Source organism: Haliotis rufescens, unplaced genomic scaffold (assembly GCF_023055435.1).
Source record: "Haliotis rufescens isolate VD_foot unplaced genomic scaffold, xgHalRufe1.0.p SCAF_13, whole genome shotgun sequence".
Classification (NCBI taxonomy): domain Eukaryota; kingdom Metazoa; phylum Mollusca; class Gastropoda; order Lepetellida; family Haliotidae; genus Haliotis; species Haliotis rufescens.
Genome location: NW_025963813.1, coordinates 13,617,253 through 13,761,431, shown reverse-complemented (window position 1 = coordinate 13,761,431; position 144,179 = coordinate 13,617,253). Strand labels below are relative to the sequence as shown.

The window sequence follows — 144,179 nt, the reverse complement described above, 5'->3', positions numbered from 1 at the left end:
TCAGACGTTTAATACCTCGGTGACACCAACGACCACGGGTATGGTGCTGACAAACCTAGAAACATAATCGCGGCTAACCGGGATTCGAACCCACAATCATAGGTCATTGGCGTGCCCAAGGGACGCAACTCTGCACAGCGAATCGTGACGCCTCAGACGACTCGGCCACTCGTTGCTCGTGATAAGTAATAGTATGATCTTATAAAGTGCTGTCGATTGAAGAAGATGAATTAATTGATTGTGTTTATAACGCTCAGCTGTTAGCATTAACGATAACTATCACAAATAATAGTGAAAATAGTGAAAAACAGTTCTGTGTTCTCTACCAGATAACCAGATACTCTGATTCCGTGTTAGGTCCTGGATCAACTTTGATTGTTTTATATTTGGTACCGTCTATATCTAGCCTCTCCTAATAACATAATCCAAATTATCCACAACTCTCTCTGTCAGGACAATGGGGGCGCGGGTGGCCCAGTCGTCTAAGGCGCCGCGAATCGCTGTGCAGAGTTGCGCCCCTTGGGCACGCCAGAAACCTATGATTGTGGGTTCGAATACCGGTTCGCCCCGATTATGTTTCTAGGTTTGTCAGCACCATACCCGTGCCCGTGGGTTTCACCGAGGTGGTAAACGTCTGAGACCTGCATCACTTCGGGCTTTCCTCCCACATTAAGCTGCCACGCCGTGATATAACTGGAATACTGTTAAAAGCGGCGTTAAATCCAACTCACTCACTCACTCTCTGTCAGGACAAGCCTACTCGTGTTGTATTGTATTGGTATGTACGTTTATTTTCTTTCTATGTGTATCAGCTGGACTTTTGATGACAATTGGAACAAGCCCCCCTCAGTGTAAAACTCTTAATGATACAATCTTAACGTAAATATCACTCTTAATGTAAAACATTTTACAGAAAAGGTTACGTGTTAACTGTTAATTTAAAATGTTTTACATAAGAGTAGCGCACGCAACCCTAATGTAAAAGAATATTGTTTTACATTAAGTGTTAATATCGCACATATCGCCCCTTGGCTTAAAATAATCTTATAAACGAAGTTTGATCGGACATATAGGGTACTTTTTGTTATTTTTACATTTTTCGGTTTCTTGTAATTTTTCGTAGTAGAACTTATTCTTCCTTCAACTTTGTGCATTTTCTCAGAAACTACAACTAGTAGAGCCATGGCCATGGAACAGTTGTATTTGCAGTGCGCCTTTCATATTCCAACTCCCTCCCAACAACGACCACCTGGTTGTTGTTTACAGGTTTTCCTTTCGTCGTCATTACTAACATGTTATTTAGTCGATTTTTTCTCAACCTTGGTACATAGCGTATCTAAGGACAATATATAATATGACTTTATTTACGTTACTACCTTGCTTACAATCGGCCTGTGAAGAGTTGATTGTCGATATTTAGAGATTTCGTTCAAAGCTGGTATTTAGACATTGAGAAATCGGTAAAAAAGATCAGAAGTTTTATCAGGACCTCTTATATGAAACCTGCACATAACAACCAGGTGTTCGTTGTGGAGAGGGAATCGAAACTGACCAGTAATTTGCACTTCTGGACCAAGTAACGACCAATTAAACCTGTGAAGTTTCATGACTGTTTGATAATTATTATTTCATAGTAATGATCGGAACACGTGGCGGGTGGCGGGTTTACCCGCCATTGGCGATTTGTGTCACGTATGTCATCTTTGGGCTGAAAATGACATATCTCATCATCAACCATGATGTGGAATTGCGTTTCCCGACTCTGCACCTCCACACTTATTGTGGCTGCTATTTTTGCACAAATGCAATGCCTCTGGGTTTTTGTTTGAATCATGATTAAAATCTCAAAAACAGGATAAACTATTTCTGTTTTCTTATTGTCAGAGGTGACTTCTTGCAAACCACATTCGTCTTTCCTAGGTTATATCATCAGGATTTCAATGCAAACCCACGCACCCCCTATACAGGGGGTGTTTGACGTTTTTCTTTGCGTATATATTACACAGCATTTCATTATGACAGAGCCAAGGACACACATATACATTTCTTCTTATTCCTTTTCGTTTTTCAAGTCAGTTACATGATATCCTTTCAATCCGTTAATGAAATAGATCTTTTCAGTTACGAATTCTGTCCTTACCCCACATCCTTAGCAAGGTTTCGTTCTGTAGGAAAACGTTGAGGGGATGATGGTATAAATTTCTAATGTTTTGTCTTTTTGCTCTTGAAATTAGACGCCAGGCGGATTCCTAGTTGGAATTGGTCCAAAGCAAATTATTCTGTTGGTAATGCTGGCGACTTAATGGGCCGAGTGGTCAGATTTGGTGATTTGTAATCGTTGCGCATAATATCAATCACTGGTTTGTATGCTTGAGCGTTGCTCATTATTAATTCCTTCGCAACTAGTGTATATCTTGGCATATATAAATGGTCTAACAAAGGCGACTTTTGTTTTATTTTACATTCAAGAGTAACCAATATTTTAGATTGTATCTGTGTCCTATATTCCTGAAAACAATGTTTTGATCAAAAATCATATACTTGACAGAATCTTGAGTATGAAAACAAAATAAAAAAATCGTTAAAAACATCGACCAAGTGGAGAAATTGTTCATATTCATTACACACTCCATGTTGGTCACCTTATATTTCGTGTTGATGGTATCTGTTTACCGATTATTTGTTTCACAGCACGTCAATGGCATTATTGCCCCAACAATACCGGTAACGTCTTTGGCGGCGTATCTAGTGATCCTCTCCCAGTGTTTCTTTAACATGATCTATTGCGACATATTTATGTGATTTCTTGCCCTTGATGACGTCAAGCTCTATGTCGTCATGATCGTTCCATGGCTGTGTCTCACCACTGGCAAGAAAGGTGAAGATCAGTGCACCAGCCACCAGAAACCCCGCACATATGTACAACACCAGACGCCATTCCTCTGCAGTTTTCTGAGAAAAGAGGGTCTAAACAAGATATGATGCTGGATATTTCATAATAAAGATGGTTGTGATGATAGTTTAGATGTGACTCGCAGTATGTTGGGCTATGTTGTTGCTTTACCCAGCAGACAGTGTGCTCATAGCGTTAACCAACAAACAAAAAACAAAGAAAGAAAGTCTGTCTATGCATGCCAGTCATTTTAGCGTAGTTAATCTGTCATTTAGATTGTTTGTTTGTTTGTTTGTTGTTTAACGCCGCACTCAGAAGTATTCCAGCTATATGACGGCGGTCTGTCCATTAATTGACATCATGATCATTAGCATCGATCTACGCAGTTGGGATACGATGACATGCAGCGACCACCCGATCCCGTTAGTCGCCTCTCACACCAAGCATGGGTTGCTGAAAACCAATTCTAACCCGGAATCGTTATGATAATTATCGCTAGCAACTTAGTGAGTGAGTATGGTTTTACGCCGCTTTTATCAATATTCCAGCAATATCATGGCGGGGGACACCAGAAATGGGCTTCACACATTGTACCCATGTCGGGAATCGAACCCGGGTCTTCGGCGTGACGAGCGAACGCTTTAACCACTAGGCTACCCGACCGCCCCGCTAGCAACCCTGCTGGGGTATCAGGCAGGTAGCAGAGGTAGTGTAGGTGTTTCTCGTTTTCATAGCACATATGTGGTGAGTGAGTGAGTATGGTTATATGCCGCTTTTAGCAATATTCCAGCAATATCACGGCGGGGACACCAGAAATGGACTTCACACATTGTACCCATGTCGGGAATCGAACCCGGGTCTTCAGCTTGACGAGCGAACGCTTTAACCACTAGGCTACCCGACCGCCCTATAGCACATATGTCATGAGACTATATGCTATGTTTGCTTCCTTGGGGATGCCTGGTTAGAAAAAGTCCCAACTGTAGCCTATGTCTGTCGTAAAAGGCGATTAAGAGAAATACCGATGTCATCGTTCTCGGAAGGGGTGGGGGATGCTCATAAAACCAATCACTGATCACTGGTTCGTCTGGTCCGTCATGCAGCTGGAATATTGTGCGAGTTAAACAACAAACAAATACTTACGTTAGGCGTGAGAGCCCCAGCTACTAGAGGGGCTATCATCCCCGGTACAGTGGCTACTGTGTTGGTAATTCCAAATAGTACTCCAGAGTACCTGCAAACATTGTGAAAACTAGCCTTACCAACAGTGAGTGAGTGAGTGAGTATGGTTTTACGCCGCTTTTAGCAATATTCCAGCAATATCACGGCGGGGGACACCAGAAATGGGTTTCACACATTGTACCCATGTCGGGAATCGAACCCGGGTCTTCGGCGTGACGAGCGAACGCTTTAACCACTAGGCTACCCGACCGCCCCCTTACTAACAGACATGATCAATGACGAAAGATTGTATTTCTACATACGTTTGCGTACACTGACATGCCTACCTCTACATATATTATGCAATGGTTTATATATTCGCTTTCTGAGAAAATATATTTTTATTCATTTCGTTTATGATTATGATCATTTCATATTATTTTCATCGCCCTATGGAATGTGGTATTCGAGATTGATTATTTCCTGCCTTTGACTTTTTGAATTCACTTGAAAAAGTAATTTGAGATGATGTCAGTTTTAATAGATCAGCCCGACCTCAATTCAAAGGATATATATGAAATATATGTTTCCGGCAAAGGATTTGGTTTGGTTTGGTTTGTTGTTTAATGCCGCACTCAGCAATATTCAAGATATATGACGGCGGTCTTTAATAATCGAGTCTGGACCAGACAATCCAGTGATTGATATCATGAGCATCGATCCTCGCAATTGGGATACGATGACATGCATCATCCACGTCAGCGAGCCTGACCACCGATCCCGTTAGTCGACTCTTTCGACAAGCATAGTCGCCTTTTACGGCAAGCATGGGTTGCTGAAGACCTAATCAGTCCCGGGTCTTCACGGGCTTTCCGGCAAAGGAAGGCGTATACAACTTCCCATAAGCATGAGAACGAGCTAAGTTTTCTATTTGGGTGGTTACGTACTTGGGGGCAATGTCGACGTGGTTCACCATGTATGCCCCCTTGCTGATTCCCATACACCCCACGGCGGCACACAGGAAGACGACGGCGACCATCCTGTTCTCGCAATTTATAAAGCCTGTTGCCACAAGGAAAACAGCAACTGACAGAAAGGCTGAAACATAAGTGAGTGGATTGTGTTTAACGCCGCTTAGAAAAGACTATCACTTATTTCACGTCATGTCAGAATTCAGTGGGTTGGTTGGTTTGTTGTTAAACGCAGCACTCAGCAATATTCCAGCTTTATGACGGCGGTCTGTAAATTATCGAGTCTGGACCAGACAATCCTGTGATTGATATCATGAGCATCGATCTATGCAATTGAGATACGATGACGTGCATCAACCAAGTCAGTGAGCCTGACCACCCGATCCCGTTTGTCGCCTCTTACGACAAGCATAGTCGCCCATTACTGCAAGCATGGGTTGCTGAAGACCTATTCTTGCCCGGATCGAATTAAGGGGGGGGGGGGGGGGGGGGGGGGGGGGGATTGAGTCCAGGATGAAGACATTTGCCACTTTGGTTGAACCCAAGGCGCATGAGTACAGTGCTGACAAACCTAGAATCATAACCAGGGCGAATCTGGCACTCGATCATCAGATCCGTCAGAGTGAGTGAGTGAGTTTACCCCGCTTTTAGCAATATTCCAGCAATATCCCGGCGGGGGACACCAGAAATGGGCTTCACACATTGTAAGATCCGTATACCTTCGTCTGGGTATAATTTCGTCAGGGTACAGCTGCCTCTTTGTAAAATAGTACACCATCAGTGTTCAACGTCGTTAAGGTACTACCGCGATGCTTTGAAAAATCTGGGTATAACGCCCTCAGGGAACAACACCGCAAAGGTGCAACGTCGTTAGGAAACAACGAGTTTAAGTTACAACGATACAACGTCGTCAGGAAACAACGAGTTCTAGTTACAACGCTACAGCGTCGTCAGGAAACAACGAGTTCTAGTTACAACGCTACAACGTCGTCAGGAAACAACGAGTTTAAGTTACAACGCTACAACGTCGTCAGGAAACAACGAGTTCTAGTTACAACGCTACAACGTCGTCAGGAAACAACGAGTTCTAGTTACAACGCTACAACGTCGTCAGGAAACAACGAGTTCTAGTTACAACGCTACAACGTCGTCAGGAAACAACGAGTTTAAGTTAGAACGCTACAACGTCGTCAGGAAACAAAGAGTTCTAGTTACAACGCTACAACGTCGTCAGGAAACAACGAGTTTAAGCTACAACGCTACAACGTCGTCAGGAAACAACGAGTTTAAGTTACAACGCTACAACGTCGTCAGGAAACACGGGTTCTAGTTACAACGCTACAACGTCGTCAGGAAACATCGAGTTCTAGTTACAACGCTACAACGCCGTCAGTGTACAACGCAGTAAGGCTACAGTGACGAAGTGAAAGCCAGTCATTTCATCGCGTATTGTATTATTTTCTCGACTCATTCACAAGTTAATTACTTCAACAAATAACGTACAAGCGAAGACGGTTTCATGGCGCCAAAAAAAGCTGGAAAAAAACCTGGGCCAATATACTCTTTCCAAGCTTGAAACATACATTGTATGAACTTCCATTCCTTCCTTAGTGGCCACCAATTCCAATAGTCCAAATTATATTTCCAGATTGCAATGCGGTGCTTTTATTTACAATGGATCGTACAGAGAATGATCTGTGTGATCTGTGCACTGATTAAAACAATCTTATTTTGGTTTTGGAAACAAAACTAAAAAAACCCATTTTAGTATACATCCAGGTTTGAATGAATGCTCAGGACTGTAAGAATTTAGCCAAGTCTAAGGTGTCCTACATGCAACGTGATGTGTGAAGCGCTGATACAGCATTTTGGAGTGAGTGAGTGAGGTTTTACGCCGCTTTTAGCAATATTCCAGCAAAGAGCATGGCGGGGGACACCAGAAATGGGCTTCACACATTGTACCTATGTCGGGAATCGAATCCGGGTCTTCGGCGTGACGAGCGAAGGTTTTAACCACTTGGCTACCCGACCGCCCCCTTTGGAAAAGGAAGTGTGCATTTGGGGATTTTGGAATTTTGTAATTCGCGTTAAAAAGAATCAGCTTTTTCACACGTTTCTTTAAGAATACCCGATCACCTGTATGGTATCCCCCGCGTGTGGTGTAGCACTTCGTTCCACCCCTCCGTATTTTGTTTTTACGATATTGTGTACTTTACACACGTTATGGTGAAATAATCCTAATTTGTATTTAAAATGTACGAAAGCCTATTGGGGTCAAAATTGAAATATGGAAAAGACACGAAAAGAAATTCGTTATAACGGAATAAAAGATTCGTTATTACGGAAATAATTTCGTTACAACGGAAAAAAATCGCTATTACGAAAATAAATTCGTTATACAGGCAAAAGATTCGTTATTACGGACATAATTTCGTTATAACGAATCTTTTTTTTCGTAATATTGAATCTTTTCCCGTATTCCGTAATAACGAAAAATATTTCCGTAATTACGAATCTTTTGTCCGTAATAACAATTTTTTGTTCGTAATAACGAATTTATCTTTGTTATAACGAATCTATTTTCGTAATAACGAATTTTTTTTTCCGTTATAACGAATTGTCTTTTCCATATTTCAAGTTTGATCCCAATAGGCTTTCGTAAAAACGGCATCATGCTACCATGGTCTGTTTCTGCAATTGCCTGGATGTGTGAAGACACAGCAGATGATGAAGTAATCTGTTCTGCAGTCAATTTAGCATCAATTTACCCTTGAGTGTATTCTGAATGCTATAGGTATCATACCAATCAGTTTAGCATATACCTGCATTTTGCCAGACCTTCCTGACCCTCGTGGTACCGAGTCTGGTTCTGGCTCTCACGATGTCAGCGAGTTGACCAGCCAGAACTGCCAACACCGAGTGACAGACATAGGGTAGGGAGGATATAACGCCGTTCTGTAAAAAAAACATCATGCGTATGTATTCCTTTGGATGTGAAAAGTAGTGCTGTGCAAGGTTAACTCGACATATTAATGAAATCAGTGTGACATATTACGCATGTCATCATGGGACGTTGATTACGCTACCGATGGTTTGCCTGGCCCAGACCCAACCCCAGAATAATGGTGGCCATGGCGAAAACCGTACCCAAATAAAGTAAATAACGCCGAACTTCACGATGGTGGTCTCTAAATGTCTGATGCAATTCCCTACTTTGACTTTTACCATAGGTTCGCTTGTTTTCGCACACAGACAAACAGACCGCCTCCGTGGTCTTGTGGTAGAGCGTCCGCCCGGAGAGCGGAAGGTCCAGGGTTCGATCCCGGGCCGCGTCATACAAAAAGACGTTAAAAGATGGTACTTGTTGTTACCCTGTCGTGCGCTTGGCATTAAGGGGCTAAAACAAGGACTGGTCGGCTCGGAGTCAGTATACTGTGTCTGAGTGGGGTATTCATGTTAAACTGCGGCATGGTATCTCAGTGAGCTAGCACTATAAATCGGCATCAGTCCGGACTAGTACAAGCAGCCACACACACACATACACGTGCATGCACGTCGCTATATAAGTGCAATAATCTTGGACGCGACGTTAAACCCAATTTCACCTCACCTCACAGACACACAGATACGCGCGTGCGCGCACGTTGCTTTGAAAATGCAATAATCTAGAGTTGATGTGAAATGAGGTTAAACGTCGTTGAAGATTATCGCAGTTATATTGCAACGGGCATCCCCCTTTATGCCGAGCGCTAGGCAGAGTAACAACAAGTACCATCTGCTAATGTGTTTTAGTATGACAAGGACGAACATCGAACCCCTGACCTTCCGCTCCAATAACTAAACAACCTTGAACCGATGTTAACCCCATTTCACATCACCTGTCATACCATACCATACCATACCATACCATACCGTACCGTACCGTACCGTACCATACCATACCATACCATACCATACCATACTATACAAGCAGTATAAATGCAGTGAAAAAATGTTTTGTTCTCAGCACGCCCAGACATTTACCCATATAAAATAAATACTTAATCGTCAAAGAGCGCTTATTGGGTAGAATACGATAATCATACCCCATGATTATTCCGGGTTAGAATTGATCCCCAGCAACCTATATGCTAGTCGGAAGAGGCGACGAAATGGATCGGGCTCGGTAAATTAGTTGATTGTGTGTCGAATGCGTGATGTAGCTCATAACACTCGATTATTTATAGGAATTGCCTTGAAGCAGAATATTGCGTTAATCAACAAACAAACCTGGCGGATGTCGAACTTGAGAACTTCCTTCATGAAAGTAGGGAGGACAGTGATAAGTGTATAATTGGTCCAGTTGTTGCACATATGAGCCAGAATGATGGCCCAGAGAGGTCCAGACTTGGCCATAGCCAACCAGGGGGTAGATCGAGTCTGAAGTAGAGTGAGGACATACTTGTTACATGCAGTACATGTGAAGGCCAACGCCAGAGACGATAGGGGAGTCACCCGAGTCATGATACAAAACAATATTGTCTAAACTGACCTCCTGTGGCGTACAGTGTGCTGCATTTTAGGAGTGTTGCCCCATGGTAAAATAAATATTGCCATTTTACTGCAAAGCTGGATTTGTACCTCTGTTGCTGGAGAAAAGCTTTACCTGCAGCAATACAGAATTCCATTCTTTTATCGACATATCAAGACAAACACAATTGGTCAAAGCATTGGATATAATCGCGTATCATCTAGACAATCTACGTGTCATATTTAGTTTCTTCTGAATGTCTTCAATAACATTTCTGGATTGACTTTAAGTCCTTTGATGGCAACCGTGTGTTGGAAACCAGAACATAAAATGGTCGGTCCCGAAATCCTTAAAAGCTAGAGATGAAACTCCCTTCTCAGTGGCCTTGTTCATCTTATGTAATTTATGCAGTGCATTTAAGGTAATGCCATTCATTCTACCTTAATGTTAGTCTTGTAGCCAATCTTCCTTTCGATGTATGCAATCTCCTTCTCAGAAATGAATTTATGTTTGCGGGGATTGTCAGCTGACAACATCAACCACAGACCGACCCACACCAAGTTTCCAGCACCTGTTGGGCAACGTGTAACTTATATCATCAGATGAACAGATACTGTGATTCTCCTGTTGTGAGTGAGTGAGTGAGTGAGTGAGTGAGTGAGTGAGTTTGGTTTAACGGCGCTTTTAACAGTAGTCCAGTTATATAGCGACGTGTCAGCTTTATGTGGGAGGAAAGTCTCAGATGTTAACACTTTGGTGAATACCATGAACAAGGATAGCGTGCTGACAAACCTTGAACGTAATCGGGGCGAACCAGGATTCGATCCCACAACAATACGTTTCTGGCTTCATGATCTGTTGACTCCCATCGAATTTTAAGTAACGCCACGGTCAGCAATATTTCAGCTATCCATCCTGAAAGTCCTGTGGAATCACACCAGAATGACATTTTTTTATATTGTGTGATTTTCAATGTCAAAGTATAACTGCAAGTAAATATATATGCGATAAAAGAAAGTAAATCGTATTACGTTACCCTTTTCTCTTTTTACCATTATTCTGACGACGACGATGACGTCGATGACGTCGATGGCGATGATGCAGGTGGTGAAGATAATGATAATGATGGTGTTGATGATGATGATGACAATTTTGCCTAAGCAGCTCTCAAATGTTCATTGTCAAATATACTGAATAATCAATACTTTTCCACGCAACCGTATAAACAACCATTCTTGTTGTAGGTTTCGTAAATGTATTTGTGTGTGTATATTTTATTCAAAAAGCATTAAGCATACAAACCGAACACGTAGAATATGGAGCCCCAGCCGTTGTCAAATCCGTTGGCACAGAGGTACCCGGACAGTGCAAATGCGACGATAGTGCCGACGTGAGGCCCTGCAGAGAAGGTGATACTAACGTCAGTACACAACATGTATTGGTTTCTAGTTATATACACATGTGTCTGTATTCCCGCAGTGGTTTGGTGTCTGCATATGACCCATCTTATTTTGTTCGTCATTTGTGTCAGACATGATGACAATGCATTCATTTTATCTGTAAATTACCTTTTGAACATAGCATTTATAAGATTAATTTTGGGGAATAATGATTACACTAACTTAGGTATATGCTCAAAAACAATAAACAATATATATATATATATAGTTATATTTTAAATCAAGTTTATCAAGGACAGGTTACATGTGTTATGTCATGTTACCTGCATAGCAAACCGACATGAGTTTGCTTCTCTCGAGGGGTGGTGCCCATCTCCCCCATAGTGAATGTGTAGCGGGAAAAGACACCCCCTGTGACATCCAAATAAAATGTAGATAATAATATCATTTTCTCACATTTAGCACGTAAAATTTAAATATAATGGAATAGTGATTTAATTCCGGGTTCCGCGAGGTCCCCAGGACCCGAAATGGATCGGGTGGTTGAATGATTGGTGATGACGAAAGAGATGACTTCAACTTTCTAATTGTCGACTTTATGTCGAACACTATTCCAGCAGCTCCAGCCTTTGGGGTCTACATTTCACAACGTTTGAAATTCAATCGAGTATTCTCATTCTGAGAATATTTTAAAGAGTTTCATACGACTCTTGTATACGTTGTTTGATCAGATTTGATTCAATACCTTTTTAAGGCTTTCAAAAAGTGTCTGCTTTTAGCAATAATAATTCTGAATAATAATTCATATTATTTTCATTAGGATTTTGAAAATGATGTCCCGTTTATTTGATCGGATTTCTGAGGCTTACATCATTTAACATAAACGTGTTTGATATACATTGTATGTCAGATAAAGGACGCACAAACTCACCGCTGCAAATCCTATGATGAATCTCACTGCATACAAAACATACACATTCAGACGTGCACTGACAGGGGTGAGAATGGTCCCAAGTCCGTTCACAAACATCCCAAGTCCCCACACCCGGCGAGCCCCGTATCGTCCTGCTAACCATCCTCCGGGTATTTGAGTGAAAATGTAGCCATAAAAGTACAAGGCGAGAATACGAGACCTGGTGGGCTTGTCCCAGTCGAACTCTGCTCTCTGGAACACAATCACTGGCAGTATGAATACATGTGTATAGGAATCCTACCCTCAGTTAGTGCAAACTATAGGGGCGGTCGGGTAGCCTAGTGGTTAAAGCATTCGCTCGTCACGCCGAAGACCCGGGTTCGATTCTCGACATGGGTACGATATGTGAAGCCCATTTCTGGTGTCCCCCGCCATGATATTGCTGGAATATTGCTAAAAGCGGCGTTAAACCTCACTCACTCCCCTAGTACAAACTGTATTTTTGGTTTTAAAAAACAGTCTATGATGAAGTCATATACGTTCAACTCTAATACCACAAGCACATATGTCGTCTAAGGCGCCGCGATTCGCTGTGCAGAGTTGCGTCCCTTTGGCACGCCAGAAACCTATGATTGTGGGTTCGAATCCCGGTTCGCTCCGATAATGTTTCTAGGTTTGTCAGCACCATACCCATGCTCGTGGGTTTCACCGAAGTGGTAAACGTCTGAGACCTGCATCACTTCGGGCTTTCCTCCCACATTAAGCTGACACGCCGCGATATAACTGGAATACTGTTTAAAGCGGCGTTAACCCCAACTCACTCACTCACTCACTCACTCACTCACTCACAAGAACATATAAGTGCTAATTACATACTTCAGAGACGTCTATTTGATATTTTGGGGCCCAGAAATAACAGCTTTCCCCTGCCATGGGGCACATTAGAATTTTGTTTGTTCATATTGTAGTGAATATAAACTATAAAAAGATTCATATAAAGTCTTAAGAAGAGACAGGAACTAGCGTCATCAGAATTTTTTTTATTAAATGTGAAATTAATACACACAAAAGGCCCCATCTCTGGAAAACATAATTTATGGCACCAGTTCTCGAACTCAGTCTTGATACGTATCTTTTAGAAAAGCCAACTTCAGTAGTTTAAGAGAAAACTTGTCCCCGTTGCACTTTGAAAATAACATGGATCAAGGGCCGTAACTGTGTATGGTCAAAAACTGAAACAAGATGTGGCAAGGGAAATAACTCTGTTTGAAATTAATTTACGGCTCCAATTTTCGAACGGTCTTGACAAGTATCTGCATGAGTAGTTTCATTAATATTACGCCCGTAGTTTCTGAGAAAATACGTCCCCATTTCACACCGTTTGCACAAAGTTGAAAGCAAGGAGCAAGGGACATAATAAAATGAATTTAAAACACCAAGTTTCATACTCATTTGAGATCACGACCAGTAATATCAGTGTAAAAGAGTATTTCTTTAACATGGGAGAAAATTAGTCCTCTTTGAGAAGCGGACGGACGGACCAACGGGAGATAATAAGATGATCAAGAAAATCCTGGAAAAATACAATTCAGAAAAAAGTATTTACAAATAATATTTGAGTTGCAGATCCATCCAGAATTGTTTCTCTCCTTTTCTCCTATGTCTCAAAGCAGTGACAGAAAATATAAATTCTGTCTCATAGAAAAGTCCCAGGCCACCTCAGAGATAGTGTAGTCACCGAATAACACAGCAAATTGTAAGGAGTCCTATTCACTTTAAGGAAAGGGGCACGGGTGGCCCAGTCGTCTAAGGCGCCGCGATTCGCTGTGCAGAGTTGCGTCCCTTGGGCACGCCAGAAACCTATGATTGTGGGTTCGAATCCCGGTTCGCCCCGATTATGTTTCTAGGTTTGTCTGCACCATACCCGTGCTCGTGGGTTTTACAGAAGTAGTAAACGTCTGAGACCTGCATCAATTCGGGCTTTCCAGCCACATTAAGCTGACACGCCGCGATATAACTGGAATATTGTTAAAAGCGGCGTTAAACCCAACTAACTCACCCACTCACTCACTCACTTTAAGGAAAGTTATTACTATATAAAGAAGCATATGTAAATTCATCTATTGAAATAAAACATTGCCAACAAGATTCTCGATAATCTGCAGAATATCACATATTTACCTGCATTGCATGTATCATATAAAACGTATTAAAAACATAATTTGGTCAAAAAGGGAATGTTTATGCCATAGATGTATGTACGTTCACTTAAATACATTTATCAAACAAACAAACGAGAAGATTATAATACAATCAAACAATTACGACACTGGCTTGGAGATTAAGAAATAGTCTACCTGTAGAGTGGAGCTAGCCTGTTCCAGTATGCCACAAGCTTCATCTACTACATTAACCGACTTCGACGTGACGTTGAGTCCGGTGCTGTTGTCAAGTGATGTGACGTTGGACGTCGACGACCGCACCATGCAGATGATGGCCACGCTGATGTTGACGCGGGTGGCGTACAGAAACACAAAACCAAAGAAGGACACGTAGGCCAGTATCCATCGTCTGGCGAATGGGCTAACTGCATGGAAACATGAATCAATTTGAACATTATGGGAGGCGTGTTAAGCAGGAATACAGATTGTCATAATTGTAACCCAATGTCACCTTCACTTCTGAGTATAGATCCGTGAAGACCTGGGTTAGGAGACTATGCTTCTCGTAAGAGGCGACTAACGGGATCGGGTGGTTAGGCTCGCTGACTTGGTTTGATGCATGTCATCATATCCCAATTACGTGGATCGATGTTCATGATGTCAAACACGGGACTATCTGTCTGGTCCAGACTCGATTATTTGAAGACCACCGTCATGTAGCTGGTATATTGCTGAGTGCGGCGTTAAACGGGGGGATTGAACACGTTTTTACAAAAAAAATAATACAATACTTGTACACCCTACGATCATCCATCACCAGTGAATCAATTCGGCCACTATGGGGTGTAGTGCTATTTTAAACGACAGTATCAAACGACGGCCTGTTTTCAACGAGAGGGATGCCAGCGAGTGCTCTGACCAATGACCGCCCAGATTAGATCGCAGAAACAGCAGTAGTTTTGTCGCTGTTGTTTCTTATCCCCAATTCAATTCCAAGCCAAGAAATATTTTTAACTGTCTTTTTCACATTTGGTTTTCATTCCAACACTCTGACCAAATACAGTAAACTCACGTTACAAGTGTCATTTCATAAAGAAACCACCGGTAGTCAAAACACATTTACATTCTTGACCAATTCACATTTTGTGAAAAAAATACAAAATTCGTCCAACTTTGTCGTATTAACATACACGTGTGACTGGACGCAAGAACACTTTGTTCGTTGTGATGTCATACATATTTGGTAAATGTTTCATTCGATCTAAAATTTGCATATCGATGTATTTATCCCTTGACTTCCCATCATGACACGAGTACCATCAAATTAAACATTTTCAACAGTCCAGATGTTCGCTTCTTGAATTGAAACTAAAGTCTGACGGAGCCAAACACAACAAAGCCATAGGCCGACTGCAAACAGGAAAATCATCTTTGGACGTACCCAGGTTTTTCCACGTAGCACCAAATACCATTACAAGGCTGTGGAACCGTTATCAGACACACGTGACAACACGGGGCATTCCCAGATCCGGTCGACCACGTATCACTACTCCACCACAGGACAGATTCATACGACTACGTCACTTTCGTGAAAGAACCATCTCGGCCACTTCTACGCAGTACAGCAATACAGGATTGCCTAGGATACCAGCCCAGACACTTACGAACCTTTTACGCGCTGAGTGAGTGCGCGAGTTTGGTTTTACGCCGCTTTTGGCAACATTCCAGCAATATCACGGCGGGGGACACCAGAAATGGGCTCCACACATTGTACCCAATCGAACCCGAGTCTTCGGCGTGACGAGCGAACGCTTTAACCACTAGGCTACCCGACCGCTCCCTTTTACGCGCTGAAGGTATTCGCGCAAGACGACCAGTTCGAGGAGTCATTGTGACGGACTTGCATCGTCGCCTGCGACGTCAATGGTGTCAATGTCAGAGAGTATGGTCACGACTGCGATGGAGAGAAGTTTGGTGAAGTGACGAGTCACTTTATGCTTCGCCGTGCGGATGGTAGACGTTGTGTTTACAGGCGTCGAGGGGAAAGTTATGCACGAAACTGCCTACAGGAAGTGGACAGATTTGGCGGTGATAGTGCGATGATGTGGGCAGCAATCTTCAAATTATGCAACAAGCGAACGTCGTTTTCCAACAAGATAACGCCCGAACTCACACAGCAAGACTGACAACAGCTTTCTTCTGGAATCACAACATCCAGGTCCTGCCATGGCCCCAAGGTCTCCAGACTTAAACCAAATCGAACATTTATACGATGCACGGGCTCAACGACCGCGAGCACGTCAACGACAACCACAGAACCTCCGACAGTTGGCACCACAAACACTGCAGGCAGAGTGGGCGAACATTCCCCAGGCCACAATTCGGGATCTGATTGCTTCCATGTGACGTCACTTTTGGACTCTGATGGTGGCCATACAAGATATTGGTAACAGATGACCTTCACCTTGAAAATCTACTGCCATATGGATCCTGAGACAATGACATTGATGGACAAACGATTACCAATTTTGAACAATCGATTAGCATCTGTTGATTATTTATATGATATATAAAATATACATCTAAAATCTTTTTTGCGGTTTTTCTTGCAGAGTATATTTACTGGACAATCTGGTGACAATCGTTAACTCAGACGAACCCTCTTCCTTTTTATACAAAAAGAAGCGAGACAATGACATCACCTTTTTCATCCTCCTCCTTTCCCGGGTCGCTTTCAATAAAAGATTGCATTGGGTATCCGCTGGCGATTCGACAAGTCTGTTGTAATCAAATAATCACAGGAGAAATTACCCTGTACACGTGATAGAAACATGAATCTTTGCTGTTGTCAAACAGATGCTTAGGCACACACGTCTTAGACACGGACGCAGTGCAGCATTAACACGTTTCGTGATATCCATAATCGCCTTGCCAGTTGTGTGGCTGCCTGTTACTCAATTACACAAACGATCCCACATTAATGCCTTACAAGTTGTTAGATAGTGCCCATATGTATTTAGATACTTTAATGGATAATATGTTGGTGGGTTAACATAGTTGCACTGACAATATCCAGCTTCCAACGCCAACCATAAGAGATAATTCATATACTTTATTTGACGATGACGCAACAGTCGTGTAATTCACATCAGAGATTCCATCTTCCCGAGGCAAGGGAATTAACTGACTAAAGTTTCCACCATTGCTGAAAGAGGCTGGAATTATGGAGTTACATTTTGGCTTGACTAACGAGTTTATACATATAAGTCCAATCCAAATCGCGAAACGAAAACGACATCCAGTTCATAAACAACATGGCAACATGTTCTTAATCAAGGTGATTAGTGTAGATCAAGTGATTTGATGCACTTTGTAGGGTAAGACCCGTTGTTGTTATTATAAAGATCTTGATTAGCGATTGGATCGTCTTGACTGGGCACCGCCATTTTGTTCAAAGCAAAAGCAAGTGATATGAGAGGTGGAATATGACTGGTCAATAAGGACATAGAAGGGACATAACTCACAACAGCCACTGGTGGCGCTACGTTCTAGCCTCGTAATTCCGGCCTAGTTCGACAAGGATGGAAACTGGACTCTTACAGTCAGTTAAATCCCCAGCCTCGGGAAGATGCAGAGGTTCATTCTTCTGTTGTACATCAGTTCTAACTTTGAGAATGTCAGGCTCTTAAATAGTGTGTGCAGTCGACATGATACATACACTAGATTTGTTTGTTGGTGACGGTGTCACTAAATTTTTTTTCCAGTTTGATGACCCTACAGTTCCTCACTACCATAGTGTTGCCAGCTCTGGCCAATTTGGTACTTAACGTTTGATACGATCAGCTGCACTTGGAGCCCCTCACATAAAACTAGAGGAAGGCAAGCGTGGATACAGTTTGTTTTGTAAAGAGAGGCGCACATTGTGATCACAAGTAATCTGTATTGTGATCAAATCTAGCAAATATCGTTGAATACAAATATAAATAACTAACTTTCCATGGCAGTCGTTTTATGACATTATCCAATCGAGGACTGGGGGTAGCCTAGTGGTTAAAGCGTTCGGTTGTCACGCCGAAGGCCCGAGTTCGATTCACCTCATGGGCACAATGTATGAAGCCAATTTCTGGTCCCCCCCCTCCCCGTGATATTACTGGAATATTGTTAAACGCGGTAGAAAACGATACTAACTCACTAAACCGACGACTCGTGTCTCTGTCGACATTGCTTAGTTTATCTAAGAAACTGCTTGGACACAATTGCAATTTTCAGAAACTAACATTTAAGGTCGAGATAGGGGGAAAGGCTGAGCGACTTGAGTATTCAACTTTGTGAATTGCTTGTCAATCAATCAATCAATCAATCAATGAATGGTTTATTGTATGAAAGGCCATTGGCCCATATACATGTGAGTTACATAGACATACAGTTATATTAACAAATATTGTAGTATACGGAGTATCAAGACAACAACAACTGACGTAACACAAAAGCCTGATGAATGTATAAAGATACTTGTAGTTGAACGTTATACCCTTTGCTTGACAGCAGACATTCAAAGTTATTAGTAGATATACATGAAAATGACCAGACGGGTAGATATTTCATTCTTATTTTGTTATATACAGGGCAAATAAACATAAAATGAAATTCGTCTTCAGCACCAAGGTTACAGACGGGGCAAATTCTTAGTGACTTTTCAATATTTAAATATCTTCCTCTATTAATTTTAAGTCATTCAGACCAAGCCTAAAGCCTATAAATGTATTGCGGAGGTGTTTGAATCTTAAATTTGAAAGATACGACTCTGGTTTGAGGAGAGACGTAATGTTACGATATGTGTCGTATCTCGAATTGCCTGTCATGTACCAGTCCCCAACTACGCCAACTTGTTGACATCATCTGATATTTTGAATCTCTCATAAGCATACAGACGTAAGTATACATGTACGTCTACCAAATGAAAGAAACATTAAGCACTTACTCTGTTCACGTTTCTCTAAGAAATGAAAACTTCAGGTGTCATCTCGTGACGTTGTTATCCAGAAATAGCCGCCTGAAACCGCCTCATGAACTCTGCAGATCCATGCCTGAACAGGATACTGTTTGGTGGGTATCTTCCGATAGCTTTGCACGGTCACTGAGGGACATTATTTTGAATCTAGGATACTCAAACAGGATCAGAATGATATAGATTGTGCATCTGACAAGTTTGTGGATAGTGTTTCATGTGAAATGTCCAACTCGCTTCCCATAAGAAGAGTGCCTTGTAGATCACAGTTGGAAATATGAAGCGTCGTAATTGTAAACAATCGAGTTATCTACTCTGGAACAATATTTGCCCAGCAGGCAAGCTCTGGTTTTGATGTCTTTGGTCGAGGAAACCTGTCTACGTCGGTAACGTACGAACTTGCACAGACAAGTCCAGAAGGCGAAGCGAACTTATCAACTAAAACCCCAATAGTATCTAGAGAATCTATGTGGAGGGAGCAATAGTGAGTTTTTGGAGAAATATAGGAAAGGTCGGATATGGCTTTAACAGCAATATTTTTCCCATGCAAGCCAAACTGAGTAAGGGAGATAATTCTATGGATATACAACTTCTAAATTTGACTCTGTTATTATGTCTTAAAGTCGAGCACCTGGCACCACTGATCGATTGAAGCACTAATAAAATATAAATAAATGTATTTACAAATCTGAATGTTATCTGATGTAAATCTGACCTGTTAATATTTGATGATTGTATCAAAGGAAAAACCTATAACATGTGTACATATTTCATGATTGGATCCAAGAGAAAGGCTTTATAATGTGTTTCTATTCCAGGATTGGATCCAAGAGAAAGGCTTTATAATGTGTTTCTATTCCAGGATTGGATCCATGAGAAAGGCTTTATAATGTGTTTCTATTCCAGGATTGAATCCAAGAGAAAACCTATATAATGTGTTTTCTAATCCAGGATTGGATCCAAGAGAATATCTATATAATGTGTACATATTTCATGATTGGATCCAAGAGAAAGGCTTTATAATGTGTTTCTATTCCAGGATTGGATCCAAGAGAAAACCTATATAATGTGTACATATTTCACAATTGGATCCAAGAGAAAACCTATATAATGTGTTTCTATTCCAGGATTGGATCCAAGAGAAAACCTATATAATGTGTTTCTATTCCAGGATTGGATCCAAGAGAAAACCTAAATAATGTGTACATATTTCACAATTGGATCCAAGAGAAAGGCTTTAAAATGTGTTTCTATTCCAGGATTGGATCCAAGAGAAAACCTATATAATGTGTACATATTTCACAATTGGATCCAAGAGAAAGGCTTTATAATGTGTTTCTATTCCAGGATTGGACCTAAGAGAAACAAGTAACATTTGAAAACAGCGAGATAAGAGACACATATATAATGTGTACATATTTCATGATTGGATTCTTGAGAAATATCTATATGATTTGTCTATATTTCAGTATTAGAGCCAAGAGAAACATGTATTGCATGAACATATTGAGGGAAGTGGGTGACGAAAAACGAAAGAAACTTCAGGAAATTTGACGCATCAGTGACAAAATTATGGAATACTGTAAGGGGCATTCTCGCGATCTCGCGATCTCGCGTTCTCGCATTCTCGTGTTTTGGGCATATTTAGCTCGTTTCCAAAGGTCGAGATCGTGAGAATGCGAGATCTTGAGAATGTCCCTTACAGTATTCCATACAAAATGATGTCTGATGCAATTCACTATTTTGACTTGTACCATATGTTCCATTGTTTATTTTTTTAGGGTGAACAATTGACTTGATTTTGCATGTGTTTGTGACGGGTGTCACCGGTTGGGCAGGATACGCTTACATTTCCGCGAACACCTGATATCATTACTATTTGATAGTGATTCTTAAACGTGATATAGTCGGAATCGTACAATCGACTCTTTGATTTCTTTAGGATATGGAAAGGGTTTTGTCGCTTTATTTTTGTTTACAGATTAAAATAAAAAATACAGCAAAGAGGGTTTGGGTGATCCTGGCACAGTCAGGCTGGTTAGGCTCATCATCAGATCAGGGCCCTTGCCCCCTCTACACGCAGCCCAGACAGCGAATGGGACTTCTCCCAGGAAGCGCCTTGTCAAACCCTCCAAGAACATTTCGGGGAATGTGAAGACTCCAAACACTGTAGCCTTCTGCATTACCCATAATGTCAGAAGGGCTGTATTCCTGGTAGCAAACCCGGGTACTCTCCCAATGTCAGTAAACAGATTGAAAGGTACCAAACCTAAGGTACCGAGAACAATGGGGAGTCGGACAACTTGGTACTTGGGATGCAAGCGTGACATTTCGAAAGCGAGGTCCGCATATTTGCCATGTTTTACCTTAATCTTGTCAATCACATACATATGGCTGACAAACATATATATTTCCCAAAGATGTAAGTATTTGTCGATTTTACTGACAAATAGAGATTGGACGTGTGACATATCCATGTTTGGAACAATATCATACATATACATGTTGTACCTTGTTTTCGAGGATTACTACATATGATTGCTAAGGACCTGTCAATGATTATTTCACGTGTGCAACTTATTGACCATCATGCCTAGCGAACAATTATTCATTTCAGAAACAGCTCCCCCATCTTCCTCCGATTATCAAATGCTTTGTAAATATGTATGAAACACAGCCACAGTCAATTGATATTCGACAATATACTTGGGCGTGCCTGGGCATAGCTTCACAGTATATTACAGTATACAACATTTGCGTCAGCTTGGTTCAAAAGTCCTTGCGTTGGGTGAACTTCTCACGATATTATTTAAGATGGACAGAAAGGAGGCACATAGACGTAAAGAGGGTAAGTGTTGTCTTATAAGTTCAAATTCAGGTATTGACATCAGGAATTGGCGTCAGAGACCTTTTGTTAATCAACTCGTCCCATTTTGTTGCTGGTGTATTTAATTAGACATTACACCCAAGAACTTGCTCACAGGTAAGTTGGTGTTTTCAAACATTATATAAACAAAGACAGTTTAAGTGATTTGAACATACCGTATGACATGTACAAGAACACATGATTAAACGGTTTGTTTAACGCCCCATCAGCAATATTCCAGCTGTATGACGGCGGTCTGTAAATAATCGAGTCTGGGCCAGACAGTCCAGTGATTAATATCCTGGGCATCGATCCACGCAATTAGGATATATGACATGCATCAACCAAGTCAGCGACCATGACCCTCCGATTCTGTTACCCGCCTTTTAAATTTAACCCTCGATCATGGTACAGAACTTACAGTATATTATATCATATTTGGGATTCGAACGTACGGCCAACTGGGCCACCCGAACCCGAATTGGTATGTTAAGGGCCCATTTTGGCCAACCGAAAATATTTTTATAACTGATAAGACATGACAAATAGGTTGACAGCTGGCCTACATCGTCCATATATTTTCTTCCACGTTTCTGCTTGTCATGTTCAAGGACACAAGCAAAGCTGAAATGAAGATTTTTCAAACTTAAAGCGAACATTTTTAATTAATCTATGTATATAATCGAGTCTGGACCAGACAATCCAGTGAATGTCATCATGAGCATCGAACTACGCATTCGGGATACGATGAAATGCATCAACCAAGTCAGCGAGCCTAACCACGTGCACCCGATCCCGTTAGTCGCCTCTTAAGACAAGCATAGTCGCCTTTTACGGCAAGAATGGTTTGCTGAAGACCTATTCTACCCCGGATCTCCACAGGTCCATATGCGGCGTTAAACAACAAACAAAACAAAACATGACAACTGTTCTAACAACTGATCTAAACGTTTTGCTAATTTGTTAAATAATGCAGATTCTGGGCTCGAGACTTGCCCTTTGCATGTCTTGTCATTGGCTATTGTATAATGACTATTTCAGTGCCGTGTCTCTGCTCAAGAAGATGGATCCTGGCCTACATGTGTTTCCTTGGCATGTTCTTCCTGTACGCGACTCGGGTCAACATGAGTGTTGCCATCATCTGTATGGTCAGATCAGATAATGTGAGCGAGTCGTTCAACCACACACGCCGTACGGGAGACAACGTGTCATGGCCGAGTCAAGCACATCCGGACCACCAGATTGAACGCGACACATGCGCAAGACAGGACACATCAACATCTGCAACAGCCACGGTAACATGACTCAAGACGAGAATTCAAATGTTGGCGTTAAACAACAATCAATCTTTTTGTACTTGGTTTATAAAATATGTTACAACTCTAGATTTCAAGATAGTATCGCATAACAACCCCCCCCCCCCCCCCCCACCAATAAAAATAAATAAATAAATAAATAAAAAAAAATAAAATAAAAAAAATAAATAATAATAATAATTCTTTTTTTAATAATATGAAGAAAAGAAAAGAATGAAAGACAAAATACTACAAACACATTAAAAATAATAATACTGGTAATCCCCTTCCCTCCCTCTTTAAAAAGCGCTAATGCCAGAGAACAATCAGTGTCGATCATAGCCAAACTATTCCATTGGACGTAAAATAGCGGTAACAATTGTATGAATGGATTATTGAAAATCAGTAAATACTGGACACATTCATGTTTTTACTTTTTGTGTGTTTGCAGACAGCAGAATTTGACTGGGACAAACCCACCCGATCACGGATCCTGGCTATGTATTTCTACGGCTACATCATCATGCAAGTCCCCGGGGGGTGGCTGGCTGGGCGCTTCGGGGGCAGGAGGGTGTGGGGGATCTCATTCTTTCTGAATGGGTTGTTTACAATCTTAACCCCTGTGGCAGCGAGGACCAGCCTGGCCCTTGTGTATGTTCTGCGGTTCCTCGTTGGGTTTGCGTCGGTATGTTTCGAGTCCAAAATCATTTATATGTGCGTGTATGTGAACGTATTGGGAACGTAAGCATCTGCGTCCTTTAGTTTTGTCAGAGGGCGGTCGGGTAGCCTTGTGGTTCGATTCCCGACATGGGTACAATGTGTGAAGCCCATTTCTGGTGTCCCCCGCCGTGATATTGCTGGAATATTGCTAAAAGCGGCGTAAAACAATACTCACTCACTCACTAGTTTTGTCAGATGTGTGTTCACTGCGTATTTCCATAATATCAGCACTGAAAAATATTTATTTGAAGCAAGGCGGTTTGAATACCATCAGTGTGAAACATGCCATTATATCTGAAATGGCATATTCAAAAGTGTGTCGCTCCCTTTGTTGAAATAGGATTCTGCATGTTCGTTATAAAAAGAATAGTGGTAATTCGCTCGAATTGTTTCAATAGGGAGTGACGTTCCCCAATGTGCAGTCAATGTGGGGACGCTGGGCACCCCCTCTGGAGAGAAGCAAGTTGATAACGTTCAGCATGGCAGGTATGTGGACCTTTAACCTTTAGGCTACCCAAACGCCTCTTTTTGTTCAGGAGTGAGTGAGTGAGTGAATATTGTTTTACGCCGCTTTTAGCAATATTCCAGCAATATCACGGCGGGGGCCACCAGAAATGGGCTTCACACATTGTACCCATGTCGGGAATCGAACCCGGGTCTTCGGCGTGACGAGCAAACGCTTTAACCACTAGGCTTCCCGACCGCCCCTTTTTGTTCAGGATTATATAAATATAATTCTGTATAACATGAATAATATATTAAATAAGTAATACTAAAATGCAAACTTACATGCAGACTGTTACAACTCTGAGGTGAAATGGGGGATTAACCTCGGATCACATTTTTTTTAAACTAGTATATGAAGTGCATGTAACGTGTGTGTACATGTGACGTGTGTGTGTCTGTTTGTGCTGGTCCGGATCTGTGGTGGTTATTATACTGTTAGCCTACTGAGATAGCATGCCGCAATTTAACACGGATACAGACTCCGAGACGACCAAGGCCTAGCTCTACAAAGCAATCTTAGCGCTACGATATGGGAAGTACGATCATCTTAGCGCTGAGATCTGTTTGTGGAACGGGGCCCAGTCCTTTCTTTACTCCTCAATGCTGAGCGCCAGGAAGGATAACAAGAGTGAGTGCGTGAATATTGTTTTACGCCGCTTTTAGCAATATTCCAGCAATATCACGGCGGGGGACACCAGAAATGGGCTTCACACATTGTACCCATGTCGGGAATCGAACCCGGGTCTTCGGTGTGACGAGCGAACGCTTTAACCACTAGGCTACCCGACCGCCCCAGGATAACAAGACCTATCTATTGGCATCTTGTGATATAACGCGGCCGGGCAAAAACCGACCTTCCGCTCTCAGGGGAGATGTTCTATTCATTACACCACGGATTTGTTTGTTTGTTTGTTGTTTAACGCCGCACTCAGCAATATTCAAGCTGCATGACGGCGGTCTGTAAATAATCGCGAAACGGCTTGTGTATCTTGCCCCAACGGTGGCACCCGTCACAAACACCTGGAAAGTCAACTTGAAGTCAACTCTTTGAAATCTTAATCGAAAGAGCACAGTACCGCAAAAGCTGTTAATCGTAGATTCCAAAAGATGGAGCTGCTAGAATATTGCTCGACATGTTTGAAAACTTTAAGTTATGCCTCTTTTCATAGTCTTGTGGGGAACTTTTTTCACTCTGAATCTAAATATGAAAGAGACCAGGCGGTTCCACTGGTCTTCTTTACATGTAGTTGTAGTTCAGATGTCAAACAAGACCTTAATTAAGTAAAGCTTCTGTGTTGTGTACAAATATGTGCATTCCATAACGATCTGGTCATAACTATATCGCAAATATAATATTTTACTGATATAACATTTTAATATATCAAAAAAATAATTGTCTGCACACCTAGCTAGGCTTTTTCGGTACTATTTACTGTGATTTACAGATAATGTGTATACAGAAATACACTGTGAGCTAAAGTACTGTCGGAAATGCTAGAAAAATGCTTTTTGCCCGTTAAAAATGGATAGAATTTTTCACAGACTGTTGCTATTGAAATATCGAATAACTACCGATTGACCTACTTGTGGTTTGAAGATGTCACAAGGAGTCCTGTCGACAATTTTTCAGGTGAAAAATTCGAACGTGAACATTAAGTTTGGATTTATTCTCAGTCTAAACGGACTATTAGAAATATGCGCACATGACTCCGTTATATTGACTATAATGTAGTCCTCATGAAACATCTAATCAACACAGGGGGCACGGGTGGCCCAGTCGTCTAAGGCACCGCGATTCGCTGTGCAGAGTTGCGTCCCTTGGGCACGCCAGAAACCTATGATTGTGGGTTCGAATCCCTGTTCGCCCCGATTATGTTTCTAGGTATGTCAGCACCATACCCGTGCTTGTGGGTTTCACCGAAGTGGTAAACGTCTGAGACCTGCATCACTTCGGGCTTTCCTCCCACATTAAGCTGACACGCCGCGATGTAACTGGAATACTGTTAAAAGCGGCGTTAAACCCAACTCACTCACTCTAATTAACACAAAAAGGCTTGGTAGTCCGTATTGGGAAATGCATACAAGATCTTTACACTTTTAGAGAGATGGGGGGAACCAATTATTAGTTTAGATAGGGTGAATTACCGATCTACCTAAGTTATGGGGTTTTCAATTCATTCCATCAAGTCATCCATCATTCCATCCACGGTATGATAAATAAAACTAAAATGGTAAAGGGGGGAGGGGGTAGGTCTCAAAAGCAAAACCGGGGATATGACATTGTCGACTTGAATAAGTAACCAGTAAAGTACAAAAAATATATACTGGCGGCACAACACGGTCACGTTGTCTTGCGTACGCCAGTCAGACATTGTGAGCTCAACCCTGTTGCGCCTATCGTGGCTAACTGTACAAGGTTCTTGGCAAGACATAGCACAATATACAAATTCACACATGTCAAAGGGAGGATCAACGCAGTCTTTGCTAGCGATCAGCCTTGTTGAACCAGTTATCAGTTATAGTACAGATTCAGAAACGTCATCAGCGGAGATAAATGCTACCTCAAGAAACCATCTGTAGAACAACAAATACTCCACGATTCCAAAACCGCAACCTTCTAATACTCATCCTGTTTCATAGCTCTTAACTAGTCCATCATGTTTCCAAGCACATATAATGCAGTACATATCCCAAGCCGCTACCCCATCAACGCATGTCAAGTAAGTAGTACTACAATAACAGCAATATTTTGAGACCACCCCAAACGCGATGACATTTGCACCTGGGAGAACCTGGGTCAACCCCTCGGGACAGGTGTTAGGTAATTACCTCAGGTTATAGGCCGTTTCATACATGCATGACAACACACGGATATTTTCTAAGTTCATCATCATTTTACTTGTAAAAGTACATTTTAAGGGCAAACACAATGCCAGTTAGGACAGGCTAGATTAGGTCAATTAGCGTTATTTTGACATAGCTCTTTTTATAGTCCTATGACTCGTATATATGAAATGAAACCAGAATTGCTTTTTTCTAGCATTTCCGACAGTACATGAATTGTATTGACCCAAGCTTCATATCGACCTCAGAGCTTGTACAACAATAGGGAATCATATAATATTGACATGCAGATTTTCCAGCAAAACTTATATATTTTTGTGAAAACAAGAGGCAAACATCCCTCCCCCACCAGTATTCAAAATACTTTTGTCTGTGGTAGGTACCTCATTATACAAACCTTTTCCACAGGGCCTGCAATGGGAACGATTGCGGGATTTGCTTTATCAGGACACCTGTGTGCATATGGCTTCGATAATGGGTGGGGCTCAATATTCTACGTGTTTGGTGAGTAAAACAAGACTGTTTGTTTTGTATGTTTGTTTGTTTGTTGTTTAACGCCGCATTCAGCAATATTCCAGCTATATGGCGGCGGTCTGTAAATAATCGAGTCTGGACCAGAAAATCGCGTGATTGACATCATGAGCATCGATCTACGCAATTGGGATCGATGACATGTATAAACCAAGTCAGCGAGCCTGACCACCCGATCTCGTTTGTCGCCTTTTACGGCAAGTATGGGTTGCTGAAGACCTGTTCTACCCCGGAATCTTCACGGAGCATGATCATGTGAGGTACAGTTCGTGTATAGTTATAGTAATACTAATGGTACCCCATCTTCTATTTGTTTTATTATTAAGATGAGCGAAAATGAGAAATGATGCAAAGATTAGGCCCCATAAATACTGGTATGAAACGTCATCACCAGGGAATAACCAGTCCGTATTATCCGCCATTGGGCGTAAAAGAGGCAAATTTATCACTGGAAATGAATGACGGAAACCAGGTCTTCTCTATAAGATAAGCACACACACAATTTGCGAAAAAAGGCAACTGTGTGTTTGCCTGTTACCACACAGCAGTTCTACTGCAATGCAAGAACGGCCGATCAAGTGATGGTAACTTGATGGACCTCAAAATCCATTGCGACGATAGCGCATTTTTAAAACTAAAAACTAACTAAAACTATTTTAATAATTGCGTCTGTTGTGTACAAGTACAGAAACTAGTTTTGAAAGAATTCTTCTTTCTCATCACTGATAAACCCAAAAGTTAGAAAAACGCTTTTACGGCTAAATTCAGCCGCATTTGCTCGTTTTTGTCGAGTTATTGTACCATTCTTAAGTTCATGTGATATGTTTTCAGAATAGTATGACACGACGACGCAAATTGTTTCACTGATTAATTGCATTCAAAGACCACTTGCATGTTACATTTGACAAAATGCATCTTTCCTTTCCCCAAAGCTATATCGGCTCTGGGGCTTTTATTCTCCAGTTGTTACATTCAAGTATAATTTAGTGTGGTATATGCATGCATGGTTATCATGAATGACCCTCAGTCTACAATGATGATGAGATGTACAAACATTGCTATTTTTAGACAAGACAAGACAAGACAATTTATTCAGTATAGAGGCCAGTGGCCCAAAATACAGACATATAAAGGTTTCATTTCTGAGCGCTATTTGACATCCATACACACACACATATACATGATATACATATATATATATGTACACATACACACATACCGTATGTAGCATTCTTGGAAAATAGGTATATTAAGTAGTATTGAACATATTTCTTATTTTTTGCACATTGAATAGGTATAAACAGAGATCAATTATTGTTTGTGTATTTTGAGTCTTCATAATATTTATGAATATGTTTACTGCACTTTCTGATGTATTTACTAATATACTTTTTTCTAATAGAGGTATATGCATCACATACAAGTAAAACATGAATCTCGTCTTCTAAGTACTATGTAACATTGCTATGTTGCTATTCTTAAGTACTTTGTAACAACTTGTTCACACCATCGCGCACAAAATACTTCCAGGTGTTGGAACTCTGGCGTGGGTCGTCTTCTGGTTCTTGCTGACTGCAGACTCTCCGAGAGATAGTTCTAGGATATCAAATGCTGAGCTGGAATACATTGAAACAGAGATTGGTTACAAGACAAACGTGCAGGTGAGGACATGTTTCTTTGTTGTTCTACATCACAATCAGCAGTATCACAGATATATTACGTCGGCTTGTGAATCACCGAATGTAAAAAACATACTGCGTTACATGCAAGACTCGTGTACGCAATGTCGCTATAATACCAAGGCTTGTAGATGCATATCATACACTGAAGAGGGCTTGGATCACTGTTATCTCTAGATCTGCAAAAAAACCAACCGACACCGGGATGAATGTCTGCTTCATCTAACTGGTCTCTCGTTGTTATCAAGCTTGAACGAACGAGTGGGTTAGTGAGTGAGTGAGTTGGGTTTAACGCCGCTTTTAACAGTATTCCAGTTATATCACGGCGTGTCAGCTTCATGTGGGAGGAAAGCCCGAAGTGATGCAAGTCTCAGACGTTTACCACTTCGGTGAAACCCACGAGCACGGGTATGGTGCTGACAAACATAGAAACATAATCGGGGCCAACCGGGATTCGAACCCACAATCATAGATTTCTGGCGTGCCCAAGGGACGCAACTCTGCACAGCGAATCGCGGCGCCTTAGACGACTGGGCCACCCGTGCCCCCTGTGAATCACCGCATTTGGACCAGACAAACCAGTCACTGATCTGAGCAACGTCAACTCCGTCGGATACCAGGGCAAGCAGTCTACCAAGTCACAGTGCAGTCTCTATGGTATGCAGCAGACGCCAGGGCACTTGATCACAGGCTGATCTCCTGAAATGTTTAAAATCTTAGTTAATTAAGTAAATGATGGTTTTGTTGTATCTTGCACACCGATTCGTTACAGTAACATTATTTGATCTTTCAGACTGTTCGGGGTTTAACTTCATCCTATCCCAGCATCAAATCCTTGAAACAAATTTTCTTCGAGAAACATTGTATACAACACTAAAGAAGGATATTAAGAGGTGCATATGATTTTTTATTGCCAACAAGCATACTTTGTTATGAGGCCAGGGTTTAATATTTGTACGAGAGTGTCAAGATGTGAAGTTACGTATGGATGAAACCTTAAGAACACAGGAATGTATGTCCCTGCCTGCAAGATGTATTCGTATAGTTGTGTGTGGCTATTCTGACATCCACGTTTCCGTTTACAGAACAAATTCACACCCTGGCGAGCCATATTTACTTCGGTTCCAGTTTGGGCAATTGTTGTGACGCACGTGTGCCACAACTGGTCCAACTACACACTCCTAACGGGGCTACCCACATTTATGAAGGAAGTACTTAATTTTGACATTAAACAGGTATGTTCATTTCTCTTTATGAAGGCGGCATGAAGGCCATATTGGTACATGTCGTCGCTATTTGTTAATATGTGCAGAATTGCATCCCTCAGACAATGATGATCTGAAGGTCTTTGGTTAGATTGTTCTTGTTGTTGTTGGTTTGTTGTTTAACGCCGCACTCAGCAATATTCCAGCTATATGACGGCGGTCTGTAAATAATCAAGTCTGGACCAGACAATCCAGTGATTGATATCATGAGCATCGATCCACGCAATTGGTTGGTTGGTTTGTTGTTTAACGCCGCACTCAGCAATATTCCAGCTATATGACGGCGGTCTGTAAATAATCGAGTCTGGACCAGACAATCCAGTGATTAATATCATGAGCATCCATCCATGCAATTGGGATCGATGACATGCATCAACCAAGTCAGCGAGCCTGACCAACCGATCCCGTTAGTCGCCTTTTACGACAAGCATAGTCACCTTTTACAGCAAGCATTGGTTGCTGAAGACCTATTCTACCCCGGAATCTTCACGGGTTCATAACAATAAGAAATATCTGCTGAAGGCAGAGTCAAACAAGAAGGGGCACAGTTGGTGCCCATGCAATCTCGTTAAAAATCAGATCTTAGTTCTTGCTTCTGCTTAACAAAGATCTGAGCCTATGTTTACATTTCCAGTTGACAAAAAGGGCCATTATCATACCTTTGAGTTAGACACAATTAACAGAAGTTTATACAAAGGATTAAACAAAAACAAGTTTGTGCAAGGGGTGTAGTCAGGTGCTGATCCAGCAAAAGGAGTGAGTGAGTATGGTTTTACGCCGCTTTCAGCAATATTCCAGCAATATCACGGCGGGGGACACCAGAAATGGGCTTCACACATTGTACCCATGTCGGGAATCGAACCCGGGTCTTCGGCGTGGCGCGCGAACGCTTTAACCACTAGGCTACCCGACCGCGCCTCAGCAAAAGGACCATGCTGAAAACGTGGATATTTTTTCCTTCAGAACGGAAGCCTGTCAGCTGTACCCTATCTGTGCGCCGCCATCGTCAGCATCGTCGCAGGCCAAGTGGCAGATTGTCTGCGGTCAAGAGTAGGACTGGCCACAGCGACAGTGAGGAAGATCATGGTTATCGCAGGTGATTGACCCTATTTCATTTGTGATTATACCATATGGTAATGGCACAAAACATCTTTTGCACAAATTTTGATATCGAAAACACAATTATATGTTCCCTAAAAAAAAACTACTCAAAGAGATCTAGAGATAGGGGTCCAAAATACATTGTTTGGTTTATCCTTTGAACGTCAGACGTTGCAGTGACAGAAAACATTCTGAATCTAATTGCCAAGATAGTGTTGTCATTTTTCACATTATTTTATTTTCTTATACATCGTAGTATCGTGGAATCAATACTCCTTTGGGAACACGTGAGTGGGGTACAGTTGCATGTGGCTATTTCTTCAAAAGAAAAAAACCATTTCCATCCACTTAATCATGAATGTTTTGTTTGTTTGTTGTTTAACGCCGCACTCAGCAATATTCCAGCCATATGACGGCGGTCTGTAAATAATCGAGTCTGGACCTCGATCCACGCAATTGGCAAATGATCATATAATTGGAGTACTTGCCCCACTATATTCGGAATTCTTCAATCTTGTACTCTCATGCGGTGTAATCCCCGAAACGTGGCTCTCGGGAATTATAAAACCTATCTTCAAAAATAAAGGCGACCCATCTGATCCAAACTCGTATAGACCCATTACGATATTAAGCTGTTTCGGAAAACTTCACCAGTATCCTAAACGAACGACTGACAAAATTTCTAGATGCCAATAATATCCTAACTCCGGCACAGTCGGGATTTAGGAAACAATTTCAAACTGCTGATAATATATTCGTTATCCATTCGTTGATGCATATTTTGAAACTGTCAAAAAAAACCTTTATTGTGCGTGCATAGATTTTACAAAAGCATTTGATACTCTCTAGAGAGTAGGATTGTGGTCTAAAATGCAAAACAGTGGAATTGAGGGCCGATTCCTAACTTTAGTTAAAAATATGTACAGTAATATTAAATCAATGGTACAATCAAATAATGCAGAATCAGAGTACTTCCCTTGTCAATCAGGTAGAAAATCTATCACCACAACTGTTTTCAATATTTTTAAATGATCTTGAATCGTATCTTACAAAACAAGGATGCCAAGGGATCTCATTTGATTGTATATCGGGAAATGACATCACAGTTTGGTAACATATTTTAGTATTACTCTACGCAGACGATACAGTCATATATAGCGATACCCAATCTGGATTGCAAAAATCGATAGATTCCTTTAACCAATATTGCTTACAATGGAAGCTAAACGTAAATATTTCAAAAAGAAAAATAATAATCTTTGGAGGGGGTCCAGCCAAATCAACCAAATCAATATTTTATTTTTGGGGAAAGATACTGGAGATTGTTGATAATTATACATATTTAGGTATAAATCTTCACAGAAATAGACAACTTGTGTTTTGTATGAAATCACTAAGAGCAAACGCGACAAAAGCAATGTACTGCCTAATAAAAAGAGCACGAAATGTTAACCTACCATTAGATTGTTTATTGAAGGCGTTTGACGTGATGGTAGTGCCAATCCTTTTGTACTGCTCCGAAATATGGGGTTTTGAAAATTTAGAAATGATAGAGAAAATGCAATTGAAATTTTTAAAAATAGTAACTGGTCTGAGGAATTCAACACCTAATTTTATGGTTTATGGGGAACTTGGCAGGGAACCCCTCAAAATTAAAGTATTTAAACGGATGATTTCCTTCTGGCATAAACTAACGAATTATAACGGACCCACAAAGTTATCTAATATTTTATATAACTATTTGATAAAAGATTATGATGCAAACGCAAAATCGTTTAAGTGCACGTGGATAGCTACAGTAAAAAAAATACTAAATGATGTCGGACTGTCAGAAATTTTCATAAACCCGTCTATTTGCTCTACTTCATGGCTGGTTTCAAAGGTCGAGAGAACTCTTAAAGACCAATTTATTCAACAGTGGCGAGAATCTATTTTATCAAGTTCAAAAGGTTAATACTACCAACATTTAAAAGAATTACCAAAATTCGAAAAATTTCTATTACTTCCCAAAACTATATACCTGCCAATTTTACAATTTCGCACATCTAATCATCATTTGCCCATTGAAACCGGCCGATGGAGAGGGTTACTGAGAGAAGACCGTGCCTGTACACTATGCAATTCATCTGCTGTTGGAGACGAATTTCACTACCCTTTTAGGTGTGAAGCACTTCTCCAGCAACGACTTCTCTACATCCCACAGAATTGTTATATCTGGCCAAACATGTGTAAATTGCGTAAAACGTTATCACCTAAATAATCCAATTTGAAACATCTGTCCAGATTCATCATAAATTTGAACTCATTATTGCGTTAAGGTGTCTAATTTTATTTCTTTTGATGATGATGATGATGATGATGATTATTTTTATTACTTTATTTGCTTAATTTTTATTTATTTTAGGCTTGTTACCATCTTGATCTGCATTGTATATTATATGTTGTATATATATATAGATACTCTTGTACCACCGTATATTATATGTTGTATATATATATAGATACTCTTGTACCACCGTTGGTGGTTTTTCAGAGAAAAATAAACTGAACTGAACTGAGAACTGCCATGTATCAACCAAGTCAGCGAGCCTGACCACCCGATCCCGTTAGTCGCCTTTTACGGCAAGTATGGGTTGCTGAAGACCTATTCTACCCCGGAATCGTCACGGGTCTAATCTTGAATGTAAAACATCGAAAACCACCAATGCATCGACAATGTATATACATTACAGGTAACTTAAAACATCATGGTCATAGCGTGTTTCAAGAAAAATATACATGTAATTAAATATTTCAGCATTTTCGACTGTCGCATGCTTCCTTGTTGGTGCCAGCTTCGTGACGTGTGAGTTTCGTCATGTCGCCGTCGTGCTGTTGTGCTTTGCTGTCAGTGGCACTGGAATCACCAGGGCCGGGTTTCCGGTTAACCATGTTGACATAGCTCCCAGGTAGGTCCTGCTTAAGAACTGCTTCTACTCTGCAGGTAAATCATACCGTGATTGAACGATTACAGGTTAGAAGTGTCATTATTAACCTTTATTTTGTGAAAGGAGACTGAATGTGTGGTCAGACCCGGTTAATTTCGTGTCATCGTATACCAACGGCGTCGGACGTTCACACTGGAGAAACAACAATCATTAACCACTGGATTAACTCGATTAACCGTCATTCAGCTGGAGTGAGTGAGTTGTATTTAACGCCGCTTTTAACAGTACTCCAGTCAAATCACAGCGTGTCAGCTTAATGTGGGAGGAAAGCCCGAAGTGATGCTGGTCTCAGACGTTTACCACTTCGGTGAAACCCACGAGCACGGGTATGGTGCTGACAAACCTAGAAACACAATCGGGGCGAATCGGGATTCGAACCCACAATCATAGTTTTCTGGCATGCCCAAGGGAAGCAACTCTGCACAGCGAATCGCAGCTCCTTGGACGACTGGGCCACCAGTGCCCCCTCGTTCAGCTGGAATAGTGGTGACGACACGCTTGCAACCAAATGACCAAGTCTGACCACGCTTTCAATTAACTCGCCTCTTTCGACAAGAATCTGATCCGGGGTAGAATAGGTCTTCAGCAACCCATACTTGCCATAAAAGGCGACTATGCTTGTCGTAAAAGGCGACTAACGGGATCGGGTGGTCAGGCTCGCTGACTTGGTTGATGCAGGTCATCAATCCCAATTGCGTGGATCGATGCTCATGATATCAATCACTGGATTGTCTGGTCACTAGTGGTCAGGACTCGATTATTTTACAGACCGCCGTCATATACCTGGAATATTGCTGAGTGCGGCGTTAAACAACAAACCAAACCAAAAAAGGCAAGAATCTGATCATAAGAATCTTGCCTAACCTGGAATCGCAACCGGGCGATTAGCAAAACATTAAATCAGACACGCTGGTACATGTATACGATTCTTTTTCAGACACGCTGGAACATGTATACGATACTGTTTCAGACACGCTGGTACATGTATACGATACTGTTTCAGACACGCTGGTGTATTGTTTGGCATAACGAACACTGTCGCTACAGTCCCTGGAATGGTGGCTCCGCTGGTGGCAGGGGCGTTAACTCCAACTGTAAGTCAGCCATGTCCTCCACTTTAATACAATGGAATGAGTACAGTTCATGCTTGCAATTGTGTTATTGTATATAAATTTCGATACAATTCATTGTGATTATATTGTGTTGCGTCTGATAAGATTAAAACTTGAAGGTGATAATGTGTCTTCGCGCATTGTCTTCTTACGTGTAGGCCGCCCTTTATTTACCCAGAGTGCATTTATATTATCCATGTTGTGTGCATTCAAAAATACATGAGTGAGTGAGTGAGTGAGTGAGTGAGTGAGTTGGGTTTAACGCCGCTTTTAACAGTATTCCAGTTATATCGCGGCGTGTCAGCTTAATGTGGGAGGAAAGCCCGAAGTGATGCAGGTCTCAGACGTTTACCACTTCGGTGAAACCCACGAGTACGGGTATGGTGCTGACAAACCTAGAAACATAACCTGGGCGAACCGGGATTCGAACCCACAATCATAGGTTTCTGGCGTGCCCAAGGGACGCAACTCTGCACAGCGAATCGCGGCGCCTCAGACGACTGGGCCACCCGTGCCCCCCAAACATACATGAAATCATGAAGATACGTTTAAGAGATACTTTAGATATATAAATTATGAACTTTTACCTTTTATTTGTTCAGAAAACGGCAGAAGAATGGCAAAACGTCTTCTACGTCTGTGCAGCATTTTCTGTCCTCGGCTCCATCGTGTTCACAGTGTTCGCAAAGGGGGAAGTTCAGCCTTGGGCGAGAGAGGCCGGAGATAAGACGGCGGGAGACCACTCCAGCACCTACCGGGTCATCTACTCACCTAGAATACAACCATGAAATATAGGAATTATCATACAGTATGCAGAATAATGTACCACATTGCTGGGTATAGTAAAATAGCCACATTATTCCTTACTTCCCCTATGTTATCCACTTTGCATAACAATCATGGATCATTTTTAGTTCTCAACTGCAACTGTGTACGTGAATGAACATTCATACTTGGATACGTTTGTTTTGTTTGTTTGTTGTTTAACACCGCACTCCGCAATATGACGGCGGTCTGTAAATAATCGAGTATGAACCAGACAGTCCATGCCAGACAGTCCAGAACATCGATCGATGCAATTGGGATCGATGACATGCATCAACCAAGTTAGCGAACCTGACTACCCGATCCCGTTACTCGCCTCGAACGACAAGCATAGTCGCCTTTTACGGCAAGTATAGGTTGCTGAGGACCTATTGTTCCCCGGATCTTCACGGGTCCACTCATGTAGCAATCATTGTTATTTGTAATAGGTGAAGAGCATACTGCGTCAGCGAGTGAGTATAGTTTTATGCCACTTTTACAAATATTCCATTGATATCTTAGCCGGGGACACAAGGGAGCTCTTTAAGCTGAAACTGGCTCCACCGACTACCTCACAAGGCCTAACGCCAAATTAGCATCCATTTTAAGAATTAATGTCTACGTGTATGGCAGTCCTGGTAGTTGAACAATACCTACACAGGAAGGTTGAAATAAACCAGAAGTATCAAACGGTTCATATAGTATGTGAACATGTACTCTTCAATGATTGTTTCGTTTTGTTGGTTTGATTTATTGTTTAACGCCGCACTCAGCAATATTCCAGCTGCATGACGGTGGTCTGTAAATAATCGAGTCTGGACCAGGCAATCCATTGATTGACATCATGAGCATCGATCCACACAATTAGGATTGTTCTGCAGGGATATGACGTCATACGTCAAACGGTTGCATGGACTGAGAATGGGTGTTGTCTGCAACGTACTACCAGAAATGGGGTTTAACGTCACTAGGGTTCCCTACCGCCCGCCTTGGTATGAGTCAGCTGGACATGTCTTAGACGATAGATTGCAAGCAACTGTACTACCTGTCACATGAAACAGTAACGGGTTCATGGCAAACGATATCGGGCAAATGACATCAGAATTCCCTGCACCATATAAGTGTTCAAAGGCACGTGCAAAATATCCATGTTTTGTTGCAGAACTATCATCCCTTACATTCGTCAGTGATTGTAACAGGGCGACAACAACAGGGTTCTGTTGTGTCAACCATTCCTTGGCATCATTCCTGCTGAGGTTATCCGGTTCCCTACATTGGCGATTACACAATATGGCTGTCATGGAACAATTGTTACTGTTGAGTCTTACCAAGGGCGACAGCAATTATCCGCAAATCGTCACTGGTGTAGACACTGGATTCCATGTAATGTGCAACATCGACAGCTGTGGGTAGGGTGTTATCCGATGGATTTGCCAGATGGTTCACTTCAACATAATTTGCACATTCGGTGCACAAATGATCGTTTGTGTTTGAAAGCCACCCTTTCCTCAGGAAATTGATCACAGGTTGCTTGATTTACCGCAATTCCGGTTTGTAAACTTTACAGATTTGGTCGCAAACGAAATTCTCATGTTTGGTACACCCATATTCAATTGTACCTTCAATATGGCTTATACATATGTCACAATGTATATCAGAAATATCACACTCAGCGTTTCCCAGATTCTCTGTCACAGATGTGGAGTGGACAGTTTGGTGGTTGGTTCTGTCACAGATAATATCAAGAGTTCAGGTTATCACAGTTCCAAATACAATGCAGTAAACTACGGTTATAACGAACTCGAAGGGACCACGAACTTTCGTTTGTTATAACCGTAATTCGTTATAAGCATATATACAGCATAACTATAGCAAATAGTCGGGACAAAAAATCAGTTCGTTATATCCGTCAGTTCGTTATAAGCGTGTTCGTTATAAACGTACTTTACTGTATATCACAATGTGCAATGTCAATAATTACCAAGATCGCTCCTCTGGTAATGATGCCCCATACCCTTTTCTGGGCAGGAATTTGATGTCAGACACAATTACTATCATGCCATGGCTTTAAATACACCTGACCGCCTCCGTGGTCTTGTGGTAGAGCGTCCGCCCGGAGAGCGGAAGGTCCGGGGTTCGATCCCCGACCGCGTCATACCAAAAGACGTTAAAAGATGGTACCTGTTGTTACCCTGTCTGGCGCTCGGCATTAAGGGGCTAAATAAGGACTGGTCGGCTCGGAGTCAGTATACTGTGTCTGAGTGGGGTATTCATGTTAAACTGCGGTATGGTATCTCAGTGAGCTAGCACTGTAAATCGGCATCAGTCCGGACTAGTACAAGCAGCCACACAAACAAACACGTACATGCACGTCGCTATATAAGTGCAATAATCTTGGACGCGACGTTAAACCCCATTTCACCTCACCTCACCTTTAAATACACCTTTACGAACGATTATTAACCACTCAGATGATATGGCTCGTTCCAATGTACCAATGGTAGACAACACGTGTTATTCGTGTATTCATGTCGGCTTGAACAGGTGAACAAAGGGCGATACTACCCTTCCTCACTGCATATAGAACAGTTGTCTTCTGTAGATAAGATACCGAGCCCCCATCCCCGGCGGGAATCGAACAGCGCAGCCACCCTTTTAATCCGAAGCTTAAGGCACTAACCACTGCGCTATCCCACCCCCTTTGATAATGGAGTTTACCAAAGTGTTTACAGTTCATAACAGGTTTTGTTTGTTTGTTTGTTGTTTAACGCCGCATTCGGCAATATTTCAGCTATATGACGGCGGTCTGTAAATAATCGAGTCTGGACCAGACAATATAGTGATTGATTTCATGAGCATCGATCCACGCGATTGGGATCGATGACATGTATCAACCAAGTCAGCGAGCCTGACCACCCGATCCCGTTCCTCGCCTCTTACGACAAGCAGAGTCACCTTTTACGGCAAGCATGGGTTGCTGAAGACCTATTCTACCCCGGATCTTCCCCAGTGTTCACAGGTCTCTTCATAACAGGAGGAAGGACTGGATTACACTTGTAACCGGTACTTTTTTAAGATTTGACAAAGACAACCTACCAAACGGAAGTGTACACGTGACACCGGCTGGGGTCAGTCTTGTTCTCGAACGCCTTCACAACATTTGGCACACATTTTCGCTGTTGTATTCCACCCTAATTAGTCTTCGAAGTGTCTTTGATTTTCGTTTGGTAACGGCATCAACAAAAGGTCCTGTGATTTGCGGTCTGTTATAACATTTCTTCCGTAGCGTCAGTTGAAACAAATCATTGTCAGACTCCATTTTTCGACATGTGTCTCCGCCAACAACCTTTGTGAAACGAGGTGAAAGCATGAAAAGCGTGCAGTATTTCAATGAACGTCACGTGCATTGGTCACGTGGTGTATCGTTCTGCTCGAAGGGAGACGTTTAGTTTAATTTCGTTAACAGTAAAATTGTTTTCAAAACACAAGAAGAACGAGATATCAAACGGCCCGGGTGATGTGATGCACGAGAAACACGGGATGACCTTTGACCTCTGTTCACGGGTAACGCAAAGTTCTTCCCCTCACAGACTAATACAAAGGCCTTCTTTTTTGCTGATTTCATAACTTGAGACACAATTTTGTCAATTAAAAAATCCTTTGAATGTCATCATGCATAGTATGTAGAAAATGTACAAAATGTCATTTCAACGTGCAGGCTTTTATCATGTCATCACAAGCAGTTTTAATTGTACTAATTGGGCAATGCGGGGAAATATTATAGAGTATTTGCATTGCATAACAAGCTTCTAAGGAGTTTCACTTTTTAGTGATCCATTCATATATTTTCTACCGCTGGTTTGACTTTTTTGCCCAATCGAGTCCTTTTCATCTGAAAATCGTGACCCATTATTCTCTCGCATCGACGTTTTATATCATATTGCCTTTTTACACATACATTTTGCTAGGATAAACAACACTGATGTAGTCATAACTCAGAAACGCACACTTACATGTAAATATGTTCATCTTTGTTGTTGGTTTGTTGTTTAACGCCGTACTCAGCAATATATTCCAGCTATATGACGGCGGTCTGTAAATAATCGAGTCTGGGCCAGATAATATAGTGATTGATATCATGAGCATCGATCCACGCAATTGGGATCGAAGACATGCTTCAACGAAGTCAGCGAGCCTGATCACTCGATCCCGTAAGTCGCCTCATACGTCAATATGGATGTATCGATCTTCGTCATAGGCGAGTGGTAACTTGCACCATTCTCGCCTATTCGAGTGTGTGGAAATATGGACATTTGACAGTGACAAGGGACACAGATTAGCGCTTTGGTGAAATGTATGAGAATGACGTGTTGGAGACCAAGAGCTGTATCATGTTTATTTTTTATTTCTACCACACCAAACAATACAACATTGTATGTTTCAAACAAACACTGGGGCCATCCCTTTCTATGACTACATGTACTCAGGCTAACCATAAGGTTATCTTTAACAATCGTGACATTTGAGAAATCATAAAAGGAAAAAGAAAATGTAACTAGAAAGTGTTTTTACTCGTAAAAACATATGTCTCCCCCCACTCCCTTAATCCCAATTCATTCGTTTACTTCACGTTAAACCCCATCTCTTCATTCCCACCCTCCATTACTAAATAACAGAGACAAAAATAGAACTCCTAGAAATTTCAAACAACTAATTGGCACCACTTCAGTGCTGGGTTAATGTGTATACAAAGTTTCGCGAAAAAAAATTAAACGGTTTCCGAGTTATGGTCCGGAAACCAAGCTTACCCCCATTCAGAGTCTATGTTCAAGTTATCTCCATGGAAACGAGAAAAAATAAAAATGTCAAAAATCTCTAAATAGCAAAAGGCACCACTTCAGTGCTGGGTTAATGTGTATACAAAGTTTCGCGAAAAAATATTAAACGGTTTCTGAGTTATGGTCCGGAAACCAAGCTTACCCCCATTCAGAGTCTATGTTCAAGTTATCTCCATGGAAACGAGACAAAATAAAAATGTCAAAAATCTCTAAATAGCAAAAGGCACCACTTCAGTGCTGGGTTAATGTGTATACAAAGTTTCGCGAAAAAAAATTAAATGGTTTCTGAGTTATGGTCCGGAAACCAAGCTTACCCCCATTCAGAGTCTATGTTCAAGTTATCTCCATGGAAACGAGAAAAAATAAAAATGTCAAAAATCTCTAAATAGCAAAAGGCACCACTTCAGTGCTGGGTTAATGTGTGTACAAAGTTTCGCGAAAAAAAATTAAACGGTTTCTGAGTTATGGTCCGGAAACCAAGCTTACCCCCATTCAGAGTCTATGTTCAAGTTATCTCCATGGAAACGAGAAAAAATAAAAATGTCAAAAATCTCTTAATAGCAAAAGGCACCACTTCAGTGCTGGGTTAATGTGTATACAAAGTTTCGCGAAAAAATATTAAACGGTTTCTGAGTTATGGTCCGGAAACCAAGCTTACCCCCATTCAGAGTCTATGTTCAAGTTATCTCCATGGAAACGAGAAAAAATAAAAATGTCAAAAATCTCTAAATAGCAAAAGGCACCACTTCAGTGCTGGGTTAATGTGTATACAAAGTTTCGCGAAAAAATATTAAACGGTTTCTGAGTTATGGTCAGGAAACAAAGCTTACCCCCATTCAGAGCCAATGTTCAACTTATCTCCATGGAAACGAGAAAAAATAAAAATGTCAAAAATCTCTAAATAGCAAAAGGCACCACTTCAGTGCTGGGTTAATGTGTATACAAAGTTTCGCGAAAAAATATTAAACGGTTTCTGAGTTATGGTCCGGAAAGGGTGGGAACGCCGACGCCGACGCCGACGCCGACGGGAACCGTGCCAAAAACAATATGTCTCCCTCCATTCTGGGGGAGACATAATTCTTACGAAAGCTTGAGTATTTGCAGTATAGATAACACGATTCTGAACAAGATTGCATGAACGGTAAAATGTGTTGCATGTCTTTGTCTTATTCATATTTAGCAATGGCAGACGTAGTTGAGACAGTCATTCTATAACGAAAGTCGACCAAAGAACTTGCTTATCTAACAGGCAACTAGTATTTGTTGCGAAAATCCCTACTGAGTAAAAGTGATTCCTTAACAGGCAAATCAGTATTTTCACTACAACCAATATTACAACAAGTCATTCCTCAAGTAACACATGATCAATATTCTCACAACAACCAATATGCCCACTCACCAACAGTCATTTCTGATGAGGCAAGTTAGTATATGAAAAAAACAAATTAACGCAGTTAAATAAGTCTGTCCTCAAAAGGCAAATTGTAAAATTCACTACAATCAAAATCCCACTTCAGCTCTGTCGTTCAGTCATCTCTCATTTCAGTTTGCTTGTTGCTCAACGCCGCACTCAGTAATATTCCAGCAATATGACGGCGGTTTCTTAATAATCGAACCTTGACAAGACAATTCAGGGATTGGTATCATGAGCATCGATTAACGCAATTGGGATTCGTTTACGTGCATCAACCAAGGCACCAAGCCTGACCACCCGATCCGTTTGTCGCCCCTTACTACAAGCACAATCGCCTTTTACGGCAAGAATGGGTTGCTGAAGACCTCTTTGACAGTCAAAAGAAAATACAATCGGGTGCTCTTTAATTCCCTTTGCTTGGAATACATTTCAATTGGAGGTTCTAGGACAAATGGAACACACTTCAGCCCTCACGCTCGTTGGTTTGGGTATACAAAAAAAATCAAAGCAGAAATAAAACATTCTTTGATTACAAATTACAAATATTAACTAAATCGGAGAACGTATATCTTGTAAAAAATAACTCATGCTTCTTCGTTCTCGAGGCAAAATATGTTGTTATATGTTGGACGAAATATCTGAGACTCATATATATGAAAGTCTGTTACATACGTTTGAATGAATATACGTCGTATATTTTGGACACACGTGGTATTGTATGGGAAAGGCAGGACGCCACTATCAAACATATTTACAGTTATTACGTGTCTTGCTAGTCTGGAGAGACAAATGTTCATATCAGCTAACATCTGTATAATAATTACGGTCACTGATAAACATCACCGGTTGGGTAGGCTTGTCTCTAAACTGCCGGGCAAACGAAGGTCACACCCATATTTGATAGAGGCTAAACATTTAATAATCAGGAAATTTGTATTTGATGGTGATGTGTTTTATACGGGTGTCATAGTTGTGTTTTGTACCTAAGTTTGCAGTGTTTAGGCGACTGTTTTCTGCCTCGTAATTATAATGTTTTGACAACGTTTGTATTTTTTTGGTCAAATCCAATTTCAAAGTCTATAGTTTCGTTTGTGCGGCAGTTTATTATTTGACCAGAACACACTATGTATGTTCTGAGGTACTGTGAAGGAACGTCAAGTGAACAGTTCCTTAAGCCTGTTGAGTGACTTTCTATCTTCCAACATTGGGTGAACAGTTCTTTAAGCCTTTGAAGTGACTTTCTATCTTCCAACAATGGGTGAACAGTTCTTTAAGCCTTTGAAGTGACTTTCTATCTTCCAACAATGGGTGAACAGTTCTTTAAGCCTGCGGAGTGACTTTCTATCTTCCAACAATGGGTGAACAGTTCTTTAAGCCTGCGGAGTGACTTTCTATCTTCCAACAATGGGTGAACAGTTCTTTAAGCCTGTGGTGTGACTTTCTATCGTCCAACATTGGGTGAACAGTTCTTTAAGCCTGTGAAGTGACTTTCTACCTCCCATCAATGGGTGAACAGTTCTTTAAGCCAGTGAAGTAACTTTCTATCTTCCAACAATGGGTGAACAGTTCTTTAAGCCTGCGGAGTGACTTTCTATCTTCCAACATTGGGTGATCTCTAATCTACTGAACCTTGCACTGCACCTCGGGGGAATCGTCATCACCTGTCAAAAGAAGCCAAACAAGGATTGTACTTTATATGAGTTGGTTTTGACGTTGCAGGAACAGTGTCAGCATCATGTGGTTGAGAAGCTCCAAATGATGCACGTCCCACAATTTTCCTCCCGTGCGGATTTCTGGGTAGAAAAGGTCCCCAGTTGCCTAGCTTGTGATTAGAGGGGTCTTATTGAAACCAGGGGTGAGGTTCGATGCAATCTCATTAAAATCAGATCCTAGTTCTCGCTATCGCTAAACAAAGATCTGTGGACATCCCATTACGGGTCACGTCAGAACGACCTTACATCCGACCAATCAGGGCGTCGCTTACCGGATCATGAAAGTGACGGTCGGAATGTGTTTCCTAATCATGCAACCTCGAAAACGTCAACACGGGGTATTCCGAACGACAGTTACGACACGTACGACTCATTCGTCAAAATTATCGTATATCTCTCGCTTCAGTGGGATAAACATTTGAACGGAGGAGGCGTTGAACAGTATGTGGGAAGCATTGCTATACAATCTCAACCATATATTAAACATTCCGGAATGTTCGTTGGTTTAGTTTTCAAAATTTTAATCGAGAACTGTGTCAACTTATTTTTCCAACGTAATCTGAAATGGAAGTCGCCCGGTTGAAACGACTGCCGTAAAGCTCGAGAAAGCCGTGGTCTAATTGGCTGATGTCGACTTCTTGTTTGTCATTTCAGTCGTCGGTCAAAGTTCATGAAAGGTCGTTCTGACGTGACCCGTAATGGGATGTCCTCAGATCTTTGTTTAGCGGCAGCGAGAACTCAGGTCTGATTTTAATGAGATTGGGTTCGATGACATTGTGATATAGTTGGAATACTGCTGCTGTGACGTTAAGCAACAAACGTCAAATATGTCCTTGTTGTTTCTAACTTTGGCGAAACCCAAGAACACGGGTACTTTGCTGACAAACCGAGGGATCGTTATCAGGGCTACTCTCTCGAAGTTGAAGGAAAACGCTGGGGAATGATAGTTACACTTCTGCATGCGATCTGCACCAATCATGACGAGCTTATTTTGAGTTTGGGTAGAATTACGTTGAAATCCAAGCCGTTCAGTTTTGTCAACATGACACTGAAACATTGTGTTGTGCAATATTACATACAGGATTTTACATAAATGTCACTGCCGTATGAACAGACATGGTATATCTTCAACTCAGACCCACCGTTGAGTCAGCAAGTAAAAGGGACACAACTCGTTATAGCATACACGTACTGGATCTGAGAAATGTATGACAACGTTTCCCACCCGAGCTTAAGTACATTCTTCCCGTGAACCTGCAACACGTCATGATTTACAGCTTAAGCCGATTATCAAATGTGACTTTTGTTTAAAACTATCATGGTACGTTAATTATACACCAGCTTGAGCCTTAGGACTTTGTGACTTTACACCTTCATTTAATTTACAATTGATGTCTTATGATATGTTTTCAAAGATGTCAGTGGTTGCTGGCATTCTGGCTTCGCAGAAACGACTGCCTATTAACGTGACCCTGAACGTATTCATATCAACCTGCTTGGCCACTATGGTAAACACTATATACTGTTATATGATATGATACCCATTGCTGTGATGTGATACCGCAATACTGTTATATTCTACCGCAATACCGTGATGTGATACCACAATACTGTAATGTGATACTGTAATACCGTGATATGATACCACAATAATGTGATGTGATACCACAATAGTGATGTGATACCGGATTTACCGTGATGTGATACCACAATACTGTGATGTGATACCACAATACAGTGATGTGATACCACAATACTGTGACGTGATACCACAATACAGTGATGTGATACCGCAATACTGTTATATTATACCGCAATACCGTGATGTGATACCACAATACTGTGATGTGATACCGCAATACCGTGATGTGATACCACAATACTGTGATGTGATACCACAATACAGTGATGTGATACCGGATTTAACGTGATGTGATACCACAATACTGTGATGTGATACCACAATACAGTGATCTGATACCGGATTTACCGTGATGTGATACCACAATACAGTGATGTGATACCACAATACTGTGATGTGATACCACATTACTGTAATATGGTACCGCAATACCGTGATGTGATACCACAATACTTTTAAATAATACCACAATACTGTAATGTGATACCGGAATACTGTGATGTGATACTGCAATACATTGATGTGATACCACAATACTTTTATATGATACCACAATACTGTAATATGATACCGCAATACCGTGATGTGATACCACAATACTATTATGTGATACCACAATACTATTATGTGATACCACAATACTGTGATGTGATACCACAATACTGTTATATGATAATGCAATACCGTGATGTGATACAACAATACTGTGATGTGATACCACAATGCTGTTATATGAAACCACAATACTGTTATGTGATACCACAATACTGTGATCTGATACCACAATACTGTGATGTGATACCACAATACCGTGATGTGATACCACAATACTGTGATGTGATACCACAATACTGTTATATGGTACCGAAATACTGTAATGTGATACTGTAATACCGTGATATGATACCACAATAATGTGATGTGATACCACAATACAGTGATGTGATACCGCAAAGTCTGTGATGTGATACTGCAATACCGTGATGTGATACTGCAATACCGTGAAGTGATACCGCAATACTGTGTTGTGATACCACAATACCGTGATGTGATACCGCAATACCTTGATATTATACCGCAATACCGTGATGTGATACCACAATACTGTGATGTGATACCGCAATACCGTGATGTGATACCACAATACTGTGATGTGATACCACAATACAGTGATGTGATACCGCAATACTGTGATGTGATACCACAATACAGTGATGTGATACCGGATTTACCGTGATGTGATACCACAATACTGTGATGTGATACCACAATACAGTGATGTGATACCGGATTTACCGTGATGTGATACCGGATTTACCGTGATGTGATACCACAATACAGTGATGTGATACCACAATACTGTGATGTGATACCACATAACTGTTATATGGTACCGCAATACCGTGATGTGATACCACAATACTTTTAAATGATACCGGAATACTGTGATGTGATACTGCAATACTATTATGTGATACCACAATACTATAATGTGATACCACAGTACTATTATGTGATACCACAATACTGTGATGTGATACCACAATACTGTTATATGATAATGCAATACCGTGATGTGATACAACAATACTGTACTGTGATACCACAATGCTGTTATATGAAACCACAATACTGTTATGTGATACCACAATACTGTGATCTGATACCACAATACTGTGATGTGATACCACAATACCGTGATGTGATACCACAATACTGTGATGTGATACCACAATACTGTTATATGGTACCGAAATACTGTGATGTGATACCGCAATACCGTGATGTGATACCACAATACTGTGATCTGATACCACAATACCGTGATGTGATACCGCAATACCGTGATGTGATACTGCAATAATGTGATGTGATACTGCAATACCGTGAAGTGATACCGCAATACTGTGTTGTGATACCACAATACCGTGATGTGATACCGCAATACCTTGATATGATACCACAATACTGTGATGTGATACTGCAATACCGTGAAGTGATACCGCAATACTGTGTTGTGATACCACAATACCGTGATGTGATACCGCAATACCTTGATATGATACCACAATACTGTGATGTGATACAGCAATACTGTGATATGGTATGATACTGCAGTGCTCTTTGTTTCACATGCACTTCTTATATACCACAACACTGTGATATGATGTCAGTTTGCTGTGCTATAATATGATACTGCAAAACTGTCCTATTATATGATACCAAAATACTGTGATATGATACAATAATGCTATGCTTTGATATATCAAACCACAATACTGTGATATGTACCAGAATTATGAGATATTATACCACAATACTGTGATAGCATATGGTACCAGAAAACGGTTATATGACTTCATACTAAAATACTGAGATATGATGCCAAAATATTTAACGCTATACTGTGACATGATATTATGCAACAATACTATAAAATGATGTCATGTACAATAATGTGATATCTGATACAACAATACTGTGACATGATATGATACTACAATATTGTGATATATGATACTACAATACTGTGATATGATACTACAATACTGTGATATATGATACTACAATACTGTGATATGATATGATACTACAATACTGTGATATGATACTACAATACTGTGATATATGATACAACAATACTGTGATATGATACTACAATACTGTGATATGATACTCCAATACTGTGATATATGATACTACAATACTGTGATATGATACTACAATATTGCGATATGATACAACAATACTGTCGTATCATACAGTTCCATCCAGAATCCTTTGACCTAAAGCAGAAGAATCCTACAATTCCAAGACATTTGTATTCGTCTGAATATGTCTGACGCATAATTCCGAACACAATTCTTCAAAATTACAATCAAAGCAATACATCCAACGAACTTGGAAACAGAGTACATACGACCAGCACCGAATTGAAACGCTAGAGGAGAGATGAATACAAATAAATTTAGTGTTGTTCCCTGTGTTGGAGCACCCACCTTGTGCGACTCTCTGTGCACGCTGTACCGGTGTGTCACATACAGGACACTTCGTGCAGCTGTCAGCGCACGACTTGCACATTACTTTATGTCCGCATGGGGCGAACTTGGCATCTGACGGCTGCCCAAAGCAGCTGCTGCACGGCGTGGGGAAGTCGAACAGATTCAGCCCACCTAAGCCCTGTGGTAAGCTGCGAGTTGAGCTGGGGGCTTCAGTGTTCAATGATTCTTGACTGAAATCAATGGACGTAAGAATGATCCACTACACTGGACACACAGTGGACAGATATCAGTGAACACACAGCTAACTTTCAGTCATATGACGGCGGCCTGTCAATGATCGATTCTGGACCACGCAAATCGGCAGTGACAGTGTCAGCAAATATCCACGCACACAATCACCCGCATTGCAACAACACCATCTGGGGTTAAGAGCATCATCATCGATCTATGCAGTCAGGGTATGATGACACACAATCATCCAGGCCACACATCGTGATATAACTGGCCGATCCCCACAAGTCGGATCTTGCAACGCGCAAGGCCTACTGAGGACCGTTCTGCCCTGGAACCCACACAGTGCTTTGGGAGATGGTCGGCACCTAGGGAAGGTTGTGTGATTTTTACGAAAATGATACATGTATTTTCACGGACAATAATATTGTAATCACATCCATGACAAATCATTAATAAAAGAAAAAAAGAAAAAGGCCTTGTCTGGCCATGTTAATTAACATTGGACCCGTGAAGATCCAGGGTAGAATAGGTCGTCAGCAACCCATGCTTGCCGTAAAAGGCGACTAACGGGATCGGGTGGTCAGGCTCGCTGACTTGGTTGATGCATGTCATCAATCCAAATTGCGTAGATCGAGGCTCATGCTGTCACTCACTTGATTGTCTGTCCAGACTCAATTATTTGCAGACCGTAGTTATGTAGCTGGAATAGTGCTGAGTGCGGCGTTAAACAACAAACTAACAAATAAACAATAATTAACATTTGATTGAGGTTTTCTGAAGCCGAGAGTGGGCAGTGGAGATTGTGCGCTGGAATAGACTGTGCTTGTACAAGGAGACAAAATGGGTGATCAACTCGCTGATTTGTTTCATTGTCTGTCATCATACCCCCGATGGCGTGAGACGTTGCTCATTATACCTCTGTCTCTTCTTCAGACTTAAAATAATTACAGGCAGTCGTCATATATTTGGAATGTGGATGGCTGCAGTGGTAAACAATTGCAACAAATATACCAAAGGATCATTTGTCGTACTCAGGTCACCCTACTGCCAAACGTTTTTATCCGGACAATGACTCACCATAGGCCAAATGTAAATGTTCAAAAGCAATCCTCAGCCTTATCGTCTATCATGGCGAACCATTGTCAGTTTTACGTATTTTCTTTCCAAGAAAGAAACTGTACATACTTCTGATCGATGTATTTCTGGATTGCTGTTTTGACACCAGTGTTATTACACAGGCTTAGGGCCGTCATTCCGAGTTTGTTTCTGGCCTTGTACGCTGCGCCATTCTGAAGAAGCAGCCGCCCAACTCTGAAGAACCTCTCTGCCTCACTTGACGACATGGTTCCCTAGAAAATAACTTATTCATTTGAAACATGAGGGCAAAAAGATTCGAATTTACATAGCACAATTGTGTTTAATTTATTTAAATATTTAAAATGAATTGTACACAGTAAATAAAAGCGACAAAACCCTTTCCTTTTTTATAAGACATTGACCATTGTACGATCCGGACAATATCATGAGCATGTGATATGAATCACTATCAAATACTGATGATACCAGGTGCAACCCTCAAATGAGCTAAGTCATACAACTTATATCTACCTTCTGGGAGCAATGAACACACATCACGTGGAGCGGCCTGTCACCAATAGCATTTTCAAAATTGGGATCTGCACCTGATGCGAAACCGAATTAATAACATGAATGATGATGTTATTTATAAGTCTTTGAAAGGCATTTAGAAGTGATACACATAAGGAAGAGAATTAATGGATGGCAACTTCTTTATTATGAGGAACACAACGTTTCGGAGTATATGCTTACTCCTTCATCCGTAAGCATATACTCCGAAACGCTGTGTTCCTTATAATAGATGAGATGAGATGAAATCGCTCTCCGGGCGGACGCTCTACCACTAGACCACGGAGGCGGTCGTTCCTTATAATAAAGAAGTTGACATCCATAAATTCTCTTCCTTATGTTATTGATTGACACACATTCATTCAAGTATATGGAAAAACAGAACAACGAATGAAAAGAAAACTTGAATTAATCCGGCTTGATATTTGGCTTTAAAAGTACATTAAAAATGTATACTCCAACCTTTCTGGAGAAGGAGTTCCGATGCCCTGTAGTACGGCTGGCTGACGGCGATGTGAAGAGGACTTTGTCCCTGATGACCCTTCCGGTTAACCTCGGCCTTGCCCTGATAGGAGTGAGTGAGTGAGTGAGTTGGGTTTAACGCCGCTTTTAACAATATTCCAGTTATATCGCGGCGTGTCAGCTTAATGTGGGAGGAAAGCCCGAAGTGTGCGCCCTGATAGGAACCAATAAAAGATTTGGTTCCTTTGTTTGTTGTATAACGTCGCACCCAGCAATATTCAAGCTATATGACGGCGGTCTGTAAATAATCGAGTGATTCACAATCCAGTGATTGACATCATGAGCATCGGTTTACGCAGTTGGGATACGATAACATACATAAACCAAGGCAGCGAGCCTGACCACCCGAGTCCGTAAGTCGCCTCTTACGACAAGAATTCCCAGCGCAAAACAATTCTGATGTTTCCCGCAGTGATATTGCTGGAATATTGATGAAAGGGGCTCCCACTCAGTTGATGGACACAGCCAGGCCTCAAAGTTTAAATTTTACCAAGTAGCCATATATGTCTACAAGTATTTTTTTTCCAGGTAGCCAGGGGTACAATCAAGAAGTCAAGCCAATATTGTAGGTAGCCAAAAGCATTTGAAATTATCTTTATCAAATAACTATTATAATATGTACAAGTTACAGCTCTAGTCTTGAAATTGTATCTAAATGGAAACTCTTCTTTAATTTTGTTACTTGTGACTTGAACAATGATGCAATTTATGTTACTAGATTATATAGGTATATCCTCGCTTATCCAATGAGCATTGTCAACTAAAATAAAATACTAATTACATTTATTTTTATGTATTTTGGATCATTGTCTACTTTAGAAGAAATTATTTGCGAGTACAATAATTAGCAGACGTGTTTTTCAATATCAGCTGTTATTTATTTTTGTGTCTACAGATGTGTAGCAATAGAATTTAGTCACCACAAGATATTTTTTTGGATAGTCATTTGGCTACCTCTGAATTTTAGACAGTAGACAAACGGAAATTTAGGTCGCATTGGCTACCGGTTTAGTGGCAAATTTGAGTTGATAAAGGAGTTGACGACAGTGGCGTTACCTTGTCAAGGAGCAGTCTGCCACATTCCACGTGGTCGTTGGCGGCTGCGATGTGGAGAGCGGCGTAGGGGACGTCGGACATCAGCTCATTTACAAATGACGTGTCTCTCTCAAGAATTTTTTCTACAGAACTGAAAGCGGAAAGTCATATTCGAGACAATACCGATAAATTTGCAATAATACGTGACAGCTGTACTGTTTAATTCCTAGGTCAAATAAGTGTATTCAAATGTTAACGTTCTGAATGTATATGTCAATGTTCTCCTCGTTTATTAATTATAAATCATAAATTTACCATGCATCTTATGGCCCGAAGAGATTATGTGATTTAGAGATACAGAGAGAATCACACCCTAGTGCCTTGTGATTTAAACAAAAACGACACTAGTGGTATTGATATATTAAATATTAAAAGGCACTCACATGAGATTCCGTTCTTCCAACCTTTTTATATTGTAAAGAGTCATAACCAGTGGGGCTTGAGTTAAAAAGTACACTTAACCAACTGTTGTCGCAGGGAGACTAATGATGTCATTTCATTGTGACGTCATGGTAACGATGTATTTCATGGGAAATATCGCTTGATTTCACCCAAACGATATATCCTGTAGAAGCATGTCTTAGATGATAAATGTACGTTTTCAACTCAAAATGGGCATTGCGTTGGTAAAGGAACTAGTATCTGTATTGAAAAGCCGCAATGAAAGAATAAGAAGCTAGACTCATACGTCAACTGTCTTCTATGCCATGATACAGGCATATTTCTTACCATCTTCCCGAGGCAAGGTAGTTTACAGACTACAAATGTCCAGTTTCCACGCTTGCCGAAATAGGCTGGAATTATGGACTGAAGAATCTGTGCATAGTCCAATCAAAATCGCACAACGAAATCGACATCCGATTCGTCAACTGCCGTGCAGATTTCGGTCGTGCAGGATTTGCAAAGCATGTGTGCCGACAACTTAGCGTCAACAGATATTTTCAAAATCTGTTCATGTTTTGATGATTTGATGCACTTCGCGAAGTAAGATCCGTTTTATTACCAAAAAGATCTTGATTTTATTTACAGCAAATGCAAGTGGTATGAGCCGTGGAATCTGTTTGGTCAACAGGAGGGACACAGAAGGGACATAACTCGTGATAGCCACTGGTGGCGCTACGATCGAGCCCAAACATTCCAGCCTAGTTCGGCAAGGGTGGAAACTGGACTTTAAAAGTCAGTTAACTCCCTTGCCTCGGGAACATGCGTTCTTACTTACGGCACATTGTCTTTAAGACATGCCCATTGCAGGGTGTTGAAGTTTGTGTTGTTACAGTGTCGCAGATTGGTGCTTGGACATTCGATCAGTACCTCTGTACATTCGTGGTTTTTAATAAATATCGCGTCATGGAGTGGGGTATCGCCGGCGTTGTCCTGAAAAGAATATTTTATTCACATGTTTATATGTTGTCTTTGATTTTGCTTGTTTGTTGTTTATAGTCCAGCTACACGACGGCGGTCTGTAAATAATCGAATCTTCTGTCTGTTGTCTTTGAGCTTCAGTCTACTCCCCATGAAGGGCGGTCGGGTAGCCTAGTGGTTAAAGCGTTGGCTCGTCACGCCGATGACCCTGGTTCGATTGCCGACATGTGTACAATGTTTGAAGCCCCTTGCTGCTGTCCAACGTCGTGATATTGCTGGAATATTGCTAAAAGCTGCGTAAAACAATACTCACTCACTATTCCCCATGAATTTCTTGTTACATACCCTAATGGTTTATTCTCCCAGTGTTTTTTTATTGTATAATACACAACGACGACGAGTCGTTCAGTTCTTATTTGAGATAACAATTTTATGTACAGCTTCTTTCAGGATGTTACTCAAATTTACCTGACTACAATCCGATCTTGGAAATGTGGGACAAGTCCATTTTATGAATAGTTGATAATTAACAGAAACGGTGGATAATCTGAACCTTTTCTCCAATTAAAGATTGCCCTATCTCGCCCATTTTTGGACGCGATCGTTGGGCCATTGCGTTTATCTGCGTTGCCCAGCTACATTAAACAGTCTACTCTCTCAAAGACAGCATCGTCCAATTTACGACGTCATTAAGTTGCGAGCGTATGTTCGAATCTCCAGAAATGACGTCATGATAGAAAAATGTTTTTTACCTGTACGTATTAAAGGTACCAGACACACCCCTAACTCAAATGTGGCCATTAACTTTATGAGCGAGTGAGTGAGGTGGGTTTAACGCCGTTTTTAACAGTATTCCAGTTATATCACGGCGTGTCAACTTCATGTGGGAGGAAAGCCCGAAGTGATGCAGGTCTCAGACATTTACCACTTCGGTGAAACCCACGAGCACGGGTATGGTGCTGACAAACCTAGAAACATAATCGGGGCGAACCGGGATTCGAACCCACAATCATAGGTTTCTGGCGTGTCCAAGGGACGCAACTCTGCACAACTCGCGGCGCTTTAGACGACTGGGCCACGTCAATGCCTGAGAATAACCAGTCCTGATTTTTCGCTGAAACAAATTCCATTGGACGTAAAAAGGCAAAATAGCCGTGAAAGCTGTATGAATGGATCACTGGAAATGGGTAAGAATGTCCTGCCCTACCGGTACCACCCGCAACTACACAAATTGCATAAAAACGTCAAGACAATCCATTGCTTGTACATTGATAACGGACATGCCAACCACATGTTTTTCACATCGTCTGATTTCATCAAACCTATTAGTCAGAGTGTAAGCTTGATAATTGCACTTTTTTTTGTTCATATAGCAATCATATTGCCGAGTGAGTACAGATAAGTAAATCACAAGGTCTGAAATTAGTATGCCTTTTATGCTTGAATCAGAATGCAATCACTTTCTGAAAGACCCCTAAAAGCTGAATTATTGGGTAGAAAGCCTGGTGGCTGATGAGAGCTGCTTGTGTAACGAAGTGAACGGCTTCTGCTTTTATGTAATACTGTTCACTCATTCCTGACCAACTCGTGTTATTCCGGGACAAGCCGAATAGCGACTCGTGCCTCTCTCATGGCCATTTATGCGACCGGGTTCCGTCTTAGCGTAAACGGCCATACCTAAAACAATTGTCAACTCGTTGCGTAATGGTTCACATATATTTCCCCATATATTATATTAAAGCACTTCGGGACGTGCGGAATTATACAGTATGATTGAACACATTTAACTGTGTCTTGGGTATATTTTTTATGCAAGACATGTAAAATCAAAAAATATATCTGAGGGATTCTTTGACGAGAAACTTGAAATCATACGCGCATTCTGATTGGTTTGTCGTATTTTGGCACATCACACTTATCGATAGGGGGACGAGTCTTCTTGCAGGTTACGGAATGACGAATGACTGTTCACTGCTTTTATTCAAGGATAGCTACCGTAGCATTGACGTCCACGCCCTTCTTCACCAGCACTTTGAGGACGTGCGGGAGATTGTTGTGTACAGCAAGATGAAGAGTTGTCTGCCCGTTGCGGTGCCTGTGATGGATGTCGGCGCCCTTCTGTATCAGCATGGTCGTAATGGCCTCCTTCTTGCTATAAAAGATGAAGAAGAATATTGTACTGTTACAAGAATGAACGTAGGGATCTGTCTGAACATTCGCGGTTACAATGCAAGAAACGTTAGCTGTTCAAAAGGGGAAGAGAGACACGTAAAAAAGTTGATGAGTGGCCATTGTATTGGGTGAGTGAGTTGGGTTTAACGCCGCTTTTAACAGTATTCCAGTTATATCGGGGGCGGTCGGGTAGCCTAGAGGTTAAAGCGTTCGCTCGTCACGCGGATGACCCGGGTTCGATTCCCGACATGGGTACAATGTGTGAAGCCCATTTCTGGTGTCCCTCGCCGTGATATTGCTGGAATATTGCTAAAAGCGGCGTAAAACCATACTCACTCACTCACTCCAGTTATATCGCGGCGTGTCAGCTTAATGTGGGAGGAAAGCCCGAAGTGATGCAGGTCTCGAACGTTTCTCAGAAACCAAAGAGCACGGGTATGGTGCTGACAAACCTAGAAACATAATCGGGGCGAACCGGGATTCGAACCCACAATCATAAGTTTTCTGGCGTGCCCAAGGGATGCAACTCTCCTTAGACGACTGGGCCACCCGTTCCCCCAGGGAGTACCTGAAATGGTTGCTAATAGTTGATGATGTATGAGATCAGTTGAAACCGGGTACTTCCTGTTCACGTTTTCAATTTCCATTAAAAAATTTCATGGTTTTATCCACAGCTTATTTAAATTTAGTTTTTGAACGTCTCACCCGGCTATAGCTGCAGAAAGAGCTGTGATTCCCATTTGACCTTTAGCATCAAGATCAGCTCCACTCTCCAACAGGAAGCGGGCTATCTGCATCTGACCCTCGTGGCATGCTACCATCAATGGCGTCAGCCTCTGGATTCCAGATGGACCTGATAGCTGAACACAATTGACATTGGATTTGGATAGGACTTAACACGAAGATAACGTAACTAGTGCAGCTACCACTGATCCATTTGCATGTTATATGGATGCTAAAGAACCTTGAGATTATGATGGACCTCCATTGTCAGTGAGTGAGTTGGATTTAACGCCGCTTTTAACAGTATTCCAGTTACATCGTGGCATGTCAGCTAAATGCGAGAGGAAAGCCCGAAGTGAGGCAGGTCTCGGACGTTTACCACTTCGGTGAAATCTACGAGCACGGGTATGGTGCTGACAAACCTAGAAACATAATCGGGGCGAACCGGGATCCGAACCCACAATCATAGGTTTCTGGCGTGCCCAAGGGACGCAACTCTGCACAGCGAATCACGACGCCTTAGACGACTGGGCCACCCGTGCCCCCACCTCCACGTATGTTTAGTTCTCGTTGCTTTATGGCTGATAGTGATGCGACGTTCAATTTCTAATCTCTCGTACACCTTCTCAGTAAGCTACACTTACCAGCTCCGGTCTGGACTGGACCATGGCTTTAACAGCATCGAGGTCCCCCTTCACAATGGCCCCAGTCATACCCCCCATCGCCATTACTGAAGCGTCCCCTCCTACAAGGCTCCTCAGATTTTCCAGCAATCCATCTAGCATCTGGTCCAGGACTGGGACTGCATCTATTCATAAGTACATATTGGGTGAAATGGTAATGCATAAACACTCCGCCTCTGTGGTCTAGTGGTAGAGCGTCCGCCCGGAGAGCGGAAGGTCCGGGGTTCGATCCCCGGCCGCGTCATACCAAAATGCGTTAAAAGATGGTACATGTTGTTACCCTATCTGGCGCTCGGCATTAAGGGGCTAAAACAAGGACTGGTCGGCTCGGAGTCAGTATACTGTGTCTGTGTGGTATTCATGTTAAACTGTGGCATGGTATCTCAGTGAGCAGGCATTATAAATCGGCATCAGTCCGGACTAGTACAAGCAGCCACACACACAGAGAATTCGAGGCCCATATGGACCGCCTCCGTGGTCAAGTGGTAGAGCGTCCGCCCGGAGAGCGGAAGGTCCGGGGTTCGATCCCCGGCCGCGTCATACCAAAAGACGTTTAAAGATGGTACTTGTTGTTACCCTGTCTGGCGCTCGGCATTAAGCTCGGAGTCTCGGCATTATACTGTGTCTGTGTGGGGTATTCATGTTAAACTGCGGCATGGTATCTCAGTGAGCAGGCACTATAAATCGGCATCAGTCCGGACTTGTACAAGCAGCCACACACACAGGTGCATGCACGTCGCTATATAAGTGCAATAATCTTGGACGCGACGTTTAACCCCATGTCACCTCACCTCACACTCATGTGTGATCTATTGTTCATATTCCGAAAATAGATATCGAGTTGTTCTTACCGACAATGTCAGCCCCTGCACCACCGACGTCGGCGTCCACCTTCTCCCCCGGGGCAGGGACACAGCAGGCAGGGTTGAAGATCCACTTCCTTAAACCAAACACAACCACCACATCTCCATCGCTGTCAACCCTCTTCACCCGACCTACTTTACCCAAGGACTGCAAATACAATCGTATCACGACATACAACATCAGTCGGAACCGTTGGATGAAAATAACGGCATCTTGTATCTCTCAGTCTCTGCATGATATTTCAAAATAATGCAGTTTTCAGAGCTTTCTTAGAATAGCTGGAAGAGGAGGATTTATATCAAATGTTACATCATACCTCTTCCATTTTGGCGTTCCATTCTCCATGTCCTTCTTGAAGCATCCGAACCTTCTTCTTGTCAATGAGAACACGGACCACGTCATTCACGTGATGGTCATAGACCTACTCCCCAGAGAACAAGAGAGACATCGTATGAAAGAATATACATCCTGAAGCTGACATCCAAATATGATAACATTTTCATGACATCTCAAATAAAGTTTCTGGCGTCTGCAATAAATTGAAGCAAATGTCACGTTTCTATTTTTCAGAGACCTAAAAATGATGAAAAGCAACCCAAGAACAGATGAAGAGTGTGATGAATTGATCCAGAAGTAATATCGACTAAGAGTACATATGTATAAGTATAACAAATAACGCTGCTAGAATGAAAATAGTTGTTGACATTTAAGTAACGAAGATATATATTTTGATATTCATTGATATGCATCAATATGGATCACAATTGCGCAGATCGATGCTCATGATATTAATCACTGGATTGTCTGGTCCAGACTCGATTATTTACAGACCGCCGTCATATACATGTAGCTGGAATAATACTGAGTGCGGCGTTAAACAACAAACAAACAAACAAAACAATATGGATCACTTTGAGCAACGGTTGCTTTGGCCGAAGAGCTGCCTACTTAATTCATATGTCCGTTCGTCTCGCCACAAGGGCCTATATACTAACTTGTTCATACGACAATGGAAGAAGGGTGACGGATACTATGTGCGTTGTCAAACAACCACCCTCTGTCCTTGGTGTAAAATACATAACGCATATTTCTTTTCACCCCTTGTTCTGGTGATATCGATCGCCTCCGTGGTCTAGTGGTAGAGCGTCCGCCCGGAGAGCGGAAGGTCCGGGGTTTGATCCCCGGCCGCGTCATACCAAAAGACGTTAAGAGATGGTACTTGTTGTTATCCTATCTGGCGCTCGGCATTAAGGGGCTAAAACAAGGACTGGTCGGCTCGGAGTCAGTATACTGTGTCTGAGTGGGGTATTCATGTTAAACTGCGGCATGGTATCTCAGTGTGCTAGCACTATAAATCGGCATCAGTCCGGACTAGTACAAGCAGCCACACAAACACACACGCGTGCATGCACGTCGCTATATAAGTGCAATAATCTTGGACGCGACGTTAAACCCCATTTCACCTCACCTCGTGGTGATTTCAACTCAAACATGGTACATACCTTTGTGATGGCTTCAGTTGCCAGTCTGTATCTACTGTTTTCAAACTCAACAGAAACAACACCATCACATGGTATTTCTCTGACTGTGCCGACTTTTCCAACACACTGAAAAAAACAACAACAAATGAATAGTATTACTGAGACAACTCAATTGCAACCTGAAGAATTTTATTTTATATTTTAAGCAAGAGGACAGACATAACAAATATGAAGTTAAGTGCAGTTACATCATGTCTCGTTGATATGAAATGTCGTTATACTTTATTCATTGTTTGATGTATCTAGTGCCACCGGTGGTGCAGGATACGCTCCCCTTTTCGCGACCACCTGGCATCATCACTATTTGATACTGATTCAGAAACACATGCTCATGAGAAGGACGGGCGGTCGGGTAGCCGAGTGGTTAAAGCGTTCGCTCGTCACGCCGAAGACCCGGGTTTGATTCCCGACATGGGTACAATGTGTGAAGCCCATTTCTGGTGTCCCCCGCCGTGATATTGCTGGAATATTGCTAAAAGCGGTGTAAAACCATACTCACTCACTCATGAGTAGGAATCGTACAATCGACTCTGCTTTAAACAGATTTTTCTTATGAATATGGAAAGGATTGTGTCGCTTTTATTTATTAATATATCAGAAATTACTACTACTAACTAATAATTACCACACTACTTCTATTGAAATTGTCACGTTTTCAATAAGGTTACGTCAAACTAAACTCACTCATTCATACTTACAATGAGTGTACAACAGAAGCTACTACCACTATTCCGTATTCTATGTTGACACTATGGCACTTACTTGCAGTCAGCGTTCCGTTCCTCCTTATACCACCACAACTACTGACTACTGCTACGTTAGTCTGTCTTACAGACCCTGATACAAATATATCAACTACAGCCCATGCAAGTCTATAATGTTTGGCAAGTCTAGATTACTGCAGTATCAGGAGAGAATCACTGGGCTCCCTTTTTATTATATTTTTATTAAGATAACTGAGCAACTGTTTTTTTCTGTACGATATGTCCATTTCAGAGACTATATGTTAGACTACTGCTACGTCTACCCTGACACCTACATGTACTGCCATAAGTATATACATCAGGTTCACTTGTTCCCAGTCCTTCTGGTTTGTTCACATCATTTGGTACTTCATACTTCTTTTTTATCACAAATCAAACCATTTATACAAAATTAATGAAATCTACAAACCCCATTCCATAATCATGAGAAATCTCTGCAAAAAGCAGAGTCGGTTGTACGATTCCGACTTGCATAGACAGGTGTCTGTGATGACACCAGGTGTTCGCCGCCCCCCCCCCCCCCCCCCCCCCCCCCCCCCGATGTTGTCATAAATACTATTGTACCAATGACACTGCAGTTGGTATTACCGTAAGAACGTATTGTCCATCGGACTGAACTGCTGAGTTTCCCTGTCTGTGAATATTGAACCGAATAATTTAACATTGCTGGCCTACCGTGGCCATGCTAGCTGTCCAACCGCCCTTGTCAGCCTGCACTCGTTTCATCCCATCTTTGTCCAACTGTATACACACTTTACACCCAACGTCTATCTCCGTGCTGACAGCAGGTTGTGGACTGTGCATGCTCGTTACATCTGGATTGTGTCATGAACGTTCTTAAATTTACAAGCACTGTACATGCATTCATATACTTGTTACCGCTATAATGCCTTTTACGCTAAATGGAATCTGTTTCTGCGCATAATCGAGACTGGTTTTTCTCTTCCGTTGACGTTGTATATTTACTAAACCAGGAAATGATATACTGGGATTCTTAATGGTAATGGTTAAAAATAGTGTACGTTTAGGACCATATATTACTCAGATGCTGCTATATATAACAATATTCCGAAAAACAAGAGGGCACATAAACAGCAATAAAAGTGTGAAACTACTGAAACAAATAGGTACCAGGTCTATCTGATCCTACTATTCATATCCACTCTTGATGTTTTGTAGATGAGCAAATTTTTACTTTGAGCAAATACATTTAATTTTCACCTCTTTTTTTGCCAGTGACGCCCTCCGGAATCTGTTCCGGCAGATAATCGCGACTGAAGAAATATAATGTTTTCAAGCATTTTCCAACAATTTATTTTTCCGATAAAATCCAGTTTCACCCCGTAGCCCCGAAGGCCAAGGCCGATATTACATCTCACCTAAGACCGGCAAGTTATCCCTGTAGTAGGACATCCCAGGGGCCTCCTCCACGTACTTAAGGTCCACCTTGCCCTCATGCCCCACCCGGTATAGATTGGAGGGACCCACATCCCACTTCACCCTCACTGTGTCTCGTGTTGTCCCTGCCTTGGGCTCGTGGTGAATCTCAGTGATCGTTCCCTTTCTTCCGCTGCCACCTGTTATTACAAGAGTGAATGAGTGAGTATGGTTTTACGCTGCTTTCAGCAATATTCCAGCAATATCACGGCGGGGGACACCAGAAATGGGCTTCACACATTGTACCCATGTCGGGAATCGAACCCGGGTCTTCGGCGTGACGAGCGTACGCTTTAACCACTCGGCTACCCGACCGCCCCTGTAATTACAAGACTCCAGAACTCGGATAGCCACAATACTGTGTTTATAAATAATGTGTTTTCGATTCTGATGTGTTCCTTGACATCAATTGTGACCCACGAGGAGAAACGTGACCTTGTGGGTGCTGGGATACAATTGTGCTATGACCTCAAAAAGACGTTTGATGTCGACTTATTTCAGTGAAGATAGCTATATGTCATGCAATGTATCTCTATAATAAATATGAATTAAAGCTTGTGAATTGTATTTTTGCGTTCCGAAGCTGCTGTTATTTTAAAATGAAAAGTCCAAATGTGAGTGAGTGAGTGAGTTGGGTTTAACGCCGCTTTTAACATTATTCCAGTTATATCACGGCGTGTCAGCTTAATGTGGGAGGAAAGCCCGAAGTGATGCAGGTCTAAGACGTTTACCACTTCGGTGAAACCCACGAGCACGGGTATGGTGCTGACAAACCTAGAAACATAATTGGGGCGAACCGGGATTCGAACCCACAATCATAGGTTTCTGGCGTGCCAAAGGGACGCAACTCTGCACAGCGAATCGCGGCGCCTTAGACGACTGGGCCACCCGTGCGCCCTAGGTGGACAACAGACCCGACAAATGTGACTTTTCACCCATAAGGTCCCTTATTTCATGGTTGGTCACAATTAATGGAATGATAAAATAAATACAACAGATTCCAACCCTTGGGTCTAAATAACGATGACTGTCGTACAATATTTAAAAGGATTAGTTGGTTTGTTGTTTAACGCCGCACTCAGCAATATTTCAGCTATATGACAGCGGTCCCTAAATAATCGAGTCTCGACCAGACAATCCAGTGATTAATATCATGAGCATCGATCCACGCAATTGGGATCGATGGCATGCATCAACCAATTCAGCGAGCCTGACCACCCGATCCCGTTAGTCGCCTTTTACGACAATCATAGTCACCTTTTACGGCAAGCATGGGTTGCTGAAGACCTATTCTACTCCGGATCTTCACGGGTTAAAGGGGTTAGCCTACATGGATGTATTAAATTAGTCGAGCAAGAGGGGGGCATCGTTCAGTAACCTCGACACATACCATCTTGTGTCCCCCATTTCCAGTCCTCTCCCCTCACGACCCGTGCCCCAGAGAAGAGCCCGAGGGAGCGTATCTTCAGACAGGTAGTCCTTTTCTTTACTTTTACACTATAACAAGAATATATAATGTATTAGGAAGAAGAGAATTTGGCAAAATGCAATAAACCAGAAGTTGTTATCATAAAGTTGTATGTTTTCATATTTACTCAGCAAATTCTAGAATGCCAATCAAACTGTTAATTTAGAAACTGCTTCATATAATCAGTTCCTTCATTTGTCGGGTAGATGGTTCCTGTTATTTTACGGTCAGTTTCAGAACATGTTTCGTGTATGATATAGTCGTCCTTTCTCCCTTAAACGAATAACAGAATCACAATACACAGTGGCAAAAGACACACACATTGTCAGTCCATGCGATCAGTATTTTTCAACTATTTCAAAACATAAAATACAAATCTTATCCTTCAATGCTTAAGGTGCTAACGCTAGAGCCCATTGTACGATTCCAACTACATGGTGGGCAATTGGGTCCATGTATTTATGACTCACTATCAAATAGTGATTGATATTTGCGAAAAGGTGGGGTTTGGTAACGTCATCGATATATACTGTTACGCTTTGACAATATTTCACAGTGGGTATCTGGAAGTTTGTTAACAGAAATATCACCCTATATGCTTTCTAATGTTTTTGATCATGCAAAGCAAATTCAGGTAATTCAACTTACCCCGCATCCTCGGGCATATCGTGACGTAGGAACACGTGACTAGGGTCATGTTTATCCGCGGAGTAACACGGAAGACATAAAGTGTCACCCTTGCACTGGCTACACGTCCATCTCGTCCCGAGAAAATCTTCGGTGTCACAGCCAACACATGTGAATCCCCTGTGACGTATTCCTGAAATATATATAACTTATAGGGCCTAGCAAGACTAAAAGATGTGTACCGTTCCACAAAGTAGTTTGTACATGCTCGGTGTCCTGCAATATGAATTGTCAATGCAAGATTAGATTATTTTCCAAACAGATTCCTTTGGATGTGAAAGGGAAAACAGCTTGAAAATTATATGAATGGACAACCGAAAATCACGCAGTGTTGACACCAGGTATATTTCAGAAAAAAAAGGGTTGTGTAAATTTATAAATGTTCGGCTCTCCTTGTCACAAAAAAGAAATGCCCTAATCATTGTCTTAGCGATGATTGCTTTGTGAAACAGGTACCTGTGCCCATTTGAACATGGCGATCTCATTACCATATTGTGTAACATCAGTGCGCATGTGGCCACGATTAACACCACCATACGTCATTGGGTACTGCTACATCTTAGCACAGTAAAGCATCTTTTTTGTTTGTTTGTTGTTTAATGTCGCACTCAGCAATATTCCACCTATATGACGGCGGTCTGTAAAGAATCGAGTCTGGACCAGACAATCCAGTGATTGGCATCAGGAACATTTATCCACCCAATGGGATGCATTGACATGTATCAACCAAGTCAGCGAGCCTGACCACCCAATCCCGTTAGTCGCCTCTAACGACAAGCATAGTCGCCCTTTACGGCAAGCATGGGTTGCTGAAGACATGTAAACCATCTTCGTAGTTTTCGTGTTTTTCTATGTATTATATAGAGAGTGTTTTAGTTAAAATAGTATGAAAACATGTTGACATATGCATGTGTTAACAGTTATAATTATAAGAACATTGTGAATATTCTGACAAACGGTGTGTCTATAACATCATGGTGATTTGAGCTCGTTACACTCAGCTGATAATTCGTACATAATTTATCATGAGCTGAGCTGTTCGGATGATTAAAGTCAATGTGAACAAAGGTTCCTGATATGGATTCCCACCTATGGCGCCACTGTCGAGGATTCTCAGGTCATGTTTGCCGTCTTTCCCTGCTCTACACGTCGTTCTCTGACCGCCGTCCCAAATGACGTCAACACGACCTGCGCCCTCCAGTGCCACAACAGTACCCACGTGACCTTCACCTCCATCACTCTCTGCGCTGGACCAATCAGGACCTCGCACAACTCGGAGACCCGCGTACATTATGCTGTCATTCGCCTTCCCACCTGTTTGAAATACGAAAAATATCCCCAAAAATATAGGTAAAAGCCGCATGAACATTTCCAACTGTCTACAAAAAGCAGTGTCTATTGTACCATTTCGCTTTTAGCGTCAGGTGTTTATGAATGCGTCAAAACGTCAAATGTTAACATTAACTAATGTTATGTCAGGAGGTGAGGTGAGGTGAAATGGGGTTTAACGTCGCGTCCAAGATTATTGCACTTATATAGCGACGTGCATGTACGTGTGTGTGTTTGTGTGGCTGCTTGTACTAGTCCGGACTGATGCCGATTTATAGTGCTAGCTCACTGAGATACCATGTCGCAGTTTAACATGAATACCCAACTCAGACACAGTATACTGACTCCGAGCCGACCAGTCCTTGTTTTAGCCCCTTAATGCCGAGCGCCAGACAGGGTAACAACAAGTGCCATCTTTTAACGTCTTTTGGTATGACGCGGTCGGGGATCAAACCCCGGACCTTCCGCTCTCCGGGCGGACGCTCTACCACTAGACCACGAAGGCGGTCTGTTAACTGACTGACTGAGTATGGTTTTACGCCGCTTTTAGCAATATTCCAGCAATATCACGGCGGGGGACACCAGAAATGGGCTTCACACATTGTACCCATGTCGGGAATCGAACCCGGGTCTTCGGCGTGACGAGCGAACGCTTTAACCACTAGGCTACCCGACCGCCCCCGGTCTGTCAGGAATGTTCAATATGAACTGTCAACCACAGAGAATAGCCAATCTCGATTATGCGACAAAACAGATTCCATTGGGGACAGTGAAAATACCAGTGAAAATAATATGAGTGAGTGAGTTTTGAACAGTATTCCAGTTGTATCACGGCGTGCCAGCTTGATGTGGGAGGAAAGTCCGAAGTTGTTCAGTATTGAGAAGTTTACCACTTCAGTGAAACCCACGTGCATGGGTATGGTGCTAACAACCCTCGAAACATAACTTAGGCGAACTTGAATTCGAACCCACAATCATAGTTTTCCAAGGGACGCAACTCACGAAAGTTATATGAATGGAAAATCAACGATGTCACTGGGTGTTCGCAAAAAGGGTATGCATGTCCTGCTCAACTGGAAGCACCCGCCAATCACATAATTTGCATTTAAAAAGTAAGTGTGTGTTGCCTGATGCTGCACAGCTGTGCTCCTGTACAGCGGCGGCAGAAATGCATCACCAGCTTTACAAATAAATACAGGATTAATGTATATTGTGAATGGTTTTCAAGTAGGTTGTTACGTAGGTTATTCCATATAAGTTTGATATATTCCAGACGGGTATGCAGTTGCATTCGTAGTTATATTAATTTCATTATCATTACACGTGTGTTGAGATTGAACTGTACGTTTTATCCCTTTAAACCTTAACCCATCACGCCGGGATGACGTCTTATTCCGAGTCTGAAATAATATATTATATTCATAACACACTAAGGCAGGCATTAATGCGAAGGATCTGCTACATTCACATATACAATACGTTTCAGGTGACAAAAAATGAGATGGAGCATTTTGTACGGCCAACCAACGAGATTTGACTGTGTAACCTGGGAAGGTAATTCGATATTACATTACACACACGCGCGCGCACACACACACACGCACACACGCAGACACAGAGACACACACACAAACAGACACACACAGTCACATACACATGTAGAGAGAGAGAGAGAGAGTTCCCATTGATAAACAACTGCTTTTCCACTCCCAACACAAAAACCTCCCAACCCCCACCCCCACCACCCCACCCCCATCCCCCATAGGTGTCATGGCAACACATCTCACACACAAACGTCATGGCAACACATCTCACACCCCAAAGTCCTGGCAAATCAGTCAAATCAGTCAAATCAGTCAGTTTTTATTGGACACAAAATACACCATGCTTGATATTTACAGAGGTAATATTTAGTTGATATAATCAAATATTGCTATTAAATATGGTATCATGGAGACAGTAAAACGCGGATGTTATTTGTCTCTTCATTCTCTGCTACTATCATAATGTACCCACCTTCTCCGAATCCAGCTTCCTCCATGAAGTTTATCACTAGAAAACTCACTTTTATCTGTACATAACTACAAGTAAGGAGAACAATGAAGATTTCCTTCTTCGCGATTGCAAGCAGGTGACGCCATTTTTCGATCTTTTGAATGTAGTGACGTGCGTCTATTAATAGTACACAAGGAAATATCTACTTTCAGTTTGAGTGCTATTTATAGATTTGAATGCCTGACGCGTGATTATGCTAGGTCACGTGACATTGTGCATAATTCGCGGTTCAAAGCTAGCATATTGATCTGTGAACACAATCTTCCTTCGTGTTATGTCAGAGCTTACTCATATTAAACTTATAGCACTGCAGGCAACGGCATATTCTCGGCTTTTCCTGCTAGATTATTCTTCAGGCCATTAAAAGATACCAAACATGTACAGTTGTCATCAAGCGAAACAATTGACTGTTAAACAGAATTGGACTAAGACAAAAGATTTTGAAAATATTTTTCCTCAGTTTATTAGGCTGGATTACCTTTTCAATGTATTTCACGTCTGTATTTCGACTGTACGGAACTATTAATTTAGTAGTGAGTGAGTATGGTTTTACGCCGCTTTTAGCAATATTCCAGCAATATCACGGCTGGGGACACCAGAAATGGGCTTCACACATTGTACCCATGTCGGGAATCGAACCCGGGTCTTCGGCGTGACGAGCGAACGCTTTAACCACTAGGCTACCGGACCGCCCCTATTAATTTAGTAAAACGCAAATATCTTAAAGATGCACACAATTAAAAAACATGCTGCGTTACATGCAAGACTCGTGTACGCAATGTCGCTATAATACCAAGGCTTGTAGATGCATATACACCGAAGAGGGCGTGGATCACTGTTATCTCTAGATCTGCAACGTAACACCGACACTGGTACAAACTCGCTCGATCGCCTCATGCAAGGTCACCGTGAACCTTCAACGCCTAAATATAGCAAGATGATTGTCCGTATGCTTCATCTAACTGGTCTCTTGTTGTTATCAAGCTTGAACGAACGAGTGGGTTAGTGAGTGAGTGAGTTGGGTTTAACGCCGCTTTTAACAGTATTCCAGTTATGTCACAGCGTGTCAGCTTAATGTGGGAGGAAAGGCCGAAGTGATGCAGGTCACAGACGTTTACCACTTCGGTGAAACCCACGTGCACGGGTATGGTGCTGTCAAACCTAGAAACAACATCGGGGCGAACCGGGATTCGAACCCACGATCAATTGGTTTCTGGCGTGCCCAAGGGACGCAACTCTGCACAGCGAATCGCGGCGCCTTAGACGACTGTGCCCCCCGCCGTAATCAAGCTTGAACGAATGTTCCGAAAATAATAAACATGTATGTGTTATTATAATGTTATTTTCAAAATTATGCAATGTCAAAAAAGACATGACATGTTCTTTGCTTCCGATCATAGTTTCAGTATATTGTGAAATAGGGGTAAGATTTGTTTGTTGTTTTACGCCGCACTCAGCAATATTCAAGCAAAATGACAGCGGTCTTAAAATAATCGAGTCTGGACCAGACAATAGAGTCATTAATATCATGAGGATCGATCCACGCAATTGGGATCGATGACATGCATCAACGAAGTCAGCTAGCCTGACCACCCGATCCCGTTAGTCGCCTCCTACAACAGGCATAGTCGTCTTTCAGGGCAAGCATCGATGTTCATGATATCAATCACTGGATTGTCTGGTCCAGACTCTATTATTTACAGACCGCCGTCATATAGCTGGAATATTGCTGAGTGCGGCGTTAAACAACAAACAATAGGGGCATGATTCGAATGTGTTCCTGTTTGTGTATGAATATTATTCGTGTCTTCTGTAATTAAATGAACGTATTCATATTCTATAGCCTCATCGTCTCAACCAAAGACAAAGGAAGCCAAACTATTTATTTGAGAATAACGTTATTTTATACAAAATATAATTTTTTTAAATAAAATACATAGAAAACAGCCTGGAAAGTCTGAAAGTTCCAAGTAAGCACGACCAAGTACAACTGAAAGCTGAGGCAACAAACACATCTGATTTTGATAGAAAATGTGGGAGTGGCGGGTGGTCCTGATAGAGCAGGACACGCTTACCCATTTCGCAAACACCTGGGCCCGCTTGCACAAAGCGATCTTAGCGCTACAACTATTGTAAGCCAATGTTAAAGAATGGGAGTTACGACCATCTTAGCGCTAAGATCGCTTTGTGCATGGGGGCCCTGGTGTCATCACATTTTTTCAATGATTAATTCATATAAAAATCATACGCGAAAAGGTGAGCGTATCCTGTTCCACCGTTGGCACCCGTCTCCTTAAAAAAACACCGGAACATATGGTTGCAAATAAAGTTATAACATATCATGACATGATAACAAACATTTGGAAGTAGACAATAGCATACTGTAAGATTCGAGTAAGATAGAAGCTTAAACAACATAAATATTCTATATTAAATACCACGAAAACAAGAGTTTGCCACTAACGTGGCTATATCCCCCGCCCCTGTTGCAGAATTTATGACATAATTAAATCTAAACAAACCCTAACTAACCTTTTTTAATCGGGGTGGAACTTGTCATGGAAATTGTAAAAAAAGAAGAGTTTGGAACCTAAGTCCATTTTGTTGCATGGAGGCGTAAAAAATAATTTTTTATAAAATTTCTAAATGGCAAAAGGCACCAGTTCAGCATGTACCTGACAAACCTGCAAAGTTTCATGAAAAAAATATTGAACGGCTTAGGAGTTATGCTCCGGAAACGAACAGCACCCTTATAGAACCTAAGTCCAACTTGTTGCCATGGAAACGTAAAAAAATATAAATTTATAAAATTCCTAAATAGCAAAAGGGACCAGTTCAGTATGTGCCTAGTAGACATGCAAAGTTTTGTAAGAAAGTATTTAATGGTTTTTGAGTTACGCTCCGGAAACGAACAGCACCCTTATAGAACCTAAGTGCAACTTAGTACCCCTTATAACGTCTTTCGGAGCCAACAAATGAGAACTTTATGGATAACACCTTTTGGTTTAAGACATACCCCTTCTCCAGTCGGTTGAGGTTGTTGATGGTATTGACTGCCACGTCTTGATGTAGACGTCTTACTAACTGTTTGCTTGGCATTCTGGAGTGAGTGAGTGAGTTTGATTTTACGCCGCTTTTAGCAATATTCCAGCAATATCACGGCGGGGGACACCAGAAATGGGCTTCACACATTGTACCCATGTCGGGAATCGAACCCGGGTCTTCGGCGTAACGAGCGAACGCTTTAACCACTAGGCTACCCGACCGCCCCTGGCATTCTGGAAGTTGGTTAGTAATATAAATAAGAGAACGTACAATTCTGCAAAAAAATAGAAGCTGTTGTCCATAATGTTGTATATAATACTGTTATAGATCCCAAATATCTACATGTATTTGTTTATAGAATCACAAAAGAATTCCAACATTCAAGCTGTAGGAACAGCAATTGTAACCAGAGAACAAAGTTGGAAACACAACAAGAGAAGCCAACAGTTAATTAAAGTTCCACCTTTGTTATCCTGTTACTTTTGTTGTTCTTACATGTTCATATATATGTTATCTGCTTCATGGCATTCACTCACCTGATGAAGCAGTAAGCTTATACTCCGAAACGTTGTGTTCCATAAATTCTCTTCCTCGTATTGTTACACTCAATACAAAGCTTTTCATAAACGTGAATGACGAAAAACAAACATATATGATCTTCACATAGCATGTTATTATTGAGTTACAGTACCAGTATACTGCTTCTTTTGTTATGATTGAATTACAGTACACGTAGGATGAGTTCCGGTACAATTATAGTGAGTGAGTGAGTGAGTTGGTTTGGGTTCAACGCCGCTTTGAACAGTATTCCAGTTATATCACCACGAGTCAGCTTGATTTGGGAGGAATGCGGAAGTGATGCAGGTCTCGGACGTTTTCCACTTTGGTGAAACCCATGAACACGGGTATGGGGATGACAAACCTAGAAACGTAATCGGGGCGAACCAGGATTCGAACCCAGAACCATAGGTTTCCGGCGTGCCCATTTCTGCACGGCGAATCGCGGGACTTAGACGACAGGTCAAACCTCTGCTCCCAGTCCAACTACACCACGCATTGTGTCATATGAATTACATCACACTTATACCAATACGATTTATCCAGAAGGAGGTCTAACAAAGGATTTTTACACATTTCTTGTACTAATTTGTAAATGCCTGTATCACTTAAAAAGTTGTGCAAAACACCACGAGTAAACAAGATCATTTGACGTGATTTGACATCACATATGCATCTAACCAAAGGGTACTTGCATATCGAATATGTATCATTGTATAAGCAATGACATCGTTCTGTGCTAAGGTTGTGGTATTGCTGCACATCAGCTTGGCGTTATGTGCAACACTGCTGCTAAACAGGTATTCCAAAAACATAAACTATCACGTATATTATCACATTATCTTCAGTCTTGTCTTGACTGTATTTCAAACGCAGGATGCAGATAGTTCATCTTCTACTGAGTTTTGCACTGGGCCATCGGGGAATCGTCGTCGTCGTCGTCATCAGCTTTAGAAAGAAAATGTAATCATCATTGCCAGTACCTCTTTATGCTCTGGATATTACTATTATTATTTCTACTCTGTGCATTTCTTTCTGTGCTTTGTGTATTACTATGTATGCTGTGTGTATTACTGTATTTCCGTGCTTTGTGTATTACTCTTTGTACTATGTGTATTATTCTTTTGCTGTGTGTATTACTCTGTATGCTGTGTATTACTCCTTGTGCTGTGTGTTTTACTATGTGTGCTGTGTGTATTACTGTGTGTATTACTGTATGCCGTGTGTATTACTCTTTGTGCTGTGAGTATTACTGTGTGTTGTGTGTATTACTCTGTTTGCTGTGTGTATTACTCTGTATGCTGTGTATTACGTCTTGTGCTGTGAGTTTTACTGTGTGTGCTGTGTGTATTACTGTGTGCTGTGTGTATTACTGTGTGCGGTGTGTATTACTCTTTGTGCTGTGAGTACTAAAGTGTGCTGTGAGTTTTACTGTGTGTTGTGTGTATTACTCTGTGTGCTGTGTGTATTTCTTTTTGTGCTGTGTGTATTACTCTGTGTGCTGTATGTATTACTCTGTGTGCTGTGTGTATTACTCTGGGTGCTATGTGTATTACTCTGTGTGCTATGTGTATTACTCTGTGTGTTGTGTGTATTACTGTGTGCTGTGTGTAATACTCTGTGCTGTGTGTATAAATGTGTACTGTGTGGATTTCTTTCTGTACTTTGTGTATTACTCTGTATGCTGTGTGTATTACTGTATTTCTGTGCTTTGTGTATTACTCTTTGTACTATGTGTATTATTCTTTTGCTGTGTGTATTACTCTGTATGCTGTGTATTAATCCTTGTGCTGTGAGTTTTACTGTGTGCTGTGTGTATTACTGTGTGCTCTGTGTATTAATGTGTGTTGTGTGTATTACTGTGTGATCTGTGTATTACTGTGTGCTGTGTGTATTACTCTGTGCTGTGTGTATAAATGTGTACTGTGTGGATTTCTTTCTGTTCTTTGTGTATTACTCTGTATGCTGTGTGTATTACTGTATTTCTGTGCTTTGTGTATTACTCTTTGTACTATGTGTATTATTCTTTCGCTGTGTGTATTACTCTGTATTCTGTGTATTACTCCTTGTGTTGTGAGTTTTACTATGTGTGCCGTGTGTATTACTCCTTGTGCTGTGTGTTTTACTATGTGTGCTGTGTGTATTACTGTGTGTATTACTGTATGCCGTGTGTATTACTCTTTGTGCTGTGAGTATTACTGTGTGTTGTGTGTATTACTCTGTTTGCTGTGTGTATTACTCTGTATGCTGTGTATTACGTCTTGTGCTGTGAGTTTTACTGTGTGTGCTGTGTGTATTACTGTGTGCTGTGTGTATTACTGTGTGCGGTGTGTATTACTCCTTGTGCTGTGAGTACTAAAGTGTGCTGTGAGTTTTACTGTGTGTTGTGTGTATTACTCTGTGTGCTGTGTGTATTTCTTTTTGTGCTGTGTGTATTACTCTGTGTGCTGTGTGTATTACTCTGTGTGCTGTGTGTATTACTCTGTGTGCTATGTGTATTACTCTGTGTGTTGTGTGTATTACTGTGTGCTGTGTGTAATACTCTGTGCTGTGTGTATAAATGTGTACTGTGTGGATTTCTTTCTGTACTTTGTGTATTACTCTGTATGCTGTGTGTATTACTGTATTTCTGTGCTTTGTGTATTACTCTTTGTACTATGTGTATTATTCTTTTGCTGTGTGTATTACTCTGTATGCTGTGTATTAATCCTTGTGCTGTGAGTTTTACTGTGTGCTGTGTGTATTACTGTGTGCTCTGTGTATTAATGTGTGTTGTGTGTATTACTGTGTGATCTGTGTATTACTGTGTGCTGTGTGTATTACTCTGTGCTGTGTGTATAAATGTGTACTGTGTGGATTTCTTTCTGTTCTTTGTGTATTACTCTGTATGCTGTGTGTATTACTGTATTTCTGTGCTTTGTGTATTACTCTTTGTACTATGTGTATTATTCTTTCGCTGTGTGTATTACTCTGTATTCTGTGTATTACTCCTTGTGTTGTGAGTTTTACTGTGTGCTGTGTGTATTACTGTGTGTATTACTGTATGCCGTGTGTATTACTCTTTGTGCTGTGAGTATTACTGTGTGTTGTGTGTATTACTCTGTTTGCTGTGTGTATTACTCTTTGTGCTGTGAGTATTACTGTGTGTTGTGTGTATTACTCTGTTTGCTGTGTGTATTACTCTTTGTGCTGTGTGTATTACGGTGTGCTGTGAGTATAACTGTGTACTGTGTGCATTACTCTGTGCTGTGGGCATTACTCTGTGTACTGTGTGTATTACTCTGTGTGCTGTGAGTATTACTCTGTGTACTGTGTGCATTACTCTGTGTGCTGTGAGTATTACTCTGTGTACTGTGTGCATTACTCTGTGTGCTGTGAGTATTACTCTGTGTACTGTGTGCATTACTCTGTGTGCTGTGAGTATTACTCTGTGTACTGTGTGCATTACTCTGTGTGCTGTGAGTATTACTCTGTGTGCTGTGTGTATTACGGTGTGCTGTGAGTATAACTGTGTACTGTGTGCATTACTCTGTGCTGTGGGCATTACTCTGTGTACTGTGTGCATTACTCTGTGTGCTGTGAGTATTACTCTGTGTACTGTGTGCATTACTCTGTGTGCTGTGAGTATTACTCTGTGTACTGTGTGCATTACTCTGTGTGCTGTGAGTATTACTCTGTGTACTGTGTGCATTACTCTGTGTGCTGTGAGTATTACTCTGTGTACTGTGTGCATTACTCTGTGTGCTGTGAGTATTACTCTGTGTACTGTGTGCATTACTCTGTGTGCTGTGAGTATTACTCTGTGTGCTGTGTGTATTACGGTGTGCTGTGAGTATAACTGTGTACTGTGTGCATTACTCTGTGTGCTGTGAGTATCACTCTGTGTACTGTGTGTATTACTGTGTGCTGTGAGTATAACTGTGTACTGTGTGCATTACTCTGTGCTGTGGGCATTACTCTGTGTGCTGTGTGTATTACTGTGTGCTGTGAGTATTACTGTGTGCTCTGAGTATAACTGTGTACTGTGTGCATTAGTCTGTGCTGTGAGTATTACTCTGTGTATGATGTGTATTACTCTGTGCTGTGAGTATAACTGTGTGTTGTGTGCATTACTCTGTGCTGTGAGTATTACTCTGTGTGCTGTGTGTATTACTGTGTGCTGTGAGTATAACTGTGTACTGTGTGCATTACTCTGTGCTGTGAGTATTACTCTGTGCTGTGAGTATAACTGTGTGCTGTGTGTATTACTCTGTGTGCTGTGTGTATTACTGTTTGTGTTCTGTGTATTACTGTTTGTGTTCTGTGTATACTGTTTGTGTTCTGCGTATTACTCTGTGTGTTCTGCGTATTACTGTTTGTGTTCTGCGTATTACTGTTTGTGTTCTGCGTATTACTCTGTGTGTTCTGCGTATTACTGTTTGTGTTCTGCGTATTACTGTTTGTGTTCTGCGTATTACTGTTTGTGTTCTGCGTATTACTCTTTGTGCACGCGTATGACGTCTTTCCTGCAAATAATGTTTATCATTCTACCTAAATAGTCATATTGGTCACATTTTCTGTCTTCTCTTCTCATGTCTATTGTTTCCCGTTCCGAGTGTATCACTATTTCTTTCCTGTGTATCACTGTATATTCTGATGTGTTAACCATTCGGTCCCGTGCGTCACAACGACAACCTACCGTTTGCGCCTCTCCGTGCATGCACTTGCGCGTCACATAACGGACACTTTTTGAAGCTGGGAGCGCACGCCCTGCACATAACTTTGTGTCCACATGGGATGAACGCTGCATCTGCTACCTTCTCAAAGCACTTATTGCACGGCGTGACGTATTTAGACCGGCTTCTTCTTTCTGGAGCTTGTGGTCTAGATTGATTTTCCGAGGGGACATCAGAATTCAGAGATCCTTGACTGAAATAAATGAACAATAAAGAACAATATGTAATATTCCTATTGATCATCCTTCTGTACGGTGGACGCAAATACATTCGAACTTTCTGCTCAAGGTTTCCCTTAGTGTACATCTGAAGGACCGTTAACGGATGGGTGGACGGCTGTGGCGGCTTACGAAGGTGATTTCGACTCGTTACAGTGAGTGAGTGAGTTTGGTTTAACACCGCTTTTAACAGTTTTCCAGTTATATCGCGGCGTGTCAGCTTAATGTGGGAGGAAAGCCCGAAGTGATGCAGGTCTCAGACGTTTACCGCTTCGGTGAAACCCACGAGCACGGGTATGGTGCTGACAAACCTAGAAACATAATCGGGGCGAACCCACAATCATAGGCTTCTGGCGTGCCCAAGGGACGCAACTCTTAGCGCCTTAGACGACTGGGCCACCCGTGCCCCCGCTACAAATGAGACAAACACTCAGTTCACACATGACCCTCATCACAACATCTATTTTGGAAATGTGCTTTGACTCTGTAACTACTTGTGGTGTGTTGAAAGTCACGTTTAAGTTAGACTCTACCACTACAAACAATATAAGGTATGCATATTATATAATGATCCGTATACTGCGCTAATATCCCCCGGGAATTTAAATAACATTTAGTTGGTATGAAGACAATTGTAATTTGTTTTTTATTTTCTTTGATCTTAATATGGCATCAACTGATCATGACTGATAACAACGAGGAGTCATAAGTCGTTGTGCCTCTTCTGAGTCTTAAACGGAATAAAGTTTTTGTCTCAACACTGGTCTTGTTCTGCAAAAAAGATTTTTCCATGTCTCGGGTCAAAAATAACTATTATTGTTGGAGAGATTAAAACAAAAAATGCATTAAAGAGGTTTAGGTGATCCTTGCACAGCCAGGGTTGTTAGGCTCGTCATCAGCTCATGGCTCTTCTCCCAGCAAGCGCTGCCTAGTCGAACCCGCCAAGAAATTATTATTATCATTTAAAATTATTTTTTAATCTTCATTTTATTTCGTTAGGGAGTACACAAACAACAACTTTATAGAATAACGTTCACATAAACCTTAGATACATACAAGTTACAAGGCATATATGTGGATAATAACAAACAAGTATTATAATTCTGGTATCTTGGTTTGGCCTCAAATGATGAGTCTTCGGGACTTTTTTCTTTTATTTGACACTAAATAAACCTAAGCAATCGAAGCTAAATCAGTCCATTGTCCCATTCCGACTGTAACATGTGTTTATGAATAACTAATAGGGGAGCGTATACTGCCTCACATGTGGCACCATCAGTAACACACCCTCACAAACACATGCAAAGGCAAGTGAATTATTCACCTATTAGAAGACCACGGGAACATATGGTACGAGTCAAAATACTGAATTGCACCGGACATCATTTTGGTCACCGACGCGTCAAATTTGGAAATCACATGTCTACCATACAACTTTCTGAACGTTCTACCAAAGCCACGAACACTTGATCATGCTTATTTGCGTGGCACTATAAGTCTCCGTATTCTGGTTGAAGAACGTATTCTCCGGCATTTAATGCTCCCTCCGAAACGATTAAAGTACCAACGAGACTGTGTCTTCATATTCCCATCTAAACCATAAAATGCAACCACCATCACTACTATTTTAATGCCACATTAAAGCTGCTAGGTTTTTCGGTCTCGGAATCCCAAATGGGATATAAATTATACTGTTTACATACTTCTGGTCGATATATTTCAGTATCGCCGACTTGAGAGCTTCATTAGAGCACATGTCAAGAGCGGTAGATCCGTGTTTGTTTCTTGCTTTGTAGGCAGCACCCTTCTGTAGAAGTAGTCGTGCAACGTCGGCGGTCTTGCTTACATGACTAGACGACACACGGCCCTTTTTAACAAACATAGGGGTACATAGACATGTACATATTTATATAATTCATACTGAATACTTACAATACTGATATATGGGCCTGGAGGTGAGGTGAGGTGGGGTGAAATCGGGTGCAACGTCGCGTCCAAGATTATTGCACTTATATAGCGACGTGCATGTACGTGTGTGTGTTTGTGTGGCTGCTTGTACTAGTCCGGGCTGATGCCGATTTATAGTGCTAGCTCACTGAGATACCATGCCGCAGTTTAACATGAATATCCCACTCAGACACAGTATACTGACTCCGAGCTTAATGCCGAGCGCCAGACAGGGTAACAACAAGTACCATCTTGAAACGTCTTTGGGTATGACGCGGCCGGGGATCGAACCCCGGACCTTCCGCTCTCCGGGCGGACGCTCTACCACTAGACCACGGAGGCGGTCCATATGGGCCTGGAATTCTTCCATTACTTCGATAAAAGTTAATTCATATTATACCATCTTATTGGCCTGAGTTATCGTTAGTTACTTTGTGATATCCATACATCTAATGCATGTGCATGTAAATACACGCATGGTTAAACAGCCTTTTTTAATATGATTTCACAATGGCCAAGTTGAGTTGGAATTGAAGCAATATGCAGAGAAAATATTACCTGAAGTAGAAATGTGTACACAATTTAACATTCCATAGCGTATATAACTAACACACAAAATAGCAAAGAATATTTCGTAAGTATAAAAAACAAGTACTACAAACAGTCATTAAATTATACACATTTTTATTACTTTCAAGCTTTTCCCAAATTATGTTCTAATTAATGTTTTTGTATGTTTCAGTAATTGTATGAATGTGAATGCATATTTTGAGCCCAGTATTTACAAATTAGGGGTCCAGAAATTCTTTGGCATTACCCGGGGACAAAGATAAAAAAGTACTGTAAACAGTAAACTACAATAATTCAAAGACAAAATTCCAAATACCTTACACAAGCCGTGGAGCGGTCTGTTACCGTTGTCATTTTCGATGTTAGGGTCAGCTCCTGAGGTAGCAAATCAAACCAAAACTTGAATTAAGCTAACACGGGCATGTGTGGACCGACAGTTCAATAAAAGCGACAAAGCCCTTCCATATTCAAAAGAAATCTGCCAAACACAGAGTCGATTGCACGATTCCGTCTATATCGTGAGCATACATTTGGGATGACCACTAAAAAGTAATGATACCAGGTGTTCGCGAAAAGGTGAGCGTATCCTGCCCCCGTCATTAACACATGCAAAGGAAAGTCAATCGTTCACCTGAAAATAACACGGGAACATGAGGTTCAATTAAAAAAAAGTGAATTGCATCGGACATCGTTTTTATCACTGATGCGTCAAATTTGGAAATTTCCTCCACATGTCTACCATAAATCGTTTTGAAAGCTTTGCTGAAGCTTTGTATGTTGTAACCTTGATCAAAAACTTCTGAGCAAGAGTCGTACAAGGCTCTTTGAGTTCTTGGCAGAAAAAGCATGCTCGATTTTACCTCAAAAGTTGTGAAATGTAGGCACCAAGGGCTGGAGGTGTTTGAATATTGCTCGACAAGAAGGGAAAGTTGAAGCCAGGTGTATACCGCTTCTGAGCAAGAGTCGTATGACGCTTTTTGAAATCTTGGTAGAAAGAGCATGCTCGAGTGTACCTCCAAAGTTGTGAAATGTCGGCACCAAGGGCTGGAGCTGCAGGAATATCTGCAGCCAAGCTTACCTTTCTGGAGAAGTAATTCCACTGATCTACACGCAGGTTTACGAAGAGCGACATATAGAGGAGTGACTCCATAATGACCCTTCCGATCAACTTCGGCCTTCCCCTAGTCAATAAATAATAAAATAGTTTTCACTCCATATACTATGAATTATCACGCTAGAATATATGCCGAAACAAATTCTAAAATGAAAATTATGTGACTGGCCATGGTTCACTGAAAATCAGTGATGACATGAATCTGATCAGGTGTTTCAAGAAAAGCGTAACTGTGCCCTGCTCTCCCGGTAGCACTCGCCACTCCAACATTTTGGGCACGGGTGGCCCAGTCGTGTAAGGCGCCGCGATTCGCTGTGCAGAGTTGCGTCCCTTGGGCACGCTAGAAACCTTGATTGTGGGTTCGAATCCCGATTCACCCCGATTATGTTTCTAGGTTTGTCGGCACCATACCCGTGTTCGTGGGTTTCACCGAAGTGGTAAACAACTGAGACCTGCATCACTTCGGTCTTTCCTCCCACATTAACTTGACACGCCGTGATATAACTGGAATACTGTTAAAAGCGGCGTTAAATCCAACTCACTCACTCATTAAAATAGTTAGTGCCAGTGGGAAAGGATCCTACGTAGATATAACAGTATGGAATATCAACGCGCATCATGACGACCTTCGATTTGGTCAACTTGGAAATGTTATACGATGGTCATAGTTGAAGTTATAGAAACGTGCATTTGAGGACACGTTGAAAGGGTGTGGTACCTTGCCAATGAGCAATCTGCAGCATTCCACATGGTCGTTGTTGGCGGCGACGTGGAGAGCAGCGAAGGTATTGTCCGACATTAAGTCGTTGACAAACGATGTGTCTCTCTCCAGTATTTTCTCTACGGCACTGCAGTGTAAACATTCATTTGAGACAAACAATGATGTGGTTCTTTTGACAGACTTAATGAAAAGAAAACAAAACATCGAATTTTACACCGTAATTTACAGCAATGTGAAGACACACTCAGTTTACTTTCTTCATATATACTACTCAAAAGAAATTAACGAACACCCTATTCTTTCATATTACTATTGTTAATCTGTTTATCATAACATGGCAGAGTAACTATAGTAATATGAAAGAATCGGCATGTCATGACAGAGTAACTATGGTAATATGAAAGAATCGGCATGTCATGACAGAGTAACTATGGTAATATGAAAGAATCGGCATGTCATGACAGAGTAACTATGGTAATATGAAAGAATCGGCATGTCATGACAGAGTAACTATAGTAATATAAAAGAATAGCCATGTCACGACAGAGTACTGACTGACTGAGTATGGTTTTACGCCGCTTTTAGCAATATTCCAGCAATATCACGGCGGGGGACACCAGAAATGGGCTTCACACATTGTACCCATGTCGGGAATCGAACCCGGGTCTTCGGCGTGACGAGCGAACGCTTTAACCACTGGGCTACCCGACCGCCCCCCATGACAGAGTAACTATGGTAATATGAAAGAATCGGCATGTCATGGCAGAGTAACTATAGTAATATGAAAGAATCGGCATGTCATGGCAGAGTAACTATGGTAATATGAAAGAATCGGCATGTCATGGCAGAGTAACTATAGTAATATGAAAGAATCGGCATGTCATGACAGAGTGACTATGGTAATATGAAAGAATCGTCATGTCAGGGCAGAGTAACTATAGCAATATGAAAGAATCAGCATGTCATGACAGAGTAACTATAGTAATGTGAAAGAATCGGCATGTAGTGACAGACTAACTATAGCAATATGAAAGAATCGGCATGTTATGACAGAGTAACTATAGCAATATGAAAGAATCGGCATGTCATGACAGAGTAACCATGGTAACATGAAAGAATTGGGTGTTATTTAACTTCTTTTCACTGATGCAGACGAATATAAGAGCAATGAAAAATATTATAAGGGTAACGCTATTTTTCAGGGCATTACCATTTGCAGTAGCCTGAGGTCTTCCATTAACTGCCCGACGAAGGAGGGCAGTTGAAAAGACCGAGGGCTTCTGCAAATGATAATGCCCTGAAAAATAGCGTTACCGTTATTATTGCTAAAATGGATAGAATTTGTAATCAAATAAAAATAAACAATATCTGTTTTGAAACATTTAGTGCAATCAACACGAATTTCACTAACCCACTTTTACAAATATGGAAACGTCACAGAACAAACCAGATGACGTCACTATTGAACGTGACGTCACCTTTCCTGTCCCTGTGACGTCACCTAACAACGGGCGTGATAATGGCCCGTCGTCAAGCAATATGAGGACATTATCAAGTTACAGTGGCCCGCTCATTTCTGATAACATGCGGGCGGTTTAATGATAATTCTAACCATTTTAACTATAAAATGAAATAAGCTTTACTGTAAGTTCATTTGAACGTGTTGCAATACAACACAGAATAAAATCTCGAGATGTGTTTGTGCGAATTGTTTCCAAGCTGGAACCCAATGACAGTTTATCATTTTACTGTTTTAAAAACTGAGTGTTCCCGTATTCATTTCCATCAGTTTACATGGATGTAGGCTTTATTATGGATGATTAGGTTTTTGTAAGCAATAATAATGGAGAGCTGACGCTTTTTAAAAATCTTTTTGTTGCTTATAATAAATGCCGGTGTTGAAGCAAAAGTTTATTCTTGATAGATATGAATATGAACCAAAATTACCCTGTCAGTAGTGATATAATGATTAATAAGTCCGTGGGGATATGCCGAGTGAGAATAAGTCCCCAGAAATGGATGCTGCCCCGAGGGTTTAACGCGAAGCCGAAATATGCGTCCAGTACGCACAAATGTATAGAATGTACACAGAAAAAATATTTATTGTGTCCCGAGGGATACACAATACTGTTCATTGTACCAAATTCTTGACAAGAAATATAAACTGCCTGTAATTAAAGTGATGATTATATCTTAAAGTACAGTACACCATATCATGTCATTTCTTCACAGGGCCCTCAGATATCCTGTGACATCTTCCCAAGGCAAGAGAGTTAACTGACTGTAAAAGTCCAGTTTCCACCCTTGCCGAACTAGGCTGGTATTATGGAGTTACATTTTGGCTGGACTAACGAGTCTATGCATAGTCCAATCAAAATCGCGCAACGAAATCGAAATCCGTTTCGTAAACTGTCGTGCAGATTTCGGTCGATTGCAGGATTTGCACAGCATGTGCACCACTAACTCGTTGTCAACAGATATTTTCCAAATCTTTTCAAGTTTTTAATCAAGGTGCTAACGTGATTTGATGCAGTTCGCGGTGTAAGACCCGTTTTCTCACAATATAGATCTTGACTGTTCATCAGATCGTCTTGACCGCCATTTTGTTTGAAGCAAATGCAAGTGATACGAGAGGTGGAATCTGATTGGTCCATAGGAGAGGCATAGAAGGGAATTTAACTCGTAACAGCCACTGGTGGCGCTACGATCGAACCCAGGAATTCCAGCCTAGTTCGGCAAGGGTGGAAACTGGACTTCTAAAGTCAGTTAACTCCCTTGCCCCGGGAAGATGATCCTGTGAGAGCCCTTGAAATTAGTAATTGGGGGGACTCTGGATCACTACTGTTGTAGGTCAAGTTAAAACCCTGTTGGTCGTTATCGTAAGCGACCAAATGGATGAGGGTGTCAGGGTGGATGACTTGGTGGATTACGTGTCATCGTGCCCCAACGGCGTGGATCGCTGCTCCCATTATCGATCATTGGATTCGATTACTTTGAGGCCACCGTTATATAGATCAAGACGTAAAGATAATGTGTCCTTCCATACTAACGTAACATGGTCCCTTAAGCAGGCGTAGTGCAGGGCGTTGAAGTCCCGGCGGTTGCAGTGCTGGAGATTGGTGTTTGGGCATTCAATAAGAATCTTCGCGCATTCATCATTTTGTAAAAGGATAGCGTCATGAAGAGGGGTGTCTCCAGACTTGTCCTGAAAAAGAGGTTGCATCCGTATTTCACTCATGCCAATCATTCCACGAGAACCCATCCAGTTTATTTGATGGACAAGTACTGAAAGAATGTATATGTTTGAAAATGTTAATGGTTTCTGTATTTAAATGATGACATACATCGATGTGTGTTTAGTGTTTCAGTGAGATTTCTTGTATGCCTGGCAAAATGTGTTGATAATTATATTTTTTAGAACGTAAAACAATATAATACTTTGTCATAGCCGCGGTTGGCAAAATTCCATATATATAACTCCGCCGTGTAAATAATCCAATGTATACCAGACAAATACGTGGCTAAAACATGAACAACGGTCTATGCCACCGCGGCACAATCAACTCAACACACACCAATACCTGATCACCCAATCCATACTAGTCGTCTTTTACTACAAACATGGGATCCGGGCGATCTATTTGTCCCTGGACACCATAGGGGTCCGACTCACATGAGTATCGAGGGCGTCTCAGTGCTTGACTTGGCTCATAATTTGTCATCGTACGCGAAGCACGACAGTACTATCAACCCCTGGTATCGCTCAGGCCCGAACTCGAATTTGTAAAAGACCACCGTGACGTAGTTCAAATATTGGTTGGTTGGTCGGTTTGTTGTTTAACGCCGCACTCAGCAATATTCCAGCTATATGACGGCGATCTGTAAATAATCGAGTCTGGACCAGACAATTCAGTGATTAATATCATGAGCATCGATCCACACAATTGGGATTGATGACATGCATCAACCAAGTCAGCGAGCCTGACCACCCGATACCGTTAGTCGCCTTTTACGACAAGCATAGTCACACTTTACGGCATGCATGGGTTACTGAAGACCTATTTTACCCCGGAATCTTCACGGGTCTCAAATATTGGTAACAGCCCGGTAAATGTAAAACGTCTACGATTGGGCGTAAAATGCAAAATAGCAGTGACACAACATTCACTCACGTGACCATTCTTAAATAAAACGAATAATAAAAAAAACATAACTTTTTATCATCACATGTTATGGCTGAAATACTGCCGACGTGACTATAAATCTTAACTGACGCACTCAATTATCATCCCATAAAAAAGATTAGTGTGAAAGAAAGTGATCTATTTTAGCTGAATCTATTACGAGAACATAATTTTGAAATAACGAGAAAAAACTCGTTATTTCGAGAAAATAATTAAAATAACGAGACAAATTCGAAGTAACGAGAAAGAACTCGAAATTTTAAGAATATATTTGAAATAACGAGAAATTTCGACTGACATAGGATTTAGGAACACACATACACCATTCACTGCTTCTATTCAACAATAGTTACCGTAGCATTGACGTCCACGCCCTTCTGCATGAGCACTTTGAGGATGTTGGGATGTCTATTGTGTACAGCAAGATGAAGAGTCGTCTGCCCGTTGCGGTGCCTGTGATGGATGTCGGCACCCTTCTGTATCAGCATGGTCGTAATGGCCTCCTCCTTGCTATAAAAGATGAAGAAGAATATTGTAATTGTACTGTTACAAGAATGAACGTAGGAATCTGTCTGAACATTAGCTGTTCAAACGGGGAAGGGAGACACGTAAAGAAGTTGATGAGTGGCCATTGTAATGTTAGCGCCCTTCTCGATCAGTGTCGTTGCTATGACTTCATTCTCACTGGAATTAACATGACAGAAGAGTTGTAATGATGGAACATGGAGACACATACGTTGTGAGAATGTAGATAGACCAGAGCCAGTAGACCATGCATCTTACTTGCACATCTGAAAATTTGAATCACCCCAGACGAAATTACCATGAGCTTGTTGTATGCAACTCTAGGAGCATTCTGCCTTTTTGCACAGATTCAGTCGTTTGATTCATGTTATATAACTGGTCAAGATCTTTGACTGCAGATACATGCCTGGTCTGACAATCTCACCCAATAATTGCTGCAGATAGGGCGGTGATTCCCTTATGACCTTGAGTCTCGAGGTTAGCGCCACTGTCCAGCAAGAAGCGTGCTATCTCCATATTGCCCACGTGACATGCTCTCATCAATGGTGTCAGATTCTGGAGTCCGAATTGTTGTGATAACTGTATTATAATAGAAACTATTAGTTAGCTAGGTACGGCTTGCCCGATACATGCTTCATAGATTATAAGCTTGGTGTGCTTCCGTATCGTAAATATATGTGTCCTTGCTCTTCAACTCTAAGTTTGAGGTCGATAAATCTGTTCTGTGATATCATCCGAAGTCATTTGGAGCAAAGCAAAATTGGGTACATCGTAAATATCGCCATTTTACTAAATAAAGAATCTCACCCGAGTGTCTTTTGATATCAAATATATCAACACGAGTTGATAAAAGTTGTAACCAGTGATGTCACAATGGTCTGCAAAGCATTGTGATGATACAGTGTAGATATCGCTTGATCTCATCCAAGCGATATCTCCTGTGGGAGCCAGTTTTGGATGATAAATCCCCGTCACGCCGCTATTTCGTGTATGTTTCGATATCTAAATATGGGATATATACCCGGAGAACACCATAATCAGATGCTTTTTAAATATCAACTGCAAAACATACGTACGATGCATTTACAGACCGAGGAGCAGCTGTTGATTCACGGGTATAAAAAACATAGTGATTAGTTTCATCATGTTCATGTTATGGGACCGCATCCGTGGCCCTCTTGGTAGAGCGTCCGACCGGAGAGCAGAAGGTAGCCCAGTCGCAATTCGCTGTGCAGAGTTGCATCCCTTGGGAATCAAATCCCGGTTTTTGTTTGTTTGTTGTTTAACGCCGCACTCAGCAATATTCCAGCTATATGACGGCGGTCTGTAAATAATCGAGTCTGGACCAGACAATCCAGTGATTGACATCATGAGCATCGATCCACGCAATTTGGATCGATGACATGTATCAACCAGGTCAGCGAGCCTGACCACCCGATACCGTTAGTCGCCCCTTTTATGGCAAGCATGGGTTGCTGAAGACCTATTCTACCACGGATCTTCACTTGTCCAAATCCCGGTTCGCCCCAGATATGTTTCCAGGTTTGTCAGCACCATACCAATGCTCGTGGGTTTCACCAAAGTGCCAAAGGTCACTTAAGGCTTTCCTCCCACTTTAACCTGACACGCAGTAGAATACTGTTCAAAGCGGCGTTTAACCAAACTCACTCTCATTCGCCCAATCAGACAGTCACAGAGCCTGTACATCCGATCCCCAATTTCAGCCGGCCCTGAAGACGCGCATGCGATACTGGGCATCCATTCCGACCCGGAATTCCCACATGTACATGTAGACCTCTAAACACCAAGAGCTCACCAGCTGTGGCTTGGACTGTATCATGGCTTTCACTAAGTCCAGGTCCCCCTTAACGATGGCCTCTGTCACGCCCCCAGTGTCCAGTGCAGATGATGACAGCCCTCCTGATGAGTCCACGAACCTCTTAAAATTTTCTAGTAAACCTCCCATCATACCTCCCATCGCTGGCAGTTGGTCTGATAAAAAAAGTACATACTTGCAATTTTCATAAATAATTAAGTCTCAAACATAACATTATTCAGTTCCCATTGCGACCATATAATCTTCTGTTGTCATGTTTGCACAGCCTGTTAAAAAACCGATCTCAAAACGTTACTGGGCTAAAAACAGTAGCCGAGACACTGATAACTTAATGTACAAACCACACCTCTGATTTCCGTTACAAATACATTCCCATCGACTAACCATTTCTTGCTTGTTTCATTCATGACCACCATCAAACATGGATGAATATTTTCTAAAGCTGGGTGGTTCAGTTGAATTTGAAAACTTTTTATAAGATGGTGGTCTAACTTATTCAATTGTGTCTCTGCTGGGTTCATGTTCAAAACCTAAGATATATCAGATATTTAACACCACGACTGTAAAATGTGCGACACATACTTGTCTGTCCCTGCAACCAATGGTGGTGTGGAAACACCGGACTCGTGGATAGATTCGTTGATGTATGTACCATCAGACTGATAACTTGCTTCGCAGTTAAAACATATTGTAATCTAATATACCCTTTCAACAGCGTTACGTAATAGGAGTAGGTGATCACTCCTGACATATGCTCACACTTAAGACAAAAGCAAATGGAAATGTGTCAGCAATACAGTAAACTACGTTTATAACGAACACGCTTATAACGAACTGATCGACATAACGAACCTATTTTTTAGTCCCTGCCATTTGTTGTATATATGCTGAGTGTATAAATATGCTTTTAACGAACTACGGTTATTACGAACTAAAATTAGTGGTGCCTTTGAGTTCGTTATAATCCTAGTTAACTGTGGATTATAACACAGTAAAATAAAGTGTGCACTTAGTTTCTGCTAAAGCAGCATCACATGAATTACAGACTGAGTCAATCATGCAACAGTGCCACGCCATTGCTGTCCGATGTTTGTGAGGTGAGGTCCAAGCGACATGCATACACGTGTGTGTGTGTGTGTGTGTGTGTGTGTGTGTGTGTGTGTGTGCTGGTGCTTGTCTTGACTGATGCCGAGTTTATAGTTATATAGTTATATAGTTATAGAAGCCCACTGAGGTACCATGCCGCAGATTAACATAAATACCCCAGTCGTCATCATCACTATCTTCCAGGCTCTCCACAGTCTCCCCCGGAGCAGGGACACAGCAGGCAGGGTTGAAATACCACTTCCTCGACCCAAACACAACCACCACATCTCCATCGCTGTCCACCTCCTTCACACGACCAACTTTACCCAGGAACTGAAAATACCAACGTCGTTCTCTTAAATAACCGTGTCTTCTATCATGGTAATATAATAAACAGCTTGTACTATCAGTAGCATCAATATAATTCCAGAACCGAGTTTTGTAATTGATTGAGTTGGGTTTAACGCCGCTTTTTAACAGTATTCCAGTTATATGAGGGCGTGCCGTTTACCACTTTGGTGAAACTCACGAAAACGGGTATGGTACTGACAAACCTAGAAACATAATCGAGTCGAGCAGGAACTCGAACCGCAATCATAGGTTTCTGGCGCGCCCAAGGGACGCAACTCTGCACTCTGGACACTCTGCCTTAGACGCCTGGGTCATCCGTTCCCCCATTTTATCTGAAGTATGAGGCAGTGGAGTATCTTTTTCATAATTATTTTAGTTATTATCAGCTAGGTGCGCCCCTTGCAGTTGTCCTGCAAAAACTGATGAAGATTGTGGGTTCGAATCATAGCTTCAACATCATCATAATCCTTATCTATCAGCACCGTGCTGGTTACTGTAAACGTTAAGGTCACGCAGACCTCCTGTCACAAAACGTTGACAAGGAGCCATATAACTGAAACTCAGAGAAACAAAGTCACTTCAAGTTATTGTTTTACTTACCCTTTCCATTTTGGAGTTCCATCCTCCCTGACATTCCTGAAGCATCTGAACCTTCTCCTTGTCATCCAGGATCCGGACCACGTCGCCTGGGCTGTGGTCATGCACCTACTCCCCAGGGAACAACAGAGACGTACAAGATGAAACACAGAACCAGTATGCATTGCGAACCTAAGGGTAACAAATAATGTCATCCGTGGCTGCAAGCTTATCCCTTGTGACATCTTTATAGCTATTGGACAATGCATCTTTTAATGTTCGGAAGAAAGTATTGACAGCGTTTTCTTTAATTTCCGTCCGATGGATGCTGCTAGACGTTGATGGACTTTGACCAGGGGTTTGATCTGTATTGCATCAACAAAGCTACTGGATTCAAAAGAAATCTTCCCCTCAACAGCATTTCCTTTGCCCTTTTCTTTTAATTAACTACTGAGCATTACAAATCACATCATCAGTCAGTGATTCTTGGCCTCATGGAAAATAAATGAGAGGAGAGGGTGCTTCAATAATAATTCAACATGTACAGCTTAATATTATGACTGATCTATAATGAATACCTGTATCTCCTCAATCTCCCCCGGAGCAGGGACACAGCAGGCAGGGTTGAAATACCACTTCTTCGACCCAAACACAACCACCACATCTCCATCGCTGTCCACCTTCTTCACACGACCAACTTTACCCAGGAACTGAAAATACCACCGTCGTCCTCTTAAATAACCGCGTCTTCTATCATGGTAATATCATAAACGGCTTGTACTATCAGTATCATCAGAATAATTCAAGAACCGTCTCTTGCTTTGGCTTTTAACTTAATTGGGTGAGTGAGCTGGGTTTAACGCCGCTTTTTAACAGTATTACAGTTATATGAGGCGTGTCGTTTACCACTTTGGTGAAACCCACGAGCACGGGTATGGTGCTGACAAACCCAGAAACATAATTGGGGCGTACAGGAACTCGTACCGCAATCATAGGTTTCTGGCGTGCCCAAGGGACGCAGTTCTGCGCAGTGAATTGTGGTGCTGTACACAACTAGGACACCCGTGCCCCCGTTTATCTTAAGGTTGAATTCATTATTTTTATAAGTATAGATTAGAGCACGCGGACCTGGTGTCTAATCGTTAAAATGGTTAGAGTCCGGGCGCGGAGATGGATGACAAACTATTTAAAAATCATTTACTCCATGAAAGAAAACGATTAAAGTTTATTGTCTCAGTTTGGGTAAAACATACTAAATACCATTTACAGACAGAAACCTCTAGTGTTTCTGTAGACTGCAAACCGACCTTATATAGTTGGTCAGATTGTATTAATTATTAATCACGTCTACTGTACTTTCTGGAGTATGTTCCTTCGTTATGTGCGCACTGAATTATTATTTATTAGGTATTGGAGGGAACATGTATCTTAATCATCTAAGTTTCGACCCTTGCATTGATGATCGTGGTTTCGAATTAGAGCTGTGACCTCATCATAATCCTTTTCTATCAGCACCGTGCTGGTTACTGTAAACGCTAAGGTCATGCAGACCTCCAGTTACAAAACGTTGACAAGGAGCCATATAACTGAAATTCAGAGAAACAAAGTCACTTCAAGTTATTGTTTTGCTTACCCTTTCCATTTTTAAGTTCCATCCTCCATGACTTTCCTGAAGCATCTGAACCTTCTCCTTGTCATCCAGGATCCGGACCACGTCGCCTGGGCTGTGGTCATGCACCTACTCCCCAGGGAACAACAGAGACGTACAAGATGAAACACAGAACCAGTATGCATTGCGAACCTAAGGGTAACAAATAATGTCATCCGTGGCTGCAAGCTTATCCCTTGTGACATCTTTATAGCTATTGGACAATGCATCGTTTAATGTTCGGAAGAAAGTATTGACAGCGTTTTCTTTAATTTCCGTCCGATGGATGATGCTAGACGTTGATGGACTTTGACCAGGGATTTGATCTGTATTGCATCAACAAAGCTACTGGATTCAAAAGAAATCTTCCCCTCAACAGCATTTCCTTTGCCCTTTTCTTTTAATTAACTACTGAGCATTACAAATCACATCATCAGTCAATGATTCTTAGCCTCATGGAAAATAAATGAGAGGAGAGGGTGCTTCAATAATAATTCAACATGTGCAGCTTTATATTATGACTGATCTATAACAAGTACCTTTAAAAGGGCTTCAGTGGCCAATCTGTATCTTCTATTTTCAAACAAGACAGTAGCTACACCATCGCAGGGAAAGTCTGCTACCGTTCCTATCTCTCCTTGACACTAAAATAATTACAACAATAAATAGTGAGTGAGTTGGTATAAGTATATCTGCGGGAGGAAAGCCAAAGTTATGTAGGCTTTGAACCTTTACCAAAATCTTTATTTGAAAACTTTGAGCTTCGAATAGAGACTCGTCCCTTAGGCTAGCAAGAATCCTTTGATCGGTGGTGTGAATATAAACACAAGTCATACTACTGCTACTGCTTGTGTTACTACTACTACTACTGCTGCTGCTAAAAATAACTTCTACTTCTTCTGCTGGTGATATTTCTTCTTCATATACTACTACTACTACTACTACTACTACTACTACTACTACTACTACTACTACTACTACTACAATGTGTGAAACCCATTTCTGGTGCCTCCCGCCGTGATATTGCTGGAATATTGCTGAAAACCACACTCACAACTAATACTACTTCTACTAGTAAAATTCCATCTACTGCTAGTGTTACTTCTTCTTCTTCTACAACTACTTCTTCTACTACTACTAAAATTACTATTACTTCTGCTGTTAATTCTTCTTATTCTACTACTACTACTACTACTACTACTACTACTACTACTAAATTACTACTAATTCTACTGCTAGGGTTACTGCTTCCAGTACTACTGATACTCCTGCTACTAAAATGACTACTACTACTACTACTACTACTGCTACTACTACTACTACGAATACTTTAACTCCTACTAAAATTACGACTAATTCTACTGCTAGTGTTACTCCTTCTTCTACTACTACTGCTACTACTACTACTAAAATTACTACTAATTCTACTGCTTGTGTTACTTCTACTACTCCTCCTACTACTACTCCAACTACTACTGCTACTACTGCTACTACTACTTCTACCACTTCTTTCCTCCTCAGTACAGCACACGACGCTCTGAACATTGTCCACAAACCTCGGCCATGCTTGCTGTCCAACCGCCCTTGTCAGCCTGCACTCGTCTCATCCCATCTTTGTCCAACTGTATACACACTTTACACCCAACGTCTATCTCCGTGTTGACAGCAGCGTCTGTCCGCTTCACCACATCTATCTCCGTGCTGGCAGCAGCGTCTGTACGCTTCACCGCATCTATCTCCGTGCTGGCAGCAGCGTCTGTCCGCTTCACCACATCTATCTCCGTGCTGGCAGCAGCGTCTGTCCGCTTCACCACATCTATCTCCGTGCTAGCAGCAGCGTCTGTCCGCTTCCCGTTCATCACATCTGGGTTATATCATTAACATTTTTGATTGAATCAATGTATAGTATACGTGTACGTTACGATATGATATAATTCACTAATTATGAAAATAGTTATTGCTGATGCTTCAAATATACGATATACTACCGACAAAAAATAAGGGAACTAATGATTTGAGTTGAGTTACCGTTGAGGTGTACATTTACAATATTGTGGCGTTGCATTTAAACACAAGAACTAATTACAATGACATTTCACACAATGCATGAACAGCACGTGATGCGCGTGCACACAGAAGCCAAATGCAGTTGAGCAGAGCACACGCGTTAAAGTGCAGTGTCTGAGTGAGTGAGTGAGTATGGTTTTAGCAATATTCCAGCAATATCACGGCGGGGGACACCTGAAATGGGCTTCACACATTGTACCCATGTGGGGAATCGAACCCGGGTCTTCGGCGTGACGAGCGAAGGCTTTCACCACTAGGCTACCCAACCGCCCCTGCAGTGTCTGAATTAACAGACAAAATGGCGAATTGTGGGTACAATAGGGGTGGGAGTTGGGGTTGGAGTAGGGGTGAGGGGTGAGGGGTGAGGGGTGGGGGGTGAGGGGTGAGGGGTGGGACGTCAATATCAAAAGTTCCCCATATGTTTGACAAATCAAAAAGTATAAATTCTCGACTGTGGAACTAGTACCGTTAAACTGGTGGGGTTACAATGAGAACTGGGCGTGGCAGGCCTACAAACGCGACACCAAGACAAGCACGTCTCATTGCATTAATTGCACGAAGCAATGGATTCAAATCTGCCTCTGCTATCAACAGACCCGTGAAGATCCGGGGTAGAATAGGTCTTCAGCAACCCATGCTTGTCGTAAAAGGCGACTGGGCATGTCGTAAGTGGCGACTAACGGGATCGGGTGGTCAGGCTCGCTCACTTGGTTGATGCATGTCATCCATCCAAATTGCGTGGATCGATGCTCATGATATTAATCACTGGATTGTCTGGTCCAGACTCGATTACTTACAGACCGCCGTCATATAGTTGGAATATTGCTGAGTGCGGCGTTAAACAACAAACCAACCAACGTGTTATCAACAGAATTCCGTACAATAACCGGCAGGCGATTTTCAACATCTTCCGTCAAAATTCGGTTCTGAGCAACCCGCCTGAAACCAAATCCCCCTGAGATCTTTCCAGTAGTGCATCTGTTGGCTGTTATTGGGCGTAAAATAAAGAAAACGCTGAGATACTGCCGATGTGTCTTTAAATTTATATCACTCACCCCTCAGAACTTCTCTTAGTGAGGTATCGTATCAGAGTTAAAGATCTTTTAATAATGAGATTGCATGACATTGGCAACCGCGATCCCATATGCAAGAGTATTAGGGAAAATACGAAATATTGCTATACGTCAGACAGTTCTCTGTACACCATGTATACAAAGGTAAAATTGGGTTTGTGTTACTGTATGCGAGAGAGAGAGAGAGAGAGAGAGAGAGAGAGAGAGAGAGAGAGAGAGAGAGAGAGAGAGAGAGAGAGAGAGAGAGAGAGGTCTGCTATTTAGGTTGGTGTATTCCGATGATAACATTGTCTCCCAAATTATCAATTACGCTATCAGGAAGCGTTGCCTTAGCCACGTCGCAGGTGCGGGACATCCTGTATGCATCCTGTATGCATTGTGATGTGTTCAGGATTTCCATTCAAATCTGACAGAACGGATACATATCTACTAGGGCAAGGAGTACGGGCATCAAAGTATGATTAAAGTGCATTATGGTGATTGATGGTATGAAGAACAATTCTCGCCGTCGGGGTTCGCGGACACGCCATCAACATAGTCACCGAACCTGGGGCCCGTTCCACAAAGCGGTCGTAGCTCTAAGACGGTCGTAACTTCCATACTTTAACATAGACTTACGACTGTCGTAGCACTACGATCGCTTTGTGGAACAGGGCCCAGACCACCTGATCTTTTTAGTCGTCCCTCATGTCCAGCATAGGATTCCAGAGATTCTAACCCGGAATCCCCACTCCTGTAGATAGATTACTTTTACATCAAATTTGACATTTGTACAATTTCCTTTGTGGCGACAGGGTAAAACATGACTTTTGTATTAAAAAATAACAGCACAAATCATCATCAGTGGTTGCAGATTAAATTATTTACAGGGAAATAGACTGAAATAAAAAAAAGAAATTCAATAGAAATCGCAGGAAACCAGCCTATTCAGGTATAAAGTGCTTAATTTTAGCATCTAATGTTCTAAACAGTCAAAGCACTCCTTGAGATATGGGAAATGATACAATTGTATTGTATGATTGTCAAATTGGCAGTTTCAATCAGGGAGGGTTAATTGTGATATAATACCTGTGATTGACCAATCAAAATCGAGTATTTTCCAAATTCACGGTTGAATATGGAATATTTCTCCGGCAAAAATAAAGGAAACAGATACAAATACAGATGGGCATTACCCATAATATAATTATTCAGTGTGCACGGTAACGACGGAAAATACTCCAGAAACTATAGTAGACGTGACTGATTCACAAGGTCGGGTTGCAATCTACAGAAACACTAATTTTCTGTCTGTAAATGACATAAAGTATCTGTTTTAAACAAAACTGAGAGAATAAACTTAAAACATTTTCTCTCATTATTCGTAATGCAATATTCACATATGGACTAAATGATTTTCAAACGGCATGACATCAAGCTGTACACAATCGACAAGGTGCTCATTCCTTAGACGCTGTGTTTCATATGTTGTACTCCTTGTCAAAAGGAAAACACTCTCACTCTCTAAATAAATTAACTGCCCTTGACAAGAAAGGTCACGGTCATTATGACAGCAGGTAACATGCAAGCTCCTCACAGCGATAGCCCGTTCGCGGAGCTCTCTACACTATCACTGCCACCAGTCAAAACTCCTCACTGTGAATAGGTGGCCCCAACCATGCTTGGAGTTGAACTCGCAACCGAATGACCGTTATGTTTACAAACAAGTGACGACTGTCGTGACGCCGAATACACTTCTCGCTGCTAAATTACTTTCTTCGTTTGTCAATTTGAATTTCTGTTTCATTAAAACTATCGTGTTATTGATATAGTAAGAATGTAAGAGAGAAGTTGGTTGATTTTCCGTTAGTCTGCAATCTCGAACCAATCTGATTATTAAAACAACAAAGTAAATTCATCTGGAAAACATGGTCAGTCGTAAACCTTTTCAAAAGGAAATATCATGGCATTCCCAAAGACAGAAACAAAAGTATAAACGTTACAACATTTGGGGTAAGAGGGCAAATTTCAAGATTCTTTTAATGGCCGCGCCCACACTGGTGGCAGCGATGTTACCGAGAGTGTAACGAGGGTGTCACGCGCTGGGAGGATTGGTAAACATGGTGCTTCATTCGTCACCACTCGCCCCTTTCCGGGACAAGCTTGTTACGGAAAGGGGCGAGTGGTGACGAATGCATGCTGCTTGTGTTTCTGCTGCTATCATCTGTTATCGACTCGATGTTAGGCACAACTCATTATTGGTGAATGCGATGTTTGTGACGTGTTTTCTGTATCTGTTGTTCGTGTTTCGAAAGTACAAATGGAAAATACTCGGCAAAGTAGTCAGAAGTGATAGGGGGTGGGACGAGTCCAAATTTACTACCCAGGGTACCCACCCCCTATTACCCGACCCTACTCGGGTACCAACTGCAGGTCTCAAGAGATGTCTCAAAATGTCCGATTTTTAGCATAGCCCTGGCAAAACGTGTTTTGATACAAGAACTAAACAATCTGGTCATGCATACACTGAAGTTGACTTAAGTTATATCTTTATTCAACCATATGAAAAGTCAGAAGGAATGGGTGCAAAGTCAGAAAGAAATGCGAACATTAGTGACTTGCAGTGTAACCATAGAGTTCTAAATAATTTTTGTTATTAAACAATATATCGCGTGTCTAACCATGGGTCCGGGTTACCCGTCCCAGTCCTACAGTATACAGTAGACTCTTACAGTCGAATCGTTTTCTTCAACATGGCGACATTTGGCCGCCATCTTACCTGTCGTAAGCACAAAGCTGTTGTCGTAAACTTAAGATAACTTAGCTCTAAGACAGCTTTGAGAACAGACTTGGCTGATATTTATTTCGCGAGAACACCGTTACGACTTTTCTATCATGAGTAAGACCCAGTGCTAAACCAGTGCATAGAAATACCGTAAACTACGGTTATATCGAACTCAAAGCGACCACTAATTTTAGTTCGTTATAGCCGTAGTTCGTTATATGCATATAAACAGCATAACTACAGCAAATAGTCGGTGGCAAAAAAAGTAAGTTCGTTATATCCGTCAGTTCGTTATAAGCGTGTTCGTTATAAACGTAGTTTACTGTATAGGATATATAGGTTTGTGAATAGACCGTCTGTTGTCCAATGAGTGGTGCAGTTAGTGGTAAGTTACGCCCACGGCGCAAGAGCTGCATCCAGCATATTATTATTAAGTAAATGCTTCGTACACTGTTGGGGGCACGGGTGGCCCAGTCGCCTAAGGCGCCGCGATTCGCTGTGCAGAGTTGCGTCCCTTGGGCACGCCAGAAACCTATGATGGGGGTTCGAATCCCGGTTCACCCCAATTATGTTTCTAGGTTTGTCAACACCATACCCGTGCTCGTGGGTTTCACCGAAGTGGTAAACGTCTGAGACCTGCATCACTTCGGGCTTTCCTCCCACATTAACTCCATATAACTGGAATACTGTTAAAAGCGGCGTTAAACCCAACTCACTCACTCACTCGAACACTGTGTCATCAATATTTCTAGAGTAAAACAGAACCAATGGCCTTTTGCACAAGCCTGTATAAGTAACTGATGACAAATCATGGCTCTCTGTTGCTTCACCACCTGAATGCAAAGTAACCTCGACGCGAAGTGTCATATGGGGGTATATCAGATGAATTGAACGATAGCAACGACAACGTGATTCAGTAAAACCTTCATCGAAAGGGACCTCCCAGTTGAAAGGAGGAAAGCTGAAGCAAATATGAGGACTTTCTTAAAAGAAATGGGCAAAGATTAACAATATTTCGTGAGGAATGGCCGTGTGATCAAAATTGATAAGGATAGTCAAAATAAACTTAATTAGGGATGTGCCACATGTGTGGTGATTTCAAGGCGCGGTGTGGGCAAAACCCTGATTTTATTGCCCAAGTTGATCATATCCCGCCTCCCAATGTAATTGATGAAACTGAGAACGGACATGGAGATTTATTCACGGAATTCCTAACTTGCAGTAGTATGTGCATGTTGAACGGAAGGCTCGGGTACAATGACTTCACACACGTTTCACACAGAGGCAGGTCTGTTGTTGACTATGTTGCTGTACCATATGAACAGTTACCTTTCTGCTCAGATTTCTCTGTTACTGTCATGTCGGATATGGATGTACCTCCGTCTGACAAAATTCCAGATCACAGTGTTCTCACCTGGACGATTCGCATAGAGACGACCCCGGAACCTCTAGAGTGAGTGAGTGAGTATGGTTTTACGCCGCTTTTAGCAATATTCCAGCAATATCACGGCGGGGGACACCAGAAATGGGCTTCACACATTGTACCCATGTCGGGAATCGAACCCGGGTCTTCGGCGTGACGAGCGAACGCTTTAACCACTAGGCTACCCGACCGCCCCTTGAACCTCTAGAACTAACTGTACAACTTAAGAAGACTCAAAAGCGGCATGACACTAATAACATCCCAGAGAACTTCTTAAATGACAACAACGCAGACACTAAAATCCACGAATCTATTTGTGCAATGGAATCGGCTCTGAACGACAACGACATTGATGCAGCGTATACTATACTTACCTCCCTTGTTCACGATGAAATGGACAGTAAACTCAAACATAAAGTAATACAGCTTGGGCCTTGTGGACAGAAACGGAAAGGAAAAAGAGATAAACCATTCTGGAATGACAATCTTCAGGCTTTATTTCAACAGGTGTGTGTGAAGGAAACACTTTGGCTTAAATGTAAAGGCAGTAAGCAGGAGAGAGTAAAACTTAAAGAAGAACTCTGCATTCACCGCAGACATTTTGACAAGAACCTAAAGAAAGCAAAACGCAACTATCAACAGAAGAGAAATGATAACCAAAATCAGTTGTTAGAAGACAATGATAGAGATTTCTGGAGGGAACTGGGTAACATAGGAAGTGGTAATGAAAGAAAAACGTTTATACCGATGGAAGTCGTACAACAGGACGGTTCAGTAGCCAGAGATGTGGAGACTGTGGTAAACACTTGGGAGAGCGAATATAAGCATTTATACAACCCGACTCAGGAAGAACTTTTTACAAATAGTGTACCCAGCAGATTATCAACACCCGAAGTTAGTTCACCTGTACCTGTACTGAACTCTCCGATAACACGTGAAGAAGTAGTTAACGCCGTTAACCGTGCTAAAGTTGGAAAAGCAATGGGATTAGATAATATACCTGCCTCTGTATTGAAGAACGAAGTATGCATAGAACTTATATTCAGATTTACTTAATCATTACCTACTGTTTTGATAACGGAAAAGTGCCTGGCATCTGGAATAAAGGAAAAATAAAACCTATACCAAAACCATCAAAAGGATACCGACCCACGTGACCCTCTGAGCTACAGACCTCTCACACTATTGTCTATACCATCTAAGATATATGCCGACGTCATAAACCAACGACTGTGTAAGTACCTAGAAAACTGTGATATGTTAGTGGATGAACAAAATGGGTTTAGAAAAGGACGCTCTTGTTTGGATCATGTGTATAGTGTCTTTAGTATTGTAAGCAACAGAAAAAATAAGAAAAAAGAAACATTTACATGTTTTATTGACTTTCAAAAGGCGTTTGATACCGTTAATAGAGATTTGCTGTGGTTTAAGCTCATGGACTATGGAATATCAGGAAATATATTACAAGCTATACGTTCCCTTTATAATGACGTCACGTGTACAGTTCAAGTTAATCAGTATGAATCAAATGCCTTTCCTGTGAAGAGTGGAGTAAAACAGGGATGTGTATTATCACCAACACTTTTTGCTATTTACATCAATGACCTTGCTAATGAACTTAAAGAAAGTAACTGTGGAATAAAGATAGATGACTTAAACGTAGCTGTACTGCTCTATGCCGACGATATCGTCCTCTTAAGTCCTGACGCTAAGAGTCTACACAATCTCCTAGATATCCTTCATAGATGGAAGCAGAAGTGGAAACTGCGGGTAAATATTAAGAAGACAAACGTTTTACACTTCAGACCTCGGAACACGTCTCAGCACAACGGAAGTTTTCATTGTGGTGACAATGACCTAGATTACGCCGACAGCTACCGTTATCTTACTCTGGTTTCACGTGCATTGTGATATGCGGTATGCTGTTAGAGAACTCGTGAAGTCTGCGTCACGTGCCCTTGGATATTTAAGCCACAAGTACTTCTCGTGCGGAGATATGCACTATGACGTATTTACTAAGCTGTACGACAACATTGTTCCACCAGTCTTGATGTATTGTTCTGGAATATGGGGGATAAGTAAATATCCACAGGTATATAGTGTACAACATAGAGCATGTCGTATTTTCCTTGGGGTACAACGTAATACATGTAATCTCGCTGTGCAGGGCGACATGGGATGGACTGACCCACAGTTGAAACTTTACTTAGAAACAGCTCGTCTGTGGTGCAGGCTTGAACGTCTTCCCGTACAGAGTCTTACATATAAGATACACAAATGGTCCTTACAGTGTGGTAACTCATGGGATAAAAGAGTTCAACGAATTTTTGACAAATATGGACTTTTAGATATTTTAAGATGTAATGAAAAGAATGTAAGATGGGTTTTATCTAGAATAGAACTTTGATTCAAGTCCAATGATAATGACACCTGGCTTCAATCATTGGAAACTAAACCGAAAATGAGAACCTACAGAACATTTAAAACAGCTATTTATACAGAGCCTTATGTCCTCCTTCCCCGTTATAAAAGGTCGGCTTTGTCATCTTTAAGATGCGGTTCAAGGAAGCTCGAGATTAAATTGGGACGTTATTCTAACCCCCCCGTGCCAGTTAACCAACGTTTTTGTAAATATTGCCCTGGATGTGTAGAAGATGAAACTCACTTTCTCCTCCACTGCTCACTTTATGATGATATCCGTGTTACCCACCTTCCACAAGTATTAAACCCCACAAATGGCAACTTAAATAACCATATTGAGCTTGTATATATTTTAAATGATTATAATATTATTTCAACACTAGGTAGTATGTGCTGCAAAATGGCTGTCCGAAGAAAATCTCACTACCGATAACACCATATATATTTATATTGCTTTTTATATGTTTTTACTCAATTTGTTTTACTATGTATTATGTATGGTTTCTTATAACCAACATCGTGGGTGGCAGATATACTTAATAGTGTACTTTTATCATAATGTATGTGCCTATAACCTGTATCTCCGATGAGACAAAAATAAACAATTTGTCATTGTCATTGTCATTAATGTGATGCTTTGTCAAAGTCCTCACGCAGATCGAGCATATATAATGTACCAATGACACTTGCACTCACACGACCAACAAATTTTAATGTATTTGATATGAGTGAGTGAGTTTGGTTTAACGCTGCATTTAAGGGTATTCCAGTTATATCGCGGCGTGTTAGATTAATGTGGGAGGAAAGCCCGAAGTGATGCAGGTCTCAGACGTTTACCACTTCGGTGAAACCCACGAGCACGGGTATGGTGAGGTGAGGTGAGGTGAGGTGAGGTGAGGTGAAATTGGGTTTAACGTCGCGTCCAAGATTATTGCACTTATATAGCGACGTGCATGCACGTGTGTGTGTTTGTGTGGCTGCTTGTACTAGTCCGGACTGATGCCGATTTATAGTGCTAGCACACTGAGATACCATGCCGCAGTTTAACATGAATACCCCACTCAGAAACAGTATACTGACTCCGAGCGCCAGACAGGGTAAAAACAAGTACCATCTTTTAACGTATTTTGGTATGACGCGGCCGGGGATCGAACCCCGGAACTTCCGCTCTCCGGGCGGACGCTCTACCACTAGGCCACGGAGGCGGTCGTATTTGATATGAACCAATATATGAAACTGTATCTCACCCAGGACAGGCAGGTTGTCCCTGAAGTAGTGCATCCATGGAGCCTCCTCCACGTACTGGAGGTCCACTTTGCCCTCATAACCCAGCCGGTACAGATTGGAGGGACCCACATCCCACTTCACCCTCACTGTGGTGCCTGTCCTTCCGGCCTTGGGCTCGTCATGCATCTCAGTGATCGTACCCTTTTTTCCGCTGCCGCCTGTTAGGGCAACGTACACTGGTGTTAATATTTCATACATGTTCCACCTTGGCAATAAAAATAGTAAATAAAGAGTAGCACTGGTTTTTCGAGCTTATTTGATAGTTTCTGCATAAATAATTACAAAACTATGTCGCGTACATAGCGTTGGGATAACATTCTCCCCACTTTGTTACAGACCCGTGAACATCCGGGGTAAAATAGGTCTTCAGCAACCTATGCTTGCCGAAAAAGGCGACTATGCCTGTTGTAAGAGGCGACTAACAGGATTGGGTGGTCAGGCTTGGTTGATGCATGTCATCGATCCCAATTGCGTGGATCGATGCTCATGATATTAATCACTGGGTTGTCTGGTCCAGACTCGATTATTTACAGACCGCCATCATATAGCTGGAATATTGCTGAGTGCGGCGTTAAACAACAAAACAACCAACCATTTTGTTACCGATGCAATTTTGAATATCAACAGGTTTGTTTTGTTGACTGATTGGTTGGAGACATGGTTGGTTGTATCACTGACGTACCGTCTTGATTCCCCCAGTTCCAGTCCTCTCCCCTCACAACCCTGGCCCCGGGGTAGAGCCCGAGAGAGCGTAACATCAGAGAAGTCGTTCTTTTGTTTACCTCAACTCTGAAACGATGCATTCCAGTAGTAGCCTAGTGGTTAAAGCGTTCGCTCGTCACGCCGAAGACCCGGGTTCGATTCCCGACATGGGTACAATGTGTGAAGCCCATTTCTGGTGTCCCCCGCCATGATATTGCTGGAATATTGCTAAAAGCGGCGTAAAACCATACTCACTCACTCCAATAGGAGATAAATACAGCATCAGTGTATGCAGTAATAACTGATAATTTTACTGAGTGAGTGAGTGAGTTGGGTTTCACGCCGCTTTTAACAGTATTCCAGTTATATCACGGCGTGTCAGCTTAATATGGGAGGAAAGCCCGAACTGATGCAGGTCTCGTTTACCACTTCGGTGAAACCCACGAGCACGCGTAATTGGGGCGAACCGGGATTCGAACCCACAATCATAGGTTTCTGGCGTGTGATAATTTTACTGAAATGCCGATGTTTCAAATGTTTCAAACGTCAACATCAGTGAATAAGCAGTCTCGAATATCTGCCGAAACAGATCCACAGATTATAATAGGCAAGATATTGATGAACATTATATGAGTGAGTGAGGTTTTACACCGCTTTTAGCAATATTCCAGCAATATCACGGCGGGGACACCAGAAATGGGCTTCACACATTGTACCCATGTCGGGAATCGAACCCGGGTCTTCAGTGTGACGAGCGGACGCTTTAACCACTAGGCTACCCGACCGCCCCGAACATCATATGAACAGATAACGAATTCTTATATATACATGTATATAAACTGCAAAGAATAAGTATACACCCATGTTTGAGGATGACTACATGTGAAAGAAGGAAAACATGGTTATTCGATGGTTTTGATATTGGTTGCATGTGGTTGCTTTTAGCCTGGTAACATTTTAATAGCGTTGTGATTGTAGAAAATAAACGATATGTCTACGATTTTCAGACTATGAATGCCGAGGTCGGCCAGATTGGATGCTAGGGCAACGTTCCTCATCATTCAAATTATGGATTGTGCTTTTCAGTAAAACCAAACCACATTGCAAAATTGTGGTTATCTGCCATCGTTTCCAGTTGACATCAAGACATTCCCCATACCCGGTATCCCCAGGGGTGTCGTGACGAAGGAACACGTGACTTGTGTTGTGCCTTTCTGTTGAGTAACACATTGAACACAGATTTGTCGTGGTGCATTGTTTACACGCCCATCTCGTGCCGTAGAAGTCCGTTGTGTCACAGCCCTCACACGTGACACCCTCGTGACGTATTCCTGAAATTAGATATTTTACATGCTAGAACTTTGCAATGAAAGTGAGAAAAACATGTTCATGAGAAGTATTTGCTGAGAGCAGAGTTACTTGTACGATTATTTCATTAGCAGTGATCGAGTGACTGAGTGAGTGAGTGAGTTGGGTTTAACGCCGCTTTTAACAGTATTACAGTCACATCACGGCGTGTCAGCTTCATGTGGGAGGAAAGCCCGAAGTGATGCAAGCCTCAGACGTTTACCAGTTCGGTGAAACTCATGAGCACGGGTATGGTGCTGACACACCTAGAAACATAATTAGGGCGAACCGGGATTCGAACCCACAATGAAAGGTTTCTGGCGTGCCCAAGGGACGCAACTCTGCACGGCGAATCGCGGCGCCTTAGACGATTGGGCCACCCGTGCCCCCTCCTATGCTTGTACAAGGCGACTAAATTGATGGGGTTACAAGGTAGGTTGACTTGGTTAATTGCGTGTCATCTTGCCCCGATGTTGTGGAAAGTTGCTCGTACTATCAATCACGGAGTTAAATGCAGGCCACCTTCATATTGCCGGAACATTGCGATGTCAAACAAACAAATTAGATCCCCACCTGTCGTCCCAGAGTCGAGGATTCTCAGGTCATGTTTGCCGTCTTTCCCTGCTCTACACGTCGTTCTCTGACCACCGTCCCAAATGACGTCAACACGACCTGCGCCCTCTTGTGCCACAACAGTACCCACGTGACCTTCACCTCCATCACTCTCTGCGCTGGACCAATCAGGACCTCGCACAACTCGGAGACCCTGGTACATTATGCTGTCATGTGCCTTCCTTCCTGTTTGAAATACGAAAGAATATCAAAAAAGATACTAAATATAAGCGACAAAAGCGATGTCCATGATCATTAGAAGATTCTATTGTACGATTTGGATTTTAGTAGCAGGGGTTTATGAATGCGAAATAATGTTTCCGTATTCGACGTAATTAGCGCTCAGGGCGCTCTCAAAATTCGAAATAGGGGGCTCTTATTAGAATATTATTTTGGTGAAATAAAACAGTTGAAAGATAAATTTCGTGGTTTATGCTGACAGCCTGAAATATTTATATACGAGAGAAACATTTTTCCAGAATTTAATTGCCCATAATTAAGGGTGCATATAACACACGAGTGCGTATTATACGCGAGATAAATAAGTGTTGTGTACATTAATCAATCGGAAGGGGTGCTAATTATAATTGGTATTTCTCACTAGCCAATATATATGCATATATCGCCGTTGGCGCATATTAGAGCGGGGCGCTTATTTCGTCGAATACGGTAATTGTTAACACTAACTGCGCATGCTACATCAATTGTTCCTGTTGAAATTGAGGAAAAGTGGTCAGCAAGTGAAGTGTGTGTTATTGTGAATAATCAATTTATTTATAACAAAGGTTATATTTGGGATAAACACTTTCTTAGTAAAGTACAGACTCTCGTACTTTCGGGGGGGGGGGGGGGGGGTTGAGTCCCGTTCGGGATTTGAACCCACACCGCCAGAGAAAGCCCGACAACTGGTAGTCTTGATCACGTACTTTATGTACCCCTCTGAAAAGTGTAAATTGGCCTGGGTCACATGGCCGAAAGTTATGGACACACAATGCCTTTCAGAAAGTGATCAAATGTAACAAAAGTACACACAGTAGGTGGTCTACCCGTTGTCGGACTTTCATTTTTGTGGAAGCCTCGGTGGCTGAGTGAGTTAGATGGCTGACTTTGTGTGCCTCACTCTGGGGGCCTGGGTTCGAATCCCGAACGGGTCTCAACCCCCAAAAGTACGAGAATCTGTACTTTACTAAGAAAGTGTTTTCCCAATTATAACACTTGTTACATTTGACCACTTTCTAAATGGCATTATGTGTTCACAATCATAATTTTGTAATTTGAATGTTAGAATAAAAAACCCGTGTTCGCTTATATGCTTTTCAGCCGTTATTTACAAGTGATACTTCCACCATGGACTGCAATAATCGCAATTTCATTTACATGAGTCAGCATATTAAACAAGAGTAATAATTAATAAGTAATAAGGCTATAGCTAACCACTGTGTACACAATAAAAACCAAAGCCTCCCATGAAATATCATTTGTCCTAATATATATCTCAGTGTGAGAAACCCAAAACACAGTTGAACATATTTCGTATGTGATTTTTGTTGCACACGTCTCGAGTGAGTGAGTATGGTTTTACGCCGCTTTTAGCAATATTCCAGCAATATCACGGCGGGGGACACCAGAAATGGGCTTCACACATTGTACCCATGTCGGGAATCGAACCCGGATCTTCGGTCTGACGAGCGAACGCGTTAACCACTAGGCTACCCGAGCGCCCCTCACACGTTTCGAGATGCATGTCGAGTGTTTCTGAGATCCTGATATGTATCATTAAACGGAAAGAGAAACCAGGGTACATGCACTTTTTTCCTTAATGCACACTTAAATTTAATGCTGTTAAGCATGCATTCTAAGGCAAATGATAGCGATTTACCAACATGCATAGAAACCAAACTGACCTGATATGTATGAAACATCGGATACTGTAATCACAGGATATGTATCACCACAAAGAGAGCAAAGATCACTGGCGTTAACATAACCTACACCATCATCATCATAATCATCATTATCATCATTTTAGGGTTTTACGTCCATTTCTGAGAAGTCCAAAATGTGGAATCTGATCACTGACGAGCAAACGGGTTGCTAACATTAAGATTTAGTCATACGAAACAATGCACCCTTACGACTTGGTAACATCCAGGAAACTTAAACCATACACTGGTAAGCAAACAAGTTATGGTACACCCTATGTTATACAGGATGTTATGCATACAGTCGGAAACAGAGATGCGACAGCTGTGCACGATATATAAGCATTCATAGACATATTTAATATATATATATGAAGTTTCGTGTGGTTATTCGCCATATTCCTAATCAAATAACGTACCTGAACACGATAATAACGACTGTCCCAATGTTATTCGCTGATGACGTGCGGCTATAAATAGCTGCACTGGGAAAAACATAGATTCGCTTTGAGTGCTATTTATAGAAGCAGAGCAGTCCGTATTCCTTGTCGTTTCAGTTGAGCTTGTCGTGGTACAACGCGGTGCATCGAAAGCGAAAATAGCCATGAGCCGTACAGTGAACACGGAAGAGACCACTTAGAACTCGTGGGGATAACTCTAGTTCTAATCCAAACTTGGACTAGTCACTTGTTTTCGGAATATTTTAAGTCAGTGGGCAAATATGATCAAAATAATAAAGAAACATGAATTGAGGTCACCCCCTTAAATGATCGGTAAGTGAAATAAAAGAAATATTATTTTGATTAAAAATTAAAAGCCTACCCTTGCTATATGAACATAAGGAAGTAGCAATAATGTTTAAATTTCTATTTCTGATTTATACTGGGTCGGTGGATGTCTAACAGAGTAGTTACTGAAAAAATGAAACAACCTATTTTATTATTAACATAATGAATATAGGGTCCCAATATAGCAACATTTCTTAGTGGTAAAAAAATAGGATATTAGGATGCCTTTGTGAGTGAGTGAGTATGGATTTACGCCGCTTTTAGCAATATTCCAGCAATATCACGGCGGGGGACACCAGAAATGGGCTTCACACAATGTACCCATGTCGGGAATCGAACCCGGGTCGAGCGAACGCTTTAACCACTAGGCTACCCGACCGCCCCAGGATGATCTTTGTGTTCTCTGCGCATCTCTCTCGCGGTACAGCCGAGAATGAAAGACTCTAAGTCAAAGATACGGCATTACACTTCAAACAAAGAGTGAATTAATTCCCATTTTACAACAGGTCGCGTATTATTAGGAAAAAGGGAATAGGAGTAGAGCCCAAACGTCCTGCTATGACCTCGCTACATTGTAACATCGATATCGTTGCGTGCACCGTCAAGGGAATGTCGCTGCGCGTTAGTAATTGAGGAGTTATACATAAATGTGAACTCAGAAAATTTTACACAAATCAAATAAATTATTTTGTTTTGCTTTATTTTATCTATATGTGTTGAAACTGTTTAAAAAATAAATATTTCAATCATACTTTTAAAAAAACTGTCGACACAGTGAGTGATTTTCCTGTGCCTCTACAGTTGAGTGTGAATTTGGCGCTGAAGATAATAAGCGCGCCTTGCACAACAGAATGCACACTAACCGATTCTTTTGTAAACTGGAACGATAGATATTATTTAAATACCCCACTTTAATGAAGTTAAATCCTCTGGCAGACATCCTGATCAAGATTTTTTCAAGATCCTGTAGCATGTTTTGTAACTCGCAGTGAAACGTTTTCATTTTTATGAATCCGTGAGTTTCATCCTGTCATTGTCATGTATTTCCTCTCATTGTTATATTGTAAGTACGTAGGCGTAACGTTAGTCCAACATTGTTGATATAGCCTACACTGGGCTTCACACTATTGGGTGACCATAGCACATCGAACGCCCTTAACATGGTCGCTTTTTACACTCACATCACTGGTATCTGTATGGTAAATGTGGTGGTGGTAGTGAAATGGGGTTTAACGTCGCGTCCAAGATTATTGCACTTTTGTAGCGACGTGCATGTACGTGTGTGTGTTTGTGTGGCTGCTTGTACTAGTCCGGACTGATGCCGATTTATAGTGCTAGCTCACTGAGATACCATGCCGCAGTTTTACATGAATACCCCACTCAGACACAGTATACTGACTCCGAGCCGACCAGTCCTTGTTTTAGCCCCTTAATGCCGAGCGCCAGACAGGGTAACAACAAGTACCATCTTTTAACGTCTTTTGGTGTGACGCGGCCGGGGATCGAACCCCGGGCCTTCCGCTCTCCGGGCGGACGCTCTACCACTAGACCACGGAGGCGGTCGTATAGTAAATGTAAAGTTGTCCCCTGTGTATTGTGAGCGAGTGTCAATCACCGCTTCGTACATACTTATCTTCTATGGAATACATGTGAAGGACGTTTCCAAATTAGATGCATTTGCAGTGAATAAAACTCCCAAAAATTTCAGTCGGATAACCGGAATGGCAACTTTGCAAGATTACCAAACCAGATAATATAAAATGTTGCCAGTCCAGAATTTTCTAGACTGGCGAACAAAAGTAACAAAGGGAAAGCATAAGAATAGTACTGTTTAATGTTAGTTCTCAGAAAATAACAATAAACTGGTGGATTGTCAACATAGTAACTTTATCAAACTCCCGACCATCGGACGTGCAACTTTTCAAAAATGGCCGCCCGTCAGCAAAATAGACCGTCTCAGACTGTCGGGCAGGCGGGTTTTCTAAACACTGGCATTTGTGATAAAATTTATGTCCGAAGCAACTCCCTATTTTGACTTATACCATATGCTCCGGTGCCTTTTGGGTTAACAGTTGCCTTGCCTTTGCATGTGTTTGTGACGGGTGCCAATGGTGGTACAGGATTCGCTCATCTTTTAGCGAACACCTGGTATCATCACTATTTGAGAGTGATTCATAAACAATTGCTCATGACACAGTCGGAATCGTACAATGGACTCTGCTGTTGGCATTTATGTCTTATGGCCACGGAAAGGATTTTGTCACTTTTACTTCAACAGAAGTGTGATTTACACATGAACGACCACTGTGTTAACCTGCTGATGATTGTAGGGTTGGTCTACAAACGTATATGTGGCAGGCAAATCACTGCGAGAGCTACGTCAGTTTCTTTTCTCATTCCGTAACAATGACGTCACGATGACGAGTCACCTTGGGCGAGTGAATTTGGTCCATATACGCCTCTGCTCACCCATCAGCGAATAGTGATAGTGATTAGGTTGGTTTGTTGTTTTACGCCGCACTCAGCAAAATTCCAGCTATATGACGGCGGTCTGTAAATAATCGAGTCCAGACAATCCAGTGGTTGATATCATGAGCATCGATCCACGCAATTGGGATCGATGACATGTATCAACCAAGTCAGCGAGCCTGACCGCCCGATACCGTTATAATAAGTCGCCTCTTACAACAAGCAAAGTCGCCTTCTACGGCAAGCATGGGTTGCTGAAGACCTATTCTACCCCGGATCTTCACGGGTATGAAAGGATGGGATTGTATTGTGAATATTAACTTTTCATATAAATCTATGTTCTTACAAAAGCCTTTTGACAAGTTTGACGTCGTGTTTGTCAACCCTGAGTAATATTTTGTTGTTGTTGTTGTTTTGTTTGTTGTTTAACGCCGCACTCAGCAATATTCCAGCTATATGACGGCGGTCTGTAAATAATCGAGTCTGGACCAGACAATCCAGAGATTGACATTATGAGCATCGATCCGCGCAATTGGGATCGATGACATGCATCAACCAAGTCAGCGAGCCTGACCACCCGATCCCGATAGTCGCCTTTTACGACAAGCATTATCGCCTTTTACGGCAAGTATGGGTTGCTGAAGACCTATTTTACCCCGGAATCTTCACGGGTCAAAACGTAAAGAAACGTTGAGTAGATTACATGTGTCTTGCAAGATATGACAAGCGTATAGACTAGTAGGTAAACTTGATTCCCATTAATGTGCTTGAAAACTAGCATGTATAAAAATGTACATTACTGACATTATGGTAGTGATTTGAACGCATATTATCGTCACGTGTCGATTCCCAAATTGAAAGAATATGTTAACCCAGAAATCTGTATGACCAGGTACAGTATGTAAAAGAACTTGTGTGAACAAACAACCAACAAATGGAAAACAATCAACAATTGTATAATAAATTAACTTTTACAATGGCGGTACACGATTTAATATTATGACAGTTGTCACTATCTACAAATATACAGTGGTGATAAATCTCGGGAAAAGGAGATATTATCTCCTTCCCCCTTGTCCCTCGATGAGAGAAACAGGATATTTCACTCGACACATGAAATATCCGCCATATAACCTACATAAGAGTCACTAAATGGGGAAGGCTACCGTGAAGGGACCACGTGGTCGGTCACCGTTTAGGAGCAATCAACTGAGGTAAAATGTGTGTGCTGTATGAGTGAAAAAAGACTTACTTGTAACGTATGGACTGTAACAATTATGAAATCTGTCAATTAAAGCCTTTAAAAATGAAATTGTTTAGAGGTATCATAAAAGTACCACATAGTCGGACGCATGTGTTTCCAGCATGAGTGTGAGTGAGTGAGTTTGGTTTTACGCCGCTTTTAGCAATATTCCAGCAATATCACGGCGGGGGACACCAGAAATGGGCTTCACACATTGTACCCATGTCGGGAATCGAACCCGGGTCTTCGGCGTGATGAGCGAACGCTTTAACCACTAGGCTACCCGACCGCCCCTTTTTCCAGCATGAAGTGAGCGCAGAGACGTCTCAGAACAGGGAGAGAAAGCAATATTTTACGTTCGCTTCATCGGGCACCGTTCATCAAACCTCACAGCGTCACATCGATCGCGATCTGTTTCTTACTGCCCCACATATGCTCCGACAATGCTTCCGGTGGAGGTTCATTGGACTCACCATTTGATTTGGTTGGTTGGTTTGTTGTTTAACGCCGCGCTCAGCAATATTCCAGCTATATGACGGCGGTCTGTAAATAATCGAGTCTGGACAAGACAATGCAATGATTAATATCATGAGCATCGATCCGCGCAATTGGGATCCATGACCAAGTCAGCGAGCCTGACCACCTGATCCCGTTAGTCGCCTTTTACGACAAGCATAGTCGCCTTTTAGGGCAAGCATGGGTTGCTGAAGACCTATTCTACCCCGGATCTTCACGAGTCCTCACCATTTGAACATAAATAATATGCAATATATATGATATGTTCACGGCAGTGCGACTGGAAAACATTGTCTTAAATAATAGCAATTATGGCTTTAAAAAAAATAATAAACGTTCTGCTAAATATCATGTTCGTATCACGACCAAATGGTCCCTTTAAATTAAAAGATGTATTTTGTCTCTTGCATCTTTCTCTATATAAAACAAATACAAATTTGTCGTAGAAATAAGTATCTGCCTGTATGAGAAACAATAACAATTGTTAAGGTGGTATTCCATACTGGTTATGGATAATGGGAGTCCAGGTTCTTGACGTCAGCTTGATAATAAAATGTTTGTCCTTTCAATTGCATACTCATCTTAAATGCATCCATTTTATCAACAAATAAATTATGTAATTAACAAAATCCAAGTTGTTCAGTCCATGGGCACAATATTTTTTGCGAGTATTGTGTTTTATCATTGGGAGTTGATTACGTTTAATACAAAACTGACGGTCTTAGTTATAACGAAACCACTTAGACCATTACGCATGCGCGCGTTGTTTAAGCTGTGTTTTACGTTTTTCAATTTAGCAAGGTTATACCTTTGCTAATAACAAGATATATGCCGATGAGCACACGGTAACGTTTTCATAATTATTGTTTTCTGGTAAAAAGAAAACAGCAACAATGTCAGCACACGTTTCCTCACTTAAACAGATTTCTCAAATTCCCATCATACTATCTTTGACAAGGCACTACACCGTCAGTTTTAAAGCCTTTTAAAGCTTCCCCAAATATATAAGCGACAATTCGCTTCCATAATCATAAGAAATATCCATTGTTCGATTCCCACAACATCCTAAATATCTGTTTATGAATCACTATCAAATAGTGATGACAACAGGTGTTCGCGAAAAGGTGAGAGTGTCCTGCACACCAGTAGCATCCGTCATAAACACATGCAAAGGCAAGTCGAGTACATTATGTCAAAATAGGGATCTGCATCGGACATCACTTTTGTCGCTATTGCTTCAAATTTGAATTCTTCCATAAAAAGATTTTGAAAGCTTATACCAAGGCCTTGAAGGCTGTAATACTGAACGAACAAAGCCTGAGCAAGCGTCATATGTAAAAAGCCTTTTAAAAAGCTACGACTTTCTTGTTAATGCAAAAGACGAAACACATCGTCCCACTGTCGTAAAAGGCGACTAACGGGATCGGGTGGTCAGGCTCGCTGACGTGGTTGATGCATGTCATCGATCCAAATTGCGTGGAACGATGCTCATGATATTAATCACTGGATTGTCTGGTCCAGACTCGATTATTTACAGACCGCCGTCATATAGGTGGAATATTGCTGAGTGCGGCGTTAAACAACAAAGCAACCAACCAACCAATCATATATGCAGAAGGCAGAGGGATAATTGTCGCTCAGTGAACCCAAGGCCCATATGTGAATCCATTTTTTGGTGTATACGTGCCTTGATATTCATGGAATATTGCTTAAAGCGGCGTAAAACAATACTCAGTCATTCAAGCAGTAAAACGAGTATGCTGTACATGATTTGATCCAGCAATAGTTTAATTTAAGTTGTGTTTATTACTAAATGTATTTACCTGTAGATGTCAGTAGCGGTTTTTTTTTTGGGGGGGGGGGGGGGGGGGGGGGGGGGGGGGGCTACTGCTTCAGAGAAGGCAATCTATTTTTTCAAGGAAAGTAGAAACCGTACACACAAGTTTTTACAACATTTGTTTTATGAGCACAAAGATCCAACGATCAGGGGTGTAGCTTTGGAAAAATAAAATGTAAGCAATCATGTTGAAGTACAATTGTTTTAAACACTTATCCCGCTTCCCTTAAGAACTGTAGCAAACACAACAACATCGAACCACTCATCAACGACATTTTTCACTCTGGTATCAGAGTCAACCTGTACATTCTTGTAACTATAACAAACAACTGAAGGTAGAACAACTATAACAAACAACTGAAAGTAGAACAACTATAACAAACAACTGAAAGTAGAACAACGATAACAAACAACTGAAAGTAGAACACACTGCAGTACATTCTTTTAAAACTTGGACTAGATCTTTTTGTAACGATTTCAAAGTGTGAACAATTGCTTTTTGTACCAGATAGAAGCTACGCCACTGACGTATAATTCTTTCTGTTAGTTAAAACCTGAGCATAAAATATAATATTTAATAAAATCCATGCCCCTTCTTTTGGGCAAAACGCAAATAGTTGAACACAATAAGAGGAAGAAAAGGTCTAGTGAATGAGGATGGGGAGTGTGTCGGAAATTGATTGTTTTGCCCAGCCCCTCCGGACCTCGAAGAAACATAGACAGCTCCTTTACTTATATCCAGTACGGAGAAGAAATGCCAAAAAAGGGTGTAGGTAATTTGCATGTCACATTCGCCATATTACGATCAATACTGGTATTGCACGGCTGTTCTTCACGTTGCATGTTACCATATTAATCAAATCGGTCATTTATTGATAATGAATTGTACAGTGAAGAATCAAATCCAATGCGGCTTTAAGTTTTAGAATATTATCAAGCAAAATGAATTGCGCAATCCGTAGCGATCAATGTTTCCTTTGCCACGCGATGATTTCAAAGGGAGATAACTCTGTTGATCATAGCGAATTGATCATGTCAAAGCATTGCACTTCACAAAGCTGAGTGAGGCGTTAAACAACCAAATAACCAACCAAAACAGTCACGCACGCACGCACGCACGCGCGCACATTTGCTGACACTATGGCCGAGTCCTGTTTCTGAGGACTGCATCCGATATGCACGTGGTGGTGTGATTTATATTGTGAAGAAACTGTTCATCCCCAGGTAGAATATGCTCGGCACCTTCGGGATAGAATGGCTTCGTGTCGAACTTATAAACGGACCAGAAAACGTACATGGCCACTCCAATGGAGAGGATGCTCAGAAGGCCTATGGTCAATATTATTTTCTCTACCCTGGTCTGTGTGAGCGCAGCAAGGACAAACATGTGATCCCGTGACGCCTCGTCATTTTCCATGTTTTCCTGGAGTTTGCCTATTCCCAACACATAGTTGAACACTCTCCTGGCAATACTCTGAGGGGCTGTGGAAAAAGTAGAAACAATTCGCATAGTCAATTAATGTAATTTCTGATTGATTTTTCTGCTTAATACAAATCTACACTCTTCAAAAAAAGAAGCGCACAGGTACATTTTTGGTAAATTTATTGTACCTAATAAAGTCGATATATTTGATTTAATATCATAGATACAAATATGAAATTTTGAAGTTCGATAGTCACATGACACGATAAACACGTTGTCTTCCATCTCGCCGGTGAAGTAGAAATCGTGATTCATCGCTTAACCAAACTCATCTCCATTTTCTCAAATTCCAAGGCTGTATCGGCACCAACGCAAATGTCGCTGTCGATGAATCTGTTTCAAAACGGGGACGGTAACTGGTCTCCTGGGTCGGATTCCAGCCTCGCGAAGATGGTTCCTGACAGTCTGGTCCGATATCCTCCTCAAACCAGGGATGCGTACTGCAGTCTCCGTCGCTGTTGCACTGCGATGACGTGGGTGGAACAGTCGAATGTAGCGATCCTGTGCAGGGGTGGTAACTCTTGGTCGGCCGGTTCTCGGACGGTCTGCAGTGAAACTGAACTGTGTGTATCGGACCCAAAGGCGGCAAATGTTGATGTGGTGGACGTTGAAGTGGCGTGCAACAGAAGACTGCGATTCCCCTCTTTGGATACGTCCTATGGCGATGTTCCGATCGGCAGCGCTGAGTCTCGGCATTTTCGAACTTGAAAAATTTGTTTTACTGTTTTCCTCCATGACATTTTTGAACAAGTCTGAAAGCCGTTTTAGACTCTGCAAATTGACAATGGCTGCAGTTTTGACGCACCGGTTGTCGAATATCAGGCTACCAACATTTCCTAATAACCAGATTCTTTGTGTAGTCAGTTTTAATGATCTACATACTACCTGTGCGTTTCTTTTTTTGAAGAGTATATTCTATCCGAGTCATGTTGGGGACATGAGTGGTTGGGCTGGGTCGGGTAACTTGCATTGCAATTGGGTACTCGGGTCGGGTGGGTACTGAGTAGGCCCCGGGTACCCACAGGACTACCCGGACACGTGGTAAGTCACGTGATATATTGTTTCATGACAAAAATTCACTATATAACTACAGGGTTACACGACAATTTTAAGTCTCTAATGTTCGCATTTCTTCATGACTATGAACACGTTCCTTCTGACTAATGTATGTTTGAACAAAGCTGGAACTTCAGTCAACTTCAGTGTATGCATGACCACATCGTTGTATACGTGTCTCTATATACATTTTGTCAGGGCTACTGTCAAACTATTCCCAATCGGACATTTTGTACCTATCTCTTGACACCAACAGCGGGTACCCGGGTAGGGTCGGGTATTAGGGGTGTTGGTACCCGGGTAGTAAATTTGGACAAGTCCCAGCCCTAATGAGTGGTTACTTGTATAACTGAGAGTCATGTGATCTGTACCACGAACCATAACGCATGTATCAAATTGGCAATTGAAAAGCTGCATGAAGAGACGAAATCATCAAAATGCAATGGTTATTTGGACACTGCGGCCACACGGGAGATGCTCAGTCCCTTTGCAAAATGTATTAGATATTCCAGAGACAATATGGGTATATGGTCTGTGGATATTCCCACTGATATTTGTTGTTTTTTATGTTCTTTTAACACACTGAGTCAGTGAGATAACATTCACGTTGTATCATCACACACACAGACTATGTTGTGGTGAGTGAGTGGATGAGTTGGGTTTAACGCCACTTTTACCAGTATTCCAGTTATATCGCGGCGTGTCAGCTTAATGTAGGAGGAAAGCTCGAAGTGATGCAGGTGTCAGACGTTTACCACTTCGGTGAAACCCACGAGCACGGGTATGGTGCTGACAAACCTAGAAACATAATCGGGGCGAACCGGGATTCGAACCCACAATCATAGGTTTCTGGCGCGACCAAGGGACGCAACTCTGCACAGCGAATCGTGGCGCCTTACACGACTGGGACACCCGTGCCCCCCTATGTTGTGGTAGTGGTAAATTGTGTTAAGTCGTAATCACCTGTTGTTTCTACGGGAAGCAGGTCGCCACACGTCTCTACCATGTCATTCTCGGCAGTCGCCAGGGGAGCAGTATTGTCATGTGGCGTTATGGAATTAGCTTCGTGGCAGCCAGCGGCGTTGATCATCTCCTGGTCAACATTAATGCCCTGACTACCGTCGGCGTACGCTTTGCATTTGTTGAGGTAACTCCACAGGGTTGTGTTCCGCAACTGGGGAAAAAGCGAATGTCCTGTACGCAACTTTGATCATGGTAGAGTTAGTCATTTCGTGTGTGTGTGTGTGTTTGTGTGTGTGTGTGTGTGTGTGTGTTTGTGTGTGTGTGTTAATGGAAATAAATGGAAATGTTAATGTTTCTTTGAAAGTCCATATTTCTGCAAACAACATATCAGACGTACAATCAAGATCTTATGCAAAAGGCACTTTTAACAGGGACACATTTTTACTATTTGTTCGCGAGTGCATGAAACTTACATTGCGACGTCCCGTGTGTGCGTGTGTGTGTGCGTGTGCGTGTGCGTGTGCGTGTGCGTGTGCGTGTGCGTGTGTGTGTGTTAGCTAGTTCGGATTTACGCCGGTTTTATAGTGCCAGCCAACTGAACAACTGAAATAATATGCCACAGTTAACATGGATGCCCCACTCTGACACAGTGTACTGTGTTATAGCCACTAAAAGACAGGAAAAAAACAAGTACCATCTTTCAACGCCTTTTGGTATTACGGAGCCGGGGATCGAACCACCAACCTTCCGTTCTGACAGGCGTTCTGTCCACTTGACCACGGGGGCGGTTTAATGTATAATGATGGAAGTCGTTAAAATTTGCTACTAATCTGTTCTAAACTCACGCAATTCTCTGGTGGAGGCGGTGTCACATAACTGATGACAAGGGCTATCAGACCAGTGGACAGGAAGAGGAACAGGGCGAAGTACATGTAGTGCATGTTCCTCACAAGTGCCGGCATTATGGAGGTAGATGGCGCTCCACAGTAGCCTTCTCCCTGGAAGGACAGGACCAGGAACAGACGCACCACCCCGACCAGGAAGGCGTACATCAGAGACCAGAACACTCCCTGCAAGCAGTGCCTCTTATGGTCACCACAGTTTCCAGAACAAAGAGTCATATGCCCTGTACTCCCCTCGTTCCTACTGAATTCGAGGAGGAAGGATGTTTTGGGTGAGATTTGGGTGACAGTGAGTGAGTCAACAGGAAAATGGTATTTAGTCAACAGGAAAATGGTATTTAGTCAACAGGAAAATGGTATTAAGTCAACAGGAAAATGGTATTAAGTCAACAGGAAAGTGTCACTAAGTCAACAGGAAAATGGTATTAAGTCAACAGGAAAATGGTATTTAGTCAACAGGAAAATGGTATTTAGTCAACAGGAAAATGGTATTTAGTCAACAGGAAAGTGTCACTAAGTCAACAGGAAAATGGTATTTAGTCAACAGGAAAATGGTATTTAGTCAACAGGAAAATGGTATTAAGTCAACAGGAAAATGGTATTAAGTCAACAGGAAAGTGTCACTAAGTCAACAGGAAAATGGTATTTAGTCAACAGGAAAATGGTATTAAGAAAATGGCTCAAGGTAAACATGATGACATATGTACAAAGAGCACACCTTTTCATTGACTCTGGGAACCAGCACAGCCAGAAGAAACACAGCAGCGAAGGGTGGGGTGAAGTAGTTGGTTATCTCCCTGAGGTAGACGAACAGCTGACCTCTCTGGGTTTCCTTAATCACGGGTACCCATGTTATAGATACCGCAACCATTATCACAATAAACACCCTGCAGTGACAACACATCAGAACTTGGATAAAACTACAAACGAAATTGAGGAACGAAAAACAGCATGATACTCTCCCTAGTGATATATCTGACTGAAGACGTTCTTTAAAGGTCCTTTCTTGTCCATATTATTCGTAATTCTTTAAAGTAGTTTATGTAAGTCATTGAGGGCAAGGTGAGGGTTCGAAAGTACGCTGCTTTCAGCGATCTTATAGTTAGACCACAGCAGTCAGTAAGTAACCGATTCTCACATATCAGTGATAGCAAATGTCAGCCTCCTCATGATGGGAAATGACGGGTACGAATATGGCAAATATTATGGGAATCTGTCACCTATTTGTTCTCTACATATCTGGTATAGGGTGTACAATCACCTGCCAACTAGCATCTGTTCCGTAACTGATGCCGCCTTTCTGATCCGCTTCCATATGTCAATGGTGAACAGCGTACTAGCGCTGTTGAAGATAGAATCAAGGTCACTCATGAGGGCTGCTATAATAACAGCCATCATCAGCCCTCGGGCACCTGTGTGAAGACAAAAGGAACTCATTCTCAGATAGGTGAGGTGAGGTGAAATTAGGTTTAACGTCGCGTCCAAGATTATTGCACTTATATAGCGACGTGCATGCACGTGTATGTGTGTGTGGCTGCTTGTACTAGTCCGGACTGATGCCGATTTATAGTGCTAGCTCACTGAGATTCCATGCCGCAGTTTAACATGAATACCCCACTCAGACACAGTATACTGACTCCGAGCCGACCAGTCCTTGTTTTAGACCCTTAATGCCGAGCGCCAGACAGGGTAACAACAAGTACAATCTTTTAACGTCTTTTTGTATGACGCGGCCCGGGATTGAACCCTGGACCTTCCGCTCTCCGGGCGGACGCTCTACCACAAGACCACGGAGGCGGTCTTCTCAGATAGGCAATCACATGCCCCCAAAAGGTACCTGCTTCGACAAGAGGAAACACTTCGTCACACAGACAGACCATATTGTCATCAAAGGCACCCGTGAAAACAAGACTAGAGACATCGTCATGCACAGATACACTCTTCAAAAATAAAAAAAACACAGGTAGATTTTTGGTAAATTTATTGTACCCAATTAAGTCGATATATTTAATTTAATATCATAGATACAAATATGAAATTTTGGAACTCGATCGTCACATGTTGTCGTGGTACAAAGTGAGTGAGTGAGTATGGTTTTACGCCGCTTTTAGCAATATTCCAGCAATATCACGGCGGGGGACACCTGAAATGGACTTCACACATTGTACCCATGTCGGGAATCGAACCCGGGTCTTCGGCGTGACGAGCGAACGCTTAAACCACTAGGCTACCCGACCGCCCCGTGGTACAAAGGCATTGAACACTGTTCATTGACGTGCACGTCGATCGACTTCTTCCCAGAGGTGTTCGATTGGGTTGAGATCTGGAGATCTCGACGGCCAGGGCAAGCCTTGGATGTTGGCATTATGAAGCTAGTCTGCCGTGACACTTGCTTTGTGCGGTGGAGCGTTGGCCAGTTGAAACTGCTCCCTCTGGCGATCAATGATTAGAAGAAGTTGAGGTTGAAGAATTTGATTCATGTAGCGATATGCCGTCAAGTTTGCCTGAACCAAAACCAAGTCTGATCTCGTGCTGTAGGATATGCCCCCCACACCATGACCCTACCGCCACCGAAATTGTCGACTTCACGTACATAATGTGGGGCAAAAAAGCTAAATTTCGACGACGATAAACACGTTGCCTTCCGTCTCGCCAGTGAAGTAGAAATCGTGATTCATCGCTAAACCATATTCGTCTCAAGTTTCTCAAATTCCAAGGGTGTATAGGCACCAACGCAAATGTCGCTGTCAATGAATCTGTTTCAAAACGGGGACTATAACTGGTCTTCTGGGTCGGATTCCAGCCTCGCGAAGATGGTTCCAATACCCTCCTCAAACCAAGGATGCGTCCTGCAGTCTCCGTCGCTGTGGCATTGTGATGACGTAGGTGGAACAGTCGAATGTAGCGATCCTGTGCAGGGGTGGTAACTCTTGGTTGGCGGTTCTGGGACGGTCTGCATCGGAATTGAACTGTATGATCGGTCATAAAGGCGGCACATGGTGATGTGGTGGACGATGAAGTGGCGTGCAACAGAAGACTGCGATTGCCCTCTTTGGATACGTCCTATGGCAATGTTCCCATCGTTAGCGCTGAGTCTCGACATTTTCGAACTTGAAAAATGTTGACAATTGAATGACAAATTATTGGCACATGCTTGCCTTTTTATGCCATAACTTGCACGTGCATTTTGCTTTACTGTTTTCCTCCAAAACTTTTTTTAACAAGTGTGAAAACAATGCCGTTTAAGACATTGCAAATTGACAATGGCTACCAACATTTTCCAATAACATATATCCAATTTATATACCGGATTTTGTTTGTATCAGGTTCAATGATCTACGTACGACGTATGCGTTTCTTTTTTTGAAGAGTGTATTTAGCATTGTCATCATCAACCCTGAAGTACCTGTGTTTAAACAAGACAAAACACATCGTTATGCACGGATATATAGTATATATACTGATGGAAACGTCACCATGGATAGATATATGAAAAACCTTATTTGTCCAAACACTGTAAACATACTTTGATACATATTAAAAAGATGAAACTCGGCAAAACTGATCATTACGGTGGAAATTAAAGTGTCAAATGTTCTTAAAGTGAAACACAACACTAGTTTCTGAGAAAATGGCATCACAAGTCAGTATCTCGTGTGTCCGCCATGTGCATTGATGACTGCTGTGCAACGTCGATACATGGAATGGATGAGGCGGTTGATGAAGGCCAAAGGCACTTGAGCCCTCACTCTGAGGAACGCCTGATGAAGTTCAGCTGCAGTTGTCGGCCTTGGTCGGACGTCATTCAACCGTCTTTGAATCTCGTCCCACAGGTGCCCAATGGGATTTAAATCAGGACTGAGGGCAGGCCACTGCATGGTTCTGATGCCATTCTGCTGGAGGAAGTCGCTTGTTGCTCTCGCAGTGTGGGCACGGTCATTAGCATGCTGAAACTCGTAGTTGCGGCGACGTGGCAAATGAGGTATGGCGTGTGGTCTCAAGATTTGATCAATGTACCGGGCTGCTGTGACACCATTGCAACAGGGCACAAGCATCCGAATAAGGTTCCCCAGGGCATCGTCAGACTCTCTGCCATCTGCTGTTGTGATACAGTAACGGCTCTGGTCTAAGAAGAGGACTCTTCTCCACTGCTGGTGGCGCCAATGTTGGTGCTGGGTTGCCCACTGAAGACGGTCCCGGCGATGACATGGTGTCAGAATGGGTCCTCGGTGTGGCCTATGACAGTGGAGTTGTCTGCTCGTCAATCGTCGACGCACAGTGCCCGCACTAATATGTCGCTGGTGTGTCCCCATGGTCTGTCGAGCAGTTTCCGCAGCAGTAACAAAGCGATCTTGAAGATGCTGACGATCCTGACGTCAGGTGGTGACCCTTGGTCTTCCACTACGTGGTCGGTCATCTGTAGTCTTGGTGGTCTGGTACCGTTGCTGGAGCCTGTATATGGTCCTTACGTGGACTTGAAATGCATTGACTACTTTCCGGGCGGTTTGTCCAGCTTACAATCGTCCAAAGGCTTGGTGTCGCTGATTTCTTGTCAATCTTGGCATGTGGTAGCAATTCAATAACGAATGAATGTTATCCGATCTGGATGGATTTTTATAGGGCTAGAAATGAGGGAACGCATGTGCATTTCAATTTGCACGGAACTCACGTGTATCGGGTTATCATGGCCGTTGCCGTGATGCGTTTGGGCGATCGGTTTTATTGTCATCTGCTTTGTTTTTTTTATCATCAAATTTCATTTTTCCGGACAAGGTAATGTTAATTTTAGAAATTTTGACAAAAATTACCCAAATGTTTCAATGACAACTTTTCATGCAACGTTACTTGGGGTGACGTTTCTTTTGCGGTTCAGAATATATATGTGTAGAAAAGATAATTTTGAATGTTACGGAGCATGTTGTCAGAGGTCGTTTATTGTACATTTACTTTGTGCGCAATACACATGGAGATTAATTCAACCGATTTGAGATGACAAATGAGAGAACAATTACAAACGACTCACCATTAGGCATAAGCCCCAAGACCAGTCTAGGGTAAGCGATGTTGGAACAACCTGCTTTGCTCTGACACACAGACATACAATAGTCAGGGTTGGTGCAAGCAATATCATCTACAAATGAAAACCAAAAATAGAATTCCATGTAAATACATACTTTGCCATTATAATGCGTTTGTTTGTTTCTGTAATGTTATGATACTTTATTCCTAGCCCGTGAGGTAACCGAAAGGAAATAAATGGGAGTTTGTCTTGTGTTAGTTCAAACCTTTCATCCCCAGCAATATGACGGCGGGGACACCAGAAATGGGTTTCACACATTGTACCCATGTCGGGAATCGAACCCGGGTCTTCGGCGTGACGAGCGAACGCTTTAACCACTAGGCTACCCGACCGCCCTCCTACCACTGAAGTATCCAAATCAAGAGTGACCCTCTTCCGATTCACGTGCAAAGTGTCAGGTGTGTAGGGGCGTTAGGTTTGGACTCCGTATCCTTTTTTTTCTTAAGGCCGATCAGAACATTTATATTCCATCCCCAACGTTTTGGGGTATATGAACCCAATAACATCACACTTCCCAGATGAACCGAGGAATCGTGCATTAAGTTAGCTCACCTGGATACAAGATTCTACTGATCATCCCCGGAAACACCATTAAGAACAGAGGAAGTATCTTGATGAAGCCAGCCATTAGTGTTGCCCCTTGAGCATGCGATAAACTCTTAGCCGCCAGGGCGCGCTGAACGAGCACCTAGGCAACACATTGTTGTCTGTCAATGATATGTTAATATATTTATTCAGGACGTCACGCCTGGGACAAGGAACTGTTTAGGCACGGGTGTGGGTGAGTTCACACTCACACATTGTACCCATCGAACCCGGCCTTAGGGGTGATGTTTTATCACTAGGCTTTTAACCACTAGGCAACCGATGTTAAGGCATGGGTTTAATATGTAAACACAATTGTCAACAGTGAAGTAGTAAGGTTAATGTTGAGTTTTATCTTCATTGATGGAAGTAGGGAAACACGTAAGAAATGATAATATCATGATTGAAACCGAAAGGAAATAATCCTTTTGGAAGTGAGTGAGTCAGTGAGTGAGTTGGGTTTAACGCCGCTTTTAACAGTATTCCGGTTATATCGCAGCGTGCCAATTTAATGTGGGAGGAAAGCCCGAAGTGACGCACGTCTCGGACGTTTACCACTTCAGTGAAACCCGCGAGCACGGGTATGGTGCTGACAAACCTAGAAACATAATCGGGGCGAATCGGGATTCGAACCAACACTTTTGGAAGTGGGAACTCGGGTAAGACGTAAACAGTGACACATATTGCGATTCATGAGGTGGTTACAACAATTATTCAATCTCACAGTATCAGCATATAATGAATCTCGGGCCATATGGTCATTTGGGTCATCGAACATCAACCCAACTCACTCAATATGGGTAGTCCGTTCGGCAGGGATCGATCTGCTAAAGGTAGAATATTTGAACCTGTATTTGTTCGTGGTGTTTCTGTCACTCTCTCACCTCTCTGGTCGGTACACCAGTACAGTGTTTGAAACTATATTTGTTCGGTGTCGCTCTCCCTCTTCCACCCAGGTCCGTGAAGATCCGGGGTAGAATAGGTCTTCAGCAACCCATGCTTGCCGTAAAAGGCGACTTTGCTTGTCGTAAAAGGCGACTAACGGGATCGGGTAGTCAGGCTCGCTGACTTGGTTGATACATGTCATCGATCCCAATTGCGTGGACCGATGCTCGTCATATTAATCACTGGATTGTCTGGTCCAGACTTGATTATTTACAGACCGCCGTCATATAGCTGGAACATTGCTGAGTGCGGCGTTAAACAACAAACCAACCAACCAACCACACTTCCACCCCTGTTACCTGGTCGGTACACCAGTACCAGATGGATCCTGGCGTTTGTCCGAGGAGGAAGCCGAGCCATGGCATGTAGTCATCCCCTGCCCCCCGTAACATACGGAACGCCTGCTTGTCGGGGTGGTGACAGGCGGTACCGGGCACAATGGCACTGACGTTGGTTGGAACTGCCTGGGGATACTTCTCAAGTAGCCCCGAGAACCCACCGATTTCATAGAACCCTGACGATTAAATATCAAATGTCAACGCTAGAGAATAACCGGTCTCGATTATCCAACGAAACAGATTCCATTGGGTGGCAAAATAGGGGTGAACAGTACATGAAGAGATCTCTGAAAATCACTGATAACACCAGGTATTCGCGAAAACGGTAAATACGTCCTGCTCTACCGGTATCACCCAAAACATTGTTGAGAATTTGGAAACGTGCCACAGGAAACCCACCTTCAATTCAATGAGTAGTTTGTATATGTATAGTATGTAAAATACTGTCATCACTTTAAAATGTGAGGTAACAAATATGTCGCCACAATATATAACAAAAACACATCCAAATTTTAAAGTCTGTTGGTTTCAGCAAAGGACGTGTGACATGGCCAATTTTGGCATTTGTTAATGTTTGAATCTGCTGACCTAGCGTGATTGAAAAAGGGTTTTCTTTCAAACAGTTCCCACTTGGCTCACCTCACACCCATGTCCTCTAGATTTACTCCATATACTTTTCGATTCAAGACAGACTGGTTGTTTTAGATTTTGAGTAGGTTGTATACAAAGGTGCAGCAAAACATTCAATCTGTTGCACCCCTCCACCAACCCCCCCAACGAGGTAGAACCCGTCCTACAATCAATGTACATGTACATGCTGCTTGCACAATGTCAGTGCAGATGACTGCAGTCAGACATACCTGCTCCCATGAGACAGTCAGACATACCTGATCCGATGAGACAGTCAAACATACCTGCTCCTATGAGAAGTCAGACATACCTGCTCCTATGAGACAGTCAGACACCTGCTCCCATCAGACAGTCAAACATACCTGCTCCTATGAGAAGTCAGACATACCTGCTCCCATGAGACAGTCAGACACCTGCTCCCATCAGACAGTCAGACACCTGCTCCCATGATACAGTCAGACATACCTGCTCCCATCAGACAGTCAGACACCTGCTCCCATCAGACAGTCAGACATACCTGCTCCCATGAGACAGTCAGACATACCTGCTCCATGAGACAGTCAGACACCTGCTCCCATGAGACAGTCAGACATACCTGCTCCCATGAGACAGTCAGACACCTGCTCCCATGATACAGCCAGACATACCTGCTCCCATGATACAGTCAGACATACCTGTTCCCATCAGACAGTCAGACACCTGCTCCATGATACAGTCAGACATCTGCTCCTATGAGACAGTCAGACATACCTGCTCCCATGAGACAGTAAGACATACCTGCTCCCATGATACAGCCAGACATACCTGCTCCCATGATACAGTCAGACATACCTGCTCCCATGAGACAGTCAGACATACCTGCTCCCATGAGACAGTCAGACATACCTGCTCCCATGATACAGCCAGACATACCTGCTCCCATGATACAGTCAGACATACCTGCTCCCATGAGACAGTCAGACACCTGCTCCATGATACAGTCAGACATACCTGCTCCCATGAGACAGTCAGACATACCTGCTCCCATGAGACACTCAGACATACCTGCTCCCATGAGACAGTCAGACACCTGCTCCCATTAGACAGTCAGACACCTGCTCCCATGAGACAGTCAGACACCTGCTCCCATGATACAGTCAGACATACCTGCTCCCATGAGACAGTCAGACATACCTGCTCCCATGAGACAGTCAGACACCTGCTCCCATGAGACAGTCAGACATCTGCTCCTATGAGACAGTCAGACATACCTGCTCCCATGAGACAGTCAGACATACCTGCTCCCATGATACAGTCAGACATACCTGCTCCCATGAGACAGTCAGACACCTGCTCCCATGAGACAGTCAGACATACCTGCTCCCATGAGACAGTCAGACATACCTGCTCCGATGAGACAGTCAGACACCTGCTCCGATGAGACAGTAAGACACCTGCTCCCATGATACAGTCAGACATACCTGCTCCCATGATACAGTCAGACATACCTGCTCCCATGATACAGTCAGACACCTGCTCCGATGAGACAGTCAGACATACCTGCTCCTATGAGACAGTCAGACATACCTGCTCCTATGAGACAGTCAGACACCTGCTCCCATCAGACAGTCAGACATACCTGCTCCCATGATACAGTCAGACATACCTGCTCCCATGAGACAGTCAGACATACCTGCTCCCATGAGACAGTAAGACACCTGCTCCCATCAGACAGTCAGACATACCTGCTCCCATCAGACAGTCAGACATACTTGCTCCCATCAGACAGTCAGACATACCTGCTCCCATGAGACCGTCAGACATACATGCTCCTCTGATAAAGTCAGACACCTGCTCCCATGAGACAGTCAGACATACCTGCTCCCATGAGGTAAAGGGCCCCTCCAATCATCACTGTAGCCTGCAGTGTGTCTGTGTAGATGACCGCTGTCAGACCACCTGATGCCATAGCAACACCATGAGTTATACCAAAGTCTCGACCATTACACATAACACAGATGAGTCTATATCACAAAACGAACATAGCAGGACTTTCGACTCGGGAGCCGGTGTTAAAGGAATCAGAGCTGCAATAACCGTAGTGGTAAGATCACTTTGTTGAACAGGGAGCTGGACTATTAACAACCTGGAAATAGGGTTTGCACCATTGGCAGTTTTTTAGTTAAGCTTGAAAAATCTGGTAATACGAGTGCATTCACTGGATAATGTGATAAATAGGCAGGTCCCCCTTGTGTCCAAGTCAGAACAATATATTTAAAATCCAAACATCACATTTCAGACAGAGTACCAAGAATATATGGAAATGCATCAACACAATAATTTCTGCCTGACATACTACCAGTATTTGCCGTCTGACTACAGGCGACACTATCTCTGATATCGTATATATAGTAGTTATACTTCACTACACTAGTCCACGCGATTTGTGGATACGATAAATATTAAGAAAATGTTTCAAAGAAATCAACAGCATGTTCAAGGTACAGTACAGAAAGGTGTACTGCAAAGAGGAAATTCACCTGTAAATGTAAGGACGGCAGTGATGACGATGAGGAGCACAATGCTGACATACAGGTCCCAGTTGAGAGCTTGCTGGATGAACAACGCACCAGTGTAAAGATTTGTCTAAACACAGGGCAGAAATACCACTTTATTATGTGAGTGAGTTGTGTTTAACGCCGCTTTAAACAGTATTTCCGTTCTATCACGTGTCCTGTTGTCTTTGTGACAATGCCGCCTCCGTGGTCTTGTGGTAGAGCGTCCGCCCGGAGAGCGGAAGGTCCGGGGATCGATCCCGGGCCGCGTCATACCAAAAGACGTTAAAAGATGGTACTTGTTGTTACCCTGTCTGGCGCTCGACATTAAGGGTCTAAAACAAGGACTGGTCGGCTCGGAGTCAGTATACTGTGTCTGAGTGGGGTATTCGTGTTAAACTGCGACATGGTATCTCAGTGAGCTAGCACTATAAATCGGCATCAGTCCGGACTAGTACAAGCAGCCACACACACACACACGTGCATGCACGTCGCTATATAAGTGCAATAATCTTGGACGCGACGTTAAACCCAATTTCACCTCACCTCACCTCACCTCACCTCACCTTTGTGACAAGGCTAGTGCACCACCACCCTAGTCCACCCAACAGTTTTTTCTTCGCCTTAAAGGATGATTTTGTGTATTGGATTTAGTCTCACAGACACAACGACTCACCGAACACCTTGTCAACACGTAGAGAATAAGACTCAACACTGCGTAATAGATCCGCAATCGATTTCCACCAAATCTCATGGCGAGGTACTGCGGCATTGTGTAGGTCTTTGAAAGTGAGAATAACTTTTGTTAATCACATTTAAATGTATTATTTCTGACAGTGAGTGAGTATGATTTTATGCCGCTTTTAGCATTGGGCTTCACACAAGGTTAGGGTTCAGAATAGGTTTCAATTGTAATGCTTATCAAAAAAGCTGATCAAATGGGGTTGAGTGAGCGAGTGATTGAGGGAGTATGGTTTTACGCCGCTTTTAGCAATATTCTAGCAATATTATGGCGGGGGACACCAGAAATGGGCTTCACACATTGTACCCATGTCGGGAATCGAACCCGGGTCTTCTGCGTGACGAGCGAACGCTTTAACCACTAGACTACCCGACCGCCCCCCAATTGGGGTTGAGTGAGGCAGGTTCTGTTATTAATCTGAATGCACGTGGATTGTTGCTCAGGTTTTTAGACATTCGTTAAACAGATCTGGAATCGATTATTTACAGACACACGTGTTACAGAATGAATATTGCTGCCTAATCGCGGGTGATAAAGGAAGTAATGCAACTCTGCACGGCGAACTGCGGTGCCTTGGACAACGGGATCACCCATGCCCTCGTTAGTCATAGACGTTCAAAAGGGCCAGTGAAACCAGCGAAACTTTAATAGAAATCAAGATTAACACTTACATGTATAAGGATGCAGCTCACAGCCAATCTTACAAAACAGATTATGACAAAGTTATTCTAAATTGCATTTATGCTTTCCTGTCAGTGTTACCGTCAACCCTCGTTTAAATAGAAACGTATAAAGGGGAGATCATGGACATTGAATCTAGACCTGGCTGAGCGTTGTATCATACAAATGATCTCTTAATAAACAGCTACTCACTCCGCAGGATAAGTAAACGGGTATGAAGATCCACCCAGTCATCTGCAGGATCAGCAGAGCCTGTAAACAAGGATTGGTTGGTTGGTTGGTTGGTTGGTTGGTTGTTTAACGCCGCATTTTACTCACTTATTACCTACGTATGGCGATTCCCCCACCGCCAGTCGGGTAGGAACTGGTCACATAACATCATAAACACGAATCGATAAAAGATTAAAACGCCGAGGCTTGACAATGGGTTGTTAACTTATATCGATTAGTGTTGATATATAGAGAATCTCACCCGAGTGTCTTTTGATATCAAATATATCAACACGAGTTGATAAAAGTGGAAAAATTCCGAGGCTTGCCGAGGATTTTGGCCACTTTTATCAACGAGTGTTGATATATTTGATATCAAAAGACACACGGGTGAGATTTTATTTATCATCCAACATCATTCTTCCAACCTTTTCAATTTGTAGACTGTAATTAGCAGTGTCTTCAGTGTAAAAAGTACTGCTAACAGCTTCAGTAGCAGAGCCATTAGTGATGTCATTTGATTGTGGCGTCATGGTAACCAGTGACGTCACAATGGTCTGCAAAGCATTGTGATGTAATTTCATTGCAGCGATATCTACAGTGTACTTTTCAATTTCTAAAGAGTACCAACCAGTGTCTTGAGTGTACAAAGTACAGCTGACCTGCTTTAGTAGCAGAGGGAATAGCGATGTCATTTGACAGTGACTTTGATGATAACCAATGACATCACAATGGTCTGCAAACGAATCTTGGTTTTGTAAACAATCAGGCAGTCTTGGTTACCTTTCGTAGGTTTCTTTTCTCATTCGGCAGTTGGTGATGTACCACCATGCAGACGTTGTAGCCAAATAGCATGTACGAAGTATACCGGTATGTTATGAATGAGGTGAGGTGAAATGGGGTTTAACGTCGCGCCCAAGATTATTGCACTTATATAGCGCATGTACGTGTGTGTGTGCTAGTCACTGAGATTTTTTACCATGCCGCAGTTTAACATGAATACCCCACACAGACACAGTTTACTGACTCCGAGCCGACCAGTCCTTGTTTTAGCCCCTTAATGCCGAGCACCAGACAGGGTAACAACAAGTACCATCTTTCAACGTCTTTTGGTATGACGCGGTCGGGGATCGAACCCCGGACCTTCCGCTCTCCGGACGCTCTACCACGGAGGCGGTTGCGAATGAAGACTAGACCCTACCCGATGGTGAGCATAGCTGCTTTCGCTTCCAGTGATATAGCTTTGATCACATATACATTGTATCGGTCATGGTAACTCGTGATTCAGTCACTCACATTGAGTTCCCATGCTCCAACACTGATGCCGCTTGCAGCACCCGAGCCAGCGAGCCCGATGAAATGTTCCGTTCCTATATTGCTCACGAACAGAGAAGCGCCGATCTGCAAGGAAACATATATAATCGTCCAACTAGATTATAGCTAAAATGGATAGACTTATAGAGAATACTACACTCATTCTCGTTAGATACCATTTTTACGAAATGAGCGGACTTTCTATGGTATCTCACCGAGCGAAATCAGGCATACTTCTACGGAGTTTTCGAATGATTTGTATCGGAAATGTTCACTTTGAGTGATCTCCCGAAACAGTGCCACAAAATACGCTTCGAAGAGGACACTGATTGCGCAACCGGATCATCCCAAGTAAGTCTAGATATCTGTCAAGATAGTTTAAAAAAACTTCATTTCACCACGCTAATCCTTTTACGTAAAATCAAATTGGAAGTAGTCGGGTGCGTCACGCGTCACGCTCATTGGGACCCTCGATCTATTGAACGGTAGTAGTACATTGTAAACGGATATAGCTCGAATATATAATGCCCGTGGAAGCTCAATGCATAACTTATATAGGATGCAAACCGAATTTGATGCGTGTGACAATCTTGTTTGGTTTAATAGAGTGTTTGTTAATATCCCTCGCTCACATGAGATGGTTTCAGTTCTACCTTGTAGTTGAAAAATGAATGACGTCTCGCGATTTTTTATGAATGAAAAAAGTAGTCCCGGTGTGACAGAGGTCACGGTTATCCAATCAAAACGAATAAAACAAGGTCAACCTTGTACGACACACGTGTGACCACACTCCGTCGCAGTGGTGACTCCGCATAACACCACTCTCACAGGCTAATTTGCATATCACGCGACCGGACTTTTCTCTTGTTTGTAAACAAACGCGCTTTTTCAGAAATCAGTAAAGAACGGACTAATGCAAGTATTTGGGGGCGCTTTACATATTGTTTTGCATAACTATATAGATATGCTACTACAACTGCGACAGTGAGTTGCATGACAATATATATTTATGCATCAAAGTGACCGTGTCGCTAGCTCTCCGTTGGGCTTCGATGACAGCACGTGGAGCCGTACAACCAATGTAAACATAGGATAACTACGCAAAAACAAGTAGATTTTTACGTATTTGCATACTTTCTCAATGAAAGTTAACCATTCTTTGACATTTGTTTATGAAAATGTGTAGACTTGTCAAACATGAAACGGATGAAAAGCATATGCAATATCTTGAATGGACTGTGAAAGATGTGACGAATCGTCACATGGCGCTGGCCTGTGGCAGAGGTACTATGCTAGCTGGCTGCCGGCCGCATGGAACTCTGGGTAGGAGAGTGACGTGTGACGTACGGATTTAGTATCTTTCCACCTGTATCTTCACCACGTGGGTAATAAATCATTAAACCGCCCGCATGTTATCAGAAATGAGCGGGTCATTGTAACTTGATAATGCCCTCATATTGTTTGACGACGGGCCATTATCACGTCCGTTGTAAGGTGACGTCATAGGGATAGGGAAAGGTAACGTCACGTTCACTAGTGACGTCATCTGGTTTATTCTATGACGTTTCCATATTTGTAAAAGTGGGTCAGTGACATTCGTGTTGATTGCACTAAATGTTTCATAACCGATATTGTTGTGTATTTTCATATGATAACAAATTCTATCCATTTTAACTATATTAACGGTAACGCTATTTTTCAGAGCATTATCATTTGCAGAAGCCGTCGGGCAGTTAATGGAAGACCTCGGGCTTCTGCAAATAATAATGCCCTGAAAAATAGCGTTACCCTTATAGTAGGAAATTCAAGGCAGTTGACAAGAAGTTATTTCATGTGAACGCAATTTGATTATTTATTTGAAAACAGGTAAAGTCATCATAGAATCTCATCGGGAAAACCTTTTAACTCTAAATTACTATTACTTTAGTTTTTAACTTGATCATTTCGTGGCAAAGATTTATTGTTAATTGGCCGTTGATCTCCACGCGAAGTTCTATTCACTCCTACTTTTTATGGACGCTTTTGCTTCGCCTAAACATAACTTTATGCAACTATCGCGACCGTTATTTATCTCACGATTTCATGGAACATGTATTTGTTCATGATGAGGGAGTAAAAAGGACACGCAGACACAGCTGTTGGAACAGGTGTACTGATGCACAACTGCAGAACTCGAAATCAGACGCGCATTCTGAGTGGTGACGAGTCTTCTTGCAGGTTACGGAAAGGGGCGAGTGGTGACGAATGGGTCTTGTGTGCGCAACGCTCCCCTCTCCTTTAATTGTCTGGCTTACGTCACCATTCGTCAATGTCCGGCAGTCGTCGTTGTCCAGTGCCTTTGCATTCCTTGTTAGAGAATGAGTGACCGGTATATTTTATTCTCCAGCGATTTAATGGCACATTGCTATCATGCATTGATTGTACATGTATAAATGTTAGTTCCTATATGTTTGCTACCTTTTTCATGTGTTGGCAATGTTTCTGTGACTTACATTCAAACATTATATTTCTCACGTATTTGTTGTCATTTTTGCCACCTCTATAATTGTACATATCTGGTTCTCCAGTCTACTGTGCATTTCTAGATAATGAAAAAGCCTTCGACAGGGTATGGCAAGATGGACTTTTTCTAAAACTTTATGACCTTGGTATCACGGGTAAAAAATGGCGAATACTACGTAGCTCTTTTATGTCTATGTACTCCTATGTCAGCTTTGCAGGCTGTAGATCAGACTTGTTTCATGTACGCCAAGGTGTTGGTCAAGGCAGAGTTATATCTGCTTGGCTCTTTACATTATATATCAATGATCTGTTATGTGAGCTGGAACGCTCTAAGCAATTGCAAGGGCTAAATCTGCCGTGGGCCCATACTCCAGGCCAGCTCTTGGCAGATGATACAACACTGTTTAGTAGCTCACCAACAGGCCTTCAAGATCTTCTCAATGTTGTAAATCAGTATGCATATAAATGGCAGCTTAAGGACAATGTCACGAAAAGCGCTGTTCTAATATTTGATCTACAATCTCTATGCAGAAATAGAAGATTATCTATATAAATGTAGCTTCCCAAGTAAAAAGGCATGGTCTGATATTGTTAAGGAAAGGATTATTTTTGCAGACCAGGAAGCTGTATGCTTTCAGCTACTATCTAGACTTAACTCTAATAGATATGTTTCGCTACGTAATGATAAAGAACACAGACTCTGGCTGCTTGCACTTGAACGTCCTGAACAGTTCCCAAATCTATCTCATCTTGTACGGCTGAGATGCCTAAATATAGAATCTAGGGAATGTCGATGTAGAATTGTAGCTCATGATATTATTAAGCATGTCTTTTTGTATTGTACATTGAATATGAATGACAGAAATGAACTATTTGAAATCATTTGTGATGTGACAGATGTCTCTACATTTGCAAGACCATGTAGTGAGGACGATGATATAATCCTGTCTGTACTACTTGGCGGTATGCCTGAGTGTGTTAGCTCTTTATCTCAAAGTCTATGGGGTGACCTTATGGTTATTATGTCAAGATACTGTAGGAAATGGCTATATCTGTTACAAAACAGTTATAAGAATGCTTGATTGTCATGCATTTTGTAGTTATCACTTCTCATAATATTGTTAAATTGTACTACTGTACAGCTCTGTAATTATGAATAATATCATATATGATATGTATCTTCAATATCTGGAGGAAATAAAGAATATCTATCTATCTATTTGTTCAGGATGAGGGAGTAAAAGGACACACAGACACATATACATTAAACATGAAGATAGCGCGGCTCTCCAGCTGTTGGAACAGGTGTACTGGGGTACAACTGCATCATGCAGTCAAACGTTGGATGAACATGATGGTGTCGCCAAGTCGTAAAACCAGTCACGTCACGGTCTTGTGTCATTCGTGACCAACTCGTGTTATTCCGGGACAAGCCGAATAGCGACTCGTGCCCCTCTCGTGGCCATTTTTGCGACTGGGTTCCTTCTTAGCGCAAACGGGCATACCTAAAACAATTTCAGTTGCACTTTAAAGCACATCGGGGCCTGCGGAATTATACAGTATGTTTGAACACATTTAACTGTGTCTTGGGTATATGTTTAGGTGCAAGACACATGTAAAATCAAAAATTATTTCTGAGGGATTATTTGACAAAGAACTCGAAATCATACGCGCATTCTGAGTGGTGACGAGTCTTCTTGCAGGTTACGGAAAGGGGCGAGTGGTGACGAATGATACGGGGACGGGTCTTTTTGCAGGTTACGGAAAGGGCCAAGTGGTGACGAATGGGTCTTGTGTGCGCAACGCTCCCCTCTCCTTTAATTGTCTGGCTTACGTCACCATTCGTCAATGTCCGGCAGTCGTCGTTGTCCAGTGCCTTTGCATTCCTTGTCAGAGAATGAGTGACCGGTATATTGTATTCTCCAGCGATTGAATGGCACATTGCCATCCTGTATTGATTGTAAATATGTTATTTCCTATATGTTTGCTACCTTTTTCATGTGTTGGCAATGTTTCCTTGACTTACATTCAAACATTTTTTTCTCATGTATTTGTTGTCATTTTTGCCACCTCAATAATTGTACATATCTGGTTGTGAATCTTTAACATTTGGATAGCTTATGTTCAGCGCTTTATTTTCACTAAGCTCTCCGTGTTGGTTTATTCCCATGGCCGACCATGGGTTGACCTCCCCCGACATCCGTGCACACGTATAAAACCCTTGTCAAAGTCATTTGTCTTCACCTCCAGACTTTGTCAGACCGCTTAAGGGTCGTTTTGCTACTGTATGGTCATTTCCAGGTCAAATTCAGGTTTTCGTTCGAAAGTGATTACGAGGCAGTGTTTCGCTGGTACTGACTTTTTTTATACTAATTTTTTCTTGTAATCCACGGATAACCAACCTTCTCGCGATTGTCTAGTTTAGGTCAAGTACCTATTTACGATTTGGAGTCAAGTTACACTTTTGGCCAAGTACCCTTTTTTGTTGATAGTTAGTCTAGATACTCCGTAGGTCAAGAACCTTATACCCTCGGAAAGTTTACAATCTCCTTGTCAAGTCTTTAGTCTATTATATTAGTTTGATATTCAGGAGATTTCCGTCTATTTTATGTTTCCAAGAGACCTTTTTAGGGATTGGCCCTACTTATTCACTCAAGAGTGTGTTCAGTTAATTAACTCCCAGGTGTTAACTGGTCTATGCATCTTATCAAAGTGTAGTGATAGCTACTCTCATTCTATTACTGTTGTACAGTAGCTCAGGTAATCTGCTTGTGTATTTGTTCTGATTTAATTAATCAGTACTCATTGTCCGTGTAAATTGGGTGTTCATTCTTAATATTGTCGTCTATTGACACAATTAGCTGCTAGTTATGAACCTGTGAACCTATTACCACGTTTTCATTATTGCTGTATTCTTGTCTAATGGCACCCTGGTCGTAAGGGCACAACTCCGTGCCACAGAGTAATAGAATTGATACAATCAGTTTAAGGATAGTGGCTTTAAGAAGTAAATAGGGAACTGTTTGGACTTTAGGTTGTGCCTGTGCTGACGAAGTGAATAACGTTTAACGATACTTTGAATACTCTTAGAGTCCCCTGACGATTCCGGGCTAGAATTGGTCTTCAGCCACTCATGCTCGTAAGAGGCGACTAACGGGATCGGGTGGTCAGGCTCGCTGACTTGGTTGATGCGTGTCATCGTGTTTTAGTTGCGTAGATCGATGTTCATGATATCAATCACTGAATGTCTGGTACAGATTCGATTATTTACAGACCGCCGTCATATAGCTGAAATATTGCTGAGTGTGGCGTTAAACAAGAAAAAAAAAAAATTAAAAAAATTAAAAATACTATTAGTACTACAGTTAAGTTCCATATGGAAGAGACCTCCAAGTGATGAAGGTGCTGGACGTTAACCACTTTGGTAAAAGACTTGACCACGGGAATGTTGTAACGGACCAAGAATCATAATCCACACGAAATAGGGATTCGAAACTACAATCACAGTATGTTGTCCGACAAAGGCGCAACTGTCGAAAGCAAATTTCGTCTCCGCATATTAAGACATCGCCATTCGTACACTAATCTGTACTTGGAGGTTGTGGCACTTATAATATACTTAAAAAGCAAACCACAAACCAGCCTTGATTGTTGTGGTTACAGCAAAGCCCAACAGTATCAGACCAACGCTACCTTGTAGGCAACGTGGACTCAACGTGGAAATTGTAAAAACTCCGTCAATCCGGAAGGTAACTTTCTTATTAAAAGCGTCCGCATTGATAAATTTCAGGATTAACGTTGGTTGGTTGGTTAGTTGTTTAACGCCGCACTCAGCAATATTCCAGCTATATGACGGCGGTCTGAAAATAATCGAGTCTGGACCAGACAATCCAGTGATTAATATCATGAGCATCGATCCACGCAACTTGGATCGATGACATGCATCAACCAAGTCAGCGAGCCTGACCACCCGATCCCGTTAGTCGCCTTTTACGACAAGCATAGTCACCCTTTACGGCAAGCATGGGTTGCTGAAGACCTATTCCCTCCCGGAATCTTCACGGGTCTCAGGATTAACGAAACAAGTGCACGTGGATGTGTCCCAAGTTACGTTTATAATTGTAATCGAACGGGAGTATGGTTTCCAGACTGACGAAGGTTTGCTGAATATGCTATACATACCGGGAGAAACCACATTGACCTCTCAGCAAGGAAGTAGCCGATGACAGTGTTTCTTTTCGCTCTGCACATAGCCTACAAAAGTGAAACAAACAATAATACTTAAATACATGTATCCCTTGACATTGAATTGTAGCCTTTTTGTATAAATATCCTACATGATCATGCATTCACTTCACGTAAAGAACATGTACTCACAGAAATAATGCATTGTATTAAGTGAGCGAATTAGTATAGTTTTACGCCGATTTTAGAAATATTCCAGCAATATCACGGCGGGGGAAAAAGTAATTGGCTTCACACATTGAACCTATGTCACGAGCGAACGCTTTAACAACTAGGCTACCCCATCGCCCCATGTATTGTATTAATTAGCTCATTTACATGTCAGGAAGAGAGTGTGGTCAATAGATTATCCAAGAGAACGAGTTTTAAAGAGTTGTCAGGAGACAGGTCAATAGTCCTGTTGCACCGTTGCATCTGGCGTTTGCTCTGTCATACTATCGATCAAGTACAAGCAGCTACACATACACAGCCACACACACGCACAGCCACACACACACACACACACACACACACACACACACACACACACACACACACACCCACACACACACAGCCACACAAACACACACACACACCACACACACACAAACACACACACACACACACACACACACACACACACACACAACCACACACACGCACAGCCACACACGCACACACACACATACGCACACACACACACAGCCACACACACGCACAGCCACACACACACACACACACACACACACACACACACACACACACACACACACACACACACAGCCACACACACACACACCACACACACACACACACATACCACACACACACACACCACACACACACACCACACACACACACACAGAGCCACATACACACATAGCCACACACACACACACACACACACACACACACACAGAGCCACACACACACAGAGTCACACACACAGCCACACACACACACACACACACACACACACACACACACACTCACACACACATCCCCACAGACACAGAGAGAGAGTCACACACACACAACCACACACACACACACACACACACAGAGACACACACACAGAGTCACACACACAGCCACACACACACACACACAGCTACACACACACACACACAGCCACACACACACACACACAGAGTCAGAGTCACACACAGCCTCACACACACACACAGCCCCACACACACACAGCCACACACACACACACACACAGCCACACACACACACGCACAGCCACACACACACACACAGAGCCACACACACACAGCCACACACACACACGCACACACAGCCACACACACACACAGAGTCACACACACACAGCCACACACACACACTCACACACACACATCCCCACAGACACAGAGAGAGAGTCACACACACACACAGCCACACACACACACACACAGCCACACACACACAGAGCCACACACACACACACACAGAGTCACACACACAGCCACACACACACACAGACACAGAGTCACACACACACACACACACACACACACACATCCCCACAGACACAGAGAGAGAGTCACACACACAACCACACACACACACACACACACACACACACACACACACACACACACACACACACACACAGCCACACAGCCACACAGCCACACAGCCACACACAGCCACACACACACACACATACACACATTCAATATTGCTAAACCTCGCTTCACTTCGGGTTTTCATTTACATTACACAGGCACGTAATTCAAGGCGCTCCTGATGCACAATACACTTTACTTACAAACAACCCAATACCGATGACAAGGACGAAATAACCGACGAGTACGCCAATGTCAGCTCCTGTAACGCGGGACTCGGTGAAAGCCGCCATTGACCCAGGTTGTGTCGATACGAAAACCAGGTTCAGCCCTTATTGTTGTTGCTCCGGTGCAGTATTGCTTTGAACTGAAAATATAGCCCGAAAGGTACCAGCACATGTGTCATCTCTGGTGGTGTCATAATTCAGTTCTAAAGCTTTTTGAAAAGCTTGAGTTGAAATCCAAACAGATTCTAACGGTGACGATATGGAATAAAATCACTGAAACGTCGTGATATAACTACGCTGGTTATGTGGGGACCACCGTGGTCTAGTGGCCTTGTCGCCCAGGCAAAGCCAAAACATCAATCACTTTGACCATAGAGGCAGGGACAAGGGAGCACCAGTCCATCAGAGAGGACTCTTTTTCGTGACGGATAATTAAAAAGGATATCACCCCGCCCACCGTCGTGACCTTTCACCTCGGAAGAGTGATGAATTTCCCCGACTCATTCTTGGCCTCTTGGGCTTAAAACAGTCGGATTTAGGTATTTAGCGCTCCCAGCCGATATCTTTACATCTGAAGCTTTTTCCTGATATACTTCAAGATTCTGGTTGTTGGTTGGTTTGTTGTTTAACGCCGCACTCAGCAATATTCCAGCTATATGACGGCGGTCTGTAAATAACCAAATCTGGACCAGACAATTTGATTGATATCAGGAGCATCGATCCACGCAACTTGGATCGATGACATGTATCAACCAAGACAGCGAGCCTGACCACCCGATCCCGTTAGTCGCCTTTTACGACAAGCATAGTCACCTTTTACGGCAAGCATGGGTTGCTGAAGACCTATCCTACCCCGGATTCAAGATTCTGGAAATTGGTCTGCCAAGGCGTTACAAAACGTTGCATGGAATCCTTTAACAGTAATATTTACCTGCTGGATCGTTTACAGGAAAATGGTCACAATGATAGACACTTGATTGGAATACATACTATTTTGTCCAAATGAATGCAGATAATACCACAATTTGTCTACTTACATTCAGAGACTGCAGTGTTGGGCGGGTTTCTATCAGAATGACATGCCCTAGGGAATGATTGTCACGTGCACCATTAACATTCTCGAACTTCATGAATAATTCAGGAGGCATGAAACAGCCAGCTGCTTGTGCAATTGTACTGCTATCTCGTATCGTATTGTTTAAACACAGCTTATGTGAGCAAAGCCCAAATGAATAGAGATTAACTAATGTAACAGTACATCAAAGCAAAAAAGATTCCATTTGCACTATGATGAATATAAATATATAAATATAGATTGTATATGTAAGAGAATAACAAGTCTAGAGTATCCATCGAAACAGATTCCACTTGGCGTGAAGGGCAAAATAGCTGTGAAATGTAGCTGTATATGGACCACTGAAAATCAGTAAGTTTACTGAATTTGTTGAAACTAATAAAAACAATTTTGAATTACGTCTGTTGTGTAAAAGTGCAGAGATTCTGCTGCTTATAAGCAATGAGTGAGTGAGTGAGTACGGTTTTACGCCGCTTTTAGCAATGTTCCAGCAATATCACGGCGGGGGACACCAGAAATGGGCTTCACACATTGTACCCATGTCGGGAATCGAACCCGGGTCTTCGGGGTGACGAGCGAACGCTTTAACCACTAGGCTCCCCAACGCCCCTTATTATAAGCAATGAAAAACGTTTAAGGAATATATTCGTTTTGCAACACAGTGTGTGTGTGTGTGTGTGTGTGTGTGTGTGTGTGTGTGTGTGTGTGTGTGTGTGTGTGTGTGTGTGTGTGTGTGTGTGTGTGTGTTATTATTGTTTGTACTAGAAATCTGTCGACTGCACGTTTCTGACTGTATCACGAGCATGTGTTTATGAATCACTATCAAATCAGCTATTACGAAAAGGTGAGCGTATCCTTCCCCTCCAGTGGCATCCGTCACAAACACATGCAAAGACAAGGCAATCGTTTTCCTGATAAAACACGGGAACATATGGTGTATTTCAAAATAGGGAATTACATCGGACAACATTATTGTCACCAATCTATCAAAATTGGAAATCCTCCATGGCAAACCACTATGTTTCATTCGGTCTCCACAGCAGAACGGATGTTATTCCGGAGATGACTTATTGTCTTCTTGGCGTGGCTGTTATTTGCCGCGGCAGTCAGCAATGGCCAAAGTATATATATGACGGCCGGGACAAGACAAACAAATGAGATTTTAAGCGACGTCATCCTCTTACGGGTACGATGACCCTAAACCATACGAATAACCGAACCTGACAACCCGATCAACAAGTCGCCTTCAGAGACATGAACGGGAACCTACTCTTATCAGGAATCGGAGTGAGTTGCTTCATGCCTTATTCATCCAGAACTAACTTTTCAAACCCACGTAACCCGTGGAGACCTGATTTCGAATAGGTTCACATCGTAAGGCTTTTAGCAGAATGCATCTGAATTTGCAGCTGATAGGTGCTATTTAAGGCTTCACTGATAAGGTTGGAATATCACTCACTCACTCACTCACTCACTCACTCACTCACACACTCACTCGCACACTCACTCACTCACTCACTCACTCACTCATGTGTTTCTTACAACTACACAAAAACATGATTACACGAAATGTGTAGCGTCGCCGAATGTTTTGACTTATCCTATGTCCACAGAGGAGCAACTAAGTTACCGAGATATAACAAAGTATGTTCAGTCATATTATAGTAAAGTACGGTTATAACGAACTCAAAGGGACTACTAATTTTAGTTCGTTATAACCGTAATTCGTTATAAGCATATATACAGCAAAACTACAGCAAAGAGTCGGGACCAAAAAAGTAAATTCGTTATTTCCGTCAGTTCGTTATAAGCGTGTTCGTTATAACCGTAGTTTACTGTATATAATATTATCTCAATACGTTTTCTGCTGCTGGGACATAGCACGAATCTTGCGATTCCAATGTTCGCGAACATGATCGAAATAATGAATCTAAAGCTACACATTCGGCTTCACCTTTGTGATTAAGAAGAAAAATTCTAAATCGCCACACCAGCCTTGATGTGAGAATGCACACAATCCAGTAAAACAATACCGGTCTATTATTGTATAACCTTCACGTGGTAACTATCACTCACGTGGTAGAGCAAATACTTAAAGATTAAATTTTTCGGAAATGGAGAAGTGACGTGAATTCTAGTTCTAAAGGATTATACTATACACATTTAAAGGACACTCCGGTTCTCGATAAATATCTTCTATTGCCAAAACGAATATCAATTCCAATATTGCGATTTCGAACCTGTAATCATAATTTACCTAATGAGACCGGCCGATGGAAAAATATTCCAAAGGAAAATAGAATCTGTATATTATGAAATTCTCCATCTATTGCTGATGAATTTCACTACTTATTCAGATGTAAATTTTTTAAAAGAGAGAGGCAAACATTTCTCTCATCATATTATACTGAATGGCCAAATATTATATCATTTGTAAAACTCTTATCAACAGCAAACACATAAACAGAATTTATCTGGAGTATTGCCCAAAGCGGCATAAAGTCATACCCTCGCGCTCACTTGTTGCTGAAAGGAACATGAATATTATATTATGTACTTTTCTGATATTGATTAAGTACCGGTTTGCATACAAACCTATCAATTAGTTTTTAGACATACACTCATCGTCATTATTCAGTGTTCACGAAGATAATAAAAAAGGAAATATTTAAAAAAACACATCGCATTTTCAACTTATAAGAGTGCAGTTCAGTTGCACCTTGAATGAACCACTGTATACCCAACACTGGCTGTAACTGGTCATGTATTGCACCTGGAATGAACCACTGTATACCCAACACTGGCTGTAACTGGTCATGTATTGCACCTGGAATGAACCACTGTATACCCAACACTGGCTGTTACTGGCCATGTATTGCACCTGGAATGAACCACTGTATACCCAACACTGGCTGTTACTGGTCATGTATTGCACCTGGAATGAACCACTGTATACCCAACACTGGCTGTTACTGGTCATGTATTGCACCTGGAATGAACCACTGTATACCCAACACTGGCTGTTACTGGTCATGTATTGCACCTGTAATGAACCACTGTATACCCAACACTGGCTGTTACTGGTCATGTATTGCACCTGTAATGAACCACTGTATACCCAACACTGGCTGTAACTGGTCATGTATTGCACCTGGAATGAACCACTGTATACCCAACACTGGCTGTTACTGGTCATGTATTGCACCTGTAATGAACCACTGTATACCCAACACTGGCTGTTACTGGTCATGTATTGCACCTGGAATGAACCACTGTATACCCAACACTGGCTGTTACTGGTCATGTATTGCACCTGGAATGAACCACTGTATACCCAACACTGGCTGTTACTGGTCATGTATTGCACCTGTAATGAACCACTGTATACCCAACACTGACTGTTACTGGTCATGTATTGCACCTGGAATGAACCACTGTATACCCAACACTGGCTGTTACTGGTCATGTATTGCACCTGTAATGAACCACTGTATACCCAACACTGACTGTTACTGGTCATTTATTGCACCTGGAATGAACCACTGTATACCCAACACTGGCTGTTACTGGTCATGTATTGCACCTGGAATGAACCACTGTATACCCAACACTGGCTGTTACTGGTCAT

At 42.0% G+C, this 144,179-nt stretch overlaps 5 protein-coding genes across 6 annotated transcripts; 1 reads left to right on the top strand and 4 right to left on the bottom strand.

The window, feature by feature from the left end:
- Positions 1-2,190: 2,190 nt before the first annotated feature.
- LOC124111192 (sialin-like) lies at positions 2,191-16,851 on the bottom strand. The gene is made up of 11 exons (XM_046470807.2): positions 16,713-16,851; positions 14,206-14,435; positions 11,867-12,100; positions 11,259-11,346; positions 10,838-10,933; positions 9,976-10,106; positions 9,295-9,444; positions 7,848-7,980; positions 5,002-5,152; positions 4,037-4,127; positions 2,191-2,952 (listed from the first exon to the last, which is right to left on the bottom strand). The coding sequence occupies exons 1-11, from the start codon at positions 16,759-16,761 to the stop codon at positions 2,746-2,748; spliced, it is 1,560 nt and encodes a 519-aa protein (XP_046326763.2). The 5' UTR covers positions 16,762-16,851; the 3' UTR covers positions 2,191-2,745.
- A 4,896-nt stretch (positions 16,852-21,747) lies between these two features.
- On the top strand, positions 21,748-36,883 carry LOC124111191 (sialin-like). Its single transcript, XM_046470806.2, has 11 exons — positions 21,748-21,866; positions 22,926-23,179; positions 23,631-23,864; positions 24,298-24,385; positions 27,659-27,754; positions 29,312-29,442; positions 30,546-30,695; positions 31,689-31,821; positions 34,624-34,774; positions 35,817-35,907; positions 36,528-36,883. The coding sequence occupies exons 1-11, from the start codon at positions 21,833-21,835 to the stop codon at positions 36,711-36,713; spliced, it is 1,548 nt and encodes a 515-aa protein (XP_046326762.2). The 5' UTR covers positions 21,748-21,832; the 3' UTR covers positions 36,714-36,883.
- Positions 36,884-43,368: 6,485 nt separating this feature from the next.
- On the bottom strand, positions 43,369-68,469 carry LOC124111190 (E3 ubiquitin-protein ligase MIB2-like). 2 transcript variants are annotated; one of them, XM_048394212.1, is made up of 20 exons: positions 67,882-68,469; positions 65,626-65,850; positions 64,498-64,669; positions 63,772-63,878; positions 62,324-62,521; positions 61,620-61,759; positions 60,142-60,246; positions 58,956-59,060; positions 58,627-58,786; positions 57,737-57,900; positions 57,075-57,229; positions 56,193-56,349; positions 54,055-54,209; positions 52,797-52,926; positions 51,681-51,783; positions 51,180-51,253; positions 50,757-50,920; positions 49,335-49,567; positions 44,577-44,642; positions 43,369-44,376 (listed from the first exon to the last, which is right to left on the bottom strand). In XM_048394212.1, the coding sequence occupies exons 1-19, from the start codon at positions 67,904-67,906 to the stop codon at positions 44,602-44,604; spliced, it is 2,613 nt and encodes an 870-aa protein (XP_048250169.1). In that variant the 5' UTR covers positions 67,907-68,469; the 3' UTR covers positions 43,369-44,376; positions 44,577-44,601. The 2 variants fall into 2 exon arrangements, with proteins under 2 accessions (XP_048250169.1, XP_046326760.2); XM_046470804.2 differs by having other exon boundaries at positions 43,369-44,642; positions 67,882-68,062.
- Positions 68,470-71,623: 3,154 nt separating this feature from the next.
- On the bottom strand, positions 71,624-107,128 carry LOC124111189 (E3 ubiquitin-protein ligase MIB2-like). Its single transcript, XM_046470802.2, has 21 exons — positions 107,053-107,128; positions 104,673-104,897; positions 103,912-104,083; positions 102,733-102,839; positions 102,011-102,208; positions 92,572-92,879; positions 91,555-91,659; positions 91,001-91,105; positions 89,946-90,077; positions 89,392-89,496; positions 88,617-88,773; positions 87,334-87,509; positions 85,942-86,096; positions 85,346-85,502; positions 83,859-84,013; positions 80,806-80,935; positions 80,052-80,154; positions 79,290-79,348; positions 78,160-78,323; positions 76,202-76,431; positions 71,624-72,471 (listed from the first exon to the last, which is right to left on the bottom strand). Exons 2-21 carry the CDS (start codon positions 104,872-104,874, stop codon positions 72,419-72,421), a joined length of 2,973 nt encoding a protein of 990 aa, XP_046326758.2. The 5' UTR covers positions 104,875-104,897; positions 107,053-107,128; the 3' UTR covers positions 71,624-72,418.
- A 6,398-nt stretch (positions 107,129-113,526) lies between these two features.
- On the bottom strand, positions 113,527-128,774 carry LOC124111169 (sodium/myo-inositol cotransporter-like). The gene is made up of 11 exons (XM_046470786.2): positions 128,679-128,774; positions 127,988-128,093; positions 127,326-127,406; positions 124,800-125,014; positions 123,523-123,658; positions 122,914-123,021; positions 119,152-119,302; positions 118,609-118,777; positions 117,834-118,058; positions 116,989-117,199; positions 113,527-114,968 (listed from the first exon to the last, which is right to left on the bottom strand). The coding sequence occupies exons 1-11, from the start codon at positions 128,772-128,774 to the stop codon at positions 114,625-114,627; spliced, it is 1,842 nt and encodes a 613-aa protein (XP_046326742.2). The 3' UTR covers positions 113,527-114,624.
- Positions 128,775-144,179: the final 15,405 nt, after the last annotated feature.

What these genes read in the sequence shown, in the direction of transcription:
- LOC124111191 (XM_046470806.2), top strand. Translation starts at nt 21,833, where the DNA reads ATGGACAGAAAGGAGGCACATAGACGTAAAGAGG. An exon ending in GGCACATAGACGTAAAGAGG is followed by an intron (nt 21,867 to 22,925) that starts GTAAGTGTTGTC and finishes TGACTATTTCAG; the next exon opens with TGCCGTGTCTCTGCTCAAGA. An exon ending in CAACATCTGCAACAGCCACG is followed by an intron (nt 23,180 to 23,630) that starts GTAACATGACTC and finishes GTGTGTTTGCAG; the next exon opens with ACAGCAGAATTTGACTGGGA.
- LOC124111189 (XM_046470802.2), bottom strand. Translation starts at nt 104,874, where the DNA reads ATGTACCAGGGTCTCCGAGTTGTGCGAGGTCCTGATTGGTCCAGCGCA. An exon ending in GGACAACCTGCCTGTCCTGG is followed by an intron (nt 92,880 to 102,010) that starts GTGAGATACAGT and finishes GATATAACCCAG; the next exon opens with ATGTGATGAACGGGAAGCGG. An exon ending in CTGAAATATATCGACCAGAA is followed by an intron (nt 76,432 to 78,159) that starts GTATGTAAACAG and finishes CATTTATTTCAG; the next exon opens with TCAAGGATCTCTGAATTCTG.
- LOC124111190 (XM_048394212.1), bottom strand. Translation starts at nt 67,906, where the DNA reads ATGGAGGAAGCTGGATTCGGAGAAG. An exon ending in CTTTCTGCAGCTATAGCCGG is followed by an intron (nt 56,350 to 57,074) that starts GTGAGACGTTCA and finishes CATCTTTTATAG; the next exon opens with CAAGAAGGAGGCCATTACGA. An exon ending in CAGAAATACATCGATCAGAA is followed by an intron (nt 49,568 to 50,756) that starts GTATGTACAGTT and finishes CATTGATTTCAG; the next exon opens with TCAAGAATCATTGAACACTG.
- LOC124111192 (XM_046470807.2), bottom strand. Translation starts at nt 16,761, where the DNA reads ATGCAATCTTTTATTGAAAGCGACCCGGGAAAGGAGGAGGATGAAAAA. An exon ending in CACGTCGACATTGCCCCCAA is followed by an intron (nt 4,128 to 5,001) that starts GTACGTAACCAC and finishes CAATGTTTGCAG; the next exon opens with GTACTCTGGAGTACTATTTG. An exon ending in CTGGGGCTCTCACGCCTAAC is followed by an intron (nt 2,953 to 4,036) that starts GTAAGTATTTGT and finishes CTCTTTTCTCAG; the next exon opens with AAAACTGCAGAGGAATGGCG.
- LOC124111169 (XM_046470786.2), bottom strand. Translation starts at nt 128,774, where the DNA reads ATGCCGCAGTACCTCGCCATGAGATTTGGTGGAAATCGATTGCGGATC. An exon ending in CGCCTCCACCAGAGAATTGC is followed by an intron (nt 117,200 to 117,833) that starts GTGAGTTTAGAA and finishes CTTTTTCCCCAG; the next exon opens with TTGCGGAACACAACCCTGTG. An exon ending in GCTTCCCGTAGAAACAACAG is followed by an intron (nt 114,969 to 116,988) that starts GTGATTACGACT and finishes CTTTTTCCACAG; the next exon opens with CCCCTCAGAGTATTGCCAGG.